This window comes from Atractosteus spatula, chromosome 13 (assembly GCF_055471065.1).
Source record: "Atractosteus spatula isolate fAtrSpa1 chromosome 13, fAtrSpa1.hap1, whole genome shotgun sequence".
Classification (NCBI taxonomy): Eukaryota; Metazoa; Chordata; class Actinopteri; order Semionotiformes; family Lepisosteidae; genus Atractosteus; species Atractosteus spatula.
This window is the reverse complement of record NC_142718.1, coordinates 22,218,632-22,328,160: the sequence shown is the minus strand read 5'-3', so window position 1 is coordinate 22,328,160 and position 109,529 is coordinate 22,218,632. Positions and strand designations below refer to the sequence as shown.

At 37.4% G+C, this 109,529-nt stretch overlaps 9 protein-coding genes across 13 annotated transcripts; 6 read left to right on the top strand and 3 right to left on the bottom strand.

Annotated features, from left to right (window-relative positions):
- The first annotated feature begins 14,129 nt into the window (after positions 1-14,129).
- Positions 14,130-15,295, top strand: asdurf (ASNSD1 upstream open reading frame). The gene is made up of 4 exons (XM_088931056.1): positions 14,130-14,258; positions 14,528-14,581; positions 14,781-14,856; positions 15,158-15,295. Exons 1-4 carry the CDS (start codon positions 14,184-14,186, stop codon positions 15,196-15,198), a joined length of 246 nt encoding a protein of 81 aa, XP_088787182.1. The 5' UTR covers positions 14,130-14,183; the 3' UTR covers positions 15,199-15,295.
- asnsd1 (asparagine synthetase domain containing 1) lies at positions 15,268-18,650 on the top strand. Its single transcript, XM_088931053.1, has 3 exons — positions 15,268-16,692; positions 17,167-17,348; positions 18,317-18,650. Exons 1-3 carry the CDS (start codon positions 15,268-15,270, stop codon positions 18,561-18,563), a joined length of 1,854 nt encoding a protein of 617 aa, XP_088787179.1. The 3' UTR covers positions 18,564-18,650.
- Positions 18,622-23,361, bottom strand: LOC148821901 (uncharacterized). Of its 2 annotated transcripts, XM_088931055.1 has the most exons (10): positions 23,240-23,361; positions 22,938-23,022; positions 22,562-22,769; positions 21,769-21,858; positions 21,536-21,615; positions 21,282-21,397; positions 20,191-20,288; positions 19,735-19,803; positions 19,599-19,657; positions 18,622-19,252 (listed from the first exon to the last, which is right to left on the bottom strand). In XM_088931055.1, exons 3-10 carry the CDS (start codon positions 22,751-22,753, stop codon positions 19,132-19,134), a joined length of 825 nt encoding a protein of 274 aa, XP_088787181.1. In that variant the 5' UTR covers positions 22,754-22,769; positions 22,938-23,022; positions 23,240-23,361; the 3' UTR covers positions 18,622-19,131. The 2 variants fall into 2 exon arrangements, with proteins under 2 accessions (XP_088787181.1, XP_088787180.1); XM_088931054.1 differs by lacking the exon at positions 22,938-23,022.
- Positions 23,362-24,335: 974 nt separating this feature from the next.
- ankar (ankyrin and armadillo repeat containing) lies at positions 24,336-45,617 on the top strand. Its single transcript, XM_088931209.1, has 23 exons — positions 24,336-24,951; positions 26,999-27,436; positions 27,748-27,911; positions 28,044-28,159; positions 28,259-28,439; positions 28,879-29,101; positions 29,672-29,713; positions 30,312-30,513; positions 31,109-31,317; positions 32,510-32,614; positions 33,200-33,447; positions 34,268-34,436; positions 35,470-35,711; positions 36,064-36,217; positions 38,239-38,400; positions 38,545-38,651; positions 39,308-39,430; positions 39,834-39,992; positions 43,181-43,298; positions 43,797-43,906; positions 44,633-44,829; positions 44,929-44,975; positions 45,340-45,617. Exons 1-23 carry the CDS (start codon positions 24,336-24,338, stop codon positions 45,510-45,512), a joined length of 4,305 nt encoding a protein of 1,434 aa, XP_088787335.1. The 3' UTR covers positions 45,513-45,617.
- Positions 45,618-45,697: 80 nt separating this feature from the next.
- osgepl1 (O-sialoglycoprotein endopeptidase-like 1) lies at positions 45,698-51,586 on the bottom strand. 3 transcript variants are annotated; one of them, XM_088929847.1, is made up of 7 exons: positions 51,199-51,586; positions 48,482-48,869; positions 47,672-47,876; positions 47,329-47,477; positions 46,789-46,919; positions 46,375-46,446; positions 45,698-46,084 (listed from the first exon to the last, which is right to left on the bottom strand). In XM_088929847.1, the coding sequence occupies exons 1-7, from the start codon at positions 51,456-51,458 to the stop codon at positions 46,000-46,002; spliced, it is 1,290 nt and encodes a 429-aa protein (XP_088785973.1). In that variant the 5' UTR covers positions 51,459-51,586; the 3' UTR covers positions 45,698-45,999. The 3 variants fall into 3 exon arrangements, with proteins under 3 accessions (XP_088785973.1, XP_088785974.1, XP_088785971.1); XM_088929848.1 differs by having other exon boundaries at positions 48,482-50,877; positions 51,199-51,317; XM_088929845.1 differs by lacking the exon at positions 45,698-46,084 and having other exon boundaries at positions 46,429-46,446; positions 46,773-46,919; positions 51,199-51,567.
- A 191-nt stretch (positions 51,587-51,777) lies between these two features.
- adat3 (adenosine deaminase tRNA specific 3) lies at positions 51,778-54,268 on the top strand. Its single transcript, XM_088930661.1, has 2 exons — positions 51,778-51,932; positions 52,689-54,268. Exon 2 carries the CDS (start codon positions 52,695-52,697, stop codon positions 53,817-53,819), a length of 1,125 nt encoding a protein of 374 aa, XP_088786787.1. The 5' UTR covers positions 51,778-51,932; positions 52,689-52,694; the 3' UTR covers positions 53,820-54,268.
- Positions 54,269-54,339: 71 nt separating this feature from the next.
- ormdl1 (ORMDL sphingolipid biosynthesis regulator 1) lies at positions 54,340-61,513 on the bottom strand. The gene is made up of 4 exons (XM_088931132.1): positions 61,381-61,513; positions 57,959-58,138; positions 55,990-56,141; positions 54,340-55,402 (listed from the first exon to the last, which is right to left on the bottom strand). The coding sequence occupies exons 2-4, from the start codon at positions 58,130-58,132 to the stop codon at positions 55,267-55,269; spliced, it is 462 nt and encodes a 153-aa protein (XP_088787258.1). The 5' UTR covers positions 58,133-58,138; positions 61,381-61,513; the 3' UTR covers positions 54,340-55,266.
- Positions 61,514-61,632: 119 nt separating this feature from the next.
- pms1 (PMS1 homolog 1, mismatch repair system component) lies at positions 61,633-95,680 on the top strand. Of its 2 annotated transcripts, none has more exons than XM_088931345.1 (13): positions 61,633-61,838; positions 63,373-63,524; positions 67,077-67,259; positions 68,354-68,456; positions 69,120-69,283; positions 74,464-74,580; positions 80,136-80,258; positions 80,953-81,099; positions 81,835-82,700; positions 88,393-88,866; positions 89,102-89,232; positions 94,467-94,627; positions 95,254-95,680. In XM_088931345.1, exons 2-13 carry the CDS (start codon positions 63,393-63,395, stop codon positions 95,410-95,412), a joined length of 2,760 nt encoding a protein of 919 aa, XP_088787471.1. In that variant the 5' UTR covers positions 61,633-61,838; positions 63,373-63,392; the 3' UTR covers positions 95,413-95,680. The 2 variants fall into 2 exon arrangements, with proteins under 2 accessions (XP_088787471.1, XP_088787472.1); XM_088931346.1 differs by lacking the exon at positions 61,633-61,838 and adding an exon at positions 62,160-62,182.
- Positions 95,681-98,208: 2,528 nt separating this feature from the next.
- On the top strand, positions 98,209-105,972 carry LOC148821895 (SAP domain-containing ribonucleoprotein-like). The gene is made up of 9 exons (XM_088930105.1): positions 98,209-98,239; positions 98,652-98,701; positions 99,873-99,913; positions 100,017-100,068; positions 100,875-100,948; positions 101,895-101,914; positions 103,352-103,377; positions 105,749-105,826; positions 105,919-105,972. The coding sequence occupies exons 1-9, from the start codon at positions 98,209-98,211 to the stop codon at positions 105,970-105,972; spliced, it is 426 nt and encodes a 141-aa protein (XP_088786231.1).
- The last annotated feature ends 3,557 nt before the right edge of the window (positions 105,973-109,529 follow it).

The window sequence follows — 109,529 nt, the reverse complement described above, 5'->3', positions numbered from 1 at the left end:
TTTAAATTTGGTTCTTAACAAACAACAATAGTATATATATATCACATATAAGAACGATTAAGTGGGTCTTTTGTTATGATCAAAATAAATAAAAACTGTAAAATAATAGTCAACTAATAAAACACTCGACTTATAGCTCCACAATGTCGGTCAATACAGATGTCACGGCAAACCATAACCTAACACATTGTATATTGGCAAACGTAACGTTTACTTTTCTGGGACACGTTCTATTCATTCAACCTCACCACCAAGTGTTTTAAAGAACATTGTTATTACAGTGAAGTATGGAGGAGTTGTTGGGTAGATAAATTTAATGACTAAAAAATCTACAGTGAACCGACAATTCTTAACCATATAATTAGTCCTTCTGATGATGAGCTCTAATTTGAATCACACGAGACTGATAATTCAAATAAATACAACTCTAACTGATATTAAATTATGCTTTGTCTTTTTCCCTTCAGATATTCTTGCATTTTTGCAAACCTGAAAAGATGTGTCAGATGTCATTTTTAACTTCAAAGTTGGAGTGCAGTAAATTTGCAATTCTTTAAAATATGAAATTCATCTTATGTTCTTCTTATGTCCAGCATGTGTAGTTTGATGGACAGACCACATGGTAATGGAGAAACCCACAGCATTTCATTTAGTGGGATACATCAAAAAGCCAGCAGACAATCACATCATTTCCTTCAAAGCCAAAGTATTCATTTTGAGGCAGACCTAAATATGTTGGAGTGAAAATTGACCCTGCTGACCACACAAAGCACTCTAAAAGATAACAAGGTTGTGCAGTGTTCTGAAACATGTAATGAAAAACCACTTACTATTAATAGCATGATGGAGGCACCCTAGTCTGGCTTGGTCTGGAATATATTGTTAGTAATATTCCAAACATTACAGTGTATTTGGGTTAGTTCACAGTATGGAATCACCTGCATGTCACATCAGCACCTTTGAGGCAGTAAACAAAAAGGACAACATGAATGACTTCTGTGTCTGCTTTTCATCGCGAGAGTGGTTCCACCTGCTATTCATATTTTAAAAATACAGTAACTACAATACTTGTCTGGGCACTTGAAATAGGCCAAACATCTATTCTTTGAATCTTTAGTAAAGAAGGGCCTAGGTGTTGCAATGCGAAGTGATTAAGTCAGATAAATGCACAGTGGTCAAATTGATTCTAATTCTGACTTCTACGTTAGGTGTAAAAACAGTTATTTCATTAATTATTTGTGTTTATAGGATTGGATTATATTACATTACATATATAGTCCTTTAAATACTATTTTGAAAGAATTCTGCTTATACCATGGTTAGTGTCCTGAGAGAGATGCATTTTCATTAAAAATCCAATTTTGAAGTAAAATTTTGTTTGGATACTACATCTTATTTGGAGAATCTGGAAACAAATGTCCAGCTTCTCTTTTCGTTGGTTTGTAAAAAAATATTTCTTCATTTTTGACTCCCTTGGACACAGAAATTAATTTTAGTTCTTGTTAATATTTGCACCGGCCAAAATAGCAGAGCACATGCAGAATTCACGGGAAACGCTTTTAAATTTCCTAAACAAGGCTGATTCAACTGAACATTATGTAGACTAATTTTGTTTGAAGGCCATTTAAGATATGCTTGTTGCAGCTGATAGTTGTTGCCTTGGTTCCCAAACATCCGGTGAGGTTTGTTTTTCTGGAAACATAAGGTATCTGGAAGAGAGACAAGCTGCTCTATAACTGGAGAATCCATACAGCCTGGCTGCTGGGAAGCTGTGAGATGCCTGCTTTTTATACTAAGGGTAAATCTTTTCATGCTCCTCAGGTGTAAACAGGAATGTAAGGCAAGTCCACAACTTTTATAACTTGGCTAACTGAACAGAAATTTAAAGGATGTTTAAATTAGTAGCAAGCAACTATTCTGCCTTCATAGAATGTATTCAAGATTTTCTTATTAAAACAATATATAATCTTGTAAGGAAAAACATTGTACTCAAGTAAACAATTCAGAAGCCATTGATGCAACTCTTCCAGCAATCCTGAGCATCTACTCCACTGAGCACGGGCTTACCTCAGCCTACTTCTGCAAATCCCTAAATATACCTCATTCTAATTTAAGAGGTTAAGAAGAAGAGCACCTCCACACAGAATGTTTTAAAGCTTGTTCTTGTCTTTTATATGAAAAACAACATATTATATTATATTATATTAGGGCTTGTTATTTTGCTTGTGGTACGTATGGTTCAATAATATACAGGACTTTGAATTTTATTCAATTGAAATTGAAATACTTTATTCATTCCTCGGTGGTTAAATTAATTACTTTATTAGCCTCAGAACTTTATTGAATTATTACATTATTAAAACCAGTCCTTTAAGTATGTAATTGCAGTAGTGTGTAGCAACCTGAAATTTATACTTACACATAACACAGAGGTGAATTGAATGAACAGCCTTTGAAATTCGGTGTAAATAATTTTAATTGGACACAAACAAAAATGTGGTGGTTTTGCTTAATGAGGTAATGTATGTGTAGTAAAGAGCTTGACAAAGAGTTAAAATATTTATGTAAAAGGGCATTATGGGTTGTGCTTTAGTTATTGTGTTCTTGGCAAGAAAGCTTTGGAAGTACGTTGCAAGTGGACCTGTCATAAAAGAAAGGCCTGTATGTGCATTGTGCTGCTAAAAAAAAGAACAATTAAATGGCAAAAACCTCCATGGTTCCATAAGTTACAGGTCCCCTGTATCACATTATGTAACCTTTATTCCATACAAGAAAATCTACATTATTCTTTGATCAAACTATACACACATCACTTAATGTTCAAATTCACTTGAAAATTCAAATGCCAATTATAAAACACAATATGTTGCCAGTTTATGGGAAGATTAGTCATCTCAAAAACATCGGTCTTTGAACCTCAAGCCTGAAAAATCTATTCATAAAATAGCTTCTTGCAGTGTAGCGTTCAAACGCTGTTTTGTCACTGACAAAGAATTTGTTCTACTGTGATATTTCAAGAGTTAGAATGACAACATTACCTCTCCCAGTTCTGCCATAAAAACACCAACAATAGCTGGAACATGACAAATGTTCGTGATCTGTTTCCTATTGTTCTTGATCTGCAGATTAAATTTAAACCCATAATTACAGGTATTCATTGAACTCTGAAATCAGTCACTGTACTTTTTAGACCTCTTAGCACAGGATAATAAAGTAGGTTTAAATTGGAACATTTTCATATTTATATTTGACACCTCTAAATCTATAAGAAGCCAGTTAATTGTCCACGTGCATTAACAATAGGGCTTGTTGGTAATTTTACACCCAATTGGAAAACATTTTAAGACACAGGATTTGCAAACCTCAAACCACATTTTACAGCAGTGACAAATGCTGTAATTTGTTTGTTCTCACAAGGAGGTTCTCTGTGCATATGATACAGGCTGTTGAGAAAACGACAAAGATATTTAATGTCTTTTCTTTCCATTTTGTTTCTTGCATCCGTGTTTTTGATGTACACAGACCTAAAACACACACTGTTAGGCTACATACACTGAATATAGGTCACACAAAAAGTCACCTTAAAGACTTCTATTGTAGATCTGTCAAGGTCTATTCATTACTTTCATTTGTAAAAGGAATTTTTGTTTTAAAAAGTAGGATACTAGTAGAGGAATTGTTTTCAGTCTCAAAAAGACTTTTTTGCCAAGCAACAATGTTTTTCATGTAGTTTACACTACAATGATAAATATTCACTTCTTGTTTCTCTTACTTTCAGATGGCTAACCAAATATTGTTTTATAATCTTATTTATTGTATCACTTTAAAAATATCACATCAGATTTAAATCAAGGCCTATCCAATTTAGGTTCACTATGGCCCAAAGCCTGTCCTGGAAAGCACTGGGCACAAAGGGTAGGTCCTGGACAGAAAACCAGTCCATCACAGGACACACACAGACACAAACATACTTACCTAGGGCCACTTTTACAGAAGCCAATTAACCTACCTGTCACGATCGTAACCCCTCCTCTTAAGGATGCTCCAGCCCTTCCTTGTTCTGTACTGATCCCCTGCACCTGCCTCCAGTTCCTGCCCCCCGGTGCTATAAAAGCCAGACATTCCTGCCAATCTGGGCTCAGCTTTGGAAGATGGACGCCCGGAAGCCTGCCTACCCATGAGTCCAGGAGAGACTCTATGGCTTAGGCTTCACAACGGCGTCCTGACCATCTGGGTCTAGGACTGGAGCGTCTGGTCCTGTTATCCCCCTTTTATTCCCCTGACCCTTCGCCAGATCCCGCTCCCGCTTTTAACTTTGTTCGTCATCGTCAGGATGGATCACCCAGTCTTGGACTATTGCTACATTCATGGATTTGTCTTGGACTCCCTTGGACTGTTTGCCTTTGCCACACCTCCCTTGAACACCAGCGCACCTTGGACACGCCCCCTGTTTTCCTTCCAGCCCCTTTGCATGCCTTTTTCCCCATGTTTTCCTCACTCCTCCCCAGATTGTGTTGTCTGCATAGGGTCCTGAAAGAACGCTTCGTGACACTACCAGCATGTCTTTAGAGTGTGGGAGGATATTGGAGCACCTACAATCCAAGTGAACACAGGGAGAACATGCAAACTCAATGCAGATATCACACTAGGAATTGAAACCCAGGGCCCAAGCACTGAGAGACAGCCATACTGACCTGTGTACCACCGTGCCATCCTCATTTTAACAATATTTATCTTTTTAAAAAGAAAGATTTACACAACTATGGTCATATATGTAGTATATAAATAAGAGTATACATTTTTTAAGACAAACATTTTACAGTTGCATACACATTATCAAAAAAGTAACCGAAAATAGCAATGCTCAGAAAAAAATGCCCATTCTGTTATCATTTATCAATGTTGTCCCGAAATGTTCCTCAAAAAATAATTCCTTCTGATAGGCCTTATTAACTGATTCTAACCGCACATTAAGGACTCTGCTCCAATTTCGGCAAAACAAAGTTTCAATTTGTTTTCAGTTTGTTGGATCAACTAAGAGGTGTTTAGTTGATATCATTATTTGAGATTAATGCCTCTTCCTCTTTGCTATCATTGCCTCTATTAAGGACTTCCTCAGAAAGACAAAAATTATGCACAAAGGAAATGACATGTTAGTGAAACTCTTCCACTCTTCTTTTTGTGTGCTCTTTTGTTGCATCAGATTCTGAACTAGTTTAGAGATAGATAAAGATCACTTTATTAGCCATATACAACTTCTTGTATTAGGAATTTGTCTTTTCACATACCCCAGTTTGCTCTCCATGAGACACACAGGCATACAGACAGGGAGAGAGAAGCTTGGGGTCAGAGTGCAGGGTCAGCCATTCATACAGCACCCCTGGAGCAGCTGGGGTTAAGGGCCTTGCTCAGAGGCCCAATGGAGTAGGATTCCTCTGCTGGCTGCAGGATTTGAACTGGCAACCTGCCAGCCACAGGTGCAGATCTTTAGCCACAGTGCCACTACTCCGCCATTTAAAATGCAATCAAGTAAATTTATATACAGTAGGTATATTAATTATGTTTCAAATGAATTGTTGTGGTTGGGGTTTAGTAGTTGTTCTTGAAGATATATTCAAACAGTCACTTAAGTGTCATCACACTTGAAACTTTTTATTGTTTTGACATCAGTCATCTATGATTTTGAACAGAGGACAAGCCACTATACAAGAGGCCTCCACAGATCATATCATTAGAATATTAGAAGCATATCAATAATTTCCCTTTTCTGATATGCAGTATTTCTTTTTCCTTTTATAGAATTGTCACATAAAAATTTACAAATAGATTCAAACTTATCTATAATATTTTATTACACTCTAGCATAATAAATAAACCTAGATTGATCTGAATTTTTGAAGCTGGAGTAATTTTATTGCATATTATTCCTACCCAAAAGCAATGTGTTTTGATTTGCTATAGCCCGTATCAATGGTTTATATGGAATGAGGCTGGTTAGTTGTGTGGAATGGAATTACATTTTCAGTAACAGAATTGCTCTTTATTAGATGTTCTGTAACTGGATATTCTGCAATTGTTTTTCCCTACAAATTCTTTGAAGGTGAAACTAACACTCCATTCAAACATGTCAAGAAGAAATGAGGGATTTTTAGGAAAGGTATATAATATTCAATTATGTAATGTTATAGTCCATCAACACATAGAAAAGTATTCCAGCAGCCACTGTAATACAACAAATTTAATGCCAGTGCACTTTGTCTTCTTCCACAGGAACCAGATTTATCCTGTTTGCAGGATAGGAAGTGGAGCATGCCTGATAACCTTTACAACAGACACCATGAAAGTACATTTAGCACATGATGGTATATAAATATTACATCAATACAATATGTAGAAAATATAAGATATGAGAAATAAGAATATACGAACACAAGAAATGTTCCGAATTAGCTCCTGAATTCCAGATTCTGATCCAACCATTCCCTCAAGAAATCTGAAAGAGACAGCTTTACCATTGTGGGCGGGTTGTTTGATCCAGACCTCCACAACTCTTTATAAAAATGAAAGTACTTACCGTTTTCCTTCTGGAAAACTTCTACTTTTAATTAATATTTGTGTCCTGAGGTTCTGCTTTCACCTTTGAGCCACAAGCGTTAAATGTTTTATTTAAATGTTTTATTCAGTATTTGTTTAATTCTCTAGGACCAAAACAATCCGTATAAAATAATTTAATACTTTCTGTGCTGTTTTCAAAACAAAGCTGGTATGTAACTTGATTGACTTTGATAACTCCAAATGGCATTGAATAACAAAGCACCATTAAAAGGCAATAACACTTATGTTCTTTTTCATTGTGCTTACAGACGTTCAAATGAGTGTTTGTTCAGGTATCACATAAATACACATTGAAACCATTACTTAAGCAATCAGTCTTGCTTTTTGTTTGAAACCATATAAGCCCACTCCTATAGATTCTCTATTGGGGCTGAAGCCAAAGGATCCAGCCCTAGATAAATATCTAATTGCTTTTTTGCAAATATTTGCTTTTTATTACAATCATACTACCCAAGCTTTAGCCATCTATGATTAAAAATGGTTAATCAAGATTAAATAAGCATTCTTGGCTTTAAAAATGCACTCTTGCATAACACAGTTGGGTCTCTTGCATAATCAGGGCTTTCTGTTGTTTCATGTTAAGAGACTGGAACACTGCCACTAATATATAGAGAGTACACAATGCTGCCCAGAGAAATATTCTTTTCCTTAGTGTCTCACAAGTCAATTTCATAGTCTTTAGACAAAATGTAGTCTTTTATTTTGTAGCAAGACAATAAGGAAATTCTAGACTCAGACTGTCAGGACTCACACAATAGCAATTTATTGATCTCCAAGGAGATTTTGCAAGACTAACTCAATAGGGAGCAGTACTAAACATCCATCCATTTTTACTGGCTATTTTCTCCTTGGAAGGTTGCAGTGAGCCAGTATCTCACACAACAGGACTAGTTCAGCACCAAACCGGCCCAAGAGCTATAGTGACACCAACCACTACCGCACTGTGCTGCCCACAGTTTTGAAACATGCTTTATTGCCCTTTAAAAAAAATGAAAAGAAAAATGAGGGGAGAAAAAAACTAAATGGTGGTTCACTTGGAATTAGTTATTTTGGAACACGGTTGTTCTTCACGTGAGCTCTGGTTGAAAATCAATGTGTATGTTTATTCTGTGTGAAGAAGCAGTACAATACTGCACTGTTTGCACGGAACCAGGCCTTTGACCTAATGTGCCTTTGCATATGATAATGTGGGCCTCTCTCTCTTTCAAAGAAAAATCTTATTTTTTGTAATGCAAACACATCCACATAAGCTTCCTTACTAATGGTAGGGATTGCCTATTGATTTTCAGCTACAGCAGTGTAAGTTTATTGTCGTGAGTTTTTTTAGTTAATTAATTATAATTATTTTCTTCATAAGTAAATTCTTTGGGTGGAAGTGACACAATATTTACTGAAAATGCATTCTTACATGCATCATGAGTGTCATTCCAAAGCAACCCACTGTTGTCAACACTAAATTCTAAAACTCAAACTAGATTCCAATCAAATGGATATATTAATTTTTATATTATATTATATTAATAAAGTATAATTTGTTGTTAAGATCCAAAAATAAATATAGCACACCTCATAGATGAATATTTAATTACCTAACCCTGGTTTTTGTTTGTTTTTTCTCTCTGGGAGATATTTACCAGAGATTTCAAACAAATTAGAGAATGACCACAAAGCTCCTTTAGAGTCAGTGATCTAATATTACATAAAAACAAGCAAGCTTAACTTAAACATTACATTGAGAATACCAGACTGATGAAACTGCACAACTACAGGTTTGTATTTAGCATTCTGTTTGTGAGCAATTACTCTTTTTACTGTTGCATGACTGTGAGCTTCTCTGAAATGTTTTTTTCATTCAAAACCTACCTCAAATTACAGTTGCTAAAGTATCCTACAGGTTTGCCTTGGTCTAATCCTGCATTTATCTGAGTGTTAAAAACACATTTTCTTCAACTCCTTGTGGCTTGTTTTTGGAATGATAAAGCTTTAGTTTTAGTGGGTGATGTCATGACATGTGATCATGCTCTTATCTAGATCATGCTGTGTCATGTCTCTTATCACATGACCCAAAGGGAACTTCATGTTTCTCAGATGATACTGTCCAGTAGACAAACAGACCAATTTTAGGCTAAATTTAGTATCATAAACAGAAGAATTTTCCATTATAATTATTTTTTGAAATTAAGAAAAACATGTCATGTTATACTGCACGCAGTTGTCTGTCTGCTATAAATATTGTAAAAAACTATCTGTGCCTAGTTTAACATATTGGCCATTTTCATTTAGCAAAAAATGGAGCCTAGATTATGAGATTACTTTCATTTGAAGAATTCCTGTTGCTGATGAAGAGGAGAAAGCAAATACCCAGGAATTCCAGTATGCTTTGTTGGAACATGTTCTTGCCATTACAAAGTCCATAGAGTTTTAAATGCAGCTGTAATATTACAGTACTTGCATGCGACTCAGAAAATGACATAAGGCAGTGTTTTTACTTGGTCATCTGAAAGAAAGCATTGTTATGCATGTCTCTGTTAAGCACTAGTGGTTCAGAGAAGAGGAGTTATTAGTAGAAAATTCTGTAGCTAAACAGATGAGCCATGTTGCCTAATGCACAGCTTTTGGCAGCCTAATGTTTGTTAAGGACAGAGCAAAAAACACCTAACAGGTGTATGAATTAAGAAAGACCTTCAGGCTTTATCTGACCCTTAACATCTGGTGGTGTGTTTGTCACATTTATTTGAACAGGAATCAGAGTAAAAGTTCATGAGCTGTGTGAATGATCAGTTGGCTGAAGTTGGTATCAGTTGTGCTCTTCAGGTTTCCAGCAAAACAATTTAACATTTTGGTTAAGCAGAGGATCAGAATACAAATTGAAGAAAATACAAAGATTTTAACAAAGAAACAATACAAAGTTTATTAACATTTTAAATTGAACAAAAAAAATCATTTGAGACTATTCCCTTTTTTACTCTGTTTTTATTCCAGTACAAAAAATGGCTTCCATTAATCTTCCTACATTGGGGGAAATTTCATTTCAATATAATTCTATATTACAGAATTTTATTGTTCCACCCACTTTCTTGTTAACCTCAGACTTTTAAATGACAGATGAAGTCTTAAGCTGTCTTCAGAAAAGATTTTCCTTTTAGATACAGACAATCCCTGATAACTGACAAGTAGAAATAAAAGGTTTAGGGAGAACAGAATAAACATCTTCCAACTCAAATCTCAGCAAAGAAAACTGTACATATTTATTTTGCTGTTTGTAAGTAGCAGTGTGTCAAATACACTTCCTTTCATTTAATTTTTCACTACTGCACTGTCTCAAGATAAGATGGTAGTGACGTGCACAAATGTTTGGTCATGTTCAGGAGGAAACAGACCTTTTCCTAGGGAAGGTTCTGTCATCGTTCTCAATTGATATGCACAAAATGGTTTTAATAAAAACCCTATTTAATTATAACAACAAGTAACTAAGTTTGACAGCCACCCTCTAAACACTAAAAGTAGCCCTACAAATGCCGAAGAGGCACTGTCAGCTTTTCGTCAGAGAAAAATATTGTTTTGTAGCACTGTGGATACATTTAGTCATTAGTTATTAGTTATTTGTTGCTTTTTCTACCTACATTCAATTTGTAAACATATCTCTGAAAACTCTTTACTTGATAGTCAGGACCAAAAGCAGAGCTGTCCAATCTCTGTCCAGGATGTCCAGTGTGTCTGCAGATTTTCATTCCAACTCATCATCTAACAGGCTAAACCAGCTGCTTATTTGCTTAATTGGACCACTTTAAGAATTTCACCCAACCCTTTTACTTTAAAGAGACATAAAATAATTACAGAAAATCTAGCCATCTAGGTCCAGAAATGGACACCCCTGGCATAAGATTTCAACAAAAGGCTTGTATCATACAAATTTGCTTCTTAATTACAGTATATTTCCTGACAGTTTTGATAAACCTATTACTTTTTGCTACTTGAAATGGTTATAATAAAGGTCACATAAAAATATGTAAAAAGAATATGAAACAACTGAGACATATTGTAAATTATCAAGATACCGAGCTTGAGATAAACCCTTCCTTTATTGTACAATTATGGAATCACATGAAATATATGTGATGTAGTAAATTTAAACATTCTCCATTTTTTGCAGTGAATAGACAGAACCATACACATAAAATGCATCAGCAACACAAGTTTAAAAATGCATCATAATTATAAAAAATGCACTCAGAAAAAGATGCATTTATGCATGTAGTGTGCGTATTTGCAAAGAAGAGAAAAAGACAAGGTTAAGTAAACAGCTCTAATTGCATTCCCAGAGGCAAAGTCCTGCAATGTTGCAGTGTTGCAATATGGTGAATTTTGACCTTTCAAACTAAGCCAAGTACTCTGTCACACCTGCACACACAGAAACAGATCCCTGGGATATTTGTGGCTTTTTTGTTGCTATTTACCAAAAACGACAAGCCAAGAAATATTAAATGTTTTACTCACAGTGATGTTTTAAAGCTGTAATTTTTAAACCTTCTATATATATATTGATTTTATCTACATATTTTCCAGATTATATGTTTTTCTTAGTATGTAAATTACTAATCAACCACATGCTATAGTAATGAGTAAAATTTTTATGGCACACATTGTTTTACGGATGTATGAACCATGCTTCTCTGATCCTTGTTGTCAAGATTATGTATTTTTTACCATTTTATTTTTATGTACATTTATGATATGTTCCTTGTCCTGAACATACATTTAAACTGTGGTATATTCATTGATAAAAAATGACATAAATAGTTTCACTTTTGGTCTGGGATCACAAAATATCAACAATTCAAAACTTAAAACAACAAGAGAGCTTTGTATTGTAATGACCTTAAATTGTAGCAGACTTTTTGATTTTTTTTTTTTACTGCTTGCTTCTAAAATTCACATTTTTTAAATAACATGATTAATTACACATTTTTAATAATTATGTATTTTTTAATTATTTGTTCCATTATTAGTTATTTTATCTGCATCTTGTTTCCTTTTCCTTTAATTCTGTATTACTTTGAAATATTGTGATGTAGGAGGCACTGTATAAAATATAATTATTATTGCTATGGTACCATTTAGTTGACTTTTAAATGCTTTCAAAATGACCAGCATAAAACTCTATCCCTTTATATTCTGCTATTTAAAGTTCTTAAGGGTGATTCTTCAACGCTAAATTTGTAAGCATTGTAAATAAACGGTTATATATGATGAGTATAAAATCTTGCAGTCACAACTCTGTAAAAGGTATCCCTGTATTTTTTTTCTTGCAATGTCTGGTCATTTTTTCCATTATATTCACATGCTTATGATTTCATCAGCACAGAAACCTTTGCAGAGGGGAAAAAGGGTGAAGAATAGGTTTCTCAGCAGCTCAACGCCTACTGAGACCATTTTGTGGTCTTATTGTTCTAAAAGAAATGTTAACTTCTTCTAACAAAGTTATTCACATGATCTCTAATGGATCGTCACCTGTGTTGGTAAGAATTCACTCTGAATGCAACTTTCCCCAAATACTTCTATTATGTATAGTACTGTTTTCACAAATCCCTCTCAAATTCTAACATACAGTACTGTGTGAAATACGAAGTTGGGCTGCAATTTATCAACAGTATTAGACTGAGACAAATTTCTTTTAAGGGTTTCTGTGCACTTGTCGTTTGAGATTTCGCTCCCAGGAGCCCCAGTGTTCACTACATTTTTAAATCTCTACAATGGTATCAATTGTATGCTTGTATAAATCTTGTGTTGCATTGCCTGGCAATTATGACATTACCACATGTCAATATACTATTGTATAAGGTAATATTTCTTTTTAACATAAAATATATTATTTAATAATGAATAACTTTCATTGTATACCTACTTTTCCCTCAATTATCATAATTAGTTTGGGTTCTAGACATACATATATGTATTTAGGCCTTGCTTTATAAATATATAGGTCCATATATTGAAATTATATATCTAACAAATATTACAGTATGTGTAATCTGCAAACCTGACTAAAATTACAATAGAATAAAACACAATTATTTCCCCCTTCAAAAATATTTTCAGTTGTTTCTTCTCAACACTTAGCATGTTTTTAACACGTGCAACCTTTATAAAATTGTGTTTTGCCAGAAAAAGCAAACCAGGACAGAGAAGGTTGTAGTCATCTGTTTGCACTTGAGATAAAATGTTTATGACCTCAATGTTAAATCAAATGTGCTCTTGCAAGCTATCATCTTACTGTTTACATTATTTACATAAAACCTGAACAGTGTTCAATGGCTACTAGGTTTTCTTACAGACTAGGTCTAGACTGTTCACCAAAGATCAACAAACCTTGCATTTTTGTATTTCCTACTAATACGGTATGCATAGAGAAATGCATTCTCTCAAGGCAATAAAGTGATAAAAAATGTTTATCAGTGTTTCAGATTGATTGTAATTTCCTCATTTTATGATGGGTATTATGTGATAATCAAAATTTCTAAAGGGCCATACCTTGAATTTTGCCTGTGGTGCACTTTCCTTTCCTTAAAAAGAAAACATTGTTTACCACCTTTATTATCATATGTGACTTACTCATCCTGCTCATTCAAGTTTAGAAGTATGTCAAGTCACTGTCAGGTATATTATTAAACCCAGAAGGCCAATTTCACAATGCATTGACATTGTAATTAGAAAATCGATCAGTATATAAAGCTATATTGGCATTATTATTTTCAGCACTGTGTATATTGTCTTTCTATGTCACACTATGTTCCTCCGGTTTCATGTGAAAAAAAGTTTTTAGGAATTAAATCAGTTTTTGCCATGTAATTAATTTGAACACAACAGCTATATCAAACAATTACCTCACGCATCAAGTTTTTAAAGATCTATTATTTTATTTTGACCAAACTGTTCTCAGGTTCACTGTGGTAGACTGCTTTGTTAATCTAAATACTCTCAATAGGATAGTGAAGTTATCAGTGCACAACAGTTACAGCTGGAGATAAGCAGAAGGCCAATTATAATCACCGACTGACATGACCACCCTTGCACAGTGAATTTGAGGTCCTTCTATCTGGATGTTGATTCAGACAGCCTAATAAATTACTGATACGTTATTTTCATATTGTATTTATCTAGCTCACTGACAACCCAACTTCTTTATCTTTGGATTGTGAGGATTATTTAAAACTTCTGACTTGTGTTTAATCTTATGCATGTCAGTTTTTAATTCGTTAATGGATTCATTTTGTCTTAAATGTATTATGTATTGTGTAACGTCTTTTACCTACCTGAAGTAATAGGTTTATTCGAAATTGCACAGAACGTGTATTTTGAGTGGATTGGAGTGCCATACAGTGGTGAAAATTATTTCACCCTCCGGCCACTAGAGGGAGACCTTCTTACATGATTTATGGATTAAAAAAAAACATTCTCTTGTTATCAGACTCTAACACAACGTCTAGTGAACATGTCGTCTCCCGTGGCAGAGGGTCACTTGTGCGTGTGTTTTATGTGGTTGTATTATATCGATTAAGATAGCCAAAATGTCACATAAAAATCAAGATAAAGATGATGTTGTACAAGCAAAAGCGAAACAGAAAGAAGAATTAAATAAAAAGGTGAGTTACACAGACTGCTGTTTTTAAAAATTGTGAATGAAACGTATTGTTCTTTTATGTTTCTTATAGATCTGTTCCTGTTTTGATCATGATTAATGTTTTTAATTGGGGTATTTATAAGGCTGAAATGTATTTAAACTGTAGCCAGACAAGGTTTTGGAATTGTGGCTACCGATTAAAAAGAGCGAACCATGCACACGGTCACGAACCATTAAGATGACTCTTTAAGTTGGATCGTAAAGAAATTCTAGTAATTTCGTATTTTGCAGATAAGAGAACAAAAAATTGTGATTGATGAGCTCTCCAATCTTAAGAAAACCAGGGTAAGGAACTATTTTTTCGTGAGAGTATTTTGTCCATCTTTTAATAGTTTTCATTAATGTTTTGCCTTACATGATTATGTACGAGACAGTTTATGTATTGAAACATTATGATCAAAGCGATGCAAACCATGCTTTTCTTACAGACGAAAGAATAGCAATATTCTGATTTAAGTGTTGTGCTTTTCTGTCATTTTAACAGAGGGTGTATGTGCAGCAGCCCAACAGCCACATCTTCTTTTTGGCAAACAAAGCTGAGACACTGAGTGCTTCTAAAAGTAAGCAAGAAAGCCCGAGATCTTGTCAGGAGGACTTATCAGGGAGAACATTGATCATTGAAACAAACTGTAATGCTTGGAGATTGATTAAAATCAATACTTGGCTAAAGAAACCTCATTTATCAATAAGCAATAGACTTATTTCCGTTTGAAGTAGTGGTTGTTCTCATCTTAAAATATCCTGCCATGCTTAGCCTTAAATTTCTGTCAATTATAATTTTTTCCTTTAATTAAGATAGATTTATGGTAATCATGAAATGTCCGTATTAGGTTTTCATTTGATACTTTTTTTTTCTTGCAGATTCACTGGAAAACATGAAGAAGGAGTATCAGGATTTGTAGAAACAAAACAGGATCCTTTTAATTTGGGAGATGGAAAAATGAGTAAAACTGGATGAATTGCAAACTAAGATGTGCGGTATATGTTGTGTTGTGAGCTTCTCCTCTTTGCCTTCAGAATTGTCGAAGTCTGTGATTAAAAATCTGAAGAACCGAGGACCCAGCTTTAGTCAAGAAATAACAAAGACGGTCAGGGATGTCAATGGCCTGTGCTTTTTCTCTGGCCACGTCCTTCATATGAGAGGAGTCCTGACCCCTCAGCCAGTGCAAGATGAAGATGGAAATGTCTTCCTATGGAATGGGGAGGTCTTTGGTGGTCTGACAGTGGGAACTGAAGAAAACGATACACAGGTCGTTTTCCGCCAACTGACTAAATGCTGCAGCGATGCAGAGATCCTGTCTGCTTTGTCATCTATTCAGGGACCATGGGCTTTTCTGTATTACCAGGCAGACAGACATAGCCTGTGGTTTGGGAGAGACTTTTTTGGTCGACGAAGTCTTCTCTGGCGATACAGCAGTGAAGGGAAATCGATTGCTGTGTCGTCTGTGTCCTCAGGTCCTGGTGCCGAGCATGAACAGTGGGAGGAGGTGCCAGCTTGCGGAGTTTATAGGATTGATTTAAAGGCATCTTCTTGTTCAGGTTTTTTGGTTCTGGAGTTTTATCCTTGGGCTTATTCTTTTGACATCCAGTTACCTGTAAATCATGAAGTGAAACGAGAGGACTTACCTTCCTTTGTCTCTTTAGTAATGATTGAAAATAGACTCTTCCTGCGCGCTCCGGTTGTTCCCCTTAATAGTGTCATCCCTGAGAGTCTGCCAGTTGCAGAGCACATATTTGGCCCTCAGCCATCTTTTAAAGACCTTGATGTCTTTTTGAAGGATGACAAGAAGAAGAAACGTGCTCAGCAGCTTATAGATGTTTTAAGTGAGGCAGTGAGGCGGAGGGTCCAGTCTCTTCCTAAAGAAAGCCAGGCAAAGTCTCCTCTTGATGACAAAGCTGATATTGCCATCCTTTTTTCTGGTGGGATTGACTCAATGGTTCTTGCTGCTCTAGCAGACCGTCATGTTCCTTTAGAAAAGCCAATTGATCTTTTGAATGTGGCCTTCCAGTTGCAGGAACCAAAGAAGCCGAAAGGATCTACCAGAAACCAAAAGCACAAGCACATTTCAGAAGCAGTTCCCCATTTGGAAGCAATCGGGACAGGTTGTGGGATATCCAAAGAATCTGGCTGTTTTGATGTGCCTGACAGAATTACTGGCAGAGCTGGTGTGCAGGAGCTACAGGCAATAAGCCCAAAACGAAAATGGAATTTTGTGGAAATTAATGTCTCAAAGGAGGAACTTCAAGAAACAAGACAAAAGCGCATCACTCATTTGTTGTATCCATTAGATACGGTCCTGGATGACAGCATTGGTTGTGCAGTTTGGTTTGCTTCCAGAGGAACTGGTTTTGCAGCAGGAGGCAAGGAACAGCAACCATATACCTCATCTGCAAAGGTGCATAATCTTAATATACATTTGTATACAATCATGGTAGCACAGTAGTTAGCATTGCTGCCTCTCAGCACTGGGATTCTTGGTCCAATTCCAGACCCGGAGTGCTTTCTGCGTGGAACTTGTATATTGTCCCTGTGTTTGTGTGGGCTTCCTCTGGGTGCTTTTCCACAGTCCAAAAACACATTGGTAGGTTAATTGGCTTCTGGGAAGATTGAGTGTGTATGTTTACGTCTGTGCTTGTCCTGCGATGGACTGGTGGCCTGTCCAGGGTGTACCCCACCTTGTGCCCATTACCTGCTGGGATAGGCTCCAGCACCCCTGTGACCCTGAATCGAAAGAAGCTGTTAGAAAATGGATGGATTGGAAAGCAAATTTGTAGAAAGTGTGACCAAATGTTTAGGATAAGGTTATTTTTCCGACAAGAATCGCCTAATTAGGATTCTGTTGACTCCTGGGCTCTCTGTGACTGTTTAGGTTGTGCTCACTGGAATTGGTGCGGATGAACAGCTGGCTGGGTACTCCCGACACCGTCTTCGCTTTAAAACCTCAGGACTGCGGGGTCTTGTCCAAGAGCTAGAGATGGAACTGGGCAGGATCTCTTCACGGAACCTCGGCAGGGATGACAGAATCATTGGAGATCATGGGAAGGAAGCCAGGCAAGTGTTTTCCTTATGAAATAGGATCTCCTATCCATGTTCTGTTTAAAGGCGAGATAGAGATTTGTTGAAGTGGATAGTCCTGGGACATCTGGAAAATCATTTTTTAAAACTTAATGTTATAGTCCTCTATCACTGGAAGAAGCTGTATAGCCAGACAAGAAGCCTGGATTCAGAATTCATACATTTTCTACTGTCAGGACCTTTAAGTCCTTTAACCCTCCAAGACCTCCAAGAACTTTAACCCTCCATGTTAAAGAGACCTATAAAACATGCTGATCTTAATTCCCTTCTCTGCCCATTGATAGGGACAGTCGTGAAGTAGGATATCAAAATTCCCAACTGGAATTATTTTATTGCCTTTTGCTTTGTTTTATTTTAAAGATGTTAACAAGCGTAGCGAATGGAAGCTAACAAGGGCTAATGAAGTAATGTGGCCTTCAAGGAGAGCAGTTGAGAACACCTGCTCTGTAACAGTTCAAGGATCTGTCTCATCTGGCTTTCGTTACAACTGAGCTCTTCATCGCTGAAACAGAGCTCCATCCATTCACAACTTACCTTACTTATTAAGTGGTTGCCGCCTTATTTTCATGTCCTTTTAATGGGCAACCGATTGCTAATGTCCAGAAACAGGTGGGAATGATGCTGTCTCAGGCTCTCCCACTATAAAAAGCAACTGCTGTTCTGCGGAGGCTCTGCTATGAATATTCCAAACAGCTGACTGGGTGTAGGCGTGAAACTGAAAGATTTTTTTGAGTGTCAATGCTCATTATTAACTCCATTAATGATGCCGGGAAGTATATTTAAGAACCAGTTATTGTAAGACAATTAATGTTGAAAGAGAAATTCCTCTGTAGGAATGAATGCTCAAAAACAGGGGCATCCTGGAGTAACACGACTGAGAAACTAGACATCGCCTACCTCAAGACAGACAAGGAATAAAGATGGAATATTGTGTTCCCTTTCAGGTTTCCCTTCCTGGATGAAGAAGTAGTTAGCTTTCTGAATGCTGTGCCGGTGTGGGACAAGGCGGACCTGTCCCTGCCCCGTGGACTGGGAGAGAAGCTGCTCTTGCGCCTGGCTGCCAGGGAGCTGAACCTCACAGCCTCCGCAGCGCTGCCAAAGAGAGCCATGCAGTTCGGCTCCAGGATAGCCAAGATGGAGAACAGCACCGAAAAGGCCTCTGACAAATGCAGCAGACTCCACATGACATAAATCTCGCCATTTTATTGTCTGGATGAAAGTGTAACTTTGTAACTAAAACACTTTGTTTTAAAAATATTAAAATATTTTGTCCATAAATTTCTTTATCTCCATATTGGTACATTCCTTAACTCTACTAAATTACATTTGTTTTAATAAAACTTGTACATTATTCACACTATGATACCCATTATCTTTCATAAAGTTTAGGTCATGAAGATTCTTTGATCGTATATTCCTATAATAAAAAAGGTTAAATAATACTTTACTTGTTCACAATGGTAAGTGTATTTTGAACACTAAATGCTAGTGAGAGATAATATCGAAGTTGCTGAAGAGATTTTATCACCAATGTCCTGGAGCTAAATCAGTTATCAGTTGAATGTCAGATAGTGTAGTCTCGAACCTACTTAAGGTATATTTAGGTGCTGTAATTTCTGGATAAATTCTTTACTCTTTTATTATAATTTTTGTATCCATTCATTTTGTGGTGAGTGTTCAACACATTTGATTTGATTGTTGAATTTTCAGACTGTAGCCATTCACAAAGAATACAGCTAAACACTTTTCTTTTACACTACTACTTCAAATAGGTCTTTGTGTTTTTTAACATTTTTTGAAAGTAGATATCACATTCTATATAGGATTGCAAGTTTCCAACGTCGAATCGGCCAGAGATCTCATGAATGTAAACCGGCTTCCTAAAATAAAGTAATACAATTTAAAACATAAGAATGTATTATATAAAGTGGTGGTATTGGCTTATTAAAGTAGTGATACAATTCTGATGAAATGAAAGATATGCCTTTTCTCTATTTAATTTACATAAAGTAGACCGATAGCAAGATTAAGAATTTTTTCATTCATCTGCTGTTCATAAAAAGAAAAACGACTCTTTACTCAAAGCCAAGATGCAATATTGAAATATTTTGGATTTGGAAACCTTTGGAATTGTTTCAGAATGCTCACTCTGCCATACTACTTAGCACAGTGAAGTAAAAAAAAAGTTCTGTTCACATCAATTTAAGGTAAAATGTAGATTGATACCTCTGTATGAGCCATGATAAAAAGTTTCCTGGAGCATCTCTCTCTTCTATTGGTAGTGTCTGCAAAACAATGTAATGCATTATATATCACAAAGGAACTCATTTAAATAGCTAACACAACAGTTAACATGTTTTACCTTCTTTTCTTCGAGAAATTTCTCCAGAAGGGGAAGAGTTTTCTTGGAGAACAAGTAGCAGCAAGGGCACTGCAAGAATAGAATTAAAAAGTATGCAAATGCAAACTTCGGGAAAGTATTTTGTTGTAGACACCTGTATTTAAAACAGCATAGCACTCTCCTATGAGAAAGATGAGAGATGAGAGACAAGCAATATATCAAAGAGCTACAACCCTATTACTGGAGAACCACAGTCCAGCAGGATTTGTACTTTAATATAAATAAGAGCAAGGAAAAGTCCATACCAGAGCTTATCTTGTTTTCCATGGGGTTAAGTGAAGTAGAGAGCACACTGACTCTCCCCCTGGATGAGACACTGGTGGTCCCCACTTATACAGCAAGATCTGTTCATAAATATACTTTTAAGACTTTCTAGACAGGTTGTTTATATAGTATTATAAAGTAAAGGTTGCTCACAGCTCTTCTTGAGTTTGTGTCAGCAGGGGAGGGTTTCTCTTTCATACAGCAGACCTTCATGTCACCGTCCACTTCAAGAATGCCATATTTCGAGGTCTCTGTGAATTGGTTACAAAACAAGTATTGTTGTGCAGAAGGATTCAAGAAGTCAGCAAGGCTCATATGCACTTAAATGATAGCAGTATACAAACTCAAGCAGTGGTTAGCAACTCTGATCCTGAAGAACCATGGTCTTGCATGTTTTATAGGTAACCTTAAATGGTAAACGAGCAGAAAAGAGCATGTTGACTCCCTAATTCATGGGTCTCAAACTCCATTCCTGGCTGGCTTCTGGTTCGGACAATTGTGTCTTCTGGTTTCTGCATCAATATGAGTAGTTATTTCAGCAATAAACATACTTATTTTTTAAATAAGACAGGTATAGGATTTTTCCTGGGGTCTTTTACTATTGATTACGCAAGACATTCACTTTATTAAAGGTACAATTATCTATAAACTACTGTGAAGCTGTTCAATATTACAAGTTTACAGACCAACTGAATCTGAGTTGATGACACAAATGCCAGAAGACACTAGGCCCTCCAGGAACTGCATTTTCAGTTTATCTCCCTATGACTAGTACTACAAGGCCTTGCTGTGCAGCAGAGATCTCCAGTCTTTAAAGCACAAGCTGGTAAACTCATCCAATTAAGCCAATAATGACCTGATTCATGTTATTACAAACTCTGTAGGATGAAAAATCTGTAGACACACTGGCCCTCCAAGACTGGGATTGGGGATCCCTGCTTTATAGGGAGAAAAAGGATACTCTTGCCAACTGGCAAAATTGCTGCAAGCTTATACAGGATAATTTGAACTTTTGCTAAATTATATGTTGTAATGTTCTAGTCTGACGTACTAACACTTCATGCAGCTTTTTTCCAGTCATTATTAGATTCAGAGACAATTTCCCGAATAAGTAAACTTTAAGCACTCAGATGGTAATCAAGACACTGTATACTGTAGCTAGTCCTTATTTCTTGCAAAACAATAAATTAATTAAGTACTATATCAGTTTGTGCCCTCAGTACCTGGTTTCTATTTTTGCTCACCTTCATCTTTACACTGGTAGGACAAAACCAGATTACATTCATCACATTTTCTTTGTAGATCAAAAAACACATCCAGGAATCTGGAGAGACTGAAGTCCTCTTTAAACAAGGTGTCCCTGTGGAGATAAGCAATTCACTAAATTCACAAAAATTAAAACATTACGTACAAACTGGTAAAAACACATTTGAAGAAAACAAAGGAATTGTCACTTAACTTGGATTGCAAAGTTTAGTTTAAAACTGGAAAGTCTTACCCCCCAATAACTAAAACATGGTCCTCTGTAGTGAAATGTTTAATTGCAAGCTGAAGACAAGCAACAGCTCCAAGTCTTTCCTAAAACAAAAAACAAAATACAGAAACAAGTGTAAAAATATGTAATTGATAGATATAATGTTTCCTAATAAAATGAGAATATAAATATTGAGTATTGGGGTTTCTGTTATTATTATGAGATTACTGCAGAAACTCATTCAAATCAGCACTGACCTCATTGCATCTGGTCCCATCGTTAATTATTATAACACCTGGAAACTGCTGTCCCCATTCCTCGAAGTCTTTGAAGTACAAGTCATTGGTCTGTTGAAAGGAAGTGAAATTTCTGTGTTCTATCACATAAGAAAGAATAGGTGACCAATTGCCACCTATTACTGGGGTCTGTAATTGGTCCTGAAGGTTTTCAAAGCTTAAATGATCTTAAATGATCGATGAGCCGTGAGCTGGAAAGCACGTGTAGTTCTAATTAAGCAAATGATTGAGTAAATTAAGTAAGTCTGAGCACAGCTACAAGAATAACCTGGGTAGCACACCCTTGACCTTAAGTGGTTTCTCTTTAGTGCAGCTGCAATTATATTTTAGGGGCCTGCAGTAAATGGCCAAATGATAGATTTATGTTGGACTACAGCCACAACTATACAACACAATGCAATACAAATGCTTCATTTTATGTTTGATTAAAAGCTGACATAATATTTTTGTTCAAAATAAAAATGCATATACATTACTTCTGTTTTTCTTTAGAATGTGTGTTGTTGGTGTAGTTAACTGCAGTGCTAGAGGACCAAAGACTGGTTGGTTTTCATTCTAGCTTTTATTTAAAACCTAATAGTTCCACTGAGCAACTTATATGTATCTTTTTTAAAGAGTTGGTCCATTTTTAATTATACCTTAAAGCCCTTTGGAAAGCCCACAAGGACTAGAACTGACTTCCCCTGTATGAACATAATACACTATCTAATGAATAATGGAAGCTTGCAAAAAATGTTACAATGTATATACATACAACAACAAAAATCGCATCCACACAGTCAGAACTGTTTAACGCCTCTATCCAGTGCGAAATCAGAGGGCACTCTCCAACGGGGATCAGGGGTTTCGGGGTGCCGATGAGGCACTTGAACTTCCCCGTTGAGTTGCTCTGGAGATCTCTGTGCAACCTTGTGCCATATCCCGCAGCCAGAATCACAGCCTTCATGCTACCGTGTATGCAACTGCAACAGAATAATAATACGTTTTACTTTTTAAAGACGTAATTTATAATAACAATGTGGTTATAACTAATGGTTTTTTTATTTTTGCATAGTCTACAGTTGAAAAAATGATTAACGTTTTTTATGTGAAATCCATGCGTGGACGTACAAATGAGTGTACAGTCTTACCCCTGATTTCGTTCTTTTCCGAAACCCTAAATCCAACCGTATGAGTTTTCCTGTTTTAATATTGCCATTTGGCTAAGAGATGCATCTGCAACAATTATTAACTACAATTACTCAGCAGTTCACCACAACTGTCCCTTTCCTTGCACAGCGCTTTCCATGGTGTAAGCGACGTCCATATCCTGCACAAGCATTTATCAACAAATAATATACATTTTCTTTAAATAAACAAGTTATTAGCAGTAATAGACATGCCTAGTAATACAACAAATCGCATTTAACCTGCTTAGTGATAGTATTTTTACCCAAAGTGAAAAGCGAAGTGGAAAAACAGAGCCTCGAAAATATAAAACTTATCTACAAAGGCTCTCTGCAGCACTTTTTGCAGGAACCAACACGTCAGCCTCCAGTGTCACAGACCACGAAATGAAAACAGCACCCCTCTCTGCCATTACCGTAAGCTACTGCCATATGACACATTCAATAGGAAAGACGCGCCCCCTGCTGTCGTGTATAGGTTCAAAAGACTGACGCGTTTAGACAACGTAATTTAGCGTCCTTGGTTGCTAAGATCTGCATTGAAATTCCTCGACGTGACACGTTGATCGTAAGATATGCTTTATTTGAATTCCACAAGTAAGTGCTAGATAAATAAATAGAACTCTTTGCTGCACAAAATTGTCCCAAATGCACATTAACATTTTATTTGTCTTGTTTAAACCAAGAGAACACCTGAGATTTACCAACGGTACTTTCCATTCAGCAAAAGTAAGTCAGTGTTTACTTTTTATTTCAATACAAAATTGGTAAATAAAAGAAATAAAGTGTTTAGTTTAAACGGAGCTTTTATTTTGTATTTTATATAGCACAAGCAAATTCTGAATATTTGTGTGATTTTAATCGTATTTGGTGTCTAGCTTTGCTTAATCAGTATTTAAAAAATGGACGTGTGATGATAATACCTAATCTTCAATTATACGTCTGTGATTTAGCTAGACGACCTGTGGAAGGAATGCAATGCACTAAACTACAGTATGGTAATAATCAACTTTATTATTTTGTTATTAGATTAATTCAAAATATTGCATAATAGATTTATTTTAACTATACCGCTCTATATGATATATTTTGTAACATCTGTGTATTATTTGCAGGCGTTTTTAATATTAAGCGCCAGCGATAAAGGCAGCAGTTAAATTATTACAACGTTAACGGATTTCAGTGTCCCTGCGTTCTCTGTAACGCTTTCCAAGATTGCGCCCAGACACATTCTTCAAAAGCACCTTTACGACCTTCTAAAATTGAAAGATAGGGAAACAGTAAGAATTCAGTTTCATGGTGATAGGTTGGATGTGATTATGAGAGAACGTTGTTTTAATTTCAGCAGGAACTGATTGCTACATGGCACAGTCGGTAACCTCCAGTTCTTCATCCAAATCTTTCCAAGCCAGCGGTGGTGAAAGGGATGACGAGGCTTATCTTGCCGGGTTAGCGGCCCAGAGAAACGCAAACGCCTTCTTTGAGAAATATGACAGAAGAGACCTACAGGAGTTGCTGAGCTTGACGTCTTGCAGCTGGCTACTGTGCTGTGAAGACAACAACCTCCCTGCTGAGCTTCCTCCTGGAATCATAAAGCAAATGAAAAACTTCAGCTTCCCCAATGCAATCATTCTTGCACCTGTTGACCCTCAGGTGTCTTTGGACTATAAAGACGTCCATCAGATTGTGAGGGAGCTTGTGATTGGTATCTACTGCTTCAACCAAATCCCGTTTCTCAGCCTTGAACCCAACTATGACCAAAGCACCTCATGTCAGCTGACCCCTGCCTACTATGACACAAAGGTGGGACAGATTCTGATCAGTGTTGATTACATGGTAAAAGCCCTTTGGCATGGAGCTTTCATTCCAAAGGAGAAACGAGTCAGGTTTTCTGAACTGTGGCGATCCAGCATGGATGTTGATGCCAGTGGAGTACCTCATACAAAGAAAGATATCTATGCAGAATTTCTTACTGCAGGTAAGAAAAGCACCATTACAATAATTCTGTACACCATAATTATTAGCTTTAATGGATACTTAGCAACGGCTGCCCTCCTCACATTGTTCTGTCCTTATTGTCTTTATCCAATTGTTAATTGTTCCTGCAAATACTGATTTTCTTTTTCTTCTGTCTGGCCCACTTTCTCTCTCCCTCCTTCAGTTATGTCCCATAGACTTGTTTGCACTACAACTCCTTAGTTTCTCTTGTTTTCCATCTCTCTTGGCTGTTAAGCAATATTACCAAGTGAATTTTCCAAGTTTGGGATAATAAATCTTCTAATCTAATCTGCCTCTTTGGATGTCCTGTAGTTTCTGAATCATTTTTGTGTTCAAAGTTCAGATTTCATATCCAAATGCTATAATAATAATGCAAATTACAAAGTCTGGATCTTAATGGCACAAAGTCAGATTCATTAGAATTACAGATTTTTACTCTGCTTTCTTATCTGGGACATTTTGATTTATGGCTAATGAGATTTATTCACACAAATACATATAATGACCAGTTTCTTCTAGCTTTATGTAATTTGTTTCATTGTTACTAGGAAAGGCAGACACGTTAGTAAAACACTTTCATTTTCTGTAAGTTATTTCTCAGACTTGCTTTGATGCTAACTAGTTTTAGATTTTTATTTGAATTGTAATTCTGCTGGGTTTAGTGTACATGTATGGCCCCATATTTGGTGTGCTGCATAAGCTAAACAAGAATTGTCAAATCCTGATCCTGGAGGGCCAGTATATCTGCAGGTTTCCATTCTAACTGAACTCTTAATGAGCTAAATCAACTGGGTTGGACCAGTTTAACAATTTAACCTACTGTAGCTCTTCAAGTGCTATTAATTAAAGAGAACTTAAAAAAAACCCTGCAGACATGCCAGTCCTCCAGAATCTGTTGAGACACGTTGAGCTAAAAAAGCAACAGTCTTAGATAAAGATCCTAGATAATTAATTTCTGTTGATCCAACGCTGCATCAGTTTTTTGGCCAGCAAAATGTACATCACAGTGAGGCAGTGCTAGAGACCATGAGATATTGTTAACCTAGCATAATTATGGCCAGCCTTGATCCTGGACAGCCAAATGCTTTGTGGCCTTAAATGATCGGTTTTGTTACACTGTGAACAATTTCATTTTCACGATTTAATCTGGCGATGTTTTTAGTTAGTAATTTAGAGATCACTACAAATGGAAACGAGCACCTTACAGCTGTCAAGGATAATTTCACAAGGATTAAACAACTACTGCTGCTAATAATAATGCAATGGCAGCCAAAGTGCACCGGTATACTCACCACACATCAGCTATTAATGGGGAGGAGAACAGAGTGATGAAGCCAGTTCATAGATGGGGGATTATTAGGAAACCATGACTGGTAAAGGCCAATGAGAAATTTGGTAAGGACACCAGGGTAACACCCCTACTCTTTTCGAGAAACACCCTGTGATTTTTAATAACCACAGAGAGTCAGGAGAGTCAGTTTTATGTCTCATCCAAAGGACAGCACCTTTTTACAGTATAGTGTCCTCCTCACAATATATACAGTATAGGACCCACACAGATCACAGGGTGAGCGCCCCATACTGGGCCCTCTAATACCTCTTTGAGCAGCAACCTTAGTTTTTCCCAGGAGGTCTCCCAGCCAGGTACTGACCAGGCTCACACCCGCTTTGCTTCAGTGGGTGGCCAGTTACGAGTTGCAGGGTCATAACTGCAGAGTGATATGGCTTAACAAGGACTGGCTTCCTTGGTTAGTGGAGCAAGTAAACTTGCTAAATAGATGAAGATGTTGTAAGTGTTCCAGGACTTTATAAATTGATGAATTAATGGTGTCCTGTGGGACCTGGTGTAGTGTGGCTCTCTAGGCCAGAGGTGGCTATCCCCTGTATAACATGTTAAAGGTGTGTGGTGCATTTATTCTTTCACAATTGCAATTGCAAAAAAATGCAGTTTATCTTTTTGCTAATGTGCTTTTCTTCATTTAAGTGTGGTGTTGCTTTTCACAATGGAGCTGTTTCCTCTTTGTCAGGTTTAATGGATATTTCAGAAGATGCTTCCTATCAAGGCATATATAGTGAAGTGATCAACATGGACCCAACCTATGATCCCAATAGTCCTGAAGAGGAGAAACTCTTTTCACAGCATTCAGAAAGTATCCTTCTAAAGCTCTCTCCCTATCTCTGTTCCGTGAAACAACATGAGAATCTGTTTGTGTTTGAAGGAACTTACAACCTGTCGAATGTGGTGAGGCTTGCAGAGGATAAAGTGGATCTCTCCACCTATCAGAGGCTCGAGCAGAGACTGAGGCTTCATGAAAGACTCGTTGGAAATTGCTTGGAAAGGAAAATGGAGATGCGTAAAAACATGGCTTATCTAAAACTAATTGCTTTCTTAGTGCCTTTTCTTATTGGATTGAAGAAAAAAATGAAGATCCCTGATCTAGCTAAGTTGCTTCCTTCTTTTTCTGGTAAGTGCTTCTGGTTCCATTGTCTCTCGTCATGTAGGTGATGCGTACATGCGTACAGCAGTTTGCAATCTGGCCTCCTGGGGGAGAATGTTGTAAAGATCCACAGAAAACAGTTAACTTATAGACACACTTTCAGATATTCCAGACTTGCAGAATGTTTCTTCATGTGCTGTATGGCAAAATATTAGATTAGAAAATCAAACATAATAAAATAAAAAAAAATGTTACCTCAAAGAAATAGGTTGATATATTAATATACGTTTATAAGATGATCAGTTTCATTTTTAACTGATCAGTTCATTTATTCTTAGATGATAAACTGAAGACAGAAAGAGAATTGCCTCCACTCCTGCTGGGTCCTGACTTTACCTGTAAGCACTTCAAATACAAGCAGAACGAGTACTTTCACCTCCATGGCAGTATAGAGTTTGATATTGGAACCCCTGGTGTGGAGGACATTCCTAATGAGATAAAGGTGAGCAAAGTGCTTAAATTCACAATGTTTAAGAGTTGTCCTTGATTTCTTTTTCAGTCATGGCACTGCTTATTTTATTTGTACAAAATATTGTTTTTAGTTCAATGGCTTTTGCTTTTTTCTTTACAATAGGATGCCTTTGAAGATCTACAGAACTTTGCATCTGATCATTTAAGTGGATTGCTTGCTCAGGGCGTGCCTTACAGAGAACATTACCCCTTGCCAGTAAGGCAATTTGAAGGAAGAAGGCAAGCATAAGTATTAAGAACAAATCAGTTAAAAAATACTTTATGTAATGGCCACTTGCATTGTATGGGATTACCCTGAAATGTTCTTTTTTATTGCAGCTATTATGTAATTTCCATTGAGATTGGGATGTTGTATCAGCAGTTAGGCAGAATGCAGTGGTGGGAGGCCATGAATGATTCCATCAAAGCTCTAAAGGCCAAAAGACTGCCACTGAATGACACCCAGCTGCATGAACAATTCAAGAAAACATTTGGCTACAAAAAAGCCATAAAATGCAAGGTAGACATCTACATTTTCATACTGTGTTATACTCCGTGTGACAGTTCATTAGCATTGAGTCCTAGGCATTTTTATAACAGATTTTAAATTGTGGATCATTTGTTTTACAAGTATGTGAGAAATATTTTTAATGACCAACTTCTAAGTTTGTGAACGAAACAATTATGTTAAAATCAGAATGGCATATTCTAAAATATTTTTTTTCAGCTCATGACATAGTTCCAGACATATTAAAATGTTAGAATATGACATTTTAAAATTAGCCTTCACCCTGAAAAATATGCAAATAGAGAAATGAAGCAAAAGCATTCCAGACACCCTGGGGTTGCCTCAGCCTGTAAAACTGAAGCCATTTTGAAAATAGCAAATGTGAGTTCAGTAATTGTTTTACAGACACTAAATATTCAATTTAATCTTGTTGTGCCGGGCACTGCTTCAGAGTTTACCGCTTGGTCTGAAAGCTGCTGCAGAGAGGGGCCTTGTTGCTGTGTTCCAAACTCTGTGCCGCCGGAACCCTGTGTCCCGACTGAGGTTCCTGGACGAGCAGGGCTACTCCCTCCTGCACCACGCTGCCCTGCACAACCAGGCGCCCATCATCTGCCAGCTGGCCATGGCAGGACTCAGCCTCAACCAGAGGCGAAGAGATCGGTTCATTCGGGCAGGTCAGTGTACCCCCTCTTCATACCTACGTTCTCTCACGCAAGCAGGTACATCTCTGCCAATGCACACTCACCCAGTGTCAGGCAGAACAAATCTGGTAATCTGGTTTTATCTGTCTTATCTTAAAAACATATATAATGGTAATCTGGTAATCTGGTTTTATCTATCTTATCTTAAAAAATATATTAAAAAAAATAATTTGTCCTATTTATGAGAAAATATGCAGTGATATCTGTGTGTGGACTTTTTTGTTGTTGTTTGTGTTTCTTATCAAACAATTGTATTTTTTTTGTATGGCCCTCCATACCTGCTGACATAGTGTAAATAGTTCATTTTATATATACAATGTAACAAAAATGTAAGATGAAGGCAAATGTTTATTCTGCTGTTTTGGTTATGTTCTGCTTGTAAATCCTTTCATCGCTAAATAAAAAGTTTTTAAAGATTATTTGTCCTTATAGCATTACCTACTGTCTTTTGACCTACTGAAAACATTAGTGCCGTTTTTAAATAAGATGAGTGTTACACCCCTGTAATGAAATATTTTAATTGTTTCTTATTTGTCTTTTTAGTAAAATCACTGACTATTGGAGAACCCTTGAGGGAGAGAACAGGTTAGTTTTCACAATTAATTTTTATTAACATAGTTTTCTATGTTTCACTGATTTGCTATTATCCTGAATGGCACAGTGACATAGTGGTTAGCATTGCTGCTTTGTAGTGTTGGGGCCCAGGGTTCAATTTCAGTCCTGGAGTTTGTATGTCCTCCCCGTATTGTGTGGGTTTCCTCTGGGAGGACATACAAACATACAAAGGACATACAAAGGTTTCCTTCTATAGTCCAAGAGACAAACTGGTAGGCTAATTGACATCTAGGAAAATTGGCGATTTGAGTGTGTGTCTGTGTTTGTGTCTGCCCTACGATGGACAGGCATCCCATCCAGGGTGTGTCCTGCTTTGTGCTTGTTTCCTGCTGGGATAGGCTCTGCCTACCCTGCAACTGAATAGAAGTAGTAGTTAGAAGATTGATGGATTGACTCATTTTGACTAGTATTGTTGACAATTGGACAGCCCATAGAGAAAATTCATATTTAACAATTCTGACAGCTTTTGAGCCTCCATGTTGAAGAGAACCTGAAGTGAACTCATAATCCCCTGAAAAAATGAATAGTCGTTAGACTGCATTTCTTAGTATTTTTGTATGTTTTTTAGGTCCCACTCCTCTGCATTTGGCTGCACAATGCGGTTCTCTGGATGCCCTAAACTGCCTGCTGGCTCTTCAGGCAGATTATAAACTGGTGGACAGAAGGGGTTGGGCTGCAGTTCATTTTGCGGCTTTCTATGGCAATGTTACTTGTGTCCAAGCTCTGTACAGAAAAGACCCTGCAGTTTTGGAGCTAGAGACCACCGCTGAGTAAGTTTATTATAAGACCATGTGAGTCTGTGGGCATCTGAATGATTTTGTTGGGTCTAAATATGCAACAGCTTAATTTATATTACACATGAAAAGATAAATATAGTGTAGTGACATTTATTATAAACAATCTTTCTCTACACAAAGTTTAGCTTTTGTGAAAAAGGAAAAATGAGAAGAAATTAAATTGATAATGGAAAGTCTTATATTTGCATCCTTAAAAGTTGAAGGTAACACTTGACAGCTCAGCTATGTTATGTTATGTTCTGAGAGTGTGAATGAGTGCACCAGAAGTGCACCAGGGGCAGGACAATTAAAGATGGCTGACTTGAATCCTGGAAGTGCATTTGTAGCATAGCTCTGCAGCCATGTGGAGGGTTAAACAACTGTCTAGTGTGGATGGGCTGGGCAAACCCTGTTTGTAAATCAAACGGCAGTGAATTACAGACAATATTGTATTGTCTGTAATAACTGTTATTTTATTTATTTTTAGCCGTGCATTGGTGGTAGGCTTTTCAGTAGATCCAGAAAGTAATCACTCTCCAATGTAATCGCGGTTTCAGCTGCTGAAACGACATTCCATTATGTTTGCCAGGTATCGTTGTACCCCTCTGCTGCTGGTGGCCACATCAGGGTCAGTGGAAGCTCTGAACTATCTGCTGTCCATTGGGGCTAACTGGAAGAGGAAAGACAGCCAGGGAAATAATGTGGTCCAGCTGGCAGCATTGTATTTTCACACAGAAAGCCTTCGGCATCTCATTGAACTGAACTTAGAGGAGCTTCCAGTCTGGAAACTTCTTGTGGGTATGCAGAGCTTCTAAATCAAAGTGGCGTGGAATGGAATGGGAATACTGATTTATTACATTTTGCTAAGCTTGTCAGTTTTAGTATTTTCAGGTTGTTTTCCAGGTTATTGATCTCTTTCAGGTGTGTTTCCATTTTATCCATGGCAGGTGCCCTTTGAATGCTGGGTAATTAAAAACTCACAAGACGGTTATAGAATTGTAGAGGAAAAGTAGCACATACTGCGACACGCACATTAGCACCTGCACAGAAGACAAGATTCAAAGAACCCTGGCAAAAGAGTGACACTAGATATAGCGAGGATTGAAAAACTTATCACTCTGTTTAAGTTTTAGAAACTGTTCGACCCTTTAAATTTGAATCATAAGAAAGGTTACAAAAGAGAGGAGACTGTTCGGATCATCTAGCCCATTTGATAGTTAATAGTTAATATAACTGTTCCATGCAGCCACAAACCTTTGGGTAAGGACGTGCCACCTGTTCATGCTTGAAAATGCATTCCCACATAGCTTCTCCACTTGTTCTGTCTGGTTGCAGAGGTACAGCTTGTATTGCTTCCAGTAGTGGCCACTGAGTTTCACAGTGGATTCTATATTGATCAACCCTGTTGATGACAAATATTAATCAGCATGTTTAATTAACCTGTCATGTCTATTCAGTTGTTGTAGTTTTAGGTGATGTGTTTCTTTGTGTTCAGTAGAGATCAGTAATTGTGGTTCTTTATTCTGAACACTTACTTTAAAACTCTATTTTACTGGGGCGAAATCTTTTAATTCTAGTGAAATGAAAAGATTAATTTAATTCAAGCAGGTGACAAATAAATAGCTACTTCATATGTGTTTCTTAGACATTACTCTGTTCTAAAAAGATTTCAATGACAGCTAACTCGTAAGTAAACTGCTACTCAGTTTTTAGCCATGAATTTAAAATCTGCCGAGTGCTGTATAATATTTAAGATGTGTCTAATTTTCTAAATATAACTGGTGCCCTGTGCAAGCTAAAATTACCCGTTTTATACTTTATATTTATATTGTTACTAGTATTACTAGATATGAGCTAAACTTGAAACATTATTTTTAATAGCATTGTCTCAGCATTGTATCTCTTCCAAAGATTCCATAGTGTAGTGTGATATACAGTAGTAAACCCCAATGGAATTCACAGTAAGGATAACTTTTGTGGCTGCTGTAAGAGATGCTGCAGAGCGAGGAATACGCTAAGAAGGAGATGGCTGCCAGGTGTCTGGAGGTCCTCTGTGTTGCCGCAGACTCATTCTGGAAGGACATTATGGATGCAGGTGACAACACAGTGAAATTGCAAGCATCTGTCCCAGTGTAGTGTTCTTGAATGCACTGTGTGTTACAGAATCACATTTACACTCTTAGAAGTATTCTACAAATATATTTGCAAACACAGGATGACAAAGCCTTTATTTGAAACAAAATATACACTTAGTTCTTGTGGGGGGGGGGGGGGGAGATCCCAAACTATTTGATTGTCAGACAAAGCATGAAAAGAAACTTATTACTATTTTGCCTCCCATTTAAGATCACCAAACTGCCATGGGGAGCATGAAAATGACTAAAGAGATACAAATGACACACGAATGATGTTTTGGACCCCCCAAATTAGTCATAGACCTATACTTGTGATAATGGAGTCTTACAGATGTAATTAGTGTTTACCTCCTCACCACCTTATCATGGATGCGGTGATAGTGCTCTAATTAAAAAAAGCAAGGCAAATCAGTTTTGTGGAGCTTTCCTGCTGTCTGTCAAATATGTCCTTAGCGCTTTCTTACACAGACAACTTAGTAGCTACAGTATGCCCCACCTCGCAGTCCTGTGTTTCACAGTATTGCCACTGTGCCGTTTGCCACCAGGGGGCATCCCCGCTCTGATGGCCTTGCTGTGCAGTGGGCGGCAGACCCTCCAGTGTGTGGCGGCAGCTGTGGTGTGCAACATGTCTGAGAGGGAGGCAGTGTGCAGAGGCCTGGTGGAGTGTGGGGCAGTGCCCGTGTTGGTGCAGCTCCTGCACAGTCCACTGCCAGAGCTCCAGTCTCGCTGTACCGTCCTCCTGGCAGACCTGGCCTTGTGCAGCAGCGAATACCAGGCCCTCATTGCACAGCTGGTGAGCCTCAAGCCCGCTAGAACTGTCTTCGGTGCAGCTTTGAAGTAGCCTTAGTGAAAAGAGAAATGCTTCCCTTTTATTTCTCTCTGCTACTGTACCATGAATTTAAAAAAAATCAAGTTGTTGCAGCTATCCATTTGATGCAGAGACAGGAATGCACCCATGTGGAAATTCTTTATTTTAATTTTACAGAGAAAAAAAAATTGTTTCCACATGATGGCAATGAATGGCAACCAATTTCACTTATTTCAGTAGTTCCATCATATTCTATTTAAGTCAGAGAAGAAAAGCGGATAGCTGTTATTTGTATATAGCTCTATTGGGGTAATCCGTAAGGACAATCCCTTCACTGAGGGATGAGCCATGCAGATGTTGCCAAGCTGAAGATGGAGTGGAGGGAGGGATCCAGTCAGGAAAAACTTTCAAACCAGTGAGCACGAAGCGTGATGTTTATACACAGATAGGCAGAAGTGGGCGAGATTGGGGTTCGACCTCCTGAACTTCTGGTTACAACTCCATTTTTACTATTTATTTTTCTCTAATTAGGAAAATAAACTGTACCATTAAACTGCTATTGATGCCTCTAATAATATGAATGATAAATGTAATACCATTGACAGACACCCTCTATATTTTGTAGTTTTTTTTTTTCGAATAATGTACTAAAGGTGAATACGTTTCAGATTCAGGGTGCCAGTACCCAGGTCTCAAATATTTACCAGTATTTAGCTGAAGGAACATTTTGACTGAACTAAAAGGGTTTCCCTAGGGAGAAGCTTTGTTTGGAACAGGGTTAAGTTGTGTGCTGGTCCTCTCCCAGGGTGGGATTGTCCCCATGGTGCAGCTTCTGGGATCAGACCTCGAGGACGTGCTGATCAGCGTGGTGAACTGTGTCCGAGCCCTGTGTCTCCACAGCACAGCTAATCAGAGTGCAGTGGTAAAAGAGGGAGGGATTCCACCACTTGTGGAGTTCTTGACTATTAAATCAGGTAATGACTGATTCTTTTTGCATGTATTTTGGCTCTTGTCTTCAAATTATACTGTAGGTAGTATCAGTATCTCAAACCTTACTTAACCTGGCCCTAGATCTAATGTTAAGTGTGCAAAATAATATCCTGATTAGCCTTAGAGCAGGTTTCTTGATGGCCTCAAGAGAATAACTTTGCTAATAGGCAATCACAGCTCAGTTATACAATCCATTATCTTTTTTTCATTGGCTCGGTTTGATTGAACATGGTTTACCACAATGAAAACACTCCATACAGATACACGGTGACAAAAGATCAAATTAGTGGAATATGCACACGATGTTTAGATTGCATTTTTCTCAGTTACCTGAAAGCGATACTTTTTATATTCCACCTCTCAATTTCTTTACACTGTTATTTAGTATGTCCATTCGAGCATGGAATCATGCTGCATAAACAGCATAATAAAATATTTTTCTGAACTTAAGCTTGAGCTTAAGGAACTTAATTATACAATTTACAGCTTGAGCTTGAGCTTAAGGAACTTAATTATACAATTTCCACTACAGAATTTGTATAACTAAATGTGAATATATACCAGATATGATATAGACTTGGGTGTCACAGTAGCATGGTGATTAACACAGCTACCTCACTGTTTTTGATTCCAGCCTACTACCTTTATTTTAATTGGCATCTGTAATTGCACCTTGTGTGTGTATAATGCCATGGATTGGTCCAGGATGTAGTCTAGCCTTGTGCCCTATGCCTGCTGGCATAGGCTGCAGCTCCAAAATCCTCTTTCAGAACAAACAGAAATGGAGTTTGAATAGGTCATTTACAGTATTTCAAACCAAACAGCCTTCAAGGAGGACGAAAAAACAAGACAGCATACTGAGCACTTTGAGGTTTGTTGGCTCTGTGGTTGCATTTCGGCTTGAGATGTTTTGGAAGTGCAGCCGTTGCTTGAAAGTCGTCATTTTTTAAGAATAAATTCTAAAATGAGTATGATGTTCCACCTCCTAAGCCCATCGCAGGCTGTTTTGGGTTTCAGATGTGCTGCAGGCTGCTTCTTCTGCTGCCCTGGCTGAGCTGGCCAGAGGCCACAGGCAGAACCAGGATGCCATCTGTGCAGCAGGAGCCATCGGGCCTCTCGTCAACATCATCCGTGGACGGAAAATGGCGGTGCAGGTGAAAGCAGCCGTGGCTTTGGAGGCTTTGGCGGACCACAATGCTGCCATCCAGGCTGAGTTTCTCAAGAAGTCAGTCTCGAAACACCTTCTACGCCTTTTAAAGGTAAGTATTTAAAAGCTATTCTGTCACGGTGTCATATATGAAGATTGGTTTGGTGGCAGATAGATCTGTAGGCTGTCTACAACTGTAGACACAGTGCTTTCATCCATAACGTACCTTGAAGACAACGAAAACTCAGCTTTTATTCTGGGTACGTCCTGTAGATGTGCAGTAACAACATTAATAATAATAATAATAATAATAATAATCCCTTTCACATTGGTGGTAGTTTTGTTAAATTCAGGCAATTAATATGTTAAGGACTGTAAAGGTCTTGCTATCAGCCAATAGCAAATTTAATAGAAACAAAAGAATATGTATTTGCATTCTAAATTAACTTCTGTGCTGTGTTCAGGTTTTTCAGCTGGAGGTGAGGGAACAGGGAGCAGTGTCTATATGGGCTTTGGCAGGACAGACTCTAAAACAGCAGAAAATGATTGCAGAGCTGATTGGATATCATTTTATTTTAGACCTCCTTTATTCTTCATCTGACAAAATGCAGTTCGTTGGTAAGTTAATGCTTGAAATCATGATATTTTCACGTTGTTTTTATGCAGTTCGATTACAATGCAGTATCAGTCTGTTCAGTAAAAATGTTTTGTTTTTTTACTGAAGACATCTGTCCTCATGAAACAGTAGTTTTAGAGTGGACAGCTAATGGCTGGTCAGTTCTCTAGTGGAACAAGAAGAAAAACAGGCATCTTGGACATTAGAAACTAGTCTTAGTTTCTTTTAAAAATGACAATACCAGCATCTTGACAGGCCCAACAGCTTTGAAATTGTTTAATGTATGCACTGACCTCCAAAACCAAGCCCTCAAAATCAAGAGTATATCCTTCATGCATCATTGGCAGGGCCCTCCGCCAAGCCAAACCCAGCCCATGGAACATCAATCTCACAAATACAGTACTTGTCTTCCCCTTCCACTCTGAACTCTAACAACTCATTCCCAAAGTTATCAAACAAATCTTTGTTTGAACCCTTTTTAATTATTCAGAACCCCTTTACTTTAATAATCCTATACATTACCACCTGCCATCTGATTTAAGGAGCCATCTTGTCCACAGTTCCCTTAACTGCCCACAGCCTCCATCTACACCAGACACTTTATACTACAACATTAGCCTGCCAATACATGCCCAACAGCATACATGTACATGGCCATGTCAAGCACATTATGTTTGTCCAGCAGTCTCATTTACTGCCTCTCTTACAGACAGTTAACTGTTATTTAAATTGGCAAACCAGGAAGATGCCTGGCCAAACGTTTCAGGGAATATATTGAAGCCATTAGGATCAAAGATCTTCCCAAGCCAATAGTTTCCCATTTTACCTATGCACCCCTTCTGCATGTACAGTATCAATTCCAAGATTCCTATACCGAAAAGACATCAGAAGTCAAAAATATCCTTAAACTTGGTTCACAAATTCCCTCCAGCAGTCAATGATCAAAAAACTTCTATTTAAATTCCCTCCATTAAATTAAAATTGCTGCCTTCCATAATTTCCCTGGAATTTATGAGCCAATTTCCATTTCTTTTGTACCCTGTTCATCTCCCCCTGTTCCTTCCCGTGTTTTCTCTCTGTGCTCTATCTACCCCACTCCACCTCATTATCTCATATTTCTGCTCTCTCCCTCATTCCCCCACTTGTGAGGCATTCTTTACAGCAAAAGCAGTTTACTAACATGGTGTCTGTGTTTACAGTATTGTAGACAGAACAAGATTACTCTACAGGCATTTATTTTCAGTTTTATATCTGGACATGTTAAATAGAAGTGACTACCTCTATACATGCAGTACTTATAACTGTCATAGTAAGAACGTTATATTTATACTTTAAAAATGTAGTGAAGCTTTTGACATGAATTGAAAATTATGAACTAAAATGTTCACATTGCTTGTTTAATGAGTGACAGGGCAATCTTCGCTGTTGTAGAAAAGTTATATTTAATTTGGAAACTCAGTTTAGCAGGTTACTCCTGGGACTAATAAGATGATGCACGGAAGACCTGCTGTGTTGAAATGTGTTGCTGTAATTCATGGTTAGCTATGTTAACGTAATTTATTATACTGTGGAAAAGGGCACCCTGCAATCTGTTGGACTCCTTTCTGCCACTGGAAGTGTAATCCAGGTGGGGAAAGGAAGGCTGGCGAGCTCTTTCTCGAGTGCGGTTGCAGTGATCTGCTAGACTCATTATAAAATAAGGCATGCAGTCTGGAATGCTGGCCTCCACTGGGATTCCAACCACATACCTTCCTTTCCTTACAAGAGATACGACCTGACATCCTGAAGTGTTCTTACAAAGCTGTGTTTTTTTAGAAGGCTGACACTACGGCCAGCCTGATGTGTTCCGATAAGCCTGCCCGGGAACATGTCAGAGAGCTCCATCCACACCAGGCCACACCTGTCTCTCCAGTCAACACCCTGCGCCTCAGCAGGGGTGTATGTCTGCAGGGCGTACTCATCCGAAACGAGACCGCAACCTTGTTTTAAGTGACAAAACTTTATTGAGATGGTTTGGTATTAGGTTGCCATGCAGTGATTGCGTTGAGCCGGGACAGCAGAGCACACCAGAATGGGATCTGCGACGAGAATGGAGTGCCTCCTCTGGTGCGGCTGTTGCGGAACCCCAGAACCACAGAATGCACCCTCCTGAGTGTCATTCAGGCCCTGGGCACCATGTGCATCGGTGTGTACAACCTCCAGCCAAGCGTTCCAGGAATTGTATGAATCGAACTAAAAAATGATCCATTTTCGATGGTAAAATGATGTATTTGATTCTTTTATTTAATTTTATTGGTTAATCTTTTTTGTGGGGGGGGGGTTGTTTCAGGAGTAGCACATACAAACAACCCTTACAGTCAGAAGACCATTGCAGAGGAGAAAGCCATTCCCATCCTTACTGAATTATTGAAACAACACAGATCTCTTCAAGTCAAGGTAATACCTGCAGTAATAATGGTATGTGTCAGGGGATATCAAAGCTTTGCTGTTTTCACATAGAATATCCATCATTGTATTTAAACAGATACAGTATGAAACAAATGTGAAGAAATGTATGTCTTGAGCAGTAAAAAAACATAAAACCAGGAATGGAGGTAATATTTCAGAATCCTGATCTGTGTAGATTTTTCTGTTGCATTGATCACTTTTGATTCTGTCAGAATGGACATCTCTAAAAAAGGTTTGGGAGAGAGGATAAACCCCTCAAAAATGACCAACAAAATGTAAATATGAGCAAGACCATTTCCAACATATTATATTCCCCACACCACCCACAACTGTTCTGCAGTCCCTGTGCTGACTCCATGCAATGGGGATATTCCCAAACCCTTATCCTCATGGCCTGGTTGTCTTTTCCTCAGCCAAGCATGAAACTCAGACTGCTCAACCGGCAGAAATACTTCATGCTGTGGGTGCAGTCAAAAGCTGAGTTTAATTACAAAATTCAAAAACCAAGGATTGTTACTTAGTCTTTAAATATGGGTTGTCCTTTTTGGTAGGTGGTCCAAAAAAGAGATAAAGGTGTTTGGAAGTAAATAAATCTGACAGAGGATTTCCTAGTCAAGAGAACCGTGCCTCATGATTTGTTTCAGGTGCGGGTGGCTCAGACTCTAGCCTGCGTGGTGCTGGGGAACACAGAACTACAGACAGCCCTCTGGAATGAGGGAACATTCACTTACAGCACTGTCTTGGAGATGCTTCACAGTCAAGATCAAGTAAATTATAGCAGTATTCCTTTAATTTATACTGGCAATGTACACAGGCTTTAGATACATTAAAACGTCCATTCATCCATCTGTTTTCAGTCTGGGCTATAGGCTAGTTTGTGATTTCGTAATGTTTGTTTTCAATCATTAATGATCAAAACCATTATTACAAACACAACAAAAAGCCCTATCACAAATACAGTAGGGCCAAACTTGTTGTTATATTTTTTTTTACTTTGTAATAAGACAAAGTAATGTATTGTAGAACTTTTCAGTTGTGTTAAACAGGGGATTTCAGTAATAGTAGTGATTTCTGCTGAAATTATAGGAATGCTAGTCAAACTCTGTACTGCTAGCATCACATTGATCAATTTAAAAGTGAAAATGCTTCTCTAAATCTTTTGCTTTTTAGAAGATCTGCCTTGAAGCTGGATATGCTTTATCTCTCTTTGCATTCAACAACACAGTACAGCAATTTATGATTCTGCAAAAAGGAGGTATTGAAATGCCGATTTATGAAACCTTTTTGCAGTCTGAGGATGAGATTGAAAGAGCGAAGGCTGCATTTCAGGTATTTATGAACATCATTAGGCAAAGTGCCGTACTGTAGGTAATTATTATCTGGTAGCTTATTACACTCTTCATCATGATCTATGACCATGTTGTGGTGAGCCTTTTGTTCCTGTACCAACAGGACTTTGGCCCTTGAATGGTTTTACCAGATATCAGGTGAGGGATCAGATTAAAACAGCAGCTGGTCATCTAGGCTGGGGGTTGAGCGTGGTCCCACTGTTTCCACCTGTAACATCGGCATCCAGTTACAGAAACTGCAAAAAAATCTACAATATAATCCAGAGATCTAACTATGATCTTTAGTTGATGTACTGGTAATCGGTAATATGTAGTTCAAGTAGGTAGCTGCGTCAGCATGAGTAGGCTGCAAAGGAACAAGTAAAGGGTTACTCCATGGTGAAAAGAGAAGAAAAGAAACACAAGGTTTAGCCTGTGGAGCCTTCTTCGGGTGTGTCACAGCCAAAAGCTCCACAGCCAAAACATTGTGTTTCTTTTCTTCTCTTTTCACAATGAAATAAACCTTTACATGTTCCTTTGCATACTGGTAATGTGACAGCTTCAGATGAAAGCCCTGCCAGTTTAGAGTTAGGAGCTCATAGAGCTTATGAAATGTTCGCACAATGCATGGCACATTAAGGCTAGCATAAATTATCCAAGAGACAAAATGGTACAAATTTCTATGCATCAGCGACTGTGGATGGCAACTTGAGTCAGGATACAACATGATAGGTGATGATTTAACCATCCTTTTCGCTGGGAAAGGTTACACAGGTGTGGTGTAGCCAGCGTAGTGCGCAAGAACAATGGCATTTCTCTCATAGATTGGGAACCCATCAGTGATCTAATCACTTGCAAATATTGGAGTAGATAACAGTGACTGAGAAAGAGCTGTGGGGCCACATGGTCAATGACAAAAAAGGAGAAATACTTGTCGGCTTCTGCCTTAATAATGACTACATCATTGGAGATACAACTTCTTTCTCAAAGACATGGCCTAGCTGACATGGTCTGTCATCATGAACAGTGACCACTGTCTGGTTTGACAAGTTGAAATTAAAGTTTTTGGTTAGCCATACCAGACTCAGAGTAATAAGTCTTAGACACTACCAAGATGAGAGTGAAGAAAGTTTTTATCAATGAGCTCAATATATTGGTCAGTGTAGAAGATCAAGACAGTTTAAAGTAATTTAGGACAGTTAAAATGTTCAGACAAAAAGAATACATTTAAAAAGACACATACACCAAAACAGCCTAGAAAGACATTGAATATAGAAGGACAAGCAGTGATTAACAACAGAGATGTAGAAGGAGATAGAAGAAAGAAGGCATGAGGAAAAGCTGATGAATGATTAGTTACCCAGGCTGAGTGAAAAACACCTGAATAACTATAAAAGATCAAAGACAAAGATGTAAACAAGAGGGCTAGAAGAGATAAGAGATCCTTTGTCAAAGAACTGGCAGAAGAGGCAGAACTGGCTGCAGCAAGAGGAAAGTTGAACTGTTTTTAAAATCAGTTAACAGCTCTGGAGACAATCATACCATTCCAGTCAAGGACAATCAAGGAAGGGTAAAACCAGAAAACAAGCTGCAACATGGGTCCAGCACTTTGAAGAGGTTCTAAATCAGCCTCATACTGATTATCCACCTAATTCACTCCCCTTTGGACAGTGTTGGCATTGACTCCCATGGAAGCAGAAGTGAGCACAGCCAACAAAAACATCTTAGCAAAGCCCCTGGACTTCATACTTTCTAGGCACAGCTATTCAAAACAGGTGCAAACATGACTGCCAGGGAACATACCAGCCTCTTCATAATACACAGTATTAAAAACTGAAATCATATCAGAAGATTTGTTTCTAGACTGCCAACGAAATGGGGCCTGTAGAACTGTGAGGTGGAATGCTAATGCCATTAATGACAACCTTAAACAAGAGCTTTTTAAGTCCTCTGCAAGAACAGAGGATATTTGATCTGCACAGCAACACAGAGCAATGGAATGGAGTGCACCCCCCAACATCAACTTCTCAGACTTTGTGGCAATCTTTCTCTTCTGTCCATCTTTACACCAACACTGCTGCTGTAAAATAACTCCCCTACCCGGGGATAATAAAGACACTCTCTGAAATTTTCAGAGCTTATGGAATTCCAACTTGCATTATCAACACCATTGGGAAGGTCCTTGAGCACTTGAAATGTAATATATATGACTATGCACTGTCTGGTTTGAAATGAAATCTGGAGTTTGGCAAGACTGCATCCTATCTCTATATTTCTTGTTACCGCCAATTGGGTTATGTATCAAACAAGAAATTAAAACACATTTCACACTTAGAAGACCTTGACTTTGCTGATTATCTCATTGCATTCTCTTCAAAACATGCCCATCTTTAAAGTCAGACTGACTCATACTGTCAGACTGACGCATGTACTGTATAAAACAAGGTGGTCTTCATATTAACAAGCAAAAATCATATCAATCATATCATATCATATCAAAAATCATATCAATACACCAAACTCAAATTACCACCAATTCAGAAGTGCATTCAGAAGACTTCAAACCATCTAGAGATCTAAAGAATACAATACTAAGATGAAAATCAGACTGTGCAGCAGTAATGTAAAGTCAGATCTTATGGTATGGATCTAGTTGAAGGATATTGGAAACAGACAATGGCAAGGTCAACCACTGTATCTTTGTAACACTTGACTATATAAGATCTGCAACCTTTCCTTGCCAAGAACATTTTTTAAAGAAGACCTATACAAGAAGACTGGTTGCCTTAGCATTGAGATCCAGAAGCACCAGATAAGATAATTCAGGCTTGTGCTAAGGATATCCCAAGAGCAAATACCAAAGGTTGCTCTAAGATGGGAAACGTCAATTGGAGCAGGACTGAAACAACATGGTAATTGAATTGGGGCTTACATGGGGTGAGGCACAAGACAAGGGGTTGGTTGGAAAAAATAAGGATGTTATGTCTCATGGGACATGGGACCACAAGGATAGGTAAATACAGTAATTATAAGTACAGTATGTGTGATACACTTTGATTCTTCATAAAAACATTTCACCTAGATTGCACATTCATTTGTTGCTGTAAAGCTTTTTCCAATGAATCTGATAAAAAAAAGGGAAAATAAGCATCAGAAAACGTTGATCTTAACATCTGTTTTCTGTTTCAGATTGTTATATTGGCCAAAGTTATTACAGGCATAGACCAAGTTACTTTGTCTGCCAGAGGGATCACCCTACTTGTACAGGTGCTTCAGTCACAGAACTCCAGGGCAGTCATTCTTACAGGTAACCAAGTCTGTATGCCACATGCATTATCACAGAAAGGGGATAACAGAGGCCACTGTCATAATGAGTTCATGTCGATATCTGACAGTGTGTACTACATATATACTGTAGAACAACAAGAGTGTCTTCCTGGTATGGCTGCATTTGAATCCATTGGTAATGTAGTTTGAAAGAAAGTTTTTCTTCCAATTAGGAGCTTCTAAGTACTATTTTATGACAGATATTATGCTTAATCAGTATGGGTCTAGAAGAACTTTGTACATAACACTTAACTGGTGAAAACTCTTTAACATTTAAAAAAACTAACTATTAAAAAAATATTTTCAAAGCAACATCCCAAAAATGCTCATGTATTTTTTTTCTTTAGCCTGTCACAGCCATGTCACTTGAATGTGTGTACCTTTGGTCTTAGATGTGATATAATACATTCAGAATAGCAATGTGAAAGTGTGCTAATAGGTTCTGACATTGTCAATGGTATATTTCCTTTTGATTCAGCACAGCTGCTTGCCAGCTTGGCTCACACTCGGGCGGGCATTCCTGATGCCATAGTCACGATGGGAGCTATAAACCACTTATGTGCCCACTTATATTCCAATGAAGAAGAGGTAACAGCATCTCGAAAAACATTACTTTTTTCTAAAGCTGTTTATAATGAAGATGTGGTACTTCATCTCTGTTGATATTTTTAAAGGTTTCCTTTCACTGATTCATTGACAAAAACTGATGCACTGATGTATGAAGCAGAATCAGCATGCAATTCCTTGCATTCATTTAGCACTTTTCATTTAGAAGGATCCCAAAGTATTAAGTCCTTAATGTAGAGGAGGGGGCCCCACTGAGGTTCAGCTCCCACCTGTCATAGCGATTATGCACCCACAGCTTCACTACACAGCAGATCAAGTGGAAAAGTAAGAAAATACTTCACTGGTTGAATGAAGGGGGTACTAGGCTGGATTGTGCAAGCCCAAAGTGGTGTATAGTAAGGATACCATGGATAACACCCTTGCTCTTGTGAAAAATGCCATATTAAGAGTACTGTTTAATGTTGTAGTTGGGATCTCAGTTTAACATCTCATCCAAGGGAAAGCACCTCCTCCAATTCCCTACTCCAATTCTGCACCAGAGGGAAGAGTGCCTTCTACTGGTCCACCAACATCACTACATTTTTCTTTGACCCAGTACTGACCAGGTCCAGCCTTGGTTAGGTTCTGAAATCAGATAAAACCAGACTGCAATTTAGTAATGCTGCTGTCATTTTAAAACAATATACTGTTTCAGTGAGTTATTAAATGTATTTAAATGCAAGTGTTCTGGTATTTTGTACTTTACAGGTTCGAATAGGTTGTGCAACTGCTCTAGGCTACCTCACGTTTAATCGTCCTGCACACCGCCTCCTCCTGGTGGAATGCCGCAACACACCAGGATTATATGACCTCTTGATCGAGCACCTCAGTAAAGATGCCAAGATATCCCAAGTCTTTACAGCCGAATTCGAAAGACAGAAATTAGTTGGGCTTCCTTCGTTAAGGTAAACAGAGGATCACAGAGCATTATAGTTCAAGAAATGCAAATCGCATTGTTTTTTATCGCAACTTTAGATGAATAACTAAACTTTTTTCCACAACAGTTTGGAAATAAATGGTGGTCCAGCTGTATCACACCATAATAATAAAGGTAAGTTAAGCTATACCCATTATCTACATGATATTAATTTGGTTTTTGATTGTTTAAATTTCTTCATGTCTTCATACTAAATTACTAAACAGTACTATTAAATACAGCTTTGGTTAACCATAATTAAAAGTGTTAACAGTGTAATAAGTTTTAGTTTTCTTAGTTTTTATTTTTTCAGTTTTCTTGTACATAGACAATATACTGTGTAGAAATCAGCACTTCTTTTTTGTAAGACTAGTATAATCAAAACAAATTTTGTATAAACAATACAAATCAAAATATATTCAGTGGCATTTGGACAATATGTTGTTTGATTTGAATATGATCTGTAAATCTGATGAAATGACACATTATTTCCAAACAGACAGACCAAAAACGATGAGCACCATTCGGAATAACACAGACGCTCAAAATACCCAGTGTCTGCGGACAAGATCGGCTCCAGTCTTGTTGGTTCATAGACGCAGGACAGCGAACACCAAGCTGAGAACTGCAGAAGTGCCCCTGCAGAGCTCATTTCAGACCCTGGAGAGATAGCAGCTGAACAGAACCAGTGAATCAGTGCATCAGGAGCAAAATGCCTGCAGACCTGATTACACACAATCCCTGGACCTTCTAGCACTAATGGGTTACATTATTAAAAACCAGCACATGGACCACATATTTTTTAAAGTAAATATTTAGAAATATAAAAGTATTCATTGTTAACTTGAATCTCAGACTGTGTAAAAAATCTACTTTATTGTACATAATGTCCCAAAACAGAAATGTAGTTTTAAGTACAGACATTCTACTATTAAAAAGCACTGCAAAACAACCATAAATCCATCTGTATGTGTGTTTCTAGTACATGTTTCAACAATTTGTACAAATTAGAATTCATAAATTGCACATTGAAGCATTAATATACAAAATAAAGCATATTTGAAGGGCCATATAGTACAGACAGTTTTGAATGCTTACAAAATCTGCCAGTGAAAAATACTTCTGATTTTTTTGTTTTGTTTTATGTAAAAACAACAGCTCAGTCTCTTATCTTCAGTTTCAAGCGTGGAATCTTTATGGCTGCCTCCTTCACTTGTCCTGAAATGTCAGTCCCAAATGAAGCCCTGCAGCACATGAACCACAATACATTAGGCTGGTATTCTCACTTAGACCTAAAGAATGACTATTTACGAGTTAAGGATATGCTTTAGATGGTCATCCGTAATAAAACAGCAAAGTATTAAACATCAAGTGTTTATATTCTAAATACAGATTTCCTTAAACTTTATATGACATTTAGTTTATTCTGCTCAGGAATCAGTTAGCCATGTCTTTAAACATTTGATGAAAAATGATTCTTCCATTTTCTTCAATCTGCTTTTTATTGGAATTTATGTAAAGCTTTGTGACTTACTTTGGCTCATAGCAGATGTGTTCAATATGATTTAATATTCCTTTTCCCTCTCGGAGTCTCTCTATTCCATTCCTAAAAAACAACAATATTTACTCAGGCTCTAGGTAGAGCAGTACAAAATAATTTAATCTAAAAGCCAACATTAGGAAATACTGTAATTGATATCGGAGAATATTATAGCCTCACTTCCATGTTCCACTGGCGTACCTGCAGTTTAGTCAGATGAAGTGATTTAGGACAGATCATCTAAATCTGTGCTCTATTATTTCATAATCTCACTATATTATTTTGCCTGTGGTGTTCTCAGTGTGATTTACTCATATAAAATTTGTTTGCCACAATAATCCTCACAAATAACTTAGTCAAAAGGCAAACTTGCCACAAATAGGCAAACAGACCTTCTGGGCTCCTCACCATGCAATCATGACACCGTTGTCTGTGCAGAATTTTGAGGGTGGACAGAGCAAAGTCAAATCAGTTGCATCCGTAACAATTTTCAAAGTCTTTCTGATATACTGATTGCTTGCAACTCCTCCAGAGACAACCTGCAATATGAAATGTTATGAGCAGTCAGATTCACTCTATAAACAATAGTTATCAGAGTCATTAAGACATATATTGGCCTTCATATCTGATAACCAGATATCAGATGCATTTCAAAGAGAATGTTTGTTACACCTTAACAGGAATGAAGAACAAAGAATGCACATTTTTTATGAGGAGCTTTTAACTAAACACACTCATTGCTTTTAGATACCGTAACATCACTGCAGTTATGTTTTCTGTCTATACAAAGTACTGCTAAGAAGACAACATATAGTACTTATACTGTATACTTTGTCGGACACCTATGATTTTTTTAAATTGCTGAACCCCCAATTTATTATTATTTGTTGTTCTTTGAACATATCTAGGTCTGTTCTTCTTTATAATAAGTATATTCCACAAACTCACCAGAGTGGGGTTGTTTTGGGGCAACAGTCCCTTGGCTTTACAGAACAGTATCGCACGATGGGTGCGCTTTGCGATATGGGAAGCCACAGTGTGCTGCACTGCTGCAGCAATGTCATTAGCACAGGACAACATCTGACCCATTTGTACACCTGCAATAAAGACACATCTGTTTAACACCTGTCAGGGACAGAAGCCTTGTTCTGCTTTTCAAATAGGATGTAGTTGAACATCCACAGCAGGAGTAACCTCTCCCGCTACTAATTCAACTAAGAGGTGGCATAAACTAGACATCTTTAACAAACTTGAGAAATCTCAGGTTTACCACAAAGAAAACCTCACTTACCTTCCCCCTCTTCCTTTTTGATAATGACCTGAGTCACTTGGTTCCGAAGACCCGCAAAGGAAAAGTTGCAGTCCAAATGTTGCCCCATGGGTGACTTCAAGTAAAACTTTAGCCTGTCGCCCTGTTTGGCCAAATGCTCAATGGCCTGGCCGCCACTTAAAGTGGAGCACTCTGGGTGTTTGATGAGGGATAGTCTTCTTGCTACCTGTCAATGACAACTGAGTTATTCAGTTTAGTTAATAATTTATGAATGTTTTAGCAATGTGTATAGGAATAGAGTCAGGGTACAAACATAACCAAAACAGACAAAAGAAAACAAAAACGTGAAAAAACATACAGATATTGTTCTGCGTACTTCTACTATTGTATAAATAAATATGCTCTTTTCTTTTCCCTTCAGCATGGAATAAACCTTTACCTTTTCCTTTGCAACTTGCGCATGCTGACGCAGCTACCTATTTGAGCTTTTATAAATAAATATGTCAACAAAGGAGCAGCGATGAATGATAAGCAAAATATGAAATTCTTAAGTACAAATGTTTGTTCACAACAGTAATGTACAGGGGCCACCCATGCTTCATCTTCCTTCCAATAACACAGAAAAACTACAATGGAGAACACCCAGACAGACCCCTCACAAACACAAAGATGAACGTTTTTTATATTTGCCATTAATACTGCATACTTTTGAAATATTTGAGCTGTTCATCAGTGCAGGTAAGTGGACTTACAGTTTTGAAACCATTTACAAAATGCTCAAAAAATCCTCAACAGACCCTTTCTGAGAGCACATTAAAAATTCTTACGTACTTTATCTAAAGTGTCTCCTGGCGCTTCATCCAGTGACTGTCCCAGGAGAAGAAAGTCATCGATTCCTTTAGCCACTGCCAGTAGACAGTGACCCCCAGACACCAGGAGCACGAGGAATGGGAACTGGACAGAGTGAATCATTCTGACAGTCAGTGCATGGGCTTCCATGTGGTGGATTGGGATGAATGGCTTTTTATACTGCCGTACGAATTTCAGACTGTACTCCAGGCCCACCCCGAGGCTCAGTGCTAGACCCGGTTTTACTGTGGTTGCAACAGCAGACAGCTCGTTTGGTGTAACTCCACTCATGGCCAAGGCCTGCTGGATCACTGTCGTTATGTGTTCCCTGTGCAGTCTTTGGGCCACTGTTGGAATTATCCCACCTGTTCTAAAGCAAAATATACACATGCATACAAATGATAGCACTATTACAGATAATTGCACATATTGTTACACCACAGTTTTGACCTGTAAACCATATTTAATACAGAAAGGAAATCTGAAGTAAGAAATGAGGGGGAAGGTGAATTTGTATTTTAAAAAATTCTGATTTACAAAGTCTTGTTATGGTGTATATGTAATTATATAGTGAGAATAAAATGATATTATATAGAGTCTATAAAGGTAATCATCTCAAAGCACTTTACAAAAATTGGCAAAAAAGCATAAAAGCAAATGTGAAAAACAAAAAAAAGGACATAAAACATCACAAAATGTGTTTCTATTAAATGGTGCTCAGGCTGGATTAAAAAGCACCCAATGTGGGTCAGTCACTGATGTCTTTTAAGATAGTGGTCCAGAGCTTAGGAGCCATAGAAGGTCCTGTCACCCACAGAGTGTAGACACACAGTAAACCAGAATCTCCTGGGTGAAGGTTGCGTTGAGGGGAGCGAACAGATAACATATTGCCTAGATGCTGACTAGTTATACCATGTACATCATTGACTGTGAGTAAGAAGAATTTTAAAATCATCTTGAAACCTGGATTTTAAAACCATACTTGTGTGATGGGGACATGTGTGACATAGATATTTCCAAATATGCTGTAATATCCTTGTAGGTATAGAGACTCTTCTGTGCAAGGCTTTGCAATACTCCAATCTTTGCACGTACAAACACATGAACCAGTTACAGACACACACGGCACAGAATGTAGCCTGGCAATTTTTCTAAAAAAACCCAGACATTTACACAGTATTCTGCCCATGAGGTTTCAAAGTCCATCCAGAGTTAAGGATCCCCATCAAAATCTTGCGTGAAACTCAAGCATAGTGCTGTCAACTGAAATTGTTACAGCACTGGTTTTATGTACCTGATGGGAACAATAACCTCTGTCTTTTCACAATTATGATGCAAAACATTTTGTTGCATCTAAATGTAATTGGAGAGTACTGAAACTTGGTATCAGGATTAGTCTGGACATAAAATGAATTATATTCTGCATAGAAATGGTAATTCAAACCATGTAATTTTAATGTTTGACTGAGAGTAAGCATATACATATTAAACAGGAAATGGCTCATTTCTAATTCTAATTCATCTCCATTCCTGTGGAACACCAGACTAACCAACCAAACATGAGATCTAAAACCACCAAGAGAAAAATTCAAAGCTTAGCAAGGAAAGAATTAATCCGCTACGTCTAAAAGAATTAAGATCATCCAAAATCAATAGCCATGAAGAAAGAATAAGAATATTTAACAACAACAGTTTCAATGCTACTGTATATCGTTTTTTAAATCCAGACAGAAAAAGTTTGTAAAATTTACAGTGAGACCACCAGTTGCACTGCAAGAGCATGTTCTAATATTTCACAAGAAAAGGCAAAGTTGATGTGTGTCAGAAATTATTAAGACCACTAGGTCTGGTTGGTACAGTAACTGGTGTAACTGTAGTGCTCTGGATGTCAGGAAATCATTTCTAATGTTATAAGCATGAAGGGTCATAGAGCAGAGAAACAGAAGTGCAATAAAACAAAGGAAATGAGTGGAGACAAGGACACCACAGTGGAGCAGAGGTTAGCATTGCTGCCTCGCAGAGCTGGGACCCTGGATCCAATTCTGGACATGTGGTGCTATCTATGTGGAGTCTGTATGTTCTCCCTATGTTCACGAAGTTTCCCTGTAGGTGATCCAGTTTCCTCGGAATACTGACAGGTTAATTGGATTCTGTGTATATTGACACTAATGTGCATGTGTGTGTTTGTGTCTGTCCATTGGACTGGCATCTCGTCCAGGGTGTACCATGTGTTGTGTTTGTTGCTTGCCTGGATAGGCTCAGACTCCCCTGTGACCCTGGATCACAAGAAGCAGTTAGAAAATGAATGGAATGGGGACAGCAAACAGAAGATGGATTTTATATGTGATGCCACTTGAGTATGACGTGCAGGAAGCGAGCTGCAGAAAGTGAGAAAAAGGAGAACCAGAAAAGTTAGGCATACAAGCAAGCAGTGCTCTATGCAAGAGTTGAGAATTGGTAATGGTTTATATATAAGCTTAGTTTAAATAGAAAAACATTACATAAAAATTATAGTGGAAATTATTGTTTCCATTAACATTTTATCATATTTTATGAATAACAATTTTGTTTTTTATGTGTAATACTATCGGTAATAGATACGTAAAATCCCTTCTTTAGGCAACTTTTGAAGAAGAGAAATTGTTCAGTTGACAGCCTGTGTTAATTGTTTCAAGGTCAGAATAAGGTGATGCACCTACTTCAAATGCACTTCTTTCTGAGAATATAAAGATTCTCCGAGGACTGAACCCGTCTCATCCATCACGGCGGCTCCTGTGTCATCACAGCTGGTTTCTACACCTAAGACAACTCGATGGTGGCTAACCGTACGAATACATGTAGTTCTGTATGAAGCCCAAGAAAGCACTTCTTTTAGTTTCCATTGATGAGGTTCAGTAACAGTAGCTCTCTGAAAAGCCAAGCCACACAATCGTGCACCGAAACAAGATAACAGTGACATGAGTTACATAACATAACATACGCAACTCATAATTTTTATACGACCGTGATTATTTCTTTTCACCGATCCTTCATTCCATTAATCCTCACAACCTCTCATGCGTCCAGCGGCAATTAGTCCCCCATGTAAATATTTCCCATTAGAAACAAACACCGAAATGTGCGTTCCATTTGCGTTGCCTGTACTGTTTTTAGAATTTTAAAATAAATGTATTGACCATCCGACGTAATTTTATGATAGGTTCTTTTTTAACTAAAAATCATCGGAAAGTTAGGAGCGAAAAATTAATACTATACAGGAACCAAAGATGTGTACCAATTGTTGCCGGAAGGGCACTTTATACACGTGTAACAGTGAGAACGTGAAAGGGATTGTAGCCAAAAAATACATCTACTTTTTGAAATTATGACCTCTTTTTGATTTTCTGTGTTGAATCCGTGTCGGTATTGCTTTTTGTTTTTAGGGTGTATATAGGTAAGTTAATGGTAAAACTGAAAAATGCTTCTACAAACAATTTTTAAACTCGTACTTCGTAGGAGCATCTGAACATCAATTGCATATTAAATTTTATTCTTTAAATTGAAACTTTTTTATTACCCTTTAGACTTAATATAATGTTTGTGTTAATTGAATCTGTAATAAAAAACGTTTTAGATTTAGTTGAGATTTGAAGACGTTAAGACTAAAGATTTTGTGTGTGCATATTTATAAACTTATACTGGGGCTTATTGGACATTATAAGCATTTTTGTCTTGCATGAAATTACTTTATAGAAGTTGAATTTTTAGTGTCTACTTAGAACAGGAACTATATAGGAGAACACACAGCAATGACAAAATATGAGGTTTTATTCGGTGAGCCGCTGTATAACATTTGCTGAAGTTTACAAAAAGGATCTCGCGATTTGAAGTAAACTTACATTTGTAAAATGCAGCAGTTTTAGATATTTTTTATGAGATCAGTTTATATGAGTATTTACATAAACATGAATATAAAATATGATAAGCCCAGTTGTGTTGTTTTTAAATTTAAGGCAAAAATGGGCTTTGTCCATGACTCACTCGTGAAATGGGTCTACTTATAAAGAAAATCCCTTTGGCAGATTGTAGATATTCATATCGGGATTTTATAAAGGAGGAAGGGCAGCGAACTCAGCATAATGTACTGCTTCCTAGCCCAACATTTTGCATTTCTGCTTCTTAAGAGTTTAAGCATCCCTTGTTTTGACAGGTTTTAATGGAACCACAGTGCAAACGCAGAAAAACGGAAGAAGGTGAAGTGATGCCCTGGGCCATCTTACCTGTTCTTTCTGATGAGCAGTCCCAAGACATTGACTTACTGGAAGCCTATGCTGTGCCTATTCTTGATAAGAGAGAAACCTCTCGTCTTGTGAAGGAGCTGAGTGCCATATACCCCTTACAAGGCCTGAACCATATTAAGAGGGTACGTGCATGCAAAGACAAGGAAAGCCCACATCCTTTGGAAATGATTTTGTGTCTGGCGAGAGATATTGGGCACAGTCGAAAAAACCAAGAGCTGTCCATCTCTGCTCTTTTGTCTAATGCCACTGTGGACAGCAGGGGTTTAGGTGAACCATTTATAGTGAAAATACCAGCATGTCCTCCTTTGACTAGACCTCAGTTTGAAAAAGCCAGCAGACACTGGCCCACTTCCTTCCATGAAGACAAACAGGTTACAGTGGCACTGAATGGGGAGCTGTTTACTGCTGCTCAGAAAACAAAGATGGAGTCGTACATGAAGTTGGCTATTACAGCAGCAAAAATCGGACAAGGAGAAGGCATGGAAGCTGTAGGTGCTGTTGTTGTTGATCCAGAGGAGGAGAGAGTCCTTGCCGTGGGCCATGACTGCAGGAATAGTCCTCACCCTTTGCTTCATGCTGTTATGGTGTGCATTGACCTTGTGGCACATGGCCAAGGTGGTGGGGCTTATAGTTATGATAAGTACACTGCCTGTCGTTTCTTCAAAGAAGACAACTCGAAAGATCAGGCTAAAAGTAGCTGTCTGCCCTCCAAGGACATGTATATCTCAGATCAGTCAAAGGAGAGTGGGTTGCCATACATTTGCACTGGTTATGATCTGTATGTAACAAGAGAACCATGCGTAATGTGTGCAATGGCTCTGGTTCACTCTAGAATACAGAGGGTCTTCTATGGAACTGCATCATTGGATGGAGCGTTAGGAACCAAATACAAAATTCATACCCAGAAAGATCTGAATCACCGTTTTGAAGTTTTTAAAGGAATTATGGAACAGGATTGTGTGAAGCTCACTACATTGCATCAATTAAATCATGTTCCAGTAGACTCACTGGATATGGATTTGGTTTTGGAGACACTGTAACCAATTCTGTGCTAGATTTGAGTTCACAACTTTCACATTTCTGTTAAATCATATAGAGAGATGCAGATGGCACTAAAAACAGGTCTAAGATTGCTAGGTAGGATGTGTTACTGCTGTGAAGTCATGCCACTGTAATTTTTAACGATGAAACATTTTTAGTAACTCATTTTTAAGCCCTTTGGTATGGACCCAATTGAAGTTATGTTCTTTTTCAAATGTATGAATGTGCAAGTTTCTTTTTTTGTCTCTTAGAATAATGATTTATTTAGAACTAAAATAATCTTTAACTGTTACTTATTTTGTTTTAACAGAAACTGTTTTACTAAGTTTTCTTTTCTAAGTAACCTTAGAAAGAGGCTGTTCTTAAATGTATAGTGACTCTTAACAGAACAAATCCAAGTGCCTGAGATTGATGCCTCTTTACAAAAATAAAATTATTCATAACCATCTTTGGATGCCATATTTTATGTAATGAGTCCATATTCAGCAGAGCTTTACCATAAACAAAGAAATGCACTAATTTCTTGAAGGGCACAAATGATTTTATTGTCATAAGTAAACAGGCTGTTGAAAAGCTCCAAGAACACCTTGGATGAGCAGACCTGCAAGGGCTAGCTGCCTCAGCAATAACGAAGAGCTTTAAAAAGGTCCATAAACATGTCTTACAAACATACAGCCACATAAGTTTCAAAAATACAACATTTTCAGTTAAAGTCTTCAGAAAGAACAGTGCTTTAAAAGAAATCTTGAATTCAAGTTCACCCTTAAGAATTGAAACTTAAGTCTTACACAAAACTAAAAATTTGTTTACATTGTTCTGTAGACAGAAAATGTATTTTTTAAATTTTCTAACAATGTGTACAGACGATTCAGTCAGTGAAAAAAAAAAACATGCAAAACAAATTGTTTCCTCCATAATTTAAGCCCTAATGAGCAAAGTAACAACATTAAATAAAAACAGCATCATCTTAAGTTGAATCACAGGCCCTTATTCAAATGAACAAATGATCTGTAAAAAGTATATTTTCCGTCGCTTGTGGGCAGAGTGCCTCTCTCAAAGATAAATCTGAATGGATTCTTCAGTACCAGCACCATTCTGGATGCAGTGGGCAAAGACCCCAAGCAACAAACACTACACTTCATGAAAATGCTTCAAGTCTAAGAACGGGGCCTGCCCAGTTCTTTGAGGAAATCCAGCGTTAAATAGTCATTTAAGTTAGTAATGCACATGTAAGTGCAGTAATGCATTTGCCTCTTACAAAGTCCCTGACATGTTTTTTTCCAAATGCATTTAAAGAATGAAAGTGGCAATTAGACACTGTACAAAACTGCTTAGTACACACTACTGGGGTACAATGTACAGCAGGTTACCAATTCATCTCGCCATGTAAAAACAATATCTTATTGGAGCATTGGTCACAAAATGGCAACTTTCAGACACTCCAGTTTAATATTTGTTGATGCCAAAGATTCGGACTCCATGTAACTGCGGCAATTTTGGGATAAGCACGCTTAAAAGAGAAGCTGTGTTTATAATAAAGTGTGCTGGATCATACTTTGTGTAGAAGCTGGCCAGAAAATATCTGTAAAATTAAAGAAAAGGCAAAAAGTCAGAAAAACTCATTAGTTTTAAAGAAATCACTCTGAAGCCTTTTTTCTTGATTACATGATTGCATCCAGAAGAAAATACTAAAATCAGTTATTCAAATTAACAGTGAGAAAGATCATCCGATGACAATTCTATTTTTGTTTAGTCAATTATGTCTGCTCTTCTTTTAACAGTTACATGTAAACCATCAGCTGTTAAGTCTAGAGTGAGTTAAATATGCAATAAAGTAACCTTAGAAAGAGGCTATAGTTAACTGTATAGTGGCTGCAACAGAACAAGTCCATGCCCGAGACTGATCCCTGTTTAAAAAAAATAAAATTATTTATAACCCCTACTACTTTGGGGTAACCCTACACCCTACAATTCACACAAAATGTATGTCAGCCCAGCAGTGCTGGAGCCAGAGTTAATACTATTTTTGTTTTGTGTATTAAAAAGTACTTGGAATTTTAAGTAAAATCAATCATTCAAGAACTGGTCAGATAAAAAAAAAAAGATTCATTCAGTTGAGATCTAATTCAAAAGCAGAAGTATGCTATGAATTAAAAAAAAACATCTTACAGTATTATTGGTGAGATGGTGAAGAACTTTCTTGAGGATGTGAACTGCACTCCGTAGTCCAGCTGCTCCCAGTGTGTAAGTAACCTGGCTTTACCCTGATCTGGTGTCTCAAATGGTGTGCCTTTAACTGCATGCAGAAACACGTACATCCCCTAAAAATAAAGATTTCAAGCAGGTCAGTTACATTTTCAATCTGGAAAGAAAAACTCCAACGCACTACAGGAAAGGGAAAGAGGTGAATAAATTCAAGAAATATGGAGGAGATATAATTTCTGAACAGTTATTCTTTTCTTGTTTGACAAGTTCACTTGATTGCAAATTTGGAAGACAGCATTAGTATTCTACAAGATTATTACTATATCCCCACTACATGTACAGTATAGCTTACTTTCTGAAAATTCTGGCTACTCTACCACCATCTCAAATATGGATAATCAAGTGGGAAGAATCAATTTCCATGCGCATTAGTCCTGAGAATCTTGTCTGCAAGTCCTCAATGGTCAAGTCTTGTAAGATTGCTTGATACAGATTAACCCTGAAGTGGACTTTACTGCAACTTGACTGCCTTAGTCAAGAAAAATTTAATCTAATTTAAGAAGTTATCAGAAAGGGGTGTTATTAGGAAAATATGGTACATGAGGAAAAAAGGTATAATCAATTTCTGTAATTAAATTTACAAACAACTCAGAAACCAGACAAGGCTGAAAAATAACAGCATTAATCTTGCATATTTCCTGAACTGTGATAAGAAAGAGAAGGAAGTTAATGACAACTCTGCTGTAGGACAGAAATTTAAAGTGACAATTGTAGTCATCCTGATAGCCAGCCAGAGATAAGGACTACAACCGAAACAATCTCTCTCCTTAAGCCTCATTCCTAAAAGGAAGGGGGTCTTTTTAGGTTATTTTTTATCTTGGTTATACATTTGTAAAGTCATTTTGAACAGTACTGGTTTACGTCAAAGGAAGAGCACTCAACATATTTTAAATATTGAGTCAATATGTAAGTGGATGTTACCACAAATAAAAGCATACTGTCTGCAATACATTTTATTTGACTTTTTTCCCCCAAGTAAATAATGACTAATACTGTACATAGAAATGCTAGGCCTTTCCAGAAATATTCAGTATTTTTTTTTACTTTTGGTGCATTTTATGCCACTAACTATGAAAAGTTTACTAGAATTGTGTCGAGATTGTATTTTGTTTGGAACATCAATACACCAGTAAATGTGTCCTTCAATTTCAGTTTTACAACACCACATTGCGCAGATCAAATTGTATTTGCCCCCGTGAGAATGAGAGTTAAATATGTTTGGTATATGTTGCATGTCATGCAAAGTTGCAGGAGTTAACCTTGATGTTTTAAAAATGACAAATTCCTAACAATGGTGTTAATGTATTGAGGAAATATCCTTTGTTCCACAGCAACAGCTGCACCACATTACTCTCAAGATAAAAACAACAAGGATTTCACTTGGCATAAAATGACACAGGTTTGTAGCACATGCCCTGTAGACAGCATTAAGGTCACATAAGCAGGAAGATAAATACTAAAGGATAAGACAAAGACATCCACCTTTATATAGTCACAATTACATACTCATGTTAGTCCCAGAGGAAGTGACTTAACTTCCTACCGTTTTCTATTGAATTACTAAAAACTGGACAAATCAACTTCCTTTTAAGGACTCTTATCACATTAGGTCTTATACAATACACTACTAAACCAATACATCCATCCATCTTCAAACTGCTTCATCCAGTTCAGGGGAGCAGGCAAAACAGAGGCTGTACCAGCAAACACTACACTAATGTGCTTCCTTAAAATGAAGTAAAACAGTGACAATAAAAGACTAAAGTACACCATTAATTTAATATATTCAAGGTTGTGTGTGTGTGTGTGTGTGTGTGTGTGTGTGTGTGTGTTTTAACAAACCAGAAGGTTAAAGCACTGAAGTTAGACTTACCAAATTGTGTATCACATTTGTTAGGGTCCACACTACTGGTACACTGAAGAAAGGAATGCTGAGTAGCACAATGTGAAGCATTCCAACACCAAGGGCATATGTCAGCCAGATTCCCCGACTGTTCATCACTCTTGTGTTGGGGTTCACTTCACTGTGAGCAACTCCTACATTCATTTTGATCTGCAAAAGGCAAAAGTCAAATAAAAGACCGCTGTAATTTTGATTTATTAAACAGTTCTCTATAACGACTTTGGAATTCTCTGAACTCGCAAATAATAGTGAAAAGAGCTTTAGACTATAGACTAGTTGAATTTGAAGACCGTGTTGTAGACAAAAAAGCTTTTATTGTGTTAATCTTTTGTACTGCAAAATGTTGTACTGCTGCATAGTCCAAGCCATACAATATACCCTTTAGTTCACTGACCAAAATGTCTGAGGGCAAGGGGTAAATGTTTTCCACCCCACAATTCTGAATACTTTCAATTATTAATACACAGAGAACCTTCTTTTGCTTTCAGATCTTTTGAACCCCCAAAATTCTTTTAGATTTAAACTGCTACCGAAGCAACAAACGTTTATTGACTTTCTCTTCCTTGGTTATAGTGTGGCAATATTTTTAAATAGCATAACATACAGTACCATTATATAACTTAGCACAATACACTTTCATTAACATTACAGTTACCTACATTGCAATGCAATCTAGGAGTCTGATTTATTTAATATAGTGGCTTCAGATTCCACGAAACATACCATAAAACTGAGGAATTAATAAATTAATATTACTAATTCCTCTGTTTCATGGTATGGTTCTAAAATTTGTGTTACAGCCTTGATATTAGTTAAAAATTGACTGCATACTTCAACCTAGACCCAAAACAAGCGTGCAGTTTGGATGTGGAAACCATTCCATTCTTTTTCTGGCCTTGAAGTATACAGATCAATATACAACAGTAAAAACAGCAGTGTAATATACTTGCTTGACACTTGAAATTTGGGTTAAACATTCATAACCGGAAGACCTTAAAGATATTTCACAATTTTTCATTACAGGGATGCTGAAAGAAGTGTTTCTTCGTATGGGTAGATTTTTGCAACGCAAAATTAAATGAAAACAGTACACCAACTGACACTAACTAAAGTTAACAGCAACATATAGCACACTGGACACTTTCTTTCATTGAACTACAGTGAAAATTGTTCATGTTAATGGTCCTTGCAAACTGTTCTTATTTTTTTTTCCCCACGGTACACACTGTTTTTCTACAGGTCACTGCAGTATAATCAGCTCTCCTTCCAAATATACAATTTTTCCATCTCTTCATCCATCCATTTTCTAATCACTTCTTCCAATCCAGGGTCATGAGTGAGCCAGAGCCTGTACCGACAAGCAAAGGCTGTAAGGCAGGGTACACCCTGGATGAGACATCAATCCATCACAGGGCACACAGAAACAAACACAGACACACATATTCACTCCAGGGCAAGTTTCGCCAGAAGCCAATTAATCTATTAGTATGTCTTTGATCTGCGGGAGGAAACCCCAGCACCTGGATGAAACCCACAAAAATCTGGATGGAACATACAAACTCCACACAGACACCACCCCAGGTCCGTAACTGGTCCCAGGGTCCCAGTGCTGTAAGGCACCAATGCTAATCACTGCGACACCATGCCACCTTCATCTCTTCAATAAAAGAGAAACAATTCTGTTGACACAAATACCCATCTTCCCAATGCTTTTAATTTACTATAGCATTGTGATACTATACAATTAAAAGGACCGGTGATTAAGCAAATAAACGACTAACGGGTAGAATTAAGGTACAAGATTGGGTTGACTGTTTTAATAACTGGCTTTTGAAGATACTACATCGACCTTCATATGCTGAGGGACTGAAATAATGGTTAAAAAATTAGTTTAAATTATTAGACTAATTAGACTAAAAATTATTACTTATAAAACACCTCGAAGTCTAATGACAAGTATAAACATTAATTATTTCCTGTACTTACTAGTTATATAGCTATCTAACCAAGAGCTTAAGTGAAAAAACCCCAGCGAAGGCAAAAGTCTAAACTCCGTGCAGTCAAGGTTATTTTGCTATAATAAACTAATACTAGTACTTCAGCAATGCTACTGCCCATTAGGAATTTATGTTAATAAAAAAACGTTTATTGAAGCTTTTCTTCATTGACAAATTCCTATAGAGGAAAACAAAGCAAAGCGTGTTTTAGGAAAAGTAAGAAAGCACATATATTTGCAGTGAAAGAGTATAAACTCCTCCGAACGTTGTCCTTCGTTTAATATAACTATTATTAAGAATCCCAAATAATGGTGCGAACTCTCCCCTTGAAATCGGGTTTTGCTCGCGTTGTTTCACAATGGCAAAGCAATGGGTAATCGACCACGTGTTTTATTGCACTGAAGATTTGCCAAAATGTTTAATAACTGTTTTTTTTCCACCTCTATCCCAACTGAAATTTAGATTCCACAAGTCGGAATGCGTTACTGATATTGTCTGGTTGTTGTTATACAGTTCAAGGTTGCATAACTACGCAGATTCTGCAAACTCAAGATAGCACTTTATGTTTTTTTCAATTTTTTCTCGGAGATATAAAGAGAAAGGCAACTGGCGTGCTTGTGCTCTTCAGATAATAATCGCATTTAACTGTAAAGCTACTCGCGCACGTAAATCAGACTATAAGGCAGAGCTAGTAAAGCATTTATGCAAATCAAGCACTGGCGGACGGTTATCTCCAGTCCTTTATTGTTGTCACACTGTATACAAAACAAAGAAACAGAACCAGAGCACCAGGATAGTGGAATTAAAGCTATTCGTTCTGAAAACCGTAGATCACGGTAAAGAGAATAAAACAGAATGATGTTGTTGTTAGCCCCTTAATCACGCAGGTTACAAAATGCGTTTAGGTGGTTCAAAGTTCATGTAAGCTTGCCCACCTTAATAACGAACTAAAATATATGTCAAACAGAACGCAGGCAACCCATTTTACAATAAGGACAGCAAGATCATTAAAACACAAGACACAAAAAAACAACTAATTTTAATCTAATCTACTTGCACGTAACAGTAAACCGTTTTCAGATTGTTCCAGCGTGTCCTTCACAATAAAAAACACACGCTTACTTGATGCAACCACATATAGTTTACAAAACGTATCTCTCCTAACCGAACAGGTCCCCGTATCGAGTTATAATCAGTTATAATTAAAGAAACATATTTCGTGACCCATTAGACTACGTTTTCTAGGCTGCGTTTTTCACCAAAGAGACACTTAACTGCAACACCAGTTGAATTTTACTACTCCAGAAAAATCTAGGTCACCGCTGAAAGCACGAGTAAACTTCAAAATATATAATCGTGCACATTCCTACTTTTCTACTAAAAGTTTCTACTTACATAATCGCCTAATAAAATAATGTCTTCTTTAAGGAAAATAATCAGTGTAAAACGTAAATGAAACCACCAATCCTCCCCCACTCCAATGATGTTGTTGTCTGTAGTTTTGCTCACTCAAAAAAAATCTCACCACTCGGAAGTGGAGGGGCAAGATCCGAGTGACTGACATTCCCCTTTACCAATGGCAAAATAAAATACGGCGAAGGCGCACAGGCGCACATTTGGGGGCTGGGTTTCCGCTAACTTGGAGGCAGGATAATTTGAAAATGGAAGATGTCGTCTGTGTGTATTAGGCTTCTGAAGCGTTATCTGACTATGTTAGAGCAATGTAGTAATCGAGAGTAACGAAACTCAGCTGACATTGTTGCATTGAAAGATACCGATCGTTCGATTTGATTTGTTTTGCAAAGAAGGGTTAGATTTAGCAGACGTGGCTACCGTATCCATCTTCCTACTAGGTGTGTGTAAATTGACGGAATAAAATATCGTTTTTAGAGCAATTAGACAGTTATTATGTTGTAAACGCAACGTGAGGCGATTCAGTTTGATAAAGTCAAGTGTGGTTCAGTGTAGAAGTCGATTGATAGTTCCCTATGATTAATGTCATTTGGAATTTTAAGATTTTTTGTAGCAAGAAGTATTGATGCTTCTGCAGATCCAATATCTAATCTTCGTGTTTTTGTTTTCTAGATTAGAATTCATTGATTCTACATTATCTTTAGGCTGTAGTGGTACTTTAGCTAGTCAAATGAGTTTTTCAAAAGCATAATTTTAGTGCAGAAAAACATTTTAAAAGCAATCTGTAAGTAAAAAAATCCCTAAAATATATAACTGCAACAAAGTCACAATGTTATCAGGAATTCGTTTTTTGGAGCGGGTGCACTAACATTTTTATTAGACATGACATGGGTAACTTTATTGTGCTGGTTAACAATTGTTATCAACAGGGGGTCTACTGTAAAGATCAGAGGATGATTGCATGTGTTTACTGATGAAAGGAGTATGAGCTGTACAAATAAAGTGCATGATTTGCAAAAAGTTGCAGATTTTGTCTTGTGGGATCCAGACCAATTGTTCTAGAGCCTGGATAAAGCAGCTTCTTTCAGCCTGAATCTCTGAACCTAGATGTGGCGCATCATCCTGCAAATGTTCGATAGGGCTCAAGTCTGGCGAGCAAGGGTATCATGGCATGAATGTTGGATTCTCATCTTGCAAGAGAGTTGTTATATGAGCAGCATGAAGATGTGTGCTGTCCTGTTGTAATGTTAATATGTCAAGATGTGCCCACAGGAAGGGCCTTAAGTGAGGTCCTAGGATTTAATCGCAGTACTGTTGGGTTGCCATCAATCATTATGAGTGGAGTTCTGTAGCAACTAGACACTACTTCCCAGGATCATCACACATGGATGATGATGTATTTATCTTGGTGAGGTGTTGTGAATGGAGGTCTCCCAGATCATGGCTTTGATAGACTGTGTTTGACTATAATGACTTTGCCAGGTTAGAAATTACTGGCTGTGAAACACTACAGACAGTGAGTGATAGTGCACTTCCTCAAACATACTGATGGCACAGAAGCATTGCTTGCTTGATAAGTTGTGAATATGGGTTCATTTATGTCAAATCAACTAGATAAATCACCTCACTGTGCCCAGTCACAGCTTTGCACTAATAAGGCGATTTAGAACTTATGCAGCACTCAGTGTCACTGGAGTGTATCACAGTTAATCATTAATGATAATCGCAAAGACTCCAAAAACCTTAAATATGTAATATCCATTTAATTCATTTTCTAAAAGCATAAAGGCATAAGTAGCTTACGTTTCTTTTCATGCTCAGAATTTATAGCGTATTGATGATAAAATACAAGGCTTCTGCGATATAAGCCATTTCTATAACCTTTTCATTATTTTGCCACTTGTTACTGTCATTGTGATAGCTTTTTAATGACTACAATCCCAATATAAAATTTTCTTGTGTGTGAATTTACAGGAAACTGATCAAAAGTGGCCATGAAGCAGTTGCCTCCAGACACTGTCCGGCTGCTCTCCAGCTCACAGGTCATCACGTCTGTGGTGAATGTGGTGAAAGAGCTGGTGGAGAACTCTTTGGATGCCAATGCCTCAAGTATTGAAGTGAAAATGGTAATCATTTTTTTTTTCTGAGTAGGCTTTGTCAAGTAGAATTTTATGTCTTATTCCTGCAATTCATTGAAACTTTTCTCTTGTTCTTAATGGGTTTTCAAGAGTAATAGCTTTCCTTACTGTCTTAATAGAGGATGTTTCATTTAATGGTGTTGTTTTACTTTCTTGAGCCTTGATCTTTATTAGAAAAAAAATCCATTCGATAATATGGCCTAGCTAACATTTTATAAAGTTTTTGTATGAGTGAAAAACTGTCTCTCCATTTAATAGCTTTTGAATGTCAAGCCTGGTGAAAATCAAGCATCAAGAGAATGCTACAGTTCGTATGAGGGCCTAGACTAAGTCAGCTCAGGTGAATATGACAGCAGTGGAGCCATGTCCTCCTTAGCAAGATTTTGGGTTGACCTCCCTGATAAATGTCAACAAGTATGATGCAGTCGTAGAACAGTACACTAATAGTTTTACACTATTTGACGAGGAACTTCAATTGTCATGGCTAGGCCAGGAGTGTCTAATCACTACAGAACTCCAGCTGTAGTGATTCAAAACAGCCTGACAGCACAATGCTACAGTGATCAGATCCTGCAACTTCAACTCCTGCCTTTCCTGTGGGCTCATCCAGATGTGCTAATAGCTCAGCTGGATTGCCTTGCTGCTTGTGTAACACCAGCTTTATTGTGAGATGAGAATGTGACAATTTTTCCTGGATGCCCCACTCACTAGACTTGTTTTCCATTGAACGTCTGTGGGGTGGGATTTGTTACTATTATAAATAACATGTATCTTTTGAAGGCGGAGTTGTGCCACAGTGGTTAGCATTGCTGCCTCACAGTGCTGGGCTCTGGGTTCAATTCCTGGGGTGCTGTCTTTTTTAAGTTTGTGTGTTCTCCCTGTGTTTTCTTGGGTTTTACCCTGGTGTGAGTGTGTGTGGGTGTGTGTGAATGCCCTGCAGTGGACTGGTGTCCCATCCAGGGTGTATTCTGCCTTGCAACCATTGCTTGCTGGAAGAGGTTCCAGCTCCCTAGCAACCTAGTTTAAAAAATAGATGGGTGTTGAAAAATATGATGGATAGTGGTAAAAATGTTTTTTATGCTCAGTATATTATTATCAAAGCAGAGGATTACATTAAAAAAATGTCTTTATATTTACATTTGATTGTTTTGAATTATTGTCAATTTTTTGGTGCAATAGTTGTGATCTCAACTTAATTAAAATAAAAACTGAGATCAGGGGTGCCTAAGTTCAATGTAACATCTTTTTTTATTTTTAATTCTCTTGTTGAACGCATCTACACTTAGCAAATCTATGGTTTTGGCCTTTCTTCCATTAATTCCAGTACACAGACAAACAATGTTTGCATTAACCCGGGGGCTCATTTATACATGACTAAAAAGTAATGTTTTACAGAAGGTCCTAATCTACTGTAAAAAAAGAGAACAGATTTCGGAGAGAACCTCTGTCAAAATTAAACTCACACAAGAATGAAATTTACCACTGTCTGTGAATAGTATATGATTCCATGTTCAGCTGTAAACTTTAGGACAAGATTGTGCAGAGATGAATATTGGTGCTTAATGACTGTACATGACAAATATCCAGAATGTCAAATCAAATTTGTTAACTGAACAAAAGCACACCACAGATAGTTATTTAATTTTACTTATGAAATGCAATAGTTTAAAGGCAGCCTCCAACATGCGTAAGTGCATGTTGAATAGTTCACATTGTTAAGCCATTTGAGGGTTTATTTGTGTAAGTGAGTGCCTGGCTGGAACAAAAACTAGCAGGACCAGAATTGGGAACCCCTGGGCTAAAGTACAGATGCCAGACTACAGTCCTCAGTGAGTCACAATGAGAGGATAAGTTGGTAAAACCTCTGATTTGTTGGCATAGAGGGTTGCAAAGCTGGCAGTGTATTGTCAAGAAAGACAACAATCCATCTTACTCTTCCGGAAACTTGCTAATGGCAGTCAGTACAAGTTTCTGAATCAGTTTGTTTGTAGCTAGTGAATTGGAAATTAGTACATGCCTTAGTAGACACAGGGAGGCCTTCCATAAGTCGTGCCTGTAGATCATGTTCATTCTGTCCCTTTGGCAGTCAACTCCGTGAGGAAGAGGAAAAGCACCCTGTGGCAGGCTGCCCTTTGGGATAGTGTGTGTCATGGGCAGCGTTGACTCTCTCCCCCATGCATGGCATGTTACTGGGACATGATTTTCCCATTTCAAAACAAGCACTAGGTTTCTGCGGGAGCAAGACTAGGTTGCATGTCCATACTTGCAAGCAGAACCATCTACTCAGGTAACAGAGCTCCTGCGCTGAGCGAGTTTACAGAAGTGATGTCACTCCCTTCTGAAATGGCAGCACTGTAGAGCCTGTGTGGTCAGCTTACTGGTGCACTATGGCTGCTTCATCCAAGTGGGGCTGCACTTTGGTGGGGGTGGAGCAGAGTCTCCATTACCTGAAAACTGCTTTGAGTGGACTATCCAGAAAAGCGCTATATAAGTGTAAGCTATTATTATTATTATTATTATAGATGGGGATTATTAGGTTGCCATGATTGGTAAAGGCCATTGGGAAATTTGGCCAGGATGCTGGGGTAATATCCCTACTCTTTTTGAGAAATGCCCTGGGATTTTTAATGTCCTCAGAGAGTCACTATAATGGAGCACTAGGACCCACACAGACCATGGGGTGAGTGCCCCCTACTGGCTCCAATAATGCCACTTCCAGCAACAACCTTAGCTTTCCCAGGAGATCTCCCATCTACAGTAGATACTGGCTAGGCTCACACCTGCTAAGCTTCAGTTGGTTGGCAGCTGTGAGTTGCAGGGTGATATGGTGGAGGTTTAAATGAATGTCAGAGGGTAATCCTTAAAACATTTGAAAGATATCACCTGCGGCATGTGAAAAATGTCATGTTGTGTCCCAATTTTAATAACCTATTGCTAGTACATTACATTATACATTACAGATGTACATTAAGTATGAGTAGTTCAGGTGGGTAGCTGCGTCAGCATGTGTAGGCTGCAAAGGAACAAGTAATAGGTTTATTCCATGCTGAAAAAAAGAAGAAAGAAAACAACGTTTCGGCTGTGGAGCCTTTTTCAGGTGTGTGAAAAAGCCTGAAAAGGCTCCGTGGCCGAAACATTGTGTTTTCTTTCTTCTTTTTTTTCAGCATGGAATAAACCTATTACTTGTTCTTAAGTATGAGTATATCATCACCTGAAGCTATTCAGTTCCCTTTGAATCTCTTTTGAGAATAGCTTGTCTTTCTCCATTTAAAAGTAGTAGGGCCAATAGAATTATAGATCATAACAAATACAGATATTTGTATTAACGGTTTTTACATAATATCATTATCCAATTTTAAGCTTAAAATTTTAAACTGAAACTATAAAGGTAGTGGAAATCCATTTAAGGCAGTTATTTAAAAATGGGATTTAAATCGCAGTTTAAATTAACTACCATTTTTCTTTCATGTTGATTAATATAATGACTTTTTTGATAATATGAATATAAAAGTGTGAGCGTGTGCACCTTATTTTTTTAAGGACAATTATGGATTTGACCGAATAGAGGTGCGAGACAATGGAACTGGAATCAAAGCAGCAGACACTCCTGTTATGGCCATGAAACACTACACCTCAAAAATCACCAGCCATGATGATCTGGAGTGTTTGCAGACATATGGCTTCCGCGGGGAAGCTCTAGGATCCATCTGCGCTGTGTCAGAGGTGAGGAGCTGCTTTTTTGCTGTGTGTCAAAGCTCTGAACTTCACAGAGTCCGGCCATGACCTGCAGTAGTTGTACAGTAAACCCTTGGTTAACAGGACTTTGGATTTTAACAAAATCTGCTAAAGAAGAATTTTGGTAGTAAAATAAAAAATGTGATATTATCTAAGCATATATAGCATATTAAATTTTTTCTTCTTATAATATTGTGGTTTCATTTGTGATTTAACAGACATTCAGCAATAATGGACCCTTCACCTTCCCCTTACTGGTCTGCTAAAATCTAGGGTTTACTATATTCATTAAGATACACAAATTGTGAGCCAAATTACAGAGACTTACTTTCTTCAGAGGGTTTTTAAATAGTGGTTGATACTATATTTCCTGCCTATAATCTACTTATTTGCTGTTTGTGCTGGTGCAGTGCTTTTTTGCCCTGGTGCAGTTAACTCCTACACATGCTTGCTTTGTTCCATTTGAGCACCAACTTGGAAGTATTCCAAATGATTCATTCAACTAAAAAACAGAAAGCTCAGCAGAATGAAAACCAGCATGTTCTGGGACGAGTGTTCTTCGTGATTCTTGGGTTGTTCTTAGGTTAGTGTTTCCCAGGACCCTGTGATTGGTACCATCTCCATCAACAAATTAGCTCTATAGCTACAGCTTCACCTGTTTTAGGAAAAGAATGGAGAGGAAGACTCAAGAAGCCCGGTTTCGGCTTCTTTTAAAAAGACTAATCTGAAATTCTGTCTGGTAAATACCTTGCTGAAACTGTGGGAGGCATTGAAAGATCCCGTGTAATTAACATTTAATTTGACCTGTAATTAATGCAAACACCTTAAACTGAAGCATAAATTATTTCCTTGTGACGGTATTATGTGTGGTTTTAAACCTTTGATTTATTAGTTAACTTTGCATATTATCGTAGATTTTTTGTATCCATAATGGTTTAAAATCATTCAATGTAACTGCGCAAACACCATGTAGAAACATCATACAACAATTCCAGCCTTGTTTTTTTACCACAATCTGTGAAATTAGATCTTTAGTTTAAAATAGACAAAAATATGACCTACTTTGTCTTTGTCAAATTCAGGTTATAATTACCACAAAAACAGCTGCAGATGATGTCAGCACTCAGTACACTCTGGGCTCTTCTGGAAACATCATCTCCCAGAAGCCTTGTCATCTGGGCCAAGGTAGGAGAGAACTCTTCCTTCACAGTCGGTGATTGCAATAGCATCACTGCCTTGTATTTGATAGTAGTTTTCTATGAGCAACTGTGATTCCTTTGTCTCTTTGACTGTTTAGACAAGATCATGTGTTTTGACATGATTGTCATATTACTGGCATTGCTTTTAATTTATTTAAGATCATACGTTGTCTTGAATGTCTGTGATATACTTCAGGAGTCTTGGTACTTTTCGTATATCGTAGACCAGAAACTGTGTTCAGATAAAGACATTGTCGGTAGCTCTGCCTTTATTTCGTCAATGTTTTACTTGTTACTAAGATGCATCAGCTTCTCAGAGTTTTCAGATTCTTCACTGAATTTAAATGTCTGATTTAAAACATTGAAGTATGTCTTAGGCCACAGATTAAGTTAGCTTGGGGTTCTCCCGATTAACTTTAATTGATACATTGGAAATAAACTGTTTGGATATTTGTAGTACATGTAGTTTTTTAAGTCCAACAAAAATATGATTAATGCTTAAGTCATGTACGCTTAATGCTAATATTTAAGTCAAACGTATGACTAATGCCAATTTATTTTTTCTCCAGATGTGCATAAAATATTGCAAAGTATCCCAACACAACTTCCCATTACTGAATGTGAGATGATGCTGTATTTCATTTTTCAGGAACAACCGTTTGTGTGCTGAAACTTTTTAAGAACCTCCCTGTGAGAAAGCAGTTTTACTCAACTACCAAAAAATGTAAGGAAGAGCTAAAGAAGGTTCAGGACCTCCTAATGGCCTATGCCATTATAAAACCTGAGCTGAGGGTCACATTTACTCATAACAAGGTATATGCCACTTCCAAACAGTTCTGTCTGTTTTCCCTCTTGGGTTCTACTGTCAAAGCTCTGTTAAGACTTACAGCTTGATTTCTGTCCTACGTCTGTTAAAAATACCATTAAGGCAATAATCCAAAATGATGGTCTTATTGTGGTAGAATTCGGTGTTGTAATACTTTCACTGTTATGGGCAGTATTGGTGAAAGCAATGTAATGCACCCATAATGCCACTGCCTAGGCATTTTTAACTCTCGTGCAATCAGTATTTAATAGAGGATCGCTCATTGTTCCTTGGCTGTCCTTGCTAAGAAGATTACAGGGAGAACTAGTGATAATCATTCCACTTTCAATAGGACCTGTAGGGTGGAGAATCTCATACAGCATTACCTATGGACATATCCCAGCCTGCTTTTGTTAGTTTCTTCAGTTGTCTGAGGGGTAGACTGTATTCTGTATTGGGCTGAAATAATGTTTCAAAGCTTCTTTTGTAGGAAAACTATGGAGCAATTAAATGGGTAAAATAATTAAACCAAAACAGTTTTGATGCGTCATACAATGCAGATATTGAACTTTTCTTCTTAAAGTGCATGTTATCCACAGAGGAACGTCCACAGTGAAGTTAAATCTTTAATGCAGTGGCAAGATAGATTTCAATAACACAACATTTAAATGACCTACCTACTGAGAGCAATTTATGGGGTTGCCATTTATATATTAAGAATATTATATCTCTGTTTTTTTAGCTTTGGCATTTTATTTAATCCATTCTTTCATTGTTGCAGCAGTGGATTAAGATGATTCAGCATTTTACATTAAGAATGGTACAGAAATCGTAGTACTTTATTTTCTCAGGCATGCATTGATAGCTTCTACCACAAGATGTCTCTCTGTGTCAGCAGATCATTCATAATTTAATGAACAATCCAATATATTCAACTAGATATAGTACGCTTCAAATGTATTTATTCTCTCGACGAGCTGTAATGAAAAGTTGATTTAGCATACTTGATGGAAAAAAGGATTTGAAAACATGTATCAATTTCAATATTATGCCTAAATAAAACGTTTGTCAGTAAGAGTTACAAATGTTTTTGAATGCATTATATTTGATAATTTTATTTGATATACAGTGTTTGTGGGCCCTCCTATAGCTTTGATAACATGGAGGTGTTTCCTGTAGCGTGTTTGGAAGGTTTTTAAGATACTCATGAGATATATTTGACCACTCCTCCATGCAGAAGTTGTGCATCTCCTACAGGTTGCACAGCTGCACTTAATGTATTAACTGTTTTCTTCAATTCATACTCTAAACATTCTACTGTGATAACCAATGAAGAATACAGAGCATACAGAATATGCTCTTTTCAGAAAGAGACAACTAAAATAAAGGTTAAGCATGTTCTTTCTGGTCATTCAAATTAAGTCTGACACATACTTAATGTTGTCCGATTGTCAAGTCCGTTTGCAACAAAGCTTGAAGTTCATATCAGAAGGCAACAGTATTTGGCTAAAATATCCATGTAAACCTAATCATATGTCTTTTTCTTAGTTCTATAACTAGGGTACAAGGTACAAGAAGTAAATCAGCACTAAATCAGAACACATACATTTCTATTCTTCGCAAAATAGGTGACTTCTTTTTCCCAATATAAGATGACGATAAGTAAATGTAATAGTGAAACAGTCTTTCCTTTGGATTGTTTTTTTTCTGTAATTTCTACCTGTACCTGAAATGTACCTGAACACTGGATACTGCATTTTTTTAAAACCAGCCCAATTCACTGCCAGTGTCTGACCCAGAATTGGTGGAGTACTAGATGAGAACGGGATTTGTCCACATTAAACCAAGTTTACTTTTGAATATTTTTGGATGTTCATGCACCCCTAAGAAAAGTACCTAAAAATGCAATGTCACAAATTCTACATGCCCTACACAGTTACAATAATATTAGAAGTGCAAATAAAAGAAATCTAATTCACAATGGTACACTATTGTGATTTATATTGTACTTTTTCAGCTCTATTGCTCACCCTTATTTACAAGCAGAGTGGAGTGTGTTCTTTTAGAACATTTTCTTATTTGGTCCTTATATGTAATAGGGAGTCATTTTGAATTCTGATATCCACATTCTGAAAACAAAGCTTTCCTGCCAAGAAATTGTTAGAATTCTGACAGTGCAATTCCCCATGCAAGGCATGATCAGAGAGAAAGGTATTTTTTTCCATCTTTCATCACTTCTTTCTTGGAAAGCATACTTTGAAGTGCTGCATATGAAAGTGGTTTCAAACTCAAGAGAGTGGAGATACTCCTTCCAATGTTGTGTAGCTTTAAAACACATATTTTATGAACTTTTAAAAAAAATAAAATGTGTGGCATTGCCAAGGAATAAGTAATAAGTTTATTCCATGCTGAAAAGAGAGGAAAGAAAACACAATGTTTTGGCTTTGGAGCCTTCTTCAGGTGTAAGCTCGAAGCTTGGGGGGGAAAGTTAAAGGGCATCATCATTTGTGCCTAACACAATTTATTTAATAAAAAAAGTGTAAAAGATTTTTAAAGTGTAAAGTGGTTCAGGAGGATGTCATCCTGGTAACCTGAGGTCCCATTAACAAAAGCTCAATAGGGAACAAGTCAGAAAGACTGTATTTGTCCCGTTCTGTGTGGTTAAGGGAAGTCAATATGATGGCCAGTTTTCACAAATCTGTCGTGCTTACCTCTAACGAGGCACCAAGATGTTCACAACATGATTCCCAGTACACACAGGTGCTGGCACTTAGTTTTTGATGGTTGTAGTTTCGAGCACTAGATCCACTTGTGATGGTGATGACTTACTTCTGCTGCAAGGGAGTGGATCGTCACCTTCAGCAATGATGATTCCAAGATGGCTGCAAATTGACCTTGAGCTAGTGGTGGGACTTCTCATATTGGGGAAATTAAATAAAAGAATGTTTGCAGGGTATTAAATAAAGTTGTGCTAAATGCAGTGAAGAGACAACCTGTTAATCATGGTTCTACTTTCAGTTTTTTTTAAATAACTTGTCTTAACTCCCTTTATTGTGTGTTTTACAAAGAAGGTACATTGCTGTTTTATAATACCAGTGAAAATCTATTGACATTTTTGCTTATTGTGACAACTGCAAGTTATAACTCGAAATGAAAGCTTTGTATGAATGTTGAAGATTTGAAAATGTATACTGTGAGCACTTTCAAACTGCCTTAATGACTCCTTTGGGAACTTAATTCTATTCTTGTGCACTTAGCCATTCTGATTAATCAGTAAAATCTGGTTTTATTTTTATTTCGCTTTGTACAGTCAGTGCAGGGTTACATCAGTCAAGGATTGCCTAATGAGTTCCTCTTAGAAGTGAATTCTCGGTAGGTCAAAGTATTGAGCTTTTCAGGAAGGCTTAGAAAACAGTACAGTAGTTGATCCTCTGGTAAATTACGGGTGTTTCAGTCATCTGTCAATCCTGCAGTTTTGCTGTCAAGGCCAGTTTCGTATGAGTTAAGTATTATTTCCTTTCCTGTGTGCATTAATGGACATATACCAAGCAGACTGCTAGGATACAAGGAAGATTCCCATACATAGTATTAGTATCCCATACATAGAGCCATTCTAGTTTTATATGCTGAAGGCTCCAGTATGTGGAGAACAGAAAGTGCAAATTATCTCATTGCATTATTGACAGATAATCTATTATCAGTGCTGCTTATTGCTGATAGGGCTATTGACAGCCATGGATTTGAAATATCCATATACTGTATTTGCTCTACTGCTCTTCTGCAATTTGTGCAAGTGCCAGCAGCTTGTAAAACCTGAAATGGATCAAGCTGCTATGCCATCCGAGTCCCCTTTCCATCCCTGTGACTGGAAAAATAATTTGAAGCCCATATTCACATGCTGTTCTGTCCCCATTAATATGTTTCTGCAGTGTCACTGTACAGACACTTGAGCTCCATCCAACCAAATTTGGGATGCCTTCTACCGGAGGTTGAAATGCGGACATGAAACTTCACTGGATTATCTAGTTTGAATGCCTGGCCTCAGATTCAGTTACAGTGCCTACTCTCTATAAAACTTTAGGGGAGAGGGAGAGTTTGTTGCCTATCACTTAATTCATTTGGAGATTGTCAAGGGAGGAGCGTGCCCCCTTTTCACGCCATCAGCACTTACGGAGGTATCTTGTATCACAAACTTTGCACTTCAAGATAGCTCATGTTCCATAGCTTTTCCAAAAGCTGTTTACTACAGTGATCTTTTTACAGTTTCTAAATTGCATGTTTCACTGCACTGAGGTGTGGGACTGATAACATACTTTCAGAAATCAGCACCTTGGATTTATGCTTGTCAGTGGAAACAGCACTGACATGCTTGCGCGCCGGTGTTAAAATCTGACTTTTGCGCAGTTGGCCTCGGAAAATGACATCTGGATAGTTTCAACAAGAAAACCTACCTTAAAAGCGGCTATACATCACCAGCATTAAAAATGGGTTATGGCGATGTACATTTTTTCCTGTTGTCTCTTGGACCACATTGAAAGCTCTTTCTAAATTTGTCGCTTTCACCTTTCGGTGTTGCCTGGGAGTACATGGACCATGCCAAGACCTTTAAACTACATTCTACATGCTGATGAAATACTCCTAAACTGCTGTCTGTCTTAAGACACATAATTTCTGAAATACTCCAGAACAGCCTTTTGATATTAGGAAGGTTAAAGGAAGCATTTTTCTTCTGATAGCTAGCTATAAAGCTTCAGACGTCATGCTTTAGGCGGATGATTGGAATGGTATTTTTTTCCTGGAAATGCAAAAGGGAATGGTAGTTGAGTAATATCCTTACAGTATCTAGTGCATGTGACAGCAGGGAGCTGAAACTAGTGCCATTTATTTACCTCAGCTGTGGTAAAATTGCTCAAATGACACTTTCATTGAAGAAAGATCGTTTGCATAGGTTCAGGAATGTACTGAAATTTCCTCAGAATCAGCTTGCACTCTAGACTGCCCTTCAGAATTCTTGCTTAGGTCAAATTGCAGCCAATGGAAAGGAAAGAAAAATGCTTATAGGTGTCCCCTGATTGGTGAATGGTGTGGAATGTCTTTCTGCAGGCACGTAATCCTGCAGATGACTCTCAATCAACAGATCTAATTTTAGGATAAAAAAAACCTGACCCTTTTTACCATGTTGTTTCAGGCAATTGTTTGGCAAAAGGCCAGAGTGTCGGATCACAAAATGGCCCTCATGTCAGTGCTCGGAACAGCCTTGATGGGCAACATGCTACCTTTCCAACACCATCAGGAGCAACCAGAGGTCAGTAAAAGGCTACATTCTAGAAGGGGGAAATAAATTAATACTCAGCACTTTTGGCATTCTTCTCTTAAAACGACATTACCCTAATTTAACACAATGACTAATGTATATAAAATATGAAATGTGAGGGAAAAGGTTGTTATACTCCATTTGGACCTGTATATTAATGTCATAAATAATTATTTCTTTAAGTGGCAATGTAAAAATGTATTGCATCCTACTTACTTTCTGAATTTTTTACTAACACCTCTCTGGGGTATTTCTGATGTTCCCTCATGGAACTGCGCTACCATATTTCAATTTCTGAGGGGGTTGGGTTCTTCTGGTGTGTTTTAAGGTTCACATCACAGCGTGGGATAAAACCTGAATTCCAATGGAAATCCTTATCTTGAAATATTTTATTTATTATTAAATATTATATTTATTTTATTGTGTACACACTTCATATAGCAAGTAAGCAGACAGTCTGTCTCTCATCTAAGAAAGTGCCATAAGAAAGATTGCTGCTCTTTACTTTGCAGTAAGGCAGTTTCTGTGAATTGTGAACCTACACTTTGCTCTCATTACTTTTTTGATTCCAAAAGTGTCTCTCATTCAGAGCAAGCATTCCTCTTCAAGGCCTACTGGTATTTGAGAAATGTATGCTGTGTGCGAGATGTATATTGCAACTTTTTTTGTTGTAAGTTGTGTAAATACTGTAAATAAATGGAGAAATCACAGAAGTTTCAGTTTTATTTGTGCCTTGACAAATTGACCATTTGAGCTAGAGAAGTAATAAAAAAATGCCATGTGCATGTCCTGACGCTTTCATTAATGAAGTGTTGCGAAGGTAGGTCTTTTGGAAGGATTTTAGTTTCTGCAACAAGTTAGAGTTATTGAGCTTTGAGCGCAGAGGGACATACAGTAGCTGAGCTGAATAATCACAGGGCTGCCTTCCCAGAAGAGCCAGTGGCATTGGCCTCATCTGGAGAGGGCTCCACTGCAGGTTTTGTGTGAAAGGACCTGCATCCTGTAGAAACTGTTTATTTAGTAGCGCTATGAATGTATTCCTTTGCACTTTCAAGTAACACAATTCCTGTGCATTTTCTTTAAGCCTGAAGCTAAATCAGCCAAGTGATCCCATTGAAATTAAGATGTGCAAAACCTGTGGCATTTATATATCCCATCTTGTTGTTGGACGGCTTCCAGAGCTTGTCCTCAGCATTTCCAGAGCTGAATTAATAATTTCTGTCACATGAACTTGTTGAACTAATTCTAATTGTAATTGCATTTCCGTCGAGCGTAAATATCAGCTCTTTCACACCACGGTCCCGGTGTTTGCTACCTGCAAAGGCTCCCCCTTAACAAATGGGTCTTGACAGACACAGCATTATTTTTTGGGTCTTTTTTTTTTGGTATTTAGTAACGACATTTGCAATTCGCTTAATTATCTGGGTGACCTTTTCCTTCTGCTTCCTGTAACAAGAAAAGTATGTATTTACTGCTTCTGTGGCAGCTTAACAATCACGAAATACACTGGGGAATGCCACATGGACTTGGCAAATTATTATGAAAACTGAGTAATTGCCTGGTGTGAAAGAAAAGGGAAAAATGGAAAGCCTAATGAAAGAAAACCTGACACTAATTTTTGAATTATGACAGTTTACAGGATTGGTCCCTTTGGAGTATTTGTGTGTGTGAGTTTCAGATAGGTTGAATTCTTAACTTCTTAAGCCTTATGCTCAGATTATAATGTATAGCTATCTAAATTGTGCTTGGGACAAAGTGTGATTTTTGTTTTGGTAAAACAAAATTAAAAATGCGCTTTTAAGCACAGTTTTGAGTTATATGTAAGTACTGGTTAGCACACGGCGGCCCTGGGTTCAATCCCCAGGGTGCTGTCTGTGTGGAGATGCTATGTTTTCACCGTATTCTCGTGGGTTTCCTATGGGTGCTCCAGTTTCCTCTCACAGTTGGAAGACTTACTGGTAGGTTAGTTGGCTTGTGGGAAAGTTGGCCCTATGATCTCCATAGTGCTCGTAGTATGACCTTTGCTTTGGTCTGCATTGTCTTGGTGACGGTGAGCACAGAAAAGCTATCCTTTTGTCATAGTATAGAACTATCCAATATTTAAGAAAATAACATGGGGTAGTATAAAACCAAAAAGTGTATGTAACTGTATTGTTTGCGGTAATAGTAAGATCTTTAATGGCGTTTAGCTTGAAGGAGGTACACAGTCACCGGAGAAGTCATTTTGCGCATTCCAGCATCGAGTGAGGGGGTGAATTATTATGTAACAATTTCTTTTTTTAGTTTGGCTAAGGATCCATAAGTAGTATGCCAGATAAGGAAATATTTTTGTCCCCAATTTATTTTTTCTTCTTGGAATTCTTCGTGTTTTACCCTGAAATCTGAATTTATTGGTTTTTTTAATGCAGCGAGCTGTCTGCTTGTGTAATCAGTCATTAGTCTTTGAGATACTCACTCATCATTTGTATCCAAAGCCAAAATGTGCTGAACCCCAGCACACAGACAAGTCATGCGAAGTTCCATTGAGACAGCCATTTGAGACTTAGCATGTGCTTCTAGACATGTGTCTTTTTAATGGTGACCTTTGCATCTGTTTTGGTAAGAGATGCCAAAAAATTGAATTTACTCCTGAGCTTTTTACTGCTGAAATTGATAGTTTTTATTAACAAATGGTAATGTTTTGTGGTGAAAATGCAGAAAGATACAGATATTGTGAGTTTTGAAAATTACCAATGTGTATTAAACTGTACTGTTTGGTATTTTGACATACACTATGGATCAGTGCATTCCTTTAAGCATGTTTTTCAGCCTCATAGTTTTATTTCCTTTTAGATTGTTAATATACTAATGTAATCATGTCTTGACAGTAGCATTGCCAGACCTCACAAGCTATGTGAGTTTAGGCCTGGTCAGTACTAGGCTCTTGTACAGTATCTTTAAGTAAAATCTTGTTTTTGCTATAAGTATTGTTGTCAGAGCAGTAGGTGATACTCTCTGGATCAAAATATATCCAGCCATTTTCTAACCGCTTTATCCAATTTGGAATCCCAGGGGAGCCAAAGCTAATCTTGGCAAATGGTGACAAGGCAGGATACATTCAAACTTCACGCAGATAGCACCATAGCAATTAAAAACAGGGCCCCAGCGCATGAAGACTAACCACTGACCCACTGTGCCACCCCCGAATACATTCATCCATTCCTTTTTAAGGGCTTAACCCAGTACAGGACCATGGTGACACAGGCAGTGGACATGAGGCAAGATGCCATTACACACCGATGGAGGGGACAGTTGAGACATGCCAGTTAATCTAGACACCATGCATTTGGGATGTGGTGCATCAGGCCAAACATGCAAGTTGAACCCCGAAGACACCCCAGGCTAGTATTGAACCCTAGACCCAAGAGCTGTGAAGCTGCAACTTTGAACGCCACCACCACCACCACGCTTCCCATGGTCCAGAATTTCTAATAGAGTGCGTAAATGCCTTGGCACAGGAGGACCCATCCCTCAGAAAAGAAATTAATCCCAGTGCCGAATACTCCGTCAGATCCCGTTGCTGTCTTCAAAAGAGTAGTCTTGCTTTTTCACCAGATCTGCTTCTGAATGTGGATTTTAGTGTATAATGGCTGCCATACATCACCCAGGTGGGTGCTACAATTGTGTGGTGAAGGATGTAAGTCCCCTTCGGTATGTGAATCATGTTGGGATCCCTTGAGATGAAAAGCACTGTACAAATTCAATCAATTAACATTGCTAATAATTTATGTCAAAAAGTCAGTGATCTTCTCTTTGAAAAGAAGTGTCTCCCTTTAGCACTGAAGATTTTATTAAGCATCGGTAGAATTGTGCTCTCCTATCAGCCTATTGTTTCAGTGGTTCTAGAAATGTCATGCTGCTCATATCGTGTAATACATAGAATTGTTGTAATTTTTGGTGTATCACAAGGTGTGAGCAACCCTTTGTCTCCACTTTAATATTAAAGAACTATACCTCAAAACATAGACCCTTCTTGTTACATTTTTTGTTTGCTGTACAGATACATTTCAGTGATGATGCTTTACATTTATACACTAGGTGTAAACAGTACTGATAATTACATTAATAAATTGACTTGGATGCTGTAACATGGTGTCAGCCCCTGGAAGGATAACGTTAGATTAGAAAAACTGGTAGCAGTGCTAAGAATTATGAGTCTTGAGAGATTCTTAAAATTGTATCGGAGACGAGAGTAAGCATAATTCCATATGACTAGATAAAGTGCAAGCTAAAGCAAACTGAAAATAAATTTCTGTTTGTACACAACTCTGAGGCATGTTACAAAAAGCTTGTAAACTTTTAGGCTGTCCAAGTATGTGTACAACATCGCATTCTTATTTAAAATGTTTGTTTATGTATAACTGCTTGCTCTTAATTCGATTTGTGTTCATTTTTATATTGATTTTTTTTTTATTTCTCTTTCTATGGGAATGACATTAACAAATGCGTTTGGGTCACTTAACTTCATAACACATCTGTTGTTGTAAAAAATTCCCAAAAAGCTTTTTGCAGTAATTTGAACCCACTTATCTCTGTGCCTACAGACGTTAATGACCCTGCAGTCCAAGTAATACAGATGCTCTGGCATTGGTCAGAGCAGAATAATAGTCTTCATTCAGTCAGTGAAAGCAATCATCTGTGTTCTCGTAATTAAACTTGTTGTAATGGCAAAGTATCCACAATGTAACTGGTTATTGTAAAAGTTTCTGTACAATCAATTAGAAAGTTCATTAAAATCTCTAATTAAAATGTGCTCCTGTCCACCAGCTGCCAAGCTTGTTAATTTAAAATTGTTTGCCACTACATACAACATACGGCAGTTCATTGAGTAATTTGGAACCAGTTCCTATTTCTGCAGCTTACTTGTGCTTCCAACACACTGCCAACAGGGCTGTTGTCATAGCAGGTTTTAGCAGCTTGGCAACAGCATTGTTGAGGGATGACAAATTTGTTCTGATTGTGCATTGAAAACTTAATTAATTGCTGAAATTTGGGCTGCAAGTAAACAGTGCACAATTTGTTTATTTTGAAACGTCCTGATGGATTATAATACATGATGACATTTTATAGGCATGTGATAAAATTTTGGTGAGATGGTGTAGGGGTTATTCAAGGCTGATGGAAAAGGACACTGTTTTTAGTTTCTCTGAAAAGGTAATAAAGGAAAATATATTTATAATTAAAAACCGACTTTGGGTAAATTGTATTTTTAATAATAGATGTAGGGTTTCATTAGAGCATATCTTAGAACGACTGTCGTCGCTGCTCATCAGTATATGCAATAATGCAAAGTACTTCATAAAAGAATCTATATGAACCGATAGAAGGGTTAACACAAATATATGTGTTAATGTGACTAGTTGGTGGTCCCACTGACACAGAGGTGCCTTGGAATAGTTAGATAATTAAATTGAAAGAAGCACACTAGATCTATAGCTCTGTGTAATTTTCATGTCAATCATTTTTACTTAGGCTTACATTTACAACATTTTATTTTGTTTTTACAGATTGCTATAAACGGGTATGTTCCAAAACCAGGCTCGGATTACACTGTGACAGGCTCCAGTAACCCTGACAGAACTTTCATTTTTGTGAATCACAGACCGGTCCGTCAGAAAGAAATTCTTAAGGTAAAAGACTACATTCAACATACGGCTGTTCATTCAATAATTTGGAACCAGTTCCTATTTCGGCAGCTCACTTCTGCTTCCATCACAGTGCCAGCAGAGGCAGTTGTCATAGCAGATTTTAGCTGCTTGGCAACAGCATTGTTGAAAGATGACACATTTTTTCTGATTGCGCATTGAAAACTTACATACATACAAACCAGTATGCATGTATTAATCACATAATACTAAGCAGGGTATTACTGTATGTGTACTCACCTGCACTGACTCTTTATTTGTTTAAGCACTCTTGCTTAATATCATGATTATGAGGCAGCAGTGTGGAAGAGTGGTTAAGGACTGGATTTGGAACTGGGTATGGGTTCAGACTGTGGGATATGATTGAGCAATCAACTTAGATCCCTTCAGTAAAGTACCCTGATGTATAAATGGGTAAAATATGCATGCCACTTTCAATAAAGCACAAATAAATTAATAATATTAGTTTACTTGAAATATTATATTTTTTCTTTCACTGTGCTGAGTAAAAATATATATTTTAAAATCCTTTTTGTGTAATTTCCAGTCATTTTTCTTTCTTCTACAGACACAAGCTCCCAACTTTAATCTCAGCATCACATTGTTCTCCATGTATGTCTGTTTCCATAGCATTCTACCATGTTAACTTGATCGATTCTGTTCCTGGTTAAATGTGCAGCTCGTCAGACAGCACTACAACTCGCAGTCCAGTACAGAGTCGTCCCGTGGCCGATACCCTGCGATGATGATGAACATTCTCGTCCCTCCCTCTGCGGTTGATGTGAACCTCACTCCTGATAAAACTACAGTCATGCTTCATAACAAGGTATAACTTGTGCTCTTTCAGTTTGTATGTTCTTGCTTAAGAATGTTGAAGTATATTTACAATTTACAAGGTTCTCACAAATGGTTTTAGCGCTTAAGTAGGGCTTTTCAACAGATTGTGAAAGCAGGTTATGAGTTTGGTCATTTGTATTGCGGCAGTGCCAAGATTCTGGTCTTGCTTGGCACTGTCTAAGAGCCTTATGTTTATTTTTGGTCTGAAATCTACATTTTGTGTTGATCTGTTTTGCCCCTTTGCTCCGTTAAAGCAATTCCTACTGAATATTTTCTTTATATTCAGCAAACTCCTGCTTTAACTGTCGCTACTGAGCTGATTATGTTTGAATTATATAGGATGATAAGGACATTATCATATCCTGATTTAATTCTTCATTATGTGGGAATCACATTAAACCTACTGCCTTGAACACATGACCTGGGCAGCTGGGTAGCACTTAATTTTTAAAGAGTATAAAATTTGTTTGGGCGATTTTCTTCCTCTTCAATGATATGTTAGGCAGTTTTCATTTATTTCTGCTGAAAGCTACTTCATTATGTTTGGCTAAAATGTCAAACTATAAACCACATTTGTAACTCCAAGTAAAGTGAACTCTTTACTTAACCAGGAGAATGTTCCTTCCTCTTGCTTTTAATTTGAGTCCCAATTTAGGAGAAGGTGTTTTGTTTTGGGACACTTCAGTATAGAGGAAATAATAAATCCCTCTTTCTGTTTCCTTAGGAAGCAGTTTTAATAGCTGTGGAGACCATGTTGATGTCAATATACGTCTCCCCCTCGAATACAATGCCTGCAGACATTAGTGGAACAGACGAGCAGACATCTACCCAAAAAACAGATCTTCTCAATGGCTTGGAGGTTACTTCTGGAGGTTCTTCTTCTTACAACAGTGGGGAACACACTGATCTTAAAAAGGTGCAGAAGAGCTTCATACAACATGAGCAGACAGGATCACATGATAAAGTCCCACAACATGCCTCTGACGTGTTCAGTAAGACTGCTCAGGATGAGATGCTAGATGGCACTTCATCAGCTTCTGATGGCTGTCAGGACAGTAAGAACTACTGTGAGTTTGGCATGTCTTTCTCACTAACTGATGAGAGCACACTTGCACATACCCAGCAAGAACACAGTTTGAACAGCACAGGTGATCTTGATGCTCCAATTCCTGACAATTCAAATGGGTCAGATGGAATAAAAGATGGTTTGGAGATAACCGCTGAAAACTGGAGCAAGGGTCATGCTTTTCAAGACCCTATAACGAGTGAGTGGCTGGAGCCGGTAAAAATTCATGTGCCTAATGAAAAAGGAAGTGAGCACACGTCCGATAACAGCCAAGGAACCTCTGAAGCCAATGCAAAGACGAGCAAGAGCTCATGCAAAAATGCAGTGACAGAGAAAATGGCGAAAGTCACTGCCTACGACTTGATTAGCAATCGAACTGTCCGGCAGCCTATGTCCGCTAGTGCAATTTTTGAGCAGGAGATGCGGCCACGGATCCTCGAAGAGAATCCAAAGTCCAGCCTGCAAGACATTACCGGTGCTGTTGAAGGGATGTGGAAAAACCTGAGGGAAGAAGAGAAAAAGAAGTAAGATTCCAGATTTCACCTTTGAACCAATATTTTCCATTCCTTGTGACTCACTAGGTAAAAAAAAAAGACATATCACCTGCCTTTATAAAATATAGCGTGGAAAATCTTTTTGGCTTGTCCCTTGTTCTACCCTGATGGTGAATTGTTGATATGAGGTATGTTTATCTTTTCCAGACCACTGCGTCTGACTATTAGGTTAGATGCTCAATATTTTCCAGTCTTGAAACAGGTTTTCTGTGTTATAAAACATCGTAACATTTTTTTTTCCAACATGCTATGCATTTTGTATACTTCAAGGCTGCGTTAATCTTCATCTCTGTGACAGCAGTGACTTAGTATGTGTTCATATTCTGTTCAATCAGTTATTCGAACTAAAAAGAGCCCAGTAGATGTTTGGTTGTAGGTTTAATTTAGTGCGCCCAGGCATAACGATCCTCATTCTATGCTATGAATTTGTTGTAGCGACAGAGTTTAATGTTGCCAGCTTTGTAATGCCAATGAAGAAGCTGCAAGTATGTGATATATTCAAGGTGGAACATATACATCTACACCATTCCAAAATGTCTGTTCTAGACTGAACAGAAATAACTGATAGCAGGATAAGGAGTGGTGACTATTATTTTTATTTACATAATCTGAAAAGATATTGTAATGAGGAAGTTTCCGTTTTAATTGAAATGGCCTTCCAACATATTCTTCAGTTTCTAGGAAAGCAATAAAATCATGGATGGTCTGCACTTAACTTGGTAATTCCAGCTAAAAGTCTTATTGAAAATTCTTATCTTTAGACAGATAAACTGTCCTGGTAGAGAATAATCCTTCAGTTCAACTTAAAAAAAGTGCTTTGATTTCCCTTTTCCTCAGTTTCCTATTAATTTGATATTCTGGCTAAGGATTGGCATAGACGACTATAATACACATCCTAATTGTTTGAAGCACTTTAAGTAGTCAAAGGAGTGCATGAAAAAAGCTTTTGCTTAACACCCCTCAGTGTACTAATGCATTATTACAGTATGAAATAGTAGAAATACAATCTCATGCTTTGCCGTTTTTGTCCTCTAGTTATACGTAGGAACCTGATGTCTTCCCCAGTTTACATATGGGTTGATCTTCTTTAATTCTACATGCCTTTCATCTTCACTGTGTTTTGAAAACTTGTAACCAAGGATCTTTTCAATACACTGGAGGAGATGCTGACACCAGCATCCCTTGTGTCCTCTTTCTGGGCTCCTGAAACCATGCTAGGTAGAGTCAATACTGAATCCCAGACAATGGCAGGGAACAAACACTAATGAGCACCCTTATCACTGATCGCTTTTGTTTTTGTTTCAAACCCTTTTGACTCATTAGTTGTTTTTGTGACTCTCCTTTGCCTGGGAGGACAGAAGACAGAGAGGTTTGGTGGAAGGTGTCGGTGTTACATTGATTTACTTGTTTTAAGACTGTGAGATGTTGGGCTGGGATGGAAATAGCTGTGTCGATGATGATGGGAGGAGAGCTCATCCTGTTTTGTCCAGTTTGGCATGTGTGGTCTGTGGTCCCTAGGTTGAACACTTTGGTAGGATCCTCCAAGCTGATGTAGGCTATTTTACCATTATCAGATTGCAACATTAACTGATGACTGACACTGTGATATGGTGAGTTTGTGACTATACAACAGGCTTTGAAAAGACATGGGATATGTTCAGCTACCAATATGATGCTAAATGGGGCAAGTGTTTGCCAGTATGCTAGAGACACAACAGTTTATCATTGTGAAACATGCTAACATTGGAAAGCTATTGCTTTCTGCAAACTTGTTATCCTTCTGAATTCAGCTGTGGAAGAGTAGTACAAACATTTCTACATGCCATAATGAGCACCATTTTGTAACAGTTCTGATTAAAACTGGACCAAGAGGGTATCTCCTGTGGAGTAGGATTATATATCTGCCATCTGGGAAGGTCAGTGTTCTGTATTAAACTTGAACTTGAACTGAACTGAACTTGAACTTTATTGCCATATGTAACCGGTACTGGTACAATGGAATTCTTACTTACAGAAAGTCTCTCGATTGTAAAACAAGTGTAAAAAACAAGACAAAGTGCAAACAGTGCATCAAGACAATGTACAAACAAACAATAGACAATGTGCAAGTAAACATGTAGACAGTTTGAATGTAAACAATACAGACGTGTAAACAATGACTGGAGATGTGCAATAGATAAGAAATCATAAAGAGGTAGATGGTGATGGTGTAGGTGTGGTCCGAGGGGGATGGCTAAATGTGTTCGCCAGTCTCACTGCTTGTGGATAGAAGCTATTGAAGAATCTAGTGGTAATTGTCCGTATGCTCTTATATCTCTTGCCTGAGGGCAGTGGGGTGAAGAGCTCATGCCCGGGGTGGTGACTGTCCTCTGTGATGGCCAGAATTCTATCCCGGCAGCGGTCCTCATAGAGCTGTTTAATCTCGGTGAGACCGCAGCCGATGATCTTCTGGGCCATATTGACCATTCTCTGCAGTGCCTTTCTTTCTCGCGAAGAGGTGTTGCCATACCACACGGTGATCCCGTTTGTGAGGACGCTCTCGATGGTGCAGCGGTAGAAGTTCACCAACACATAGTATTACAAATAGTATTAGCATAGCAGAGTCAGAAGTGTTTTGGATAGTAAATGGTATCTTACAAATTGTACTCAAGGGTGCAAGAGATGTTGCTCAGAACCCATTGATTCACCTTTTCTAACAATCAAATAAGTCGGTGGAAGTACCCAGGGACTCGAGAGGCACTAATCTAGTACGCTTCCATAACAAAAACTGAATCAACTAATTAGAGACCATTAATTTTGAAATCTTTTACAGGTAAAGTTATGAAAATGATTATAAGAACGAAATTCTTCTTAGAGGATCATTTAAATGGCAGTAATGTCCTAGAAAACAGTCAACATGGAATAGCTATAATGGTTGTAATGGTTGTAAACCTGTTAAAAATGGTTAGAAACAAGAGGAGGTCATTCAGCCCATTTGGTAGTGAGTACCTAATTGATCCCAGAAGCTCATCCAGCTGTTTTTTGAAAAAGCCTTGGTATCAGCTTGGGTAGCTTGTTCCACAACCTTTTGGATACCTGTTTTCAGTTTGTACTGATGTACTTTCCCTTGGTTTCCTCTGAGAAAAAGACCACTGAGCTGAATTTGTAAAGGATTTTGAATTCTTGTATCAGGTCCTTTTATTTAGTTCCTTTAGCCTGTCTGTGCAAGACATTCCTTTAAGCCCCTGAACGTTGGTCTTTAAGGGACTTTTTCCAGACCAGCAATGACTTGGTGACCACGACTTGTACACAATATCCTAAATGAGGCCTTACTAGTGCATTATACAATGTTAACACAACATCTCTTAACTTCATTTCTACAATTGCTTGCCCACGTTGTCCAGGAGATATAAATGATGTGTCAACAAAAAAAATCTAAGCTATTTTCCTAGACAGCCTCTTTTAGTTCGTTGTTTTATGGACATTATAACCTTTCAGACTAAAGAACAAATTAATTAAATAGCAAATCCTGAAACAGTTAAAGCTGATCTTGATTCCTTATCATATTTCTGTGCTTCTTTTTGATGAATTCACTAATGGTATCCATGCTTACATGCCTCATATTATGATAAACGCTTACAATGACAATTGCATAATTTTTACTGGATTTTAATTGGCAAGAATGTGAAACCTTAAGTAGTAGATCAGGAACTGTAACTTCAGTTTCCACAGGCATTTACACCCCCATCCCCCGCCTTTGGCTACAGGTAGCAGATGTTTTTTATCTTAACAGTTTCTGCACATTTTCTTGGATATGATTTATTACTTGTCCCTAGGAGCACTTAGATTCACCAGAGTAAATTGAATCAAGGTTCCATATGTGAATTGAGCAAATTTAATTAGTTACAACTGGTGACCTTTTCACTAAACCTATTTTCCACCACGCCTGCAAGTAATTGATTCTGAATGTTCATGTAAGAAGTGCTTATCTTTAAAAGCTTAATTTACGACTGTTAAAGATTACACTAAACTAATAGCATGAGGTTACGAGCTGACTCCAAATCTTCAGCATATTTTGTTTACTTTGTAAACTAGATTAATAAACATCGCATACACAAATGAATACTTACTGAATTTTGTGAAAGCCTCTTCATTCTTTGCTTCGATACACATTTACTGTATGAAGCACAGTTTCTTAACTTAAATGAACAGTGTTCCCAGTGTGTATTTAGCTTGCACAGTTTATTTACAGTTAGATTCTGTAATGTGATCTCTCTATATGGAGATTGTTATATGTAAGAACTAGAAAGGGTTAAAAAATGGAAAGTATAAAGAACAGATTGTTCATAAGTATTAGTACATCAAACAGAAAAGCATACCACACATATGCCAAAAAATATGACATGTTTTTATTGGGTGGCATAAAAATGCCGTATCTTCAAATTTTTGCTCATTCAGAAACAATTTAGAGTTTACTGGGGACAATTTTTTAACGAAGCAAATTAGCCACAAATTGAAAATGGAACAGACTGGTCAGAGTTCTCTGGCCTTTCCAAAAAAGGAATACAGTTGTTAAGGCAAAATCAAAAATGTACTCCGTTCTTCAGAATTTGTCTGGAGAATTCATTGTGAAGCGCTTAATTTCACAGAAAGAGTCAGCCTCTTTGGGTAATGAAGAATCACATCACTGTGAAACAATATTAACATCTCTGCTGCTTGCAGTCTAAATAAGCAGGATTAATTCCATCCAAAAGCATGCATACAAATAACAATGTTTCAATCTAGCAGAATCTTAATCACATTGCTATTTCTTTACAAATAATATACACGTGGCATTTTTGAACATTTTGAGAAAAGTTACAAACAAGACAAGGATATTCTGCCATTCTAGATTATCTAGCTAGTAGCTAATTGATCTGAGGATCTCATTCAGCCAAGAAGCCAGGGTATTCGCTTCAATAGCATAGTTAGGAAATTGTTCCCTACCCTCACAACTCTTTGTAAAAATGTGCCTTATTTTCTCAGTTTTAAATGTACTTCCACTTTGTTTCCATTTTTGTCTTCTGATCTTCATGTTTCACTGTTGACTTTGTCAATGCCTGAGAGGATTTTGAATAATTGAATCAGATCTTCCTTGTCGTCGTCTCTGTTCAAAACTAAAAAGGTTCAGTTCTTTTAGCCTGTCACTGTAGAAACAACTATATACTATGTGTACATTCGACACAGTATACTAAGTGAGATCTTTTGTGAATAGAATGTTGTTTCCTTAAGTACAAGCTTTGAGATTTTCTAACTTTCTCACAAGAGGGCAGTTTTTCTACTAGGGACCATAGATATTATTGTCTTTTAGGTTAAGAGTGCTATTTAATAAAGCACATTTGCATTTTTGAAGCATCTAATGAAAGGAAAGTCTCACTCTTATTGTGAGAATTGTGGGATATTGGGGAATTGTGGAAAACCAGACAAATTGCAAACTGGCCAAAAACATATAGCTGGCATGACTCAGACATCTAGTTGATAGGTGAAACTTGTTTTAAAGTTTAGAGTAGTATTTAAACAGCTAATTAGTACTGATAATCAAACTGACTGAGCCCTTTTTATATTTTGACAGTAAGTATTGTCTTACCCTTTAACCCTTTAACGTAATTGTTTTATTTTATTTTGTGTTTTTGTTTTGTTACAGGTATTCGGACAAGGCTGAAAAGGACTTAGCCCGGTACAATTTACAAACTAAGAAGGCAACAGAGCAAGGTGGAAAAGAAGCAGAGAAGTGGAACAAGCTGGATTCACTTCCTAGCCGACCAGCAGTCCAGAAACGCAAGGTTTCCCTTCCCAACCAGCAGACGCTGGATGAGCTCTTTCAGTCTCGAGCCGAAAAGAAAGCCCATTCCACGACACCCTTTAAGCCCATTCTCTTTAGTATGAATTCTCTGAAACAGCGGATTAAGCTGTTATCAGAAGAACAGCAACAAAAGACGGAAGGCCTGCAGCTCGTAAACCGGCTGACTTCACACGGCACATGGGTTGTTTTATCTGGGAAAAAGCTCATGTTGTTAAATCCTTTTCGGGTGGAAGAAGCCTTGCTGTTTAAAAGACTTCTGGAGAATAATATACTTCCAGCAGTGAGCCTTCAGACACCTATACAGTTAACAGATGGGTAATATACTGCTTTTGGAATTTCCCATTGCATAAGAAAAATCTATGCTTTGTTATATTACTTATTTAAGTTTTTAATGCTATAACAAATACAGTATCTCCTGTACAGTACTTGCCCTGGGATCTGGGCTTTCATGGAAATTACACTAGGCTAAAATTTGATTTTAAAGACTGAGCTGGTCTTGTGCAGCATTCCAGTTTGTTTTAGTTTGTTGCCTTGGTTTGCTTTCTTGCAGCCTCCTCGGTGGAGCAGAATACACAGGTGTGCTCTTCGGCATGGAGAAGGAATGCCCAGGGTTAAACGGTGTGACCTACTTTTCAGATCCAAGACTCGTGGCAAATGGGTTTAAAGTCCGACTGATTCCAGGTTTGCTGGACCTTAAGACTTATTTAATACAGAGCTCACTACCAGTCTAATCCTGCATCTGTATTTCTGCCTTTTCTGAAATCAGATTAATATCGGAGGTAAATCTGTGGTGTTGAAAGTGGTAGAGTTCTGAATTAATTCTTACTTTATTCTTTATTACTCCAAGAGAGGAGTCTTTCCGGAGGTTGTCATACTCCAGTAGGAATGCAATTTTATTACACTTGCAGCATTTCCACTGAAACAAGTGTCCAACAACAGCAACATTTTGACATACAATACTTTTTGAATGTGTTTACCACGAGAGTATCATTAATTTCAAACTATGAAGGAATTAGTACAGAATGCCCTCTTTTAGCTAGTTCTTATTCTTGTTAAAGACCTGAAGTTACAAATGGAGCATAAACTTCTGCATCTTCTTTTTCTTTGGTGAAAAGCATTAATTCAGTTTTTTGTTTTAAAAAAAACTAGAGGACTTTAATGATTTTGTTCTTTGTTTTTGTTAACGTGGGTAATTTACACACATGCCGTACTGTTTACAACAAATCGTTCCCCTGAGAAAAAGCTCTTTTATTATTTCTCGATTCATGCTGTTTAAAGGTCTCAAGTATTGTCCATTTCAATTAAACAGAGGTTGGATCAATTGGACATCATTAATGTCATAGTTCACAAATAATTTAGAAATGTCAAACATAGGGGTTTGAATAAAAGGATTAAAATAAATTATTCTGACAGAATTGCTGTGTCAGTATTGGATTAACACCAGAAGAAAAAAATCTGCAGCTTTCCTAGAAACCGCTCCATCATATGGAACATATTTTAGGGGTTTAACCTTTGAAAGTGACAGTGCATCAAATCTGAACTGTGCACCTGAGTTTTAAACACAGAATGGAGCCCTTGCCTCCTGCTTAATTTACACAGCAAAGTTCAACTTAAACCTGTCAGTTGCTACAATATCAAAAGGTTGCACTTTAAACATCAGTGTTCTATGTAGAATGCCAGCATATGAAAGCAGTTAATAACATCTATTCTAAATGTTTTTATTATCCTTGTTGTTACCAAAATGCAGTCTTTTAAAGTTATCCATCCATCCCTCTGTCCATTTTCTAACTGTCCAGTTCAAGATCAAGGTGGAGCCGGAACCTATCCACACAAGCAACGGGCACATGGCACGATACACCATGAACGGGACGCAATTGCAATTCTGGTTGTCCAGTTGTGCAGTCCATCGCAGTGAACACATAGACACAAACCACAGACACGCACGCACTCACACCAGGGCCAATTTTTCCAGAAACCAGTTAACCCACCAGTATGTTTTTGGACTGTGGGAGGAAATGGAGAGTTTATTACAGATTTAAATCTGTTAAAGAAAATTGTAAGAAGACATAAAACAATTATTACGCAGAAAAGCTTCTGGTTAAATAAATGGGGTGACAGAAAAGAAAAGTAAAGGATGAAGATGAGGGTATCCTCAGAAATAAAAATGAGACATTTTAAGCAATGAAGGAGTCATGACTGATAAAAATGTCACTTGTGTTCTCAAAGGAACTAATTCACAACATGCCTCAGGCTGAGCAATGACAAAAGTTCTATATTAATATTAGCATTCACTTTAAAACTTTAGAGGCATTACAAGTGTGAGAATCGAGTATTTGTAGATATGTTTCTTCTATAACATGTAGTGTTATGGAATTGATATTGGGATTCCAGGTGATAGCAAGGATTTATAAAGGGTAGGTCTTGTGTAACTAAATTTGTTAGACTTGTTAGAGCATACCGAGAACAGTCACATATCTCTGTGATCAATTTTATGGTCAATAGATAAACATGTTCAAGTAGGGACATGCATCATCATTCCTTGGCTGCAAATGAACAAGTACAGGTTAATTCCATGCAGAAAAGTAGGAAGAAGAAACGCAATGTTGTGGTCTGTGGTCTGCTTCAAACTATGAAGAATATTTAACTATTAACAAACTATTTAACAAACTAGTTTACTTTAAACTCAAAAAGGCAGTGATTTATAACACAAAGCTAAAGCACAACCTAGTGTTTACAGACTATGTGTTTACAGACTAATATTAATTGTCCAGGACTCTTTCAGCTCATGGCAGCACAGTGCCCGCTGTGACTTCACTGGGCTTGAAGCTCACGATGCTGTCCATGAGGGACACACTTCTCCTCCAGTCAGCCTTGAACCTCCTACATATGCTTGCATAGATTGTGACATGTCAAAAATATGAACAGGCTGAAGGTGTGCAGGTCGTACTTGTCTACCTGCACTCCGCACATTTTCCTGTGTGCGGTAGCGCAGTTCGTAGCCATGAGTTGAGACATGAAAAACACAAAAGGCTGTTCTGCTGTGGTGAGACAAAAAATAATGGGAAATTAGAGACCACTGCTTTTGCCAGTTCATATCAGTGATGTAAATTCTGTATAGTTACTAAACCTGTGACGTTTGTAGATGATGCCAAACTGGGAGGATTAGCAGACATCAAAAAGATTTAGACAGATTTCAAAGACTGGGCAGACACCTGGCAGATAATGCTTAATCTAGACATGTACAGATTATTATGTGCAAGCACAAAAACATAAGCTATGACATTTATGAAAATGGCTTAAGTGTTTATGTTTTCCCAATTTACGTCATCTGGGAAAGCAGTAAAAAAGGCAAACAGATTGTAAGGACGTTTTTACACACTTTATACTGGGCAAGCACATTGCACAAGTCATTTAATGTGAATATGTGCAGATTGCTATGTACAGGCTGCAGAGACATAAATTGTGGAAACTAAGATGCGAATCACTGAACGTGAAGAAACTAGTATTGAAAATAACTTAAGAGTCTATGTCAACACATCATTTTTATTTTGAGACTGTGGGGCAACACATATGGCAGCAAAAATGTTAGGATAAAGGTGAATGTGCAGAACTTAAATTAAAACGTGTTTAAATTCTACATATCATACAGAAAGATCCCATTTAGAATATGGTGCACAATGCTGACATTCCAAAATTATATTGCTAAGTCATTTGCTTAAAGGTATCAACAGGATAAAAGAACTAAGTACTATATATTTAGTCTTAAACAGAGAAGAATACAAAGGCACCTGAGAAGTCAACACAATAGAGATATACGAGTTATTTAGAATCAACAGTGGAACATTAGCCAATGGACAAAAGTGGTGGTAAGTGGAAAAGGCCTCTTTTTTCATGAAAAGTTGTGGGTGTCTGGAACAAGTTACCTAGCCAAAGCTGGTAATTCTGGCTTCTTTGGTAAAATAGAATTGTGCAATAATGGCAGATGATTCTGCCGTTTACAGTTTTTGGAAGAACACATACGTGGTTTTCTTCACTCTTGTTGTGGTAGAGGTTTGTAGCAGTGAGAGAAGCTGATTAGGAGGAAAAGGTTCCAGAACAGGAGTTTGGAACAGAAAAAATAAATGTAGTTTTCAAGTGAAAAGGTTAGAGCTTTTGTTCTGTATTAAAATATTTTAGAGGAACTGAAGTTGTTTGGATGAAGGTCAAAATCAGGTAAAGGACATGCTGTTCTGGAAACCGATTCTTTACAAGACCTTGAATGAACGCAAATAAAAGGTAGTGTCACTTCCAAGTTCTGTTCCTTAATTTTAGCTTGCTGAGATTGTACCATGGCAGAAATATCTGTATGATTCCAACCACATAAATATACATTATCATATAGATTTTCAATTTCTAAAAGTATTTTATGGGTCACAGAGACCTACAGAGTACAGATTTTATTTTATCTTGAGCTTGCAGGTTAATTAGAATTTTTATTCTGTAATCAAAGCTATCTTTGTGGGTCGATTTCTGCATTTCCTCTTTTCCTCAGGTCATGCAAATCAAGTCCAATTTAAAGCAGAAACCTGAACTGTAAGTTTGAATAGAGGCCGTTGCGAAACCTCATCTGACATGGCCAGCTGCCAAGGTTTGTACCCAGCACAGTGGGTTCATACTACTCCATGGTGATGAGGAGAATGGTTGCCCTTTGAGGAAAGAGAAATGCCAAGAAATGAGCACACTGTTGCTGCCAACTCTGCAGCTGTCAGCTGATTAAGTACAGATATTTCCTGGATCTATCAGCAGGGGTCAGTGCAGAGCAGTCAGATAAGTAGGAGCTGGGAATTAAAACAGAAGGGATTGACCATACGATATTACTACATTCACGTTTTTCTTTTTGTCTGCCAGTGGTTTAATAAGAAAAAAATAATACTAATAAAGTAATTTTACATTTTCTCATAAAATATAACGTTTTTCAATAAAAATAGAACTGTGTTTAAAATATCTTGTGAAAATCCAAGTTAGACATTGTTTTCATTTTGATAATTATTTTGAAAGAAAGTGAGTAACTTATTGTACACCTATGAGTGGGTCAGTAATGCCAGGGTCTTTAGCTCACTGCTGTGAAAACTCTTAAAGGTCTTAACCTGGATTTGTGGATTTATATGATGCTGATAATGGTGAAGGCAGAACTTTCAGCGTCTGTCTTCTCTGCATCCAAGGCGGCTCGAATGACAAGTCTTAGTCTTATCCTCACCAAGGCATACCAAGCACATTCCTGCAATGTGAGAAATATTCAAGCACACACGTGCAGTGTACAGAAAAAACTACAAGTGATTCCACAATAAAAAAAAGTCCTGCTTAGAGAGAGCTGGGGCCTTATCTTTAAAGATGCCATTAAATGACGGCAGATTTCTCTTAATTTTATGCATTGTGATAACTGAATATGCTTGTACCAAACTTCTACAACTTCCAAAAATGTCCACGAGTAAAAAAACAGAAGCAGATATGGTAATGGTTAAATTATATACAATATAAAATATCTTTATTTTTGTTTGCATGTTAAGAAAGGAACAAACACTGTTTTACTCCTGTGATACCCAACATCAGAAATTAGGTCACAGGGCAATTGTTTGTACTGTACATGCAACACCTGGCCATTACTATACCTTTTAAAACACCAGAGACTTACTTCCCATAAGCAGAGTTAAGAGATTGTTGGAGTACATCATGTTCTGAATCCTCTTCAACTTCATTTTTTTCCAGTCTGTAAGGAAATTGTAATAGTCATTTAGCACACTCCATTTGGCACTCCACTTATTTTTGTTGGTCAGTCACTGGAGTGTAAATCACAATATTTATTTATTATTCTTTCCTGGAGATAGTTGTTATTATCTAGTGTATATTAATCCTTGTTTTCTGCTTTACTTGGCCAGGTGCCTCATCCGCTGAGAAATGTCTGGAAGTCTCCGGGATGGCTGACTGTGTGCCTTTCTTTGGTGTTGCTGATTTAAAGGAAATTTTAATGGCTGTTTTAAAGAAAAACGCAAAAACTGTGCAGGAGTGCAGGCCGCTTAAAGTTATCAGTTACCTAGAGGTAAGAAATATATTTTAGAAAATTCTGTAGCTTTTTAGGGTGTTGTGTTAGAAAGCAACATAGTTGAACACAGAACATTCTCTATCCCAAATACAATTTCAATACTTTTGTGGGACAGTATCAAAGTTTTTCAACATTTATTAGTACTAAAAAAGAACTTAAATTCAAAGTGCTTTCTCAAACACGTGCTTTGCTGTTTGAAATCCAGTTTTTCAATAGAACAATTTTCAATAAAAAAAACTCCAGAATGTTTATGTTCGCATTTTTGAAATTTCCTAAGCTTAGCACCAGTTGTCTGACAATGCAGTTGCAGACAATATTCATTTATAGCAAAAGAAAATCAAACACAGATTTTTAATGGATATGCTGTTAGCAGAGTTTGAGCTGATATGCCTTTTGCACAGTGTAACCATAATTGAATGGAGAGACTAATGTGGTTTAACATCTCTAACTACACCTTAGGCGTGCAGAGCAGCCATAAGTAAATATCAAAATGCTGGCAGCTCTGGGTGCTTACTTGTTGTACAACACATCTTCATACTGATTTGCGAAGGTGGCAGGAGAAATTGGGATAAGCATTCTCATTGGAGCCAAAATAACTTGAAAATGTCTTTCATCACATCCAGGGAGAAGCAGTCCGGCTAGCTCGTCAGTTGCCACTCAAATTCTCCAGAGACGATATTAAAGACATCCTGTCCAGAATGAATGATCAGCTTGGAAAGGATGACCGGATGTGTATCCATGGACGCCCGTTCCTCCATTTTCTAAAAGATCTTCCAGAATGAAAGCAAGTAGCTGCTCAGACCTCTGCTGATGCCCTTTCAAAAGAATCAAGCTCGCCATTTGTATTGCCGATTTTCTGTATCAAGAGTCAGTTTACATTTCTTAATAAATCTGTTCACTGTTCATTTACCTGCCACATTTATCATGGTTCCTTAGAGTTATAGAATTCTTGTTCCAGAGCAATTATAATTATTTTGTTGTGGTTTTGATTTTCCAGTTTATCACTGTCAAATGACTACATACTGTACAGTACATAGTTATTTTGCTGTATTTTTCTATTTAATTAGATGAGAGAAACTTGTAATCTTTTTGTACATGAGTTTAAAGATATTTGGTATCCAAAGGTTTTTGTACATATTCAAAAAATATGTACTTGAAAAATAAAGTTTTGTTTTGATGAACAAGATTTGTTTGATTAGTTGTGTAATAAAAATTTCTCTTTAAACACAGAAATAAAGATTCCTGTTCTAGATACAATTGCTTATTAAGACACACCTATTAAAATACTAATTTATACAAATAAAGTATATACGTAGAGTGGCAAGGTGGTTAGCATTGCTGCCTCCTAGTGTTGGGACTCTGGGTTCAGTTCTGGATCAGGGATGCTACCTGTGTGGACTTTGTATGTTCTCCCTGTGTTTCCAAGTGTTCTGGTTTCCTCCTACAGTCCAAAAACAAAGTAGGTCCTGCGAAAATTGTCTCTGGTGTGAGTGTGTGCATGTCCGTGTCTGAGTGTGCCCTGTGATGGACTGGCGTCCCGTCAAGAGGGTATTCCCCCTTGCCACCATTGCTTGCCTGGATAGGCTTTGGCTCCCCCATGACCCCGAATTGGAAGAAGCAGATAGAAAAGGTTGGATGGATAAAGTGCAAATATTTTTGGATTTTCAAATATTTTTGGCATCATTTTGATTAATCATTCTTGACAGATCGTGATTCACTCAACTGACATTGACAGTTGCATAAGCACTAAATTATCTCTTTAGTGAGAGAGCTGATTGAGAACAGGCGATGAGGTGATTTAATGTGTTAAATGTTAAGCTTAGAGAAAGAAGAGGACAAAAATGAACCAATATGCCCTCCTTATCAAGAAGACAACACATTTCCCACTTTTATATGGGAGACCAGACAGACAGTGCACTGTTTTTTACTGTCTGATGTATTCACTGCCAGCAAATTCTTAACTGACATGGTATAGCTAATCACAGTCCATCACTGATAGGCCACCACCTGGGAGACCACAAGCTAACACCCTTCCCTTAGATCAGTGGAAACCTCTGAGTTTGATCTGAGTAGGAGCGATTCGGTACTACAGAACGGTAGTGATTGATGGCAGCCTGACTCTATGGCACTATACCACTCCTGTCAAGTACTGGGACCTCTGTGCAGGTTCAGCTTGATGTGATAACACACATCCTCATGCTACTTTTGTAAGAACAGCCTTCTTGCAAGATGAGAATGTGACTATTACACAATGGATGCCCAACTCACAAGACATGGGCCCCATTTAATGATTATAGAATGAGCTGGGATGATTAGATTAGATTTCTTTCATTAAAAGCAGAGACCTCCAAATTGACTACTGATAGGTTTCCAGCACTCAACTTTCAGTGTTTTTTTTTCCTTTAAGTAGGAAACAATCATTAGGCTGAACGTATAATTTAAGAATTTTGTTCCCATATTCTTTAGACTACTGATTCTCACTCCAGATTCTGTTTGAGCTACTGTATAGAGTAATTCTACTCAAAATCATAATTAATTTAATAATTTATTGACTTCATTGATATTAATTACCCCTGTTTCCAAGTCTCATTGAGAGGTTTACTTTTAAAACATGCAGGAATTAGGACCAGGAATGACAACAGCCTTAGACAGTTAGATTAAATTAGATTTAATGTTAAAAAATAAGATAGTATCTGAAACTGAGGTCCAGTTACATGGAGGCTCATCAGGTAATAGGTGGATGGGGACACTGTTCATTCACAAAAAACATTAAGCAATACAGTATTCACTGTACATAACGTATTAGTGGAACTTAGATGTCTCACGAGGTAAAAATAATTAATCTTATCTATTGCAGTCTTCAAAACAGTTATTCAGTCACTGACAGTTAATAGCCGGACAGTACGTGAATCTGTCCTGTAACAATTCTGTAACAATACTGTGTTACCACTATGTTTTGAAACTGCTACATAACACATAAAAGCACAAGATGGTTGAAATTTCTTCGTTTACAGTGGTAGCTTCCAGTGAAAGGGGAAGGGACGAGATTGTTTAGAGGCTCAGTTTTAAGATTAGTTTCAGTGTTTGCAAAAAAAAAACATTGCTGTGATTACTTCTTTATATTTTCCACAACAAAACGCTTTGGAGTTTAAAACCGAGCGTTATCACCCAATTTACCTAATTTTGCTGTTGGGAAAACTAGTACGCTTCATTCCAGTGAGAAAAAGCTTCAGAAGTTTCAAAAGACATGTTTTCTTCCTTCCAGATTCCGGAAAATAAATATTATTATTTATTTATTACTAAAATAATTAATAGTAAATCTCAGGGGATGGATTACTTGGCCAGCTTTTAAATACACAGGTGAACGACGTTACCACGTTGGCTACCTGTTTCTTTGCTGCTAGTTGTGGCAGCCGAGGATGTTTTGAGAGTGGTTTGTGTTGTAAGACGGCAAAACACTTAGATTAAACCTGTAGTTGTGAATTCAAGAATAAAAGACAATTATTTTTTAACATATTGATGAACTAAAACACAACCTAATTTTCTAACAAATATATCTCCAGGAACAGGAAAAAAAGATGGACGTTTTCGCATCTGACTGGCAACGCGGTAAATGTGGGGTTTTAAATGTGGTTAATGCTTGCACTATGGTAAACCGCTTAAAATTATTATCAAATATTCAAGGATGTATTTTTTCATGATTCTTTAATTTTGTTTTTTTTTTATTCGTTTTGGATGTTTTTATTTCAGTGATACCGCTTTCACAATTTAGTGTTCTTTTTGGTTGAGGACAGATGACGTCACTTTGAAAAATCCTTGAATTTTTTCGCATCTTCAGAATATTGGTGCATTTATTACAGTAATTAAGAGTTTCACTCTTAACATGTTTAAAGCAGTCACCCACACTTCGAGAGAATGCATCCTACGGTATCTGAAATGCTGTACTCTGTAGAATCTTAGAACATTATCTTAATCAAAATCTTTTTTAAAATGGTTTTATTGTGTGTGTTTATAAAATTAGATGATGAGGAAACGTTTGATTTACCGGAAAACGCACCTGGTAAGCTTATGGTAAGTAGTGCAAAATACAACTTCTTATTTGGTAACCTAGGTGTATTAATACAATATGATATACTTTTGAAAGTCACAGGGCATTTTTTTGCCTAATAACGATACTTTATGTGATCTTGAGCTCTTAAGTTGCATTTTTGTCACTAGAAAATAGAATAACGAAGTTCTAGCGTAATTCGGTCAATGCTGATACTGTACAAGAAAGTTGTTTTTTTCCATTTATTGGTTTGGCACATTTCAGTCACCTTAAGCACAAGACACGAATGTTTCTTTGTATTGCAAATGACAGAACTGTCACGTTAGATGCCAGTGACCACACAATAGTGCAGCAATGTAGTTAGGAACTACTAGTCCTATTCATCCTGGTTCAGGATGAACCTGGTTCAGTAAGTCGACCTTGGAAATTTTCAAATTCCTGTTTTGTCAGCTCTGTTTCCTCCCGTGTTGTCCAGCTCTACCACCTCCTTCTAGATCTTCCTCTTTGTCATTTACCCATTGGTTGTCACTTCATCATCATCTTAGAGTTTGTGTTATCTGGTAATTGGCATAGGTATTCAACCATCTCATCTGATGTTGATTGAGGATGACACACTGGCACGTACTTTGATCTCTGACTTCCTCACTTGTTGCATGATCTCACCACCTTATCTTCAATATACTACTCATGCCTTTGTGTCCAAAAGCATCCCCTTAGTGTCCTTTTGGTTAAGTGTCCTAGTTTCACATCTATACTTCAGCATAGTGAACTGCATTAAAGATCTTGGTGTTTGTGGGTAGTCATATATTTCTTTGAAACCAGACTTTCTATCTCAAGCTGAAGATTTTCAATTGATTTCTTTGGAACATTCTCCACTTCCTATCACTGTATGCCTGAAAAGTAGTAAATTGCTCTACTGTTTCAATGTCACTAACTGGGAATTTAATTTGGCCGTTGCTGTTGTCACATCCGGCAGTGTTCATGATTATAGCGTTGTCCTTGTTGAGTGTAGAGCCAACATGGCCTTCTGTAGTATCCCAGCATCATATGCAAATGATAAGATATTAAGTTCAATTCTGTCTCCAAACCAAATGTATTTTTCCTGGTTTAATGGCAGTTTATAAACTTTTTTTTGTTTTCATAAACATTTTCTGAATTACTTTCTTCCTCTAAACTGTAATTTCTTCTAATTAGGAGGAAGAACTTGATGAAGAATGTTTTGAAGCAGATATTCTGTAAGTAAATGTTTTCTGTTGTCTGTGTAAGTTATGAAAATATGATGAAGAGGATGTTTTCCACTTCTTTGGAAATGTATTTAACCTCTTTGTATTGTTGCAGATACTCTGGTAAAGTGTCATTCAAAACCTTTTCATCAATGACACAAGAAGAGGTTAGTTGAATTCAAGACAACCATGATAATCAAACATATCTGTACAGTAGTTTCTGTGAAGTAGTTGCATATAAGTGGGTGTGATGAGAAAAACAGATGATCACATGGTAATTTATTCATGTATAAAAACTCAAACAAATATAATAAATACATGAGTTGCTTGCTGAATGTCAATACAGTATTTTATAGTACTAAAAACATCTGTATGAAATCCTACTATCCCATTACTTTAAGAGGAGTATGCTTCTCATACAAACTGTTAACTGATTGCTGCTTGTTAGTTAATTGTAGTGGGTCATCAAAATAATTTACTGTAATGCAGTCATGATTCTGATATCACTTAATTACAATAGTTTCAAGCAGAATTCCAGGTGTTCAAATAAGGTTTTTGGAATTGCTCTAGTCCTGCTGTTTATTACACACATACTGTACACAACATGAGACATAAAGGTCTGGCATGACTTGGTTCAGCATTTGCAAAAGTGGGATTTTTGATTATTCTTAATTTGTAGCATATTGAACATAAAAGTATATGTTAATGAAGAGACTGTAAATCTTTGTAACTGCAGTTAATCCAGTGATGGCAGAGATCAGTATACTACATTTTCCAGCACTTTAGAATGTACTGGGCTAAAACATTTTCTTAGTCATTTGCATATATTTATAATTTTTATGATACACATTTTCATATAAATCTGTAATGTAAAATTTCCTAAAAGTAAGATGTGGACACTATGATAAAATGCCTGCCCATGGACATTTTACACTTTAACATCTTAGTTTCTTAATCTTTCGTTTTTACTCAGCGTATACAGAAGAGATCGGAAAGATTTGGAGAAACCATTAGTGACCAAGCTAAGAAAGAAGCCAGAGCTGCTAGGTACAGTATGTAGAAACATCCTTATCCACCATATTGTTACACTTGAAAACAAATGAAAAACATGCTTATACAGGACCTTTATAAAGAGATGCAGGTATTTCATGGGTTTGAAGAATCTGACAGAAATTTGCTTGTCAGAGTCTGTTTGTCAAGTACTAACTAAGGGTTCATACACATGGTACTTTATACGTCTGAAAATGAATTGACAGCACATACCGTATAGCTACTGTATTGGTGGAATATTTTTTTCAGTGCAGCAAAATAACTAAACATTTCAGCCAGTAACAAATCTGCAGTTGTCTGGACTTCCCTTTCGTCTTGTTTTGTTCCTATTTATTTCAGAATTTATATAAGAATTTATTTTAGAGCTCTTTATTTCAGAAGCTACTGTACGTGATCCTTTTTAATTGAACTCATAACTTGATTAGATCTTTTCAGCCTTTCTCTGCGCTCACACTTTAGTTTAAAAAATACTCTGCTGTAGGTGTGTTGTTACAAAGAAGTTTAACAATTTATTATTAATTTTCTTTATTTCTTTCTAAATAGTTCCTGACAGGTGGGGAGATAATGGAGTTTAGACATAAGTGAGAACAAAGTTATATTGGTTACTCCTTCCAAACAAAGACTGTTCTGCACAGGAGCAGATACTGTGTTGCACACACCTGTATGAGGGGATTTGTGAATTGTGATTTGTGAGTTGATAGTAATTACTCATTCAAATTGTTTTTGTCCCTAAAAAATGTTCTTAACAGTCATACACAGATGGGCTCAATCAGCCTTCTTGATTTACAATTTGGTTAATATGAAAAGAGGGATAGAGCTAAGGTCACTACTTTGTACATACAATGTTGTTGAGGTGCTTTTTCTGCTTCTGTTCTCTTTTCTCTCTCATCTGTGCATGCTTATCTCGCTCATTAAATTTTAAGTACAGGCTTTTTTATTTCAGATTTGGAATTCCAGTACACGGTAAGATTCTTTCGGTTACCTTCTGTACTGTAACGATGATTAATGAATGATGCACATTAGAGGTCACTGGGAAAGAACAGAGGGAAGGGCAGAGGTAATTTGTATATTGATACATTGTCAGCCACATACATGGGTATGGGTCCACATTTACATCAACACACACATGCAAGTAAGCAAGTTAGAGACCCCCAGCATTCCAGCCAGCATGTCTTTGGAAGGTAGAAACCTGGCACACCTGCAGAAAATCCGCACAAACATGGAAACTCCGTACAAAAGGTATCGAAATCTAACAATGAATCAAGGAACCAAGAACTGTAAGGCTGCAGTGCTGTTTTATAACCTACAACTTTTTATAGGTACAGGATATTTTGTCGACATACTCAGTGCTTAATTTGTAATGACAGAGGAGCCAGCACTGAAGCAATTGATTAAAAAGTTTAAAACTTGCTATGATTGAATTTCTACACTACAAAGTAGTAGCTTGTTCAAATTAAAAGTATCCAAAGGACCACATAATGCCTGGATACATTCTAACTCCGTCTCTGATTTCTCTTTTATGACCTTCACTGTGGCTTACAATGAAGTTCTGCTGACTGCAGTCAGCATACAGTCCGATAAAATGTGAACAATGGCTGAACTCCCCAGAGGTGCTGACAGGCATCTCCTTTTCATATGTGGGTCCTACTTGAACCTCTTAAGCACACTGAGAATTCAAAAGTTAAACCCTGAAAAAAAAAAACCTTCGGAAGTAAAGAATGAGGCCAAGAAGTTCTGGCATCTACTGTATGAACAGGCAATCCCCAGTACAACACAGAAGCACAGAACAAAATCACTATAGAAGATTTAACGTGATGGCTTCATGATTCAGTTATGAGTATATTGTTTTTGATGCAAAACAAGGTTGGAAATTAAAGACAACATTTAAGATAAATTTCTTGAAAGTTGTCTTTTATTCATCAGTTCATTTTATGCGAACATTTCTTTGAAGATGCAAAACTTTTGATTTAGTGCCAGAGTGTAAACCACATTTGTGTCAAATGGAAACATACAATTTAAAGGTAACTTTTCAATGTTATGTAAATCGAGTCAAGTAATTAATGTAAAACAACTGATTTTTTTACTGTATACACCTGACTTGCATTATGTAAATTATATGAAGGTTAAGCATGCCCTGCTGTTATTCTCTAAACAAAAAAAAATCAAAAAGCCATATAATGAAATTTCACTGGTAAATTTATTTCAAAATGTTTCACATATAAGTTTCCAGTATGCATTTCATAATTTTTTTTAACTAAGCTTCAAGGTTGCAGTTGGTACTGTTGTTGCAACTGAAGCAGGTGATACTGTTTCATGTGCTTGTTTGCCATTATTCTGTTTATGACTTTAAAGATTGTTTTTTTAAAATAAATTTTCTCATCATAAGTATTATTCCTTTAGGTGCAATGAAAGAAAATGAAAATCTGGTAAGTGTCTGTTACTCTTTCTACAGCAGCTGGTCATTTCTTTCACAAATACTGTATGCCAAAAAATTAAAAAATATAATTGGTATATGCATCGCAGAATGATGCATAATATAAGCTAATTTACCTAGTGAAACATGTGATTATGTAAAAGAAAGGCACTCATGTATTTTATTTCTGATCACCCTAAGGTTATGTTAGTAGTGTCTTGGATTATGACTGTGATTTTAAAAATGCTATTTGGATCTTTGGGTTTAGTAATTTAGAGCTTTGATGTAATTGTGTGTCAAAAAGACATGTTTTTTGAATGAATCCATCCTGATAGTGTTCCATTCTAGAATGACTTTTTGATTTTGTGATGATACTAAATCAGTGTAATTACACTGGCACACATAGCCTGGTTTACAGTTCAGCTGTTGATTTTATCCAAAGGGACTTTGATTTGTACACATTTATACAGCAGGGTACTTGAGAAGAGCAATCTAAATGATGTACCTAGCTCAGGGGTACAACAGTAGGGCACTAAACCCTCAAGCTTCCACTTACAAATCCAACACCTAAAGATTTAACTTTACACTTTCTAATCAAAGCAAAGAAGCATGAAGGAAAATTATCTTTTATATCCTGACAAATCACTGGCTATTTTAATTCTGTTGCCTTTATGAGTACACAACGTTAAAGAAAAAAGTGTTCTCCAACTACATACTTTAAGTTATTGTGAAATAACTTTCTCAGAATTACTTATTCCCATTACAGTCCCTGAAAGGTTTGCAGGCATTCTGTTTGTGGTTGGTTTTATCTAGGACCACTAATCACACAATTTATTTTTGAGAAGTGCTTATAGTTGAATTATTTTCTTTGGTGATTTGTCAGAACTATTTTTGTTTGATTTACTGGAATTAATTATTTAGTTAGTTCAGGTAGGTAGCTGCGTCAGCATGCGTAGGCTGTAAAGGAACAAGTAATAGGTTTATTACATGCTAAAAAAATGAAGAAAGAAAACACAACGTTTCAGCCGTGGAACCTTCTTCAGGTGTGAGAGAGACAAGGCAGTAGGCAAAGGTAATGCAGCGGGAGAACAAAGGCTGGGAGGGAGGAGGAGTGAGAGGCGGGAACAGGGGACAGAAAGAGAGGCCAATCAAGAAGTGTGAAGTCAGAATAGGTGTAGAGAGGTGTGAAATGAAACTTCCAATGAATGGAGAAAATTTAAAAGAAGATTAGTCTGTCATTAAGAGAAGGGGGAAGGTGTGATCCTAGCTGCAGGATAAGTTTGGTTTCGGTAGTCTTCCTGATGTATGAGTTCAGAAAACTGTCTTTGAGAACACAGACGGAGAGATTAGAGTGGTCATGGCCGTCAGAGGTGAAATGGGCTTGGAGAGATCTTTAATTTCACAGCCCTAACATGTTCTCTGAAGCGGTCTCCAAGTCTCCTTCCTGTTTCTCCAATGTAGATGGCTGGGCATTTACTGCAAGAGATACAGTAAATAAGGTTGCTGGAGGTACAAGATGCCATCTGGGTGATCCGGAATTGTCCTGAGGGGCCTTGAAAGAGTGTGGTGTTAGATGTGTACTTGCAGGTGATACAGCGAGCTCTGTTGCAAGGGAAAGTGCCTGGTGTGGATGGTTGCTGAGGGCGGTCAAGGGAGCTGTGAACAAGAAGGTGGCGCAGATTGGGTGATCGGCGATATGAGATGATGGGGCGGTCAGAAAAGAGGGCCCCAATGGAGGAATCATCCTGTAGGATGGAAAAGTTGTCGTTAATAGTCCTTGGGATAGGAAGTGTGTTAGGGTGGTAGGGAAGCACCAAAGGAATGCGGTTGTTACGGCGGGAGTTCCTGATTGGGTTGATGGTCCGAGGGGTGTTTTTGGCTCGGGCAAGGGCCCTGTCAATAACACTGCTGGGGTATCCTCTGTTGATGGAAAAAGGAGTACATTTTGAGGGCTTGGTTCTCGAAGTCGATGTCGTCGCTGCATAATCGTCAAATTAATTATTTATGCTTGGAAGTGAAACAATGTGAAAAGCTACTTCTCTTAATTGTATTTAAAATTTTGAACATAAACAATACTAGATATTCATATAGTTCAAGAAGGTAGCTGTGTCAGCATGCGTAGGCTACAAAGGATTAAGTAAAGGTTTATTCCATGCTGTAAAGAGAAGAAAAGAAACAACAATCATTTTTTTCATTGGTGTGCCCAATCGCAATTGTGAGGGATGAGATTTTTTTTGGCATCAAATTCATGTCATTTGTCAGCTTTAGTGTACCTGGAGCAAGATCTTATTTAAATAACTAAACAATGACCCATTTCAACAATTAACAGCATAATGATAAAATATCTCCTGTATTCAGTCAGTAACTTTCCATTTGCATTTTAGATTCATCAGGAAAAGTTACGGAAAAGAAAGGAAAGGTTTGGAGCTGTGATGGATACAACCATACTGCTTGATGATCAGGTACAGTTGGTCTTTTACATTTCTTAAAATAATCTGTTGGAAAGGCAAATAATATAACCCATGGAAATATAATCTCTTTTTTTCTATCATAGGCTAAAAAAAGGATGAGAGCTGAACGGTTTGGACTAAAATTCAATAAATATTGATCAATAATAATAATGGAATAATAATATGATTTTTACTTGATTTTGTTAAAATTGTAAAGTGATCGAGGAAAAGGGTTCATTTATCATGTTTGTTTTTCCTATTTATCTTCACTGTACCTCAGATATATTTCTATATATCTGTTTGTTTTGAAATTTTGTATGATATTAAGCAGTTTTGTTTGTCTACTTTTCTAAGGTTGAATGTGAAAAGTGCAGTTATGTGAAGCATGTTTTCAAAATTTTCTATTTTTATTAACCATAATGTGTTTCTTATTATCCAAGTGAGTCCTTTGTAAATAACACTGTTGGTTGAGTAAACAATAACTTGTTGTGCCAGCTGTGATTTGATTTGAAGTTTTTCTCTTCTGTTTAATAGCTTTTCTTGTTGACTTTGATTTAAAATGAAAATGAGAAAGAACTGACCTCTCAACAGAAGCCAATGAACCACAAAATTGAATTCAGTGTGGCTGTAAATTTCTTTTCCAAATAAAATCATCACCTTTATTCCACGTTTGTGACTGAAGCTTGTAAATTCACATACACTGAGATTTGAGGTTTTCAAGAGAAAGCAAAGTCACAGTAAGGGACTTCCAATTACCTGCTGAAAATAGATTCCAGATGTAAAAGAAATTTAAAAGTGCTTGCCCTCTAGGTACAAGGAGTACATGTTTGTGCAATATTTTATCAATTTATCATATATAAAATATTTTAGGGAAAGCATAGAGGGGGAAGTACATTTTCATTTAAAAATGTGAAAATGAAGACCTGCAATTTGGTTACTGGTATGTAAATACTGTAAATGTTACAGTTAATTATGTTAATTCATACTAAATAAGACGTGGTGCATAAAATTAATTCTTGATCTTAATGGAGCTTCTGTTTGGACAAAAAGATGAAACAGAAAATATTCAAGGTGGCTGACCAGAGCAATTAGTGGAATAACAACAATTTTAAAGGATGGATATTCAGAATTAATACTGGCAGAGGAATTTTTTCCACAATGAGAGATTCCAATTTGGCAGTGTGTGCCACAGTACCCTCGAAATACCAACCCAGTCAACAGGAAAAGTTTAATACCTGGGTTTGAGGGGAAACCTGATGGGGTCTGAAAAGACCTCTAATCAAAGCCAAGAAATATTTGTTCCAAAATCAACATTATGTAATTGGAGTTACAACTGTTTTTCCTGCTGTGTAATTTTGTACACAAGAAACTCATGGACCAAAATGTGCTGGATTTAAAACATTAATCACCGATCAGGCATCTGCTTAAAGTTCCAATGTACACAAATATCCCCCACATATAACTAGTATGTTACCATTATTTTTCCTATTTTGTTTTTTGTGTAAAAAACATTTATTTATTTCTTTTGCAGAATTTTTCTCAAAGATTCAGCTGTTAATTTGTTACTTTTAAAATACATTGATCCCCTTGCAATGTGGTGTTGGCAGGGTGGAGAGTTCTCCTTGCACAAATTTGTGGATTTTGACCCAGAACAGATTACTAGCCTGCTACCAGATGCCATTGCCTTATTCTTTTTAAAGCACAGAATTACATGTCACGAAGCTGATAAAAATGTATATCTGAAGAAATTTCTCTTTTTAAACTTTACTCTGAATATAATGGTATAAACTGATGGTAAATTGTAGCATGTCTGCAGTGTTAAAATGTGATGCCAAGAAAAAAACGCGGCAATGCATAAGAATACTACGTTTTTTTCTTGGTATCACATTTTAACACTGCAGACTAGAAATACTGGAGAGGACCTGCAAAAATATTGTTCATAATCACCTTGGTAATCTATAATAAAGATAAAAAAACAGAGGACAATTTATACAGTAAATGGACAGATTGTAACTTACTGTTTGCTTGATTAAGTGGGAATTTTTTAGATAAAAATGATTGTGTGGAGATACTGTACACGATAAATTGACATCGAGAACAAAGATTAGTGTGTAAGGGTACTCTATGGATAATGTCCATAGAGGATTATTTGCTGTAACCAATTTGCAATAACCTGGAAAACCAGGTTTTTGGTTCAGCCCTTGATGTGTTAAAATCATACTGCATTTCTTGCAGGCTTCCTGTTTTGTAGAAATTGCAAGCAGGTGGGGAAAAGAAAGAACTTACTCCAAAAATAAGGTGCTCACACCTGAAGAAGGCTCCATGGACGAAACGTTGTTTTCTTTCTTCTCTTTTCAGCATGGATTAAACCTTTTACTTGTTACTTTACTCCAAAAATGAGTATTTCAGGTAAATGGTTTAAGGGTTTATTCCATAAAATGCATGAATGTGAAGTAAAATAAAATTTGATAATTCCGTCAATATTTTGACTTGTGTAAAATGTCTTCAATAATTGCTTTTTTTAGTAGAATGCTTGTTGTAACCCCTCCCCTGTTGATAACCAATGACAGAGGAAATGTAAGACCAACATTTGTAAAAAAAAAAAACCCAAAATGTAGTTCTTGGACTTTCACCACACATTTTAGAAAATGTCAAAATGCATGAGTTTCAAAAACTCCTAATTACTCTAGTTCCCACTAGTCATGGCGCCTCTGACAATAATGTAATGAGCCATAATTTACAGATCTGACAAGAAGTGGAGTTAGTCCTCAGATATGATGTTTGAATTTAGTTTAATTACCCTAATTAATGACCTTGCTTGGCCATACTTTTACCCTTTAGCTTGTACTGAGCAATTACTTCATTCCACTAAACTGAAAAACCCAAGACACATGCTCTGCATTAATTGTCACTGGTGTGAAACATGTTAAATTTCTGCTCATTTAACCTGCAGAAGCCTTTGAAACAAAGCTCTGTTTCCACTGCCCAGAATTATCAAGCTCAGAAGCAAAGTGCTTAGTGCTCTAAAAGCCATACTAACAGAGCATTTTGCAGATTGCAGCTACAATTAAAAGTAATTGTTTCCATCTCCCAGACAGGGCAGTTGCCTTCTTTGAAGTGCAAGATTTGCTTTCAGAAAGGAAATTACACGGGGTGTTGAATAGGTGGTGACAAGTAAATCATTAAGCCACTTAATGGATATTTAAGTATTTCTAATAATTCTGTTCCAGGGTCTTGCTATAATGAACATATCTCTACCATAAACCTCTTCCTGTACCTTCAGTAGCAAAATTTGACTACTACTCATTAATTATAGGTATGAACATAAGTTTTGGACATAATGCAGCCTAAAATTGATGCACAGATTCCGCTTATTTATTACTAACATTTTTCATTGAGGATGTATGGTTCGGTTGGTGCAGTGTGCAGAGCTTTTGAAATCATCCCTGATAGGTGTGTAAATATATAATGATTGAGTAATGGAGACCTGTGTGAAATCTGTTTTTGGTTAGCTGAGTCTAGCAGTCAAGCCAAAGATTTTAGTTAAGTAAGCAGAGGAGAGGGTTAGAAGAGGCTGGTATTTCAAAAGTGGTCCCTGGAGTGGCTGTTTTCAGCCCATGTAAGGCTGATTGTTTTCCCAGGGTGATGGGTGATGGGGATGAGTGAAGTCTGCTGCTGAGATGGCATGCAAGAAGCAATGCCAATGAGGTGATGT

Bases quoted from the DNA above. Each gene is read 5' to 3' on its own strand.
- asdurf (XM_088931056.1), top strand. From the start codon at position 14,184: ATGTCACATAAAAATCAAGATAAAGATGATGTTGTACAAGCAAAAGCG. The intron at 14,259-14,527 runs GTGAGTTACACA...CGTATTTTGCAG, and splicing joins AAGAAGAATTAAATAAAAAG to ATAAGAGAACAAAAAATTGT. The intron at 14,582-14,780 runs GTAAGGAACTAT...TCATTTTAACAG, and splicing joins CCAATCTTAAGAAAACCAGG to AGGGTGTATGTGCAGCAGCC.
- asnsd1 (XM_088931053.1), top strand. From the start codon at position 15,268: ATGTGCGGTATATGTTGTGTTGTGAGCTTCTCCTCTTTGCCTTCAGAA. The intron at 16,693-17,166 runs GTGCATAATCTT...GTGACTGTTTAG, and splicing joins CATATACCTCATCTGCAAAG to GTTGTGCTCACTGGAATTGG. The intron at 17,349-18,316 runs GCAAGTGTTTTC...GTTCCCTTTCAG, and splicing joins GATCATGGGAAGGAAGCCAG to GTTTCCCTTCCTGGATGAAG.
- LOC148821901 (XM_088931055.1), bottom strand. From the start codon at position 22,753: ATGAAGGCTGTGATTCTGGCTGCGGGATATGGCACAAGGTTGCACAGA. The intron at 21,859-22,561 runs GTATGTATATAC...TCCTTTCAACAG, and splicing joins TGGATGCGATTTTTGTTGTT to ACCAATGACTTGTACTTCAA. The intron at 19,253-19,598 runs GTATCAATCTAC...ACTTTATTTTAG, and splicing joins TTATCATGGCTCATACAGAG to GAAGCCGGTTTACATTCATG.
- ankar (XM_088931209.1), top strand. From the start codon at position 24,336: ATGGCACAGTCGGTAACCTCCAGTTCTTCATCCAAATCTTTCCAAGCC. The intron at 28,440-28,878 runs GTAGACATCTAC...GCACTGCTTCAG, and splicing joins AAAAAGCCATAAAATGCAAG to AGTTTACCGCTTGGTCTGAA. The intron at 30,514-31,108 runs GTAAGTTTATTA...TATGTTTGCCAG, and splicing joins GAGCTAGAGACCACCGCTGA to GTATCGTTGTACCCCTCTGC.
- osgepl1 (XM_088929847.1), bottom strand. From the start codon at position 51,458: ATGTCACTGTTATCTTGTTTCGGTGCACGATTGTGTGGCTTGGCTTTT. The intron at 46,920-47,328 runs GTGAGTTTGTGG...TTCATATTGCAG, and splicing joins CCCAAAACAACCCCACTCTG to GTTGTCTCTGGAGGAGTTGC. The intron at 46,085-46,374 runs GTAAGTCACAAA...CATGTGCTGCAG, and splicing joins CACATCTGCTATGAGCCAAA to GGCTTCATTTGGGACTGACA.
- adat3 (XM_088930661.1), top strand. From the start codon at position 52,695: ATGGAACCACAGTGCAAACGCAGAAAAACGGAAGAAGGTGAAGTGATG.
- ormdl1 (XM_088931132.1), bottom strand. From the start codon at position 58,132: ATGAATGTAGGAGTTGCTCACAGTGAAGTGAACCCCAACACAAGAGTG. The intron at 56,142-57,958 runs GTAAGTCTAACT...CTTTATTTTTAG, and splicing joins CAAATGTGATACACAATTTG to GGGATGTACGTGTTTCTGCA. The intron at 55,403-55,989 runs GTAAGATGTTTT...TTAATTTTACAG, and splicing joins ACCATCTCACCAATAATACT to ATATTTTCTGGCCAGCTTCT.
- pms1 (XM_088931345.1), top strand. From the start codon at position 63,393: ATGAAGCAGTTGCCTCCAGACACTGTCCGGCTGCTCTCCAGCTCACAG. The intron at 82,701-88,392 runs GTAAGATTCCAG...GTTTTGTTACAG, and splicing joins AGGGAAGAAGAGAAAAAGAA to GTATTCGGACAAGGCTGAAA. The intron at 88,867-89,101 runs GTAATATACTGC...GCTTTCTTGCAG, and splicing joins CCTATACAGTTAACAGATGG to CCTCCTCGGTGGAGCAGAAT.
- LOC148821895 (XM_088930105.1), top strand. From the start codon at position 98,209: ATGGACGTTTTCGCATCTGACTGGCAACGCG. The intron at 98,240-98,651 runs GTAAATGTGGGG...TTATAAAATTAG, and splicing joins CGCATCTGACTGGCAACGCG to ATGATGAGGAAACGTTTGAT. The intron at 99,914-100,016 runs GTAAGTAAATGT...GTATTGTTGCAG, and splicing joins TGTTTTGAAGCAGATATTCT to ATACTCTGGTAAAGTGTCAT.